Raw genomic sequence first — 144,179 nt, forward strand, 5'->3', positions numbered from 1 at the left:
GACTCATTTTGTACTGATGTATCAAATCATCATTTAAAAATCAATCATTGAGGTTAATTTGTCAAAGAAAAGTTAGGTTAAAAGTGTGTTCTCATTTGTTCTCATCTATAGATGTTAAATATTACTGACAAGGTATGTAGATAACTACAGGTTATCATTCTCTGTTTTTGTCACATACATACAGAATAGAATTTGTGATTACATGTACATAAGGGCTCTCACTGAAAACACCTGTTATCAATATATCAGGATACTTAAGACAGTTGACATTGATGCATTTAACAAATATCAATGTTTTGGAAATTGCATTTGTACATAACAGCGATAACTCACATGTTGCTTTTAATTACAATAGAAGGATGTAAAAGGCGTTACAGAATATTGTAACAATATATCAATATTTTAGCCAGTTGATGATATAATGCTGCTTTTTTCCCTTCAGTGACAGTGCTTAATTTTATCAGAGATCTGAGTATGCTTACACAATGTTTTATGGTACCAAATTTTTAAAGTGAACATTTGCAGTATCCTCCTGATCTAGCAAATAAAAGCCATAGATAGTTAATAACTGTTTACTTTAATCTCTGACCTAAATTTCCACAGGCTTGTACTGAAATGGTGATGCCATCCTGCTCCAATGGTGTGACAGACATGTTTGAACCTACCACCTACAACTTCAGTCAGGTTTCTGATGAGTGCTTTAAACAGTTCAAAATCCGGCCGCGGAAGTCTTGGGTCATAACAGAGCGGAAAGTCTTGCCAGCAATATCATCTTCAGGTAAACAGTTTAACAGAGTAGGGTTTCAAGTCTTGGGGGAAAAACATTAAAACTGCCAGCAATATCATCTTCAGGTAAACAGTTTGTGCAATCTTGACAGAATTTTCTACGATAGGGTTTCCTAGTTCCTTCAATATTGAGGGTTTTAAATACAAATTACGTAATCAAGAAAAGAACCCTTAATGAGCCCCTGGTTTTCATCTTGATTTCGCAATTACCATCTGTAGGACTCTATTAAACTCCCTTCCTGCACATATACTTGTACAAATCATATACTTCAAATCACAACATGTCCTGATATGTTCTGTGGTGATATGGATAACATCATGTCTGTAGTGAAGGGGCTATTCATTTTAAAGAAAGGGTCACTAAAAAAGATGACACCCATTACCTTTGGTATGTTTGAAATGACTTCATGGATATTTTGAAGAAGTATTTGATATTTTGAAGAATTATTTGTTCTTGTGGTAGTAAAAAACTTCATTACTTGTTGACAGTAACGGCCTTCTTGACCCGTGGTCTTCTGGTGGCGTGCTGAAGTCTATCTCACCCAGTCTTACAGCCATCATCATCCCTAATGGTGCTCACCATGTAGATCTTCGTACCTCAAACCCAAAGGATACACCAGACATCACCAAGGCTAGGCAGACAGAGGAATATATCATTAAAGGATGGGTCAAGGGAGACAACTCATGAGCTCCTCATGTTTCCTGGACAGAATTATTGTTTTAACAGTCACTACTATACAGTTTATACTTGGTAACTAAACAGTTTATACTTGGTAACTAGTTAACTAGACAGTTTATATTTGGTAACTAAACAGTTTATACTTGGTAACTAGACAGTTTATACTTGGTAAATTTTAACAGTTTCTACCAAAACAAATTATTTTTAATATAAGGCAAAATGATGAGAAAATATTACATACTGACAAAGTTTTTTTTTAACGGTTAAATTTTCACAAAAAGTTTTAAGTAAAAGATGTTTATAAACATTTTTTTATTTCAAAGGTTTCTGATTTTTCGCAGCTTTTTTCCATTCTCAGAAAAAGAAAAAAAATATGTGAGCTTCATTTATTTAATATAAAGGATCTGAACATTCCATAATGTAATTATTGTAAGTAACAAGGGGCAGGTGTGGGGGCAAAGGAGGCCTTTTTTGTTGTCTCCTTTATTACTGGTTTTTTTATCACTCAATCATGCCTTCGTGTCCCTTTCCAACATATATATGCTATCATATTTCTCGTATCTCAGATTTGCTTTCTTTTAATTGATGTCGTGTAAAATGTTCCAAAGATATTTTATACTCTATGTGTTAACTGATGGCCTCAGCAGATCTATACTCTCCGATTCCTTGAAATTGATCTGGTGTAAATATGAATGGTTAAGATATTTTTAATTATCTCAGGTGTAAATATGAATTGCCAAGATGTTTTACAGTATCACTTGTGTAAATATGAATGGTCGAGATAATTTCAGTTACATTGATTGTAAATGTAGACATCTGGCCCCAGTGACTCAAAAGTTTATTGAAGTTAACCAGTGAATAGTGAAAAGTTCAAATTGCTGAACTGAACAAACAAGAGTGTTAAGGATAAAATTAAAGTTATAAATATATCGTTATGGCTTGTCTTATCAAATCAACATATGTGAAATGATAAAGAATGTTTCCAATTTTTTTATTTCATGTTTGGAAGTTTTCACTTACCACTGGTTATCTCTAACCAGTCATTGAACAACTGGGGCCCTATCACTAAGGACAGCACACGAGAGAAAACCAGCACAACTGTGATATAGAATCGGATTTAATAGCTAGTCAAATGTAACAAACACACATGTCTGGAATTTTTATTTTTTATTTTATATTTATGCCTTAATTTTGTATGAAAAAAAGATGTTTAAATTGTCACCTAATTTATTTTACATAATGATACATCAGTTTTATCTTTTGGAAATAGTTTTGATATCAGTGTCATGCGATAGTGATAATATTGTTTGTAATATGTAACCATATATTATAATGATCTAGTTATTGTATTACATGTCGGTTTAACATATGGTTTTACATTACCTTTTAGTGTGTATAATAACACTGAATTATCTTACATGATAATCAAATACCATTATACTTGTGTATGTAGACTGTTTTGTGGGTGTGCAATCTGAATCACTGAATCACAGTTTTCAGTTGATGAAAATCAAATTCAGGCTTATAAGAACACATTCTTATCGTTTCCTTTATTATTTCGGATACATTTCCATGACTTTGGAATCTGGTTCACATGGCTTTAAGTCTTTTCTATTATTTTCCTTTTTACAGCTTAACCTTCAAGTTGTATATGTACACCTAGTATAGATTAAGATGCACTAAACATTAGTACACACAATACTATGTACAGATTAGTTCACTCAATCTAAAAAATAAATAAAATTTATTTATTTCACAATTTCTATTAATGACTTGTTGGTCCATATAGAAGGATGTGAAAGGTCGTACCCATGTGGTTGGGTAAGTCACCCCTAGCTTTTCACATCCATTCCAGGAATTAACGCCAGGACATCTAATTGGAAGAAGAATGTGTTACCACTACACCACCCACTCTATCTACATGATACGAAGTAGGGGAAGTAACTCCCTCAGTATGTCACAGTGGAGAGTTAAAAAGATTCCAATGGCTAAATTGTATGTATTCTATAACTTATTATGTAGGAGGACATAGTTCAGTGGCATTAATTAGTATGTGGACTGTGAAAATATTCTTATCTGAAATATTAATTTGTCTAGTAGTGTCACAGTGCTGCTTGGAGAGATTACTACACATGTACATGGATCTGCTTTGTGGATGAGATATCTCAACCTGAGTATAAGAGTTAGGCTGATCAAGGTTTCATATAGGATATATTCTATGGCATTAAGAAGAAATAAATCAATTGATAAAGCAAGATCTATTTAGAGATTCCTGGATTAACTAGTACAATGTTTAAATTCAGTGATGATATTATCTTGACATGGCCTCAGCTTCTATGCATTTGTATATATCTCTCATTCAACACAGTCTGACTGGTCGCAATGCTTTTATAACCAGGATTTTCAAGGATCCAAAAATGACTCAACATATTAATAATCATCAATAATTTATGGATATTTCAATGAAAACTTCAGCATCTGCTGACATCACTTAGCGTGTTTCTCTAACACACCAGAGGGATTTGAATATTGCCTTGTTTTGGTACCATGTAATGATGTTGTAATGAATAAAGAACAATGTATGTTTACATTTAAACCGTGACAAAATAGTTGTTTATGATGTGTACCAATCATTGCAGTGATTAGTATTGTATTACCAGTGTCCTAATGTGCCCGTTAATTCCCGCTACAAACTACCATTACATACAGTGAAAAAACAATATCAACATCATTCAACATCGGAACAGACAAGGGACTTGAAACATTGTCTTAAAATTCATTGTAATAACAAGGACAGGATTTTTTATTGTGAGATTTCTGGAACAATTCTTAAAATACCTCAATAATGAAGCTACAGTATAAAGGCTGCTTAAACAAAGTGGATATGTGATCGTAAAACAAAGATTAATAGGGATCAAAGCAGCAGTTTCTTAAAGTCATAAAACACGGAAATAATACCAGCTGATGAGAATACATACACACACTCAAAGGTCGTAAACATAGAAAACACTTCAAACTGTACCTGCAGTCAAACTCAGCAGTAACATGAAGACAAATCGTGCTGAAAAAACAGTTAAATTAGCAACTGAAAGTGCTGGGTATTGTGGTATTATATAAACATACAAAGAATTATCTGTAAGTTAGAAGTGTTACCAAAGAACTCAATAATAACAGTTTTATATGTGATGTTCTCGGTGGAAATTTTTCCGTAAAGTTGAATTATATTTTGATGTGAATCAGAAATACATATCAGCAATATTTCAATGTTATGGGTATAGAAGGATAACAAGGTCACTACTAAAACTACTCTATGGAGTGTATCGTGCTTGATAGAATGAAAAGGACATGTTAACCAAAGCGAAAACAAATACTCATCACAATTCATTTCAGAGATGTTTTCAAACAATTTCTGCCATTCTGACTACAAATAAGATATTTTCTACTGTGATAAATTTGTTTAAATGACTGTTGACCGTCGTCAACTCTCAAGATACTGTTTGTGATGAACTCTTTATATATTTATTATGACCAACTCCTTACATATTGACTGTGACCAACTCCTTACATACAGACTGTGACCAACTCCTTACATACAGACTGTGACCAACTCCTTACATACAGACTGTGACCAACTCCTTACATACAGACTGTGACCAACTCCTTACATACAGACTGTGACCAACTCCTTACATACAGACTGTGACCAACTCCTTACATACACACTGTGACCAACTCTTTATATATTGACAGTGACCAACTCCTTACATATTGACTGACCAACTCCCTACATACAGACTGTGACCAACTCCGTATATATCGACCGTGACCAACTCCTTACATATTGACTTTGACCAACTCCTTATATATTGACACTGACCAACTCCTTACATATAGACTGTGACCAACTCCTTACATATAGACAGTGACCAACTCCTTACATACACACTGTGACCAACTCTTTATATATTGACAGTGACCAACTCCTTACATACAGACTGTGACAAGCTCCTTACATATAGACTGTGACAAACTCCTTACATACAGACAGTGACCAACTCCTTATATATTGACAGTGACCAACTCCTTACATACAGACTGTGACAAGCTCCTTACATATAGACAGTGACCAACTCCTTACATACACACTGTGACCAACTCCTTATATATTGACTGTGACCAACTCCTTATATATTGACTGTGACCATCTCCTTACATATTGACTGGCTAACTCCTTATATATAGACTGTGACATCTCCTTATATATTGACTGTGACCAACTCCTTACATATAGACTGTGACCAACTCCTTACATACACACTGTGACCAACTCTTTATATATTGACAGTGACCAACTCCTTACATATTGACTGGCCAACTCCTTATATATTGACTTTGACCAACTCCTTACATACAGACTGTGACCAACTCCGTATATATCGACCGAGTGGGTTTATCCTCCTCATTGGGGTGTTGTCCCTTTCTTCCAAGAGGGCTGCTCCCAGTTGGGCCAGAGTAACAGGGGAGACTGACGTCGTCGTACCTGTCTATCCAGCTGGTCCCAAAAGTACTCGATAGGGGATAGGGACTGTATGGCGGCCAGTCCAGTGGAGGGATATTGTTGTTAATGACAGAGTTGCCACAGATCCTGGCTACATGGGGACGAGCATTATCCTGCTGGAATCTGTGGCTGTTATGCTGCAATAATGTAAAGACATGGGTCGGAGGATCTCTTTATCTAGCGTCAGTTAAATTACCCGCTACCACAACCAGTGGTGATTTAACTCCATGCGAGATCTCTCCCCACACCATAACCGATCCACCCCTATGCAGCAGTCGGCAAAATGTTCTCCACGATGTCGGTATACACGATGTCAAACTTCTGCTCGAAACAGAGTGAACCATGACTCGTCAGTTAACAAGTCCCGTCTCCACTGCCTCAATGATGGATAGGACGCCCAGACCAAGATCTATCAGCAACCCGCCCGGTTTCCCTTAGACGTCTTACAAGACATTCTATAGTACATATATGGACACCTAAATGTCTGGCAACCTGCATTTGCCTTTGACCTTGCGTAATCATTGCAATGGCCTGACCCCTCTGAACTCTGTCAGTCGTGCCATTGTTTTATGCTATCAGAAATTAATCAAAATATCAGAAAACGATGTATCTCTATGAAGACTACCTAATGGTATGATGAGCAGTGTTTCTCAATGTCACAACACTGCTATGCACGAGATTTTCCCATTTCGTGCTTTCCCCGGAAGACAATGTTACACAATGCAATATTAGATACAGGACCATGTGCACTGTAACCCAGAGAGTTGCTTGACCTATTGAAATCAGATTATGCATATTAGTACCGAATTATTTCCAATGATTATTTTTGTCATTTAATATTCATTTCAGAAAAATACCATTTGGTCTACGAATAAACATCGTTGCGATTCGTATTTCATGTTATCGAGTTTATAGTATAAATATCATGTCATTTCTAGAGGGTCCATTCATCAAAGTGTCAACATACTTGATACCATTGGTTCGTTGCTCGCCTTGACGTTCCATCCCTGCCTGGTGTTGGATCGTACTTCTCAGCGCACCCAAGTACACCTGCCAGGTTAAATTGTGCAGTGCCATTCACGCGAACACTAGAGTTCCAGGTACGGATCGGTACCCCATATTTCCGCTGCAGTTTTTACCTGGATCTATTGAGAGATAATTAAACCTGTAATAGATAATTCACATTAAACATTAGCTATTAAACAAACAGACCTGTAGATACGTGAAGTGTAAGACGAGCATGCCGTGATTCAGTAGGCGCAGGTTTTCTGGCACGACTCAGAAGATGTCACGGGCTATACAATGGTATTTTTGGTCTTGTTTTTCAATCCATGCCTGACTACAGTGAGAAATATTTGGTAAATGTTGCATTACAGAGTAGTCAACACTCTATAGAACAAAATCGAGACAACGGAGTAAAGGAAGGCATACTTCTTTCTCTGTCTGGAACCTCATTAGATTTGTACAGATATAACTAGAGACATCTAAAGTAATCTCTGATACTATTTATATCACAAAGTAATGAGACAATGCATGTTTAATTAGTTTGATAATGAATATCGGAAATGTTCATCTACAAATGAATGAAAGAATTAATGGTTGAATAAATGAAGAACCGATCTTCCTTTGTAAACAAGAAATACTTGACATTATCATCAGCTTCCTCTCGCCCGAAAAAAAAAAGCACTTTCGCGATTTTAAAACATCTTTAGAATATCCACCTGTAAAAGTATACATATCTCTATAGATGTGGCTTATGTATATGAAGGTAGTGAGATATTTTATTACGTCTATTAAATACATCCCGTCTTTATGTGAATAGTATTATATCTCAAGTTTTATGTTTTCGTTGTCGGGGAGGTCGACCGATCACATACGTACCCCGTGTACCTGTTTCTCCATTGTACCTCCGTTTTAAGTATTGCAATATATCAGCAACACACTAGTTTTGTAAATGAAATACGCTCTTTCTCTTTCTTTCATTTTCGTTTTATTTCTTTCAATAAGAAACCAGTTCCTTTGTCTAAAACCTTTTGATCTTTTGATAGTACAAATTGTATGTGCTTTTTAACAACAGTTTTATATGTACTACAGTACAATTAATCAATGGGATTTTATTCTTGTCGTCACGATATGCCATATGGCAACTTTTATGAATAAAAATAGTTTATAAAAATCGTCAGCATCTCCGATCCCGCTATCTTTAAATCCTTTGTGTAGAACAATAAAACACTAATCGGGAAGTCGTTTTTGGTATTCAAGTATTATTTTAATATAGATCTGAAATTCAGAGTATTTATTTACAAAAGAATCGGGCACAAGTTAGTTCAACTTATAGTTGCCCTTTCCTCAATGCATTGCGTCTTGGCTTCCTCGACATTCCTTGATTACGATCATTTACTTGTATGAGATCCTGACAAGATCGGCATTGATTGTAACCCATGGACTTTCAAGGACAGGCTCAATTTTTGAGATTTTCCCCCTTCTTTTTTGCCACAGGCCAGACAGATGTATCATCTGCCTCTACATAATTCGAGTTTGAAAAAGGTTAACTAATACATGAAAATTATGGGAAATATCTTAAATACCTGCAACACTAAAACTATCAAGTGAATGAACACTTATGTAGTTATACGTGGGGTTCACCAGGACAAATTTGAATCGAGCTGGTTTGAAATCTCGATCTCGCATTTGACAAGTAAGTAAATTAAAGGGGAATTCAATATTTACGATTCCGAAATCGAAGTTGTGTTAATATCCACACCGAAGTAAGGCACCGTAACTGATGACTGTGATGTATAGAGGAGAATAACGGCAATATAATTGATGTTCGCGATATATAATATGATGTGTAAAAGAGACATTAGTGTTAACTGATGTTTGTAAGGAAGAGTGGGGCGCTGCAAGTTAACTGATGTTTGTAAGGAATAGTGGGACCCGACAAGTTAACTGATGGTTGTGACGAATAATGGGACCCGGCAACATAACTGATGTTTGTGACGTATAGAGGAGCTAGGGAATAGACTAGGCAACATAACTGATGTTTGTGACGTATAAAGGAGCTAGGGACTAGACTAAGCAACATAACTGATGTTTGTGACGTATAGAGGAGCTAGGGACAAGACTAGGCAACATAACTGATGTTTGTGACGTATAAAGGAGCTAGGGGACTAGACTAGGCAACATAACTGATGTTTGTGACGTATAGAGGAGCTAAGAGACTAGACTAGACAACATAGCTGATGTTTGTGACGTGTAGAGGAGCTAGGGGACTAGACTAGGTAACACAGCTGATGTTTGTGACGTATAGAGTAGCTAGGGGACTAGACTAGGTAACATAACTGTTGTCTGTGGTGTATAAAGAGCCTAGACTAAGTTATTTTCGTAAAATTGTTTCGAGTGTTCAAAAGAATTTTCTTTAAACTTTATTAAATGATTTTATGTTAAACTCTCGAACTGTAGGTCTTAATAAATCATGAATCACGTGTATAGACTAGTTTTAAAAAGCGTGAGCAGGAATCACTTGGCTATTGTAGATATTTTATTGGCTAGATTTATGACAGAGATACCTGAACAACGCCCAGCTTTTATCTGTGTTTCGTTATCCCCAATAGGTTCACGCTGTACATTTTAAACATGTTTATTTCCACATAAGTGTTTTTGAAATATCAGCTGAAAAGGAGGTAATGGAAAACAGACGTGTGTTGTGATTTACTACAAGTTAATAAGCTTGGTCTACATTGTTCGGACTGTTTTCTTCCTTCCGGTAGCAATTTTCTTGATATCACATTAAATATATCAAAATAGTTGTGGAAGTAATAAATGATACCCACGTACCCGTTCACATCTTCGTGTGAATATATTTACTCGTGGTGTGTGGGGTACCGAGTTCTAGGTCCCTTCTCACAAAATTATCAAAATTACTTAAAGAGAAATATTGACATGAAATATATTTCAATTAATCCTTAATCGTGATGTACAAAATAAGACGACATCTCTCAGAGATCTGGCGCCCTATCGCGCCCTATCAATGGATCTTTATTTGGTCTTCAAAAGATGGACATTTGTCCTTCTCTATTTGGTTTTTTCTCTTCTTTATATATAAATTGAAATTTATTCTTAATCTTTATCTATCAAATCAAAGATGAAAACTTGTCGGCCACTTTGTTTTTCTGACCAGTCCCAAAAACAGATGGCCACAAGTGGGAGGTAAGGGGATTTGAGAAAGATTCATCATTTTCTTCAAGAAATAACAACAAACTTTAATCGACAAAATCCAAGACAGTCCCCTCTTAACCCTTTTGTTTTGTTTTTGTTTGTAAGTAGAGACGAACCTACATATGAAATCTGAGAAAGATTTACGAAGTACCTCCCAGGTAATTTCATTGTCAAAATTTAAAATGGCCGCCTGTCAGCCATTTTGGTTTTCTGTACAATACCAAGATCAAAAGGGCACAACTAGGATAGAATGTTGTCGAAAAAAAATGGCTTCCGCAGATATGGATATACAAATACTATTGGAAAGGATGTATTGTTCGACTCCCCTGGACAGTCTGATTTCAACATCATAAAGTTATTATGAATATGTTTTTTTTCGTTTTGCGGTTTTACCCGATGTTCGGTGAGAAAAAAGGGAATTTATGAAATTTAGTACAATGTTCTGTACGGATTTGATATTCAATTAATATATTTTCGCGTTTTTTTTACTACATGGAATGTTGCCCACAATATTATGGAGTTTTATCGTGTTTTTTTTTCATATTGGTGAGTCAACTCCATACTGTCATACAATTGTAAGAAAGTCTTTAGAACGTCAGAACAATTTGGAATACCTCGAATATTCCAAACAAATATAACATTCACAACACAGTAAATGTGCCATATTGTGGAACTGATATTAAACGATTATCGCCCGGATTAGTGGGGAGACGCTTAACCATCCAAAAAATATTGTTCATTATCCTTATATATCACTACAAAAGGAAATACCTACTTGTCAAGCGTTCGGGAAGGTTAACCTTCCTTTGCTTTATCGACGGCGCCCGCCAAGTAAATCTTGATCGATCCAGGCTATCAATGACATATTTGCAAATGAGAACATGGTAAACAAGGAACCCCCATCAATGGTCTATATATATATGTTTGTTTATGTTGTCTTCATTGCTAATATGTCAGCATTCTTTGTTTTAACAGCCATTTACGTTCCCACAAACCGGTTATAGGTACTCCAGCTCTCCGAGTAACAGGGAACAGGTAGGAGCACAATACATATGTATTATACTGATCTTAAAGATCAGGAATAGTGCCATGTCATGATAATGTCCACACAATTTATCACATACATACATATACAGGGATTATTCCGTTTATTGCAAATATTTTAAATGCACATTTTTAGACATATTCCAATTTCACAGATTTTTTTTATCAGCATGTCGGCAACAAATTATTTATAGCATTGCTTAATGAATTACAGTTCAATATCTATAAAGAATTGGTGTTTACAAATCAGTTATATACCAAAAAGGACTTTTTCTCTTTCTTTGGTTGAAATCAGAATTATCATTGTACATATATTTATAGTGTTTATCAACAAAAAACATAAACCTATAGGATATCAAAAGACTTAAAATATTCAAATTTGAATTACATACTGCTGACAGAAGGGTACAGAACACCCATTAATATTAACATTTTTTTATCGACAAGATCATTTAATAGGTAAGTGATTGATTTTACCAGAGGTCCTACCAAATATATCTACAACAAAAAATTCTTGGAATAATGCTTTATACATCACAAAGCTAGAAAATACTTTAAAGAAATTTAAAACATATCATTACATGTACAATATCTGATGACTTCCTCATATGCCCTGCTTGTCACTCACTGAGTCATTAGAATTACCAGACTTGTTAAATTAAGTAACTACACAGCACAAAAGACAGTGTTATCATCACAGGTCAGAGTTTTCTCTAAGACCCTCAATTTTTCTAATTGAAATAGTCCAAGGGCTTGCATCCTATATGAAAATAAGTAACACTTTAATAATTTCGGGGTCCTTTGTCAACTTAAGGAGTTAAAATGAAGGTTTTTGAGAGTCAGGAAAAACTCTGACAGCCAGATGCTTGATTGGATTAGTCAACCCCACTTAAAACAATTCTGATAACTAGGAAACACAGTTACATGTACATGAAAAAACCTCAGTTGTACTGTAAGCACAGATGTCCTGCACACAGCAGAAGTTTAAGGGGGAGGGGTCAATCTAGCACAACATCTGTCATATGTGTACCTAAATTTTTCCACTGGTAAGAACCAGAAAACCTAATTCTGACAATATCAAATAGTTTGTATTGTTACACTGAATAATGATGGGTCAAACCAGTTATCATCAAAGCTTGTCTTCTGTGTTGTAAGAATTACTTGGTAATAAATACTGAATAATCAAGCAAAAAAAAACATTTACACAAAGATAAGAATGAAAAATGATATTTATACATCTGATAAGTAAATCTTGGTGGTGAAATGTGATTTTGGACATCCAAACAGGTATCGCATGTATGTAAATAAATACTATTTAATGAAACTATTTCCAAAAAATCATAGTTATCTCCCCTTTACAATAAAAATCTGTGCCAACCAATGGATTCATACAAACCTATTTTTATCAATGCATCTTCCAATAACATCATACTTACTTTTCAAGAGAACTGAATACATTATTGTCAATATAGTCTGTTAAAAGCTTTATCATTACATCATCAAAGTCAAAAGTTCAGCGACTGGCTTATAGATCTCGGATGCCCTCACCTCTTAAAAATGTACTCACCATAGCTATATTAACTCCCAAGTTACCATATTTTTAACGCACCAGTTACTAATTAATTGTTATTAATCCTATGTCATATGACTTAATGGAGCTGTGACTGGCTAAGCATTCTCATTGCTTCCATTGTCACGTCATAACTTTATGATGTCATATACATTGCACCATCACCAAACAATGAGATAAACGATGAGAATCAATCTCATAAAATACCGAATTTATAAATAGAAACTCCTGTAAGTTACTCTATATATTAATTGTTTGTTCTATCACTGTTTTGCTTTTTTTTTTTCTTTTTTCTTTTTTTTGTACTTTCTTTGTATATTAAATTGTGCTTTATACTTTGGGAAACCATTGACATGTTGAAGATTCTTTCCTGGAGCAGGTAGTAAGATCACTGATGTGTCAAAGATTCTTTCCTGATGAAGGTAGTACAATAATTCAGTCTCTCTTTTGATTACTCTGCTAAAATCCAAGATGGTTTGAACTTTGAAAGGGTGAAAAGTGTGCATATCACCAAGTTATTGACTTCATCCAATCTCCAACATCATTTATTTCAGTCAATGATTGACACTGGAGATATCTATTGTCCAATTCAAATAAGCCTAAAGTTAAAGAGATATTTTCATTTTCCTATAGATCCGACTCGATCTCTGGGTATTAGTCTCAGTTCTGATCCATGTTTCAAAAATACATTTCCTGAAAAAAAAGAAACACAAATCAGAAATGCAATTTTTCAATTAAAAACAAACAAATTCATTAAAATTCAAATGTCACTTTTGATAACCTGGCTGAGAACCACTTAAATTCATTAATTAATTAAACATGCTTTATGAAGCAGATGAATTACAATGTGTTTTTAGAGGAAGGTTTATTAGAAAGTGCCAACAAAACTGCCAATTTTGCCAAAATCATGTAATAACTGATTTAACAGCAATAAATATCTATAAATTCCTGTGATCTCAGTTTTATCTTTAGACATTTTTGCCCTATTTACTTTGGGTAGCATGTGACGGGCCTCAGGCATGTTGTTCAGTGATGTTTGAATGAGCTTTACCACAAGGAATTCCCTTTAAAATGACACTGGCTGTACATGGAGCGATAACCAAGCAAACAAACCAATAGGTTAAAGCTAAGCTTGCCATCATATCATTTCAGGAAAAGTATTGACAATCTCCTGTCTGTATGTCACTGACCTCAGCAGGTATTTTAACATGTGAGTAGAATACATAACATTTTTGGGTTTTTTTTAGGGGATAGGTCTTATAGATGAATAACAGAACTTTCAATAGTTATACACTGCAGCACACAAATGATCATTTTGAATAGTTTTCACAAGTTCAAGTCACTCATTTCCCTCAATTTAAGTTGGACAAACTCCTGACATTAATTGATACTGGAATGATGTAAAAATAATTTGACTATACATTGACTAGTTTACATGTATCTTCAATAATAAACTTCTCTTAAATTTCTTAAAGTATCAAGGATTATTTTTTCAAATGCCTCAACAAGGGATCAAAACCAGGAACCTCAAATAAACTAGACTTTCTCTATATTGAGCTATCAAAGCAATTCTCATACTCCAGCCAGTAGGAAGCAACAAATGTTCCTGGGGTGATAAGAATATCAGTCTTACCAGCACTCTGAGCCGGATTTATTCCGATCCCATCATTGGTTATGATGGCACTGGTGGCAGCTGGTACCTTAAACTGGAACAACAAAATAGGTTACTAGTAAAATATGTACAGATGTATTAACATTACGACAACAGCTACTTCAGAAAATTTGTTACGTGACAATCATTGTGTCTATAGATTCTTTTTCTTGTTTTTGTCTCTTTTTTGAAAAATGGAACATAAATACAATTAGCTTGTAATGTTTTTTAATTGTTCTTGACAAGGATTTGATTGTGTAGCTTAGAGCAGTACAGAAAAATATATACAGTATAGGCCACCAAGTAAGATAAATTTTGGTCATATCAACATTAGAAGTGGAACAAGCAGATAGTGTGTTCAACCCCTGAGGAAATGTATACAATGACTCGTAACGGAAGAGATGACAATAATGATAAGCGGATTATAATACCTCTTCTGCAGCAAACTTGAGTACTGCTGTGAAAGGCGTCGCCTCTGGTACGCTAAGACTGTAACGCAAAGTTTAGAAATCATTACCATGTAAGTTTCTGGATTCAAACATCCTTTTCACTGGATAATTTCAACTTATATATACTAACTTGAGTGCTTAAGAAAAAAAAATCCTCTGGACCCGATATGTACCATCAACCATTTGATATTTAACAAAAAGATTTCCACTGCAGAAAAATCTGGCATCATGGCCTGTGAGAACACTAAATAACAGTATACATTACATATCTTTTAAATCGTAGCTAAGTATACACATGCACATGAAAGAGATGTCATTTCATAATGCATTACTTCACCAGGTATCGAACCCAGGAACCCTGACTTACTAGTCTAGAATTTACAACACTTATTCTTACACATTTCTAGCCAATACATGGTCAGTGTCTTAAGATATAGACTGTATTTTGATGCTGGTAAAGACAGACAAAAATGGCTGGCCTCTGGTGAGCCACTTTTGTTTCTCTGCCAGAGTCAATAAACAGCTTATATTTTAAGACATAGCAACATTGATTGAAGATTCAGACTACCAAAATGTTAACAGTTTGTTATTCAATTTTTTGTTTACCTGAGGTTGATATTGTGCTGAATTTGGTTCTATGACATGAATAATGTCAAAATAATTGCTCAGTGAGGAAATATATTGCGGACTCCAAATTCAATGAAAGATTTCCAATATTCTTTAATAAACTTCTTCTTCAAATCATATGTAACAGCGAGATATGATACTGGACTCCCGAGATATGACCACCCCCCCCCCCCCCCAAAAAAAAAAAAGATATGTTGACCAAAAGTCTAAGATATGTAATAATGAAATAAATAGTTATTTTAATTTTACATATCATCACATGATGTGGCATCGAAAAACAGAAATATAATTCTTTAAAGGAAGCGAGGAGTCTGAAGCAGCTTAAGTAGTTTGGTTAAAGCTGACTTCTTGTATATTTATACAATATTGTTACCAACTCAACATGGTGTGAGGTTTTGATTCCAGCACTTTTAAATAACACATTATTGCACCATCTTGTGAGAAGAAAGAAAGATAATGTGAGTGAAAGATCCTGACGAGAGACGAAATTTAAATAAATAATTCTGGATGTAGTGACACTGAAAATCACCATATGGACATATAACACACTGAAACAGGATAGTGTACTCACACTTTATACGGCAGTTTTGGATCCGAGGTCAGAGTGATCTTGAATGTAACTTTAGACCTGAAATATTTAGAGTAAAGATTATATGTATTATTGTGTCATAAAATTAGAAAAACGACAACGAAAGAGAAATATGTATAATAGTGTTGAACATGCTTACATTTTGACAAGATTCACCCGGCTTCCCTGACACGCAATACCGGAAATGGATTTCCCTAAGATGACGTAAAACATAACATATGAATAGAAATGGTCTGTTGTATTTTTTCTTATTTCTTGAAAAATCTGTATTTTTTCTTGGATGACTGAAGGTCGCCGTCCAATTAAATTAAACCTGCATTTTATGAATATTAAATAAACAAACATAACAGTGGTGCCACCTATCGGGAACACCACTTTATGATTCTATATTTAATGCCTTGATCATGTGACAGCAGGTGCTAGTTGGATTTTCTATACCGCGAAGAGCAGACGGTCCGAAATGGCAAAATGCCGAATGCTAGCTGTTGTGTGTTATTTGTTTATATCTGTGATTTCTGCATCGGACGATTTAAATAGTAACTATCAATATCCCCAAAATGAAGAAGAGACAAAGAAGGCAGATGAAGAAGAAGGAGTTGATAAATGGGGCCCTATCCCAGGTACGTCTCACTACGGTTTTACACAGGGAGGTGTGTCACATGTTGTTACTCTTTATTGGATTTATTTGATATTAGTAGAATGTGGAAACTATTTAGATAAGACTATCATTAAACATTGAAGTGACTTTGTTTTCAAATCAACATATTATAATTTTATTTTAAAACAGTAACTTGGCCGGTTTTTTTTTTTTTTTTTTGTTTTTTTGTTAAAAAATGAAAAAAATGCGATGTTTAAGTCTTACGAGAAACTCGTATATACTTTTACCATTCCGCAAACACATCATTAATTGGACACCTGTAATGAATTAAACTAGTTGATTGTTATAATGATCACTGACACAATGAACGACTATAATTTCGAGTAGACGAAAACTAGTTTTTTAATCATATTCACTTCACTTTTGCTTTTCTCGCCATGCAATAATTTGATATGCCATTTGTAATGTCATTTGAACGATTTCTATCTTGGTGAAAAGGATACAGTTTGCATTTGTAATGATTTGTTAAAATACGTAAGTGAGAAACCACCCCTGACCCCGTAAATATCTCCCGTCGGTACTATCACCTGCTTGTGCAGATAACCTAAGGAAAGGCCACTAGGTACCCTTGGTTGGGACAATTCGGATAAAACTTGACCAGTTTTTGTGACCAGCGGTATACTATATTGTACTTCAAGAAAATCCCTTTATTACAATTTTTGACACGATAAATAAAGTTTAGATGAATATGTAAATAAATAAATAGATATAAACACTGTTGTTGCTTAAACACAACTGCAGTACAGAATACAAAACATACCTCTTACATTACATGCCAGCTTTCAAACATGTACATTTCTTGATAAATTTCTTATTTTTTTTATAAAAAGAATCAATAATAAAATGTAACATGGTTTCAATTAAATATTCGTGTTTAAAAAATAAATAAATAAAATGGATTATCCAAATGAAATATATTTCTGAATATAAAGCTATAAACACTATATTCACACTTCGTCTTCATCCCAGATTATCATTTTCCTTTCGGACGAACGAGACTTGGATCAGACTTCATCAACGAGAAAAACAATTTGGGAGTTACAAATAAAAGATAAGGGATACCTTAAAGAGTGAAAGCTTTCTTACGGAACCATGTCAAATTTCTCCTAATCTCTAACGATTACATACACAGATGTGATTCTAATTCTCAGTATCATCTAGTATTACCTGAACTTTTATCAAAACAGTGGATTATCTAATAATTACAGCTGACATGTACTTTACACAATTTCTTATTTTTCCTTAAAAAGCAATCGGTTTCAAACACGTTCACATTTGTTCTCTTTAGTTATTTTTACTGATAAGCTAATGGTTTCAGTATATATGAGATCATTTCCGTAAACCATATTTTATTGTTTTATATCTTATGATATCATACCGTTTTATTTTAATGTTGACATATAAAGAATGTATATTACTTGATAGATCACCACCGTCTGAAACAGGTAAACTGAATACGTACGCACAAGCGATGCTAGGGACCAAAATATCTAAACCAAGAAAGGGCGTTATACAAAAATAGAGGTGCAGAAGTGCATTTACCCATCATTCAATCTAGCCAATTGATAAATTTTGTTAAAAATTTAGATAATTCGCGCTGTTTAACGGCACAGTATATAGCCCGAATTATTCTGACTCCTATCAATTTATCGACTCCAGATCGACATTAGAATGTCAGCATGATTAGGACTGACAGCAATGAAACGACAAAGCTTTGGGAATAGAATGTCCACCATTCATTCATTCAGCCTGTCGGTGTAGTAAGCAAAAATCACGGAAAAAGAAGTGAAGAATGATTCTTAACTTATGGACTCCATAAGAAATTTACAAGAAGTTGACATAATTCCTGTTTTTTAGCAGATATCACGCATCAATTGTTCAAGTTATTCGTATTGTCATAAACTTATTCATTATGATTTTCGAAAGTCTTCATCCAAACAGTTGTTCTAAACCAATTTTATGTGACGTTAAATCTTTCAACCCATGGCCAAGTGTATGTGATAGAAAACGCAACATTTCTCGCTAAAGCTATCACACGGATAGATTTTCAATACATATTCTACGTGTATGTACACTACAGGGTTGTGTCACTCTATATGTCCTTTAAGTACATCACACCTATTGAAGAGGTGTGCTCGCCACTGATCCACCCGACCACTTAATGACTATGTTACGGTCTCCGTGTGATATACGAGGACTCTCCTACCTAGGTGAAACCACAATGTCACAGAAATCTCATACAGTCTATGTAATAGTTGAGGTTAACTTGTGTGGAATCTTATATAGGATTTAACCTTAAATGGAAACTTTCTCAAAGGCAGATACATCATTTATAATAATTATCTAGGTGTATATATTTCTAATTTGGTTCGATGTTCATATTCAAATTGAATATCTCTGAATTATTAATCTATTTAAGTATAGTGAGTTCGATTTCTCTCAACGTTCAACCAATGAAAGGTCCTCATAAGGTCGTATTTTTCTTATCTTTTACTAAAAATACACTATATATTATATAACTTGTCTGGGATCGCGATCACGATCGCTGCGCAAATTCAAGGCATATGGTTCGATCATTTCGTTGAGCATGTTGTGTTTCTCAAACAATTACAACAACTTCTCAGGGAACTGTGACAATGGCTCCGGCTACTGTGACAGTGTCTCAGGGAACTGTGGCAATTTCTCAGGGAACTGTGGCAATGTCTCAGGGAACTGTGACTATGTCTCCGGGAACTGTGACAGTGTCTCAGGGAACTGTGACTATGTCTCCGGGAACTGTGACAGTGTCTCAGGGAACTATGACAGTGTCTCCGGGAACTGTGACAGTTTCTCAGGGAACTGTGACAGTGTCTCAGGGAACTGTGACAATGCTTTATGGGAACTGTTACATTTTTTCAGGGAACTGTAACAATGTTTTATGGGAACTGTTACAACTTCTCAGGGAACTGTGACAATGGCTCCGGCTACTGTGACAGTGTCTCAGGGAACTGTGGCAATTTCTCAGGGAACTGTGGCAATGTCTCAGGGAACTGTGGGAACTGTGACAGTGTCTCAGGGAACTGTGACAATGTCTCCGGGAACTGTGACAGTGTCTCAGGGAACTGTGACAGTGTCTCCGGGAACTGTGACAGTTTCTCAGGGAACTGTGGCAATGTCTCAGGGAACTGTGACTATGTCTTCGGGAACTGTAACAATGTTTTATGGGAACTGTTACAACTTCTCAGGGAACTGTAACAATGTTTAATGGGAACTGTGACAATTTCTCAGGGAACTGTGACAGTGTCTCCGGGAACTGTGACAAGGACAATTTTGCACTGTATTGGTTCAGTCCTTAGTCAAAAATGTCTTTATAGCTCATTTGGATAGCTTGTGGTGGTTCTTCCACATGATGTTCACTTAGGTAACCACCACTAAGACTATTACTGTTCACTGGGTGATAAACAAACCTATTAATGTTATTTTTCTTCCGTCCATAAGATTTCAGAGACATTGGCAAATTTTACACCATTATTATCACTACGGTAAAATGGAGAGGTTATTGTATAACATTAAGCAATTACCAGACTTTTAAGTATAATATGAACGTTTACTGGAACACAAAATACCTGTCAGTGTTGCTCTCGTCAACTTCAGATGTTAAAGTGCTGACAATGACCCAGTGAATGCGAGTAAATATTTTTTCATAGTGAAGAATAAATTATAATCGCGATGAAAGTGGAGACGTTTTCGGGTATTATACAGATTGGGTTGAAGTGACTGTGTATGATAATCATGATTTAGTAGTTTTTTAAAAGACAAATCAGCTGGCATTTATTTCTAAAGGCACACGAGAAAAGCAGATTATGCCTAAACACTCCTGTTGTAGGTTTTCGTTATTAATTTGAGGTTTTCATAATATCGGAAATGAAGCTGACGAAGAATTAATCCTACACATTTAATTTGCTGAAACAAATAAAGACTACATGTAAATGACGAACATATTATACCTCAAGATCAAGGTTACCAACCAGATTCATAGAATATCATCACTTAAATAACAAAATAGCCGATATACAGAGCCTTTTATCAATACGAGAGAGACACCATGGACTACAACATGTATGGATATGTTTGATCGGTCTTTCGTTAACATCAGGAGATGGGTGATATTCTGCTTTAGCTACTTGTCGAGTTTTATCTTCTGTCGATATTAGACGGAAGATAGTGACACCGATTACTGACGATACTGCCTGTCTAAGGTCGGATATTAGGCCAGTGTGTGATGGCGTTGCCCGATATGTAAAGTTTTGTCAGCTATTATGACATTTCGTTTACGCAACACTTATTCAGGAAACTTTTAGAAGTTGACATAAATGGGGTTTCCATAATGTGGAAACTTTGTTTTAAACATATATTCAATTATAATAATAGAGCGATCTGGATGTGTTAAAATCAGAAATAAGACTGCATTGAATTTTTGATACCGAAATCCCCGTACAAACATCTGAACTAAGGTGTACATGTATAAGCTGTGCACGTTTAACACTATGCTGCATATCCATTCATTTACTTTCCTTTGGGTGTAACATGAAAATCAACTAAAGCTGAATTGTATTAATTCCCAGTCAAACTTCAGCAAAGATAGCACGCCCCGTCTCTCTCTAATGGATGACTAAGCTGAAATCAAGTAGCGTGTAGAAGATTCGATAAGTTAATTTACTGAATTTAATTAAACCCAAAATAGCGTATTTAATATTTATAGGGTTTTTACGTGCAATTTATACAGTATTGACACCAGAATGAGCCAATAAGTAACACCGACACACATTAAATAAACATTTCACTGATAAATAGCATATCACATTAATCTGAAACCTTGTATAGACACCATTGCTGGTATCCTTACCATTACAATAAAGCAAGGGAAAACCCAACCAAGTATATTAGTATTTAAAACAGGTTGTATGCAAATAAAACAATGATATTTGACAAAGATGATCGCTCCGGGTTACCATATCTTAGACGAGTGGATCTGGCCTTACGTTTTAGCTCAACTTTAGAAATACATTGTCACAGATAAAATATCTTAGTGTCGAGGGTGGATAGGGGTCTTGTAAAGTAGGCCTACTCTTTCATCCGATATACGCATGTACATCCTTACACCTATACACTTTATTATGTAAAGCACTGATGAATTATTTTATCGATATCAAACAACTCCGTACGAATGGGAGCAAGGATAGGGTGCCTTGTAAATTAAACAACTCCGTACGAATGGGAACGAGGATAGGGTGCCTTGTAAAATAAACAACTCCGTACGAATGGGAGCGAGGATAGGGTGCCTTGTGAATTAAACAACTCTGTGCGGATGGTAGCGAGGATAGGGTACCTTGCAAATTAAACAACTCCGTACGGATGGGGCGAGGATAGGGTGCCTTACAAATGAAAAGCTCTCAAGCAGAGACAGTTCCAGTATTCCAACCTGGTGCGGTTTCTTGAGTAGCTGAGATAGACTGCCCTGTGCTATCGTGGTTGTGTCCTTGGGTAAAACACTTTGCCGGAAGGTTTTTGATTCGTGCGGCGGGCCTTCAGCATAATTGCAATGAGGTAGCCACCAGCTACACAAGGGGGCAATAACCAACGTAGTGCTACAAGCTGGCCCTCTTCAAAATAACAACCAACGGGTCTTCTCTCAGCTATTCAACTCAGTGAACTTTGTTCGAAAGTGTCTCCCAGCTCGACACGGTACTATTTCAGTCTAGTTGCATCTTTTCCCTTTTTACTAAAATAGTTTAATTTAGATCTATAGATTAAGTCGTTCATATCGTGCATATTCTAATATAACAGTCACGATGAAAAAGTGTTAATGAATATTGTGTTTCTTGTTATTTACGTAAACAACCTTGAAATAGGTTCAGTGTTTTTAATATTTAAAATGGTTTTAAACGCGTTTTATTATTATTTTTTTTAATTTTGGTTAGCTTATATCTTCGTCGCAGAGATATCTCCGAAGTAAATAGCTGATATAAGTCAATATATGCCATATAATTTTTAAAGTTTCATGAATATTCTGTTGTTGTTTAACAACACAAACGTTCATTGCATACTCTCTATTTAGATGTGTAATAGAAAAGAGTAGAGTTATCCCTTGATTATGAACCTTGTGGGGTATTTTGATGTTTTATCCAAAGGGATGTAGACATTGCCACTTCTCAATTTCAAATATTTTAGAAAGGATTTACGAGAAGAATATTATTGACTTAGATGCATTGTGTTTAAACCTGATATTTTAATGTGTTTTCTTAATTGGTAGATGCTTTAGCACGTAATTGAATTCACCCACCTGAAAGAAAATCACTGAAAAATACATGGTTCGACGCATTTGTATGAGGGACCTAGGGTTAATCGCTTATTTGAACACCACAAAGACATTATTTAAACCTACTTGACACAATGACCTGTTTCAAAGACATGGCATATGTAATACAACTGTAATGATAAAGTTTTAAACGCTGATATATTGTCATTATTTGTAGAGGAAAGTGATGTACTACAAACCCGCCTTTATCTCATTGTCTTCTATTTGCGTTCTCACTAGGTGTAGGTATTTTCTCTATGGCGTAAAATAATAGTTAAATACACTTACTGTTATTTGTCAAGTAAAGATGAAATCATTTTCATTATTCCCTTGTAACATTAGCAATAGCACGTTTTAAATTTAATATCCAACTCTTAGAAAATTTGGGGTTGATTGAAACAGGTAATCTTTTGCCTGTTTCCATAGCATATAACCGGCAGAAATAAAGTATCAGAGGCAGAGCCCTACACTCATTCTTCATTAATGAATTAAATTGATTTATGCATTCACTATAAACAACCATGTGAAAACTAGTATCATTTATTAAATATCATGTTACTCACATTTAAATTCTTTTTATGTTGATATCGTAAGCGATCACGCCGAAACAGTTGAGCCTTTACTTCAAAAGTTGTGTTAGTATATTAATATGTACTACCCAATAGGTTGTACGAATGGTATATAAAGAAATGCTATATAGTATCACTGTTCAATAGGTGAATATATACCTATAACCATTTACCATTATATTCCCGTTATAGTCAGATGTCCCTAGAAGGTTAGGACTATAAGCAATATCATTGGGTTTCTTTCAAATGATGTTATTTCCTGTTGACTGAAGTAACCTCAAACGGCCTCGCATCAAATTTCAATCAAATAAGAGAAAAGGTATTATTCTGGTGAAAATAATCAGAAAAGAAAATAAAAATCCTTGTTAGTACCATCAGCTTAGCGCCCGGACACGTTAGCTTGTATCAGTGATTTTTAGTGTCAAGGTATCCCAGGGTCCGCTTGGAGGCACTACAATGTCACAGCGCCGAACCGGACGTTTTTGTGCAAAACCACAAAGTGAAAAATGCTAATGACCAATTCAGTGCGCGCGGTGACAGGAGAGCGATATACGGAGACATCTCTACCCGTCTCCGTTCTTGCTACACTACAAAATTTAAATGAAACAGAATATCACCTAGATTTATTTTTTTTTATTTTTTCAGTTGACTGTTAAACTGAAGGCAATTGAAAATTGGCTCCATGACCTCTCCTCGCAACTGAACAAACCTATCTTCAAACATCGGTCTTTTAACATTTTTATTATAGCCGTAAAGTAAATTTTGAAAATAGAAATTTGGTTAGTTAATGCCATCACTTGCTTTGTCAAACGATCTGCGTTTAGAGTTACCTGTAGTTAATTTTCACTATAATAGAAGTGTTATGTAACGTACCACCAAGAATGGGAAGAGTGAGACAAATACGATTTATTGTAGCTGATCGTTATGACAAAATGTACCAAATATATATACATATATAGGAACTTTAAGTTATCGGCTTCTAAAGAATAAAAATGTCGACCTTGTAGTTCAATTACTCACACTATATACTGTCGTGTAAGTAGAGCTCGTGCTTGGGTCTGTGATTATCCTTTAATATCTTGTCGTTATTGAAATCATCAGTGCACGGGTACTCAACTGTTATCAGATGTACTACTCAGCAGTTCATGAAACCGAGGTGTATCCCGATAATAAGCAGCATAAAACATCACACCAAGCAAGTGTTTGTTGGGATATCTATCCTTATTCTATAGCTATACGTCTACTGCTGGTCAGATACGTGTGCTTATTACTCTACTTCCTGTCCTGATCATGGTCACGTCATACTACAACTTTCGGATTTTTATAAAACAAAAGTATTTAATTTTTTTTTTGTATTGTTTTCACCCCAGTCAGTATTGAATGTATCCATGTCTGTATATGACGCTACTACGTATAGTATGTTATATGTGTAGACCTGTTTGTACCTCCTCTCTACATATACACTGTATTTACGGTCTCAAGTTATGATGTACTTGTAACAGCTGTCCTGCTCTCTCGTAGACCTTGTGCGTTTTGTATGTAGAAAAAGTTTTCGTGAGCGTGTGTAATGTGTTTAACAATCGACATTACATATTTTGCTTTCTCTGTCTTTTGTTTTTATTACGCCCCTTCCCATGTTTTTTCGTTGTCTTTTCTTCTTAAATATAAGATATCAAATTCGTTTCTATTTGATTAATAAATTTTCATTTTCGTGAGACTTTGACCAGCTGAAATGAAACATTCGCGTCGTGTTTCATAAATATCACATCAGATACTAATTTAAGATCATTCATATCACATGACCGATTTTTGAGCAAATTCTGTTAGAAAACGGATATTTCTTCGTCAAACTATAAGTCACGTCCGCTCTCTGTCTGTGGTCTCTATTGGTACGTCACAATGCAAGGTATGAATGTGTCACGTCATTTCATTATCTAAAGTAAAGTGATAATAAGCTACATTTCAGGGTGATAAGGCAGGAGTTTTATAATAACTTTGACTGATTAACAAGGCAATCAAATGATGATATAAAATATGTACTTCTAAATCGAATTACGTTTCAGTTTGTTTTTAGTTTAAACAATATTTTATTCAATAATCAGCAATTTGACAGATATAGATAATTGTATGGGACGGGATCGATGATATAGCGTCACACATGTTGGTGATGAAAAAGTGTTTGTTAATAGGATGGTTTGGGCCACAAATATACATTAAACATCCGTTTTCATGTCCCACTTTCATTAATCCAATTTTATCAACGAAAGTATTGAAACGTATTGTAATGACATGTATGTTTCAGTCCATGATAATAGATTCGTTAAACCACTCGACATTATCAGTCATTTCAACAAACGAATCAAATTATCTGTCCCTGTTATAATATCGTGAAAAAGAAAAGCATACTTAACAAGTAGTTATTGACATTAGTGTTGCCGATAGATCATCATTTATTTATGCTGTTATAGATGTTAAAACGTTACGTTCTTAATGCACGTTTTAGGTATTGAACTGCAAAAACTATGACTGAAAGCACCTTATTTGACTTCATCACTCGTTCTAAAACCACTTACCTCGTTGAAAATCATTCATGTTTGTTTAATATAAATTTGAGAAGTAAGGATATTTTTAATGTTTTGTTGAAAACCTTCCACATCAAATAGTACATGGTAACAGCATAAGAAATATCGTAGAAAACATAGCTGCTAGCCTTTGGTTAGTTAATTACACATACTTGATCTTTATCACTTTTCCTTTCTTCTTGCCTTTCTGTGTGTCCTGAAGTAACACTCTGAATCCATTGATCAGTTTCCCTGCTCCAAATCCATACTTTATTTAGCCATCGATGTTCCAAGAAGGCAAATATGTGCACTGGCTTGTACAGTCAAGCTAGAAGAAATAGTGAAACGTGTACTTGATACCGTTTGGAATGCAATGATTTACACTTCTGTGTACTGATTACAAATCAGTAAACATTAATGCGAGCAACCAAATTGCCACCAAAGATACGAATTTAATTATTTTTGTGTGGTATGGAATATATAACAATTTGTACAATTAAATTCGGAGTTTGACTTTCAGGAAGAATCAACCAGTACCATCACAGGTGCCTAATTATTTTCCAACAAAAATTGGATCTAACAATTTTTAGGTAATGTGTGAATAATACAGTTTTTATTTGTCATTATTCAATTTAACCTAAGTGTTCATGAATCCAAACACATTTTAAAGGTGATGTGTTCATTACACAATATCATTTTTGTGATGACTTTGCTCGATAGTCTTTTATAATCATATTTTTTTATCATAATTTATTTCTTATTTAGCTTCGTACAGTTAAATTTATCGTTATTTTGCTAAATAAAATCTAAGTTTTCACATTGGTATTACACTGTAACGGAAAAACTCAAGTAAATTTGAATTATATTTTATTTGTTTTGTGAATATAACTGAAACCACTTGCCGTCTTAAAATCTAAAGTTTTCACATTGGTATAACACTGTAACGGAAAAACTCAAGTAACTTTTAAGAAAACTGAAGTCAGTTTGAATTTTGTTTTATGTGTATTGTTACCGTGTTAAAATGCGATCACCAGAATAAGTTTATATTTTCCAATCTTTCTCACTTTCAATTAATGAATTTTGTCAGTTGTTGTAAGCGATGGATAGAGATTGTTTGTCCTTATATCTTCCTTAAACTTTCTTAACATTAACATTTACTATCATGAACGACTTAAGAAAAAATCAGGATTTTCACACATAAAATATGATAATAACCAATATAAAATGGCGATTTCCATTGATATTGCGATAACTTGCTTTATATAAGTAAATTATGTTAATATTTTTATCAAAATCTGTATTAAAGGTAACAAACGTGTTTGGTGATATCAGTGTAAGGGTAACAATCTATTTGTGTTATATTTAAACCGCGGCTTGAATGAGAACATATACACATTCTATTCTGTAATACGAGTGTGTGCGTTTTAAAGATGGGTTTATCTATGATAGGCTACACGTGAACACCACTGAAGGTGACAGTAAGCCAGACCTTGTACCCGATTATATCTCCCTCTCTAAACCGGTCATATTGCAGGTCATGGTGCAACATCGTTATGATACCAGAGGTAGGAGATTCATATAGTCTCACAGGGATGTAGAAATAACCACACATGTTAGGCACATATATCTTATCTTCTTATACACAAGTATACTAGTAGTTTGACGATGTCCTTGGTTGCTTTTATAAGATACTGCTCCCTCAAGTTTTTCCAAGGAGATATACCATTGTCGTCAAACCGATAGATATTCATTCAGAATAACGAAAAAATTCAAATAAGAAACATACAGATGAAATATTAAGTATACATTGATTTAAACAGTCATGTTTGGGGTGGTTGATGGTGGTGCAGAATGTGTTCCTATCCCAACATAGTCATACTTTTGCCCAGTTACATTGTCACAGCAAATTAATATGTATAAAAGGTTCATTGGCAGCTTCCTAACTGGCAGCCAATGTCTTCACTTTGAAATGACGTAGATATATTGAAATATCTAAAAGTTAGGAGTTACACTTAGTCAATGTTGATATAACCCCCAGAGTCGACTGAGCACGCCCGACAAGTTTACAGAATATCTAACATAACCCTATGGCCACATTAAAATGTGGGCGGGGCTGTTAGAAAAGGGACGATTATGTGTTTTAAAACTGTAATTGATTTTTGAAACGCTGTACCAGACTGGACCTTACTCCAATTCATAAACCAGTGTGAGCTGAAACCATTTACTAGATGCAACAATCCACTGCTCAAGTTGCAACACTATACTACTGGGAAAGTGTACGAGAGTGTTATGGTGGTCAATTATTATACAGTAAACACTCAGTGTGCAGTGATCTGTTGATAAGCACGCTTCGAATAACAATGCTAAAGGGTCTCATTGTGTTAACAAAGACATGTTTTTATTGTTTTCGCATGAAGGCAAATATTACACTAACGTCTTTCAAATAGTATTGTTGTAGAGACGAAAGTATTGATAATTATGCATCGTGTTATGTATAGTCCCCTTACGAAACTGCTATCACCTCAGATAATCTTTTATGAGGTAAGGGTATTAATTAATGAATTAATCATGCGGTGAAAATTCATACTTCAAATGGAACAAATATTATCTATTCGATAAAACTATACTTATATTCACGAAATGCTTATCGCTTAAATAAAGTCGCACATGATCATTTTTATAAGCCCTGTATGAGGAAGTATTGGTTTGAAGTCGACAAACATATTATAAAACAATCCCGAGACGATTTCCCTAGCATCTACAGCTCTATACTAGTATATTACATTCATAGTGCACTGTACTGATAAAATCACACTGAGACAAGTGGACATATCTAGGGGTTTTGAAGTACTGGATTTTACAGATAATAGTATCGCTGTTTTATTCTTGATTTTTTTCCTGCTATATATTTATTTTTCACATGTTCATTCGTTCATGATACTCTTTTATCATTGATGAAATTAAACAGAAATTATTGTATACTTGATATATTTGCAAAAAAGGCGTTTATTTGCGTATTAGTGTGCATTTTTGTGAGTGGTATTCAACAAGGGCGATTTAAGAGAAGGAAACATAGTTGAATGTTATAACCAAGATAATGATATGCCAAATTGTGTAAGGGGGTACATAGTAATTATTTTATCTGTACATCTGTGCATCCGGACGTCCGTACTTCCTTCCGTGATAACCCTTTGTAGAAGTTAATTCATGAACCTATGAGCAAATTTAATTCATATTTACACCATAGCATAACTCCATAATGGACTACACCTGATTAAATTTTGGTGGTCATCGTCAAAGTCATAACTTAAAGGTCACCTTTGACAACTTTTGAAATAAAAATCTTGTATAACAGATCTCTCTTGAACCCCTGAACAGTTTTAGTTAATATCCTTACCATAGCTTAACACTATCAAGTTTAACAACTGATGTAGATGACTATTGGGCAAGGTTAAAGGTCACTGTTGACCATTTTTGAAATAATAAAAGTGTACAAAATATCTCTTAAATCTCTAAATTAATAAACCTCTTAAGATAGAGCCCCTGCTCACTTTGTTTTTATTGTTTAGATACTTTAAGGAGTGAAAGTAAGTTTCTGTCAACTACTGATTACGAATGACACACCGTTAGCGCATTTACGTAGTTCATAACACCTGTTGTTTCCCATCTTACTAATCAGTATTTCGTCGGTGATTCGACATACCCATACACAAAAGAAACTTTAAGACGTCCGTTTGGTTATTCAAGCTCGATTTAGTGAGGTATAAGATCATGTTTGTCCGAGTATTCGTTTTAGCTTGTCTGGTTCAGACTGCTGTTTGTCCTGCAGTGCAAGGTACGTATTGATACTTTATCGTCGGCGAAACTTTGTTTTACAGCGTTAACAGTGTGAGCGTGAGCAATCCTCCTTGATATCCATTAAGCTGATGCAATAAAAAAAACCTTGTTAAGTTTATCATTCAAGCATTCAATGCAGCTCTGACCATAGCAGATATTCTTTTATGTAGATATATTGTATCATATCATATATGAAGTGTAAGCATATGTGATTGTGATCTATAGCTATTTACATTCCAATTGTGTGCTCAGAATGAGACTTTCTGTCCTTAAAGATATTGAATAATTGCTATAAAAAGCATGACTACTACTAAAAATACAAAACATGACAGTTCTCATAATAAATCAATGAAGAACTGCATATACTTGTACACGAATCCCACATGTGTATTTATTGTAGCATATTGGATATAAAATAGCGATTATTATTCCTATTGACAGAACATCCCACTCTCATGGTTTGTGAATCCGTGTCAGACATACATTTTTGGCGTTTCTCCTTCCATAAACTCAATCACTTGTAGCGACAATGGTACATTAATTGTCAAATAGAAACCTTAGGAATGATGAAAACAACTGTAAATGTACAAGAGATATTATTTATCATATCTGAGTATAAATTTCCCTATCGTTATGTTTCCATTTCTGGATAGCAACATCCCTGCAACCTAAACCTTTGTTGTTTACATGTCGCAATTGATTCGATTTCAATTATCTGTGTCATGATTTTCGTGCAAAAAGTCATCAACTGACCAACAAATCTGTAACATAAGGTTTCAAAACATGCAGGTTAACGGTCGTCATAATGATCTCAAAAAATCATTTTCTTTTTGCAATGTAAAGCGTGTTTGCTTTGTTGTTGTATACATTTTTCTCTGAGTGACTAAGATTTGCATGCTGGGTGATTTTTATGAAGCAGAAGACTCTTTTGGAACATTTGGTCTCCTTGTACTTTTTAAGTGTCCCTGTAAATCTTTCTTTTGTTCATATGTTGCCATAGTTTTGTTTTATTGAATTTGAGTTTGGATTATGAATATGTTGACATGTTACTCTTTCTTCTCCATTTAGAACAAAATCCAATTCAATGCAATATATCCCCATCCAGAAAACATACATGTAGTTGACGTTCTTTGTAATCATTTAACTTTGATGGACATCTATTAGTTATGGGGTAAGTGGACCCTATATCTGGATTTTGACAAAGTCGATTCAGCTTTTTTTTTAAATCTCATTTTTTGTTTTGATAAGTTAGACCCATAACATAACTGACCAGTCCAAGAATGACGAAAAAGCCATCATTACATTATCAGGCTGTGTTTGTATCTAATATTATATTTGTATTCTCTTGTATGTCATTTGTACTTTACTTTTAGAAGTAAGTTTGAATATGAAATCCTCGACTTTAGACATAATTTGATATTAGCCATCACTTTCACAATACATTCTAATAAATCCTCATCTTTAAAACGTTTGAGCCTCACCGTTTAACAGTAAGTTCTACATATATACCACAATCTTTAGAATTAATTTTGATGTTAAAATCTGACGTTGTACGAACAAATCAAGGATATTTATCACTTATAAGATGGACTGTTGAATCGGTGAATCAATGAATAACGGGATATATCTCAGTTGAGACGACCTACATCACCTGTCCTTCCACTACTGGATACCGGAGTAACACCCTTGCTATAACTAAGTGGTTGTTTTATTGTAATGGAATGCTTATTTAAGGTGCGACATAGGAAGTGCCTTGTACCGATAGAACGGAAGACTTCTGATAAATGTAGATATAAAGCTATACATTGTTAGAACGTAGATATGTTTAGGGGAGCAGATCTGTCTTCGTTTTGTGTTTGAATATACTGAACTATATAAATCATTTCTATCAGATAACACTAATAGTTCATGCTTGGATTACTCACACGACTATAACATTTCTATGTTTAAATTATTGGTAATAAAATGACTTTATTAAGATTGAATTTTAACACAAGTCTTATCCTTGTCAAGTTGTAGATTCAAGTGACTTTACCCAAATCTTTCAATTGTTACATAAGCACATACTTAATCAAGTTTTTAAGGTTTAGTTATCCGTTTAAGGTAAACCATGTCAAACTTGTGAATTTGTTCTTTTGATATGACTCACGTATGTATATTAATGATACCAGAAACACATCCGATTATAACTGATGATGTAATTTTCATTGTATAGTTGTATGTCGATTCTATTTATATCGATTTTTTATGCTTGGGCACCAACCTGTTGTGAAGCCCCATTTAAAATATTATTGGAAAATTCACTGAAATGAACAAAACTTCAAATATCATTGAACTGATGACAAATATTTAAAAAGAGCAGATTTTTACGGCGAACCTTGAAGAAGTAGTAACTAAGGCGTTGCAATATAGTCGAATTTAGCACAAGAAAATAATTTCATGAAAGGATTCCCCGAAAATAATTAATGCGGGAAATTAGTTTATATCCGTGTTACGGAACTTCATAGTACTTGATAGGAACGTTGGTCAGTGATGAATAGATAACAGTAAATAGAACGCAGGAATGCAAAACTTTTTTCCTTCATAAAACCTTCAATAATTTCATAACCTTTGCCCCTAATTCCATTTATAATATATCTATCCTTTATTTTGGAAAAGTTCTTAATATCTCTACGACTGTTTTTTTTCTGCTTAATCATTCCACTGATGGGAAAGTGATCAATCATTATTCCAGATAAGTTATTCTGCTCCTGTGTCACACGTACGTTTTGTACGACACAATGCCGGTAACTAGATCCTTGTCGATTGTGACTGATCTTTAAAGGGCACCAGTTACTTATATATTTATATAGCGCACATAATAACACATTCTGACTATCTTTATTGGGATACACATTGGTATATCTGACACCCCAACCCCGGTGTTTGTGCCGTACTCGGTATGACATCATCTGACGGAACGTTCCTTGCACAGCTTTGTACACCGAGAAATAATTGACTCTTTCGATACTTCAGTATTGATGCAGTGGTATTTTCCTACTGTGTACTAATAATACACAAGTTCCTGATGTGATCTGTTCTTCTGACCTTTGAATTTAAATATGTCATCATATGTGATGAGGGAAAATGTAGATTGACGAAGTAACAATAAAACTATAAAAACAGGAGTATACATATTAATATGATTTATCTATTCTCTATTAGTTTTCAGCGTAATATATTGAGGTTTACTCGTTTTGAAGTTGGGAGTACGACCTATTGTTTTTCATTAATAGCTAGCGTTATTTCTGAGAGGTTTTAGTGTGAATAGACACATTGAAATAAAATTGATAGAAAGATAAATAACCTATTTCATGACGTCAATAGAAAAGTTTTTTGCAGTGTCCTATCTTTCCAATACTTTTTTTAACCTAAACCAATCATATGGTTGAAAGAGGTATTGGGACTTAGGAGGTAATAAAAAGTTCTTTGAAGATGTGTAATATTTCACACAATTAATGTATCCTGTACGGCTGTAACTTCTCTCCGTTTTGGTGTTGAAAACATAGGTGGTGCATATAATGTTTATTGGTAGATAAAAGTGGGAAATGTAACACCGGTAGGGAGCGTAGGTATCAGGACTCATTGTCCTTTGCCTGTCACTACCAGACCCGACGATATCCAACAGCAAGGTGTCTTATATCTAAAATACCGGCAGTGTTAAGAGTCGTTTGTTGTCTTGTTTGATTTAGCAGGTCCACTATACCTAATATATGTCAGACAGGTCCCCTCGATTGTATAGGAAACAGTGACCATTACTTAACAATACATATCGAATGTAGACGGTACATAGAGAATTAATCAGGCGGAAGTCAGTGCCACGCGTGTTCTGATCCGAGGCCACAATCGACACTATTTCACATACCTCCTTTTGTATCCGCAGAAAAAGAAACACATGTAAAATGGCCATTTATGTTTTCCGATATCTCTTACAGTTTTCGGGTTTGTCTCCACGAAGTACATATTCAGACTAATGTGAAAACAGACAAGTATAGCAGTTATGTAAAAGGTTGTTTGTTATTGTCTGTGTTCGCCCCACTTGTGAAACACTAAGAAAATTAACGGATGTGAATGGTGCACATGCCAGCTCAAAGATATCTCTTGTACTTTTATACTTTAATCTGTTTTTATGAATCTTTAAATTCCTCTCAATGTAAAGCCATATGTTCAGCGTTTAAAAATATCCTACTTGGCGATATTATCAGTTGTCGGGAACTGGTACGGGTGTTTGGGATCAAAGTGTGGTGTGCACAATATGCAGACGCGTATCGCTAGTTAAATTTTAGTACATAGGTAGATAAGGCACACAACGAAAATGATAAAATCCATATTTTATATGTCGAATTTGATCTATACCTACTTTATTAAATATGTTTTCCAATCTGTTAGTTTTCGAGTGGTTTTACCTAATCATTACGATTTGGTATCTAGGACTTGTGTATTGTAGTTTTCAATAAATAATATATATATACATGTATATATATGACATTGTATTTCGGAGCCATGATAATCATCTGACCATTATAAATCCATTACTGTTTACAGTGAGTTATACTATTCTTTTGAAGGCTAATTAAAAGTAATTGCTGTTACTGAACCATATAGGACATGTTAATGATAGCTGCAAAAAATCAAATGTTTTCTTCCCTGATACTTGCATTGAAGCATAATGGTAAATTTTAAATGTTGCTGTCAATATGTGCGTGGTCCATAATGTGACTAAATGTTTGCTTTAAAGATTGGCATAGTTATATCAAAGATTATATAGAAGGTCGAAACTGGTACCATTCGGTTTGCATACTTACACTAAAAAGTAAGGCTTAGTTTAAAACATTAATGACTCAATCTTGGGTTACTTGGCACCTGGTTGTTTTCGCTGATTTTAAAAACACTGGTAAATATTGAGAGGGAAGACGAGTCCTGGTGTAACCCAGCACGGACGAGTGGTGCATATATCGGCGTCTAGTCAGCCCTGCTCCCCTTGTTTGATGAAGTAATTATCAGAGAAGTGCTGTTTACTTTCAGGTCTTGAGCTCACTTGGTGATAATTGGTTATATTTTCCGCACTGTGTGTACAACAATTCTTTGTGAAACGGGTTGATGACGTTATCCGATTAAGCAGAATGCAGAGATGACACTGTCTTTTTGGGTGTGGCTCCTTAGACCATATATATGAATGGCATCGAATGTTTTCTTCGTGTGATCTGTAACAAATTTGACCTAAAGTAGCCTATGCAGCTTCAACTTATATATATTTTTTTGTAAAAGATTATATGTGACCAGAATACCGATTACCTTTCAGTTGTCGTCAATCTCGCGTCGTCCTGGTATGTTTTAAAGATTTTTCTGATCATATTTTTATTTGAAATCATAACGTTATCATCAATCATTAAAGAGAATCAGCATTTCTACTTTTGAAAAATCATATTTCATGGTGCTCAATGGAAAGGTCATTAAAATTGTTTTTGACAAAATCGTAATTCTGACATTTCCTCATTGACCATATTTTAAAAAGTGGTGGTTATCATCCTTGTTGAGTATCAGATTCTATGCTGAAGTAGGGGTTAACATCCATGGACTGAAGGATCAGGAATAGGTCGCCAGGTACTGAAGATGAATCAGATGACGCGTTAACGAAGAAAACTTTCACACGAATGACCATCGCTGTGTCGACGATTTTACTTTATTTTCCTTTCTATCATGCATCTTCGAATGTGCGATAAACCAACTTGTAGTTTTTTTAATCAACAAAAGGCTGTTAGTTCGAGCAGGTCTACAATACATGTATAAACTGTATCGTCATCAGCATATACTTATAAAGAATTTTAATTGTAAACATATTTTAATGATAATTGTTCATAGTACGATCAAAAGAAACAGCGAGTTTTCTTAGTTATCATTTGTGAACAGGTATGGAACTCAAAGAACACTTCACTTTTGCTATCGGTAAATAGATTTAATAACTTTCTTTTTATGATATGAGTGATCTTATTAACGATGACAATTAAACTTTGTGATGTATCGATTTGCAACAGAAAATCAAACACTTATTTGCTTATTTACGATGGGTTTATTTACCAGGTCACATAAGAGCACTGTCTCAACAGGTGGTGTCTACCTCTAGTACTGATTAGTATTGACTTAACACTTCGGATAGTGAACGGACATCACTTTTCGCTATACACCTAATACTATTTTGTCAAATTAGAACAGTGTTAAGAAGTTATTTCGCTTGGTCAGTGGGCGACATATATTGGCACGTCTGTGACTGGCACTGGTCGTAGGGACATGCAGAGTCGGGACTCCGATCTGTGTGATCCTATTTCAATTCTGGAGGGTTTTGTTGTGTCTGCGCCTAATGGTGCCTTGTGCCACACGATACACTGTTTGTTGGTGGAGGTACTGAATCGGTGAAAATTACAGATTAAATTATCTTCAAAGACCACAATCGTTATCACGTTACACTTGGTGCGATTGAACTATAACACAAATAGTTTATCATTCATGAATTTTGAATTTCTGGTACCTGGTCGTGATACCTGTCCCAGGCAATGGCATTAAAACAGCAAAAAATAATAAGGATGAGGTGATCTTTGGATACTTTAATCCTGCTTTTTGGTATTCTGTGGTTAATAAACTTTCCGGTTAATATATTTACAAACACTTTAATCACTACGACATCCGCCGTGTCATGGGGTAAAAATGTTATTGTTCTTTTCGGTAATGTAGATAATCCTACTTGTCTGTATATGTTTTGATATATCTGTCCTTTTTGGATGGTATATGAAGCTATTAAACTAGTTTCATATATAAGACATGACATGAGAGAAGAATTAATTGTTCTGTTCATCACATTATGCAATAAGAAAATAAGCTAAAACCATCCCACTCATTTTTCTATGAGCCAGGTAAATTTCGTTTTAATTTGCCGATACCATTGCGTAAATGTCACAATAGCCTTAGTACACGTGTCTCAAAAAGTTGCATTTTTATCTACGCATTCAAACATCTAATCTTCTATAATGTATTATGTATTTCAGTAATCATTTAAGCTCGTTAATTGTCTGTATATTGAGTATTCTGTGATACAGGTTTGTTAATAATCCACGTAATTATGCAGTTTTTGTTATATTCATATTTGAAAACTTCTTGTGGTTCCGCTTTGACAAATCTAAATAAATACTTGATATCGGCATATTGGTGTGACAGGCTTTAGAAAATCAATTGACTAAACTACCCGTAATGTTTCGTTAAAGATAAATATATACGCCCATTTCATTTTCGAATACAGCGAGATATTCGAGAAAGCAAACATATAATACGTTAAGGTGTCAGTCATTAGAGTGAGGACTATTCAGTAGCGACGGGTCATTTAGTGCATGACCCATGCTCTGGTTGAACAGTAAATAAACTGTGGCTCTATGGAAGGCCATTAATAATCGATAATTCTAATGATATAATAAGTGCATATAAACACTAGCTGTTTTATTCATATCGGCCACCCATATATCCGCTGGCTATTTCGTTTTGTATAAACATTCTCAACTCGTTAATTGTCCTCGTTAGAGATTGTCTATTGAGGAATATTATTAATAAATGAGTAGTTTGTACTTAAGAGTTTTGAATAAAGAATTAAGTTTTGATAATATGTCATTTTGACAACGTGGGGTTCGGAAACTTTAGATCAGTGTGATTTTCAATTAGACGGAAGTGGAAGGTATTTAATGACTGCTTAACACATTTGAAAAGATGGTCTTATTACATAATGCAGCGTATAAATGGATTTCTGCATAAATAGCTTATTTGTAAATATGAATATTGCTAGGACGTATTCACATCATTTAATAACTTGTTTACAGTTGAACGAAGTCTGAAGTCATAGATGTCATGATGTTGAAAGAATGTTGAACCAAGACACATATTATGAAAAAAAAATATCTGTTAAAATATTAAATGTATTTGGTTTCTGTATACAATTTTTTGTGTTCATGAACCGAGTATACAAAGTGCAGTACGATGTGGTACCAAGCACAGCGACATGTTGACGATAGCTTTAGAGTGTATATATTAATAAGTCCAATTGGCTGCGATTTGATAAAAAGCAGCAGATGATACGTGAAATATGAATCTTTTCTCATCATTGTAACACATTTCACACCATTATAAAAGACTTAATGAGGTCAGTAATTTCAAGATTTTTTGTCTAACAGACTATTAAATTCCTTTTAAGATAACAGTGTTTTAATCAAGATATGGTGTGTTATCTCCCAAATTTGTCAATGATCCCTTGCCATGTCTTTCATATACCCTCATTTGATACACCCAAGTGTCTAGGGACGACTCCCTTTAAGTGGCAGATAGGCAAAATCATTTTTGTACAAAAAAGAAATCAGGTTAACATTTTTATCAGCTTTAAATCAAAGTATGCAGGCCGGCGATTGTTGGGTCTGTACGAGTAGTCTTGGTAGTACGTAAAATGTCTTACTGATTCAGTTCAGACAAATTCTGATTTCTTGTCGCATAAAAGTTTGTAAAATTTGTCATGAGAGTCGTTAAAATGTCAACCATTTCCCTTCCTGAGCTATCCGTCCGTCCATCTACACGTACCGGCTCGGGCTGGTACGACTGTCATGCCCATTCCTTATCATTATCTTTCATTACCAGTTACACTATAAAACAGTAACCCTTATAGCTAGTATGAAAAGCAGATATGGTAAAATATAATTTATTAAGGTACCGGCCAATATCTCATCAGAAAGTTGGTGAAATTATAACTAATTCTATACAGTCGTGAACATTCCTTCGAACCGATAACGATTTATCATAGATCCGAGAAACACGTGCAGTTAGGTTTTTTTTTCTTTTTTTTTTCTTTACATATTTGGCAGTAAAACCTTATTTATTCTTCTTCATCGATTAACGTACCTACTATGTCACTTAACGGGTTGGGGTATATATCTTAAATGAAACTTTTTCATTCATACATGTCACAGGTAAACAAAGGTATATTACGTGTTCAAGACGCATTTTATACTACCGGCTGTGATATGCCTCAACTCGAATTTTTATACTACCGGCTGTGATATGCCTCCGCTCGAATTTTTATACTGCCGGCTGTGATATGCCTCCACTCGAATTTTTAACATATAAATTCCTATTGACATATCACGCTTTAACTAATGTGTGTTGTTCCCTTGTATATAGGTATAACGATGTTTGACTTTCATGGATGGTTTATTATGCTGAAGTCATAAAATTCTAATAATTAAAGAAAATGTTCCGTATACAGCCTTGATAAAAAGTACTTTAAGCTGATGTAAACATACGTATGTGTCGCACAGAATTGACAACTTCCCGACTTTATACAGGAATTTTGCATATCGTATGTTATGTGGAGGAGTGATTCTGTTCACTGGCTTCGTCCATCATAAATAGCTAACGAAGTATACTTCAGAAACTTTCATTTTTACAATTCCGAAACAAACTGTCAGCGTATATTATCAGTTTTGTTCAGCCTGATGGACGCGCGCGAAGGATCTAGCCAAGGGATGTAACCAGATAACCATGTACTTGGTGAAAAGCTATGAAGTCGGGCGGAGGCTCTATATTTATTCAAATTCGATTTTTGAATTAAACCCCATTCGCCATGGTGAAAGTCACGTGAGGTACCACTGTTTTACATGATCTTCCAATAGGTTATTCAGAAAAAATTAATTGGTTTTACGGTCATTGATAACTGCTGAAGCATATACTTCTCTCTCAAGTTTTACCTGTCAATGATAACTGCTGAAGTATATACTTCTTCTCTCTAGTCTCTCGAGCATGTGAACATAATCATAATTCAAACTCAGTTTCTGTTAAAGCTAGAACACAATATGAGCAGAAGAAAGATTTACGCGCAGACTCAAGAAACAGTATAAGAATAACAAGACCATGTGTACCGCAGAAGCAAGCGTTTCCTACTTCATGTAAATTTGGGTCAATCCAACTTAGTAATGCCACGTTCTCAAATGAGAACAAGGTAAAACACCACGAAACCAACAAGTAACCTAACGAGCATCGAAAACGTCGTTTCTTATCGCACAATGGAATAGAATATACTTCTTTGATTTCTCCCGTTTATATCAATGCAGAAGTATGTGCTTCTGGTCATGGAATTTACCCGCCATAGGTAGCTATTGAAGTATACATTTTATTGTACAATATACATATCACAAACAACTGCTGACTGATTGTATAACAGATGGTCAAGTAAAAAAAGGATGATACACAAAACATATAATGATAAATTAAACTGCAACATACGGCTGGTGTGTCCTTCTTGAGCTCGTCGATGATGATCGGGTAACTAGTTAAAAACCTGGGAGGCGAATGAGGCATTGCAAGGGGTAGAAATAAATTATGCCTATTTCTAGTTCGTGATGGCGTGGTTGACTAACATGATTTACCTTAATTTATGAAGCTGACATTGTACACATTACTACAATTATATATTGTACGCCGTTTATATATTTGGAAATATATAAGGGTACATTTCGTTGATATGTTTAAGACGAATTACATAATAAATTCTATAATATACGTTTGTTATGATATTACATGTAAATGAATCGGTTAATATTAGTGAAATTGTTTCTACTTATTGGCTTTATTGTACTGATGTCTACCTTTTGATTTTAATGCTGTAGTGTCTTCTCTTTGGTGTTAATGTCACAGTGTCATCTCTATGTTTTTAATGTATAGATGTCTTCTTTATGGTTTTGATGTAGCGTAGTGGTGTCTTCGCTACGATTTTAATGTAGTGGTGTCTTCATTGAGATTTTAATCCCTAAATGTAGATGTGTCTTCACTGTGATTTTAATGTAGTGGTGTCTTCATTGAGATTTTAATCCCTAAATGTAGATGTGCCTTCACTGTGATTTTAATGTAGTGGTGTCTTCGCTACGGTTTTAATGTAGCGGTGTCTTCATTGAGATTTTAATCCCTAAATGTAGATGTGTCTTCACTGTGATTTTAATGTAGTGGTGTCTTCACTGTGATTTGAATGTAGTTATGTCTCCACAATAGTTTTAAGATGGTAGTGTTGTAATTTACACCTTGTACATGCATGAATACAATTATTATACAGCGGATGAAGAACGTTACTTTTGCCCTACACCTGTTCCACCCGCTCATGCAACTATCATAGGAACAGATTACGAGATGGGGTCATATATAATAGTCCAATGCGATCCTGGGTATTACCTCACAGGGATGATGAAGGTGTACTGTGTGGCATTACCGAATCCTTGGAAAAAAATGGCAGGGTGGGATAATGTTGTTGGGCAAAACCCAGAATGCCATCGTATGTATTACGCTAATTCATTTGGTTTTTTTTTCATATGTCGGAGGTGATATATTAACAAAGGTTACAAATGCAAACTGTCCACGAAGTTTAAGCGAGGAATTTATTTTTTTATTCGTGAAAATGCTATCATGTAGGAGTACGGTACTGTAATCAAATGGTCTGAACGCACCATCAATAGAAATATTTCAAACCCAACTGGGAAATGTCGAAATTTATTGTAAAAGGTTTAATAGTAGCACGAGTTTGTTACAGAAAAATCCACATCATAATAACGCTTGCACTATGACCACATTGCCATCAGATTATATCTAAATCTATGTTTTCTCTTTCAGCAACAGGCACTGATCAACCAACAAGTAAAGACAAATCTATAAGGAAGACGCCGCTAACCCGGAATAGCCGCTCACCAGAATTTCTGGTAGACATGGGTGAACCAAAAGGAATCAAAGGTCAGTACAATGACACGTGAAACGCTATAGAAAAGTCTCCATCTGTATTTCACATTGTTCGTTCAAAGGTGAAAATGATTACATTTATGGAATTTTACAATGCCTAGTTAAAGCGCACTTGTTTGAATGAAGTAGCATTTGTCTAAGTTTCATACCACATCCGGAACTACTTTCGTTAATTCACATAAACTCGAATCCATTATAGCAGTGTCCTTATTAAATAATACTGTCCTTATGTTAGTTAACCTGTATGAACTCACGGGTATTATTAATACCATCGACTAAACTTTCAGTGTGCATTATTATGATATTATTTGGTCAAATTAAACCTGTCACTGTTCAAGCACACGCATTTTTATTTTATGAGTAGTCGAAATTGCATGTCAAAAAAATGGTGAATACCAATGGTTCGTTTTGAAATGTATGATTGCAATTTGAATAGCATTATGACCACCCGTATTTTATATGAGATGTGAACTGATATATAATCATTGTAGACGACTACGCTGACTTATTCGAGGAAGAACCTGAAAGAGGAGCAGTATTCACCAAGGAAACCAAACTTATCTATGCTACAGAACTGAAGACTCGCAAGAATAACAAAATGGACGACTTCGTCATCACACCACTGAACAAAAAGCCACACAATTTTCACATCAAGAAAGGGAAAGCAGAATGCACACTGGAAAAAATCACCGGACCATGCAGATCCAGAAAGATCAGATACTTTTACAATACCGAAACTGAAGAGTGTGAGGAATTTATATATGGTGGCTGCCGCGGAAACGAAAACAACTTTCTTTCGAAGGAGGACTGTGAGAAAGTATGCGCGAAGTAACACACCGAAGGTCATGTCTCGATTTGTTGACTATTTCGTTGTTATTCGTTGGAATTAAAGTGAAAAATGATATTGATGCTGTTATCATATTTCAGGCTTTAGGACGTTTTAAAGAAATTACTGAATACGTCAAGGTATTGTCATTTGTGACGAACTAGATAGTGTTTTGAAGCAAATTAATAAATACATCAAAAACTGTGCTTGATGAAAGTTTCGACGTATGCGTGGGAAATGCCTCTATAATAGTGAAAGGTTTAACATCAGTGTCAAAACTATCACTGTAAACAAAAGCACAAAGATATGGTATTATATTTCACCAAACAAACTATCAGTCCCTACAAGATAAACTGCAGCAGATTATCCTTTGAACATATTGATTATGAGTGATGGTTCTGTTTCAAGAGCTACTGTTCTTTCATGTTTGTATCATTCAAACTGGTGCTAATATTGTTGTTGCACTTCTTGTTGTCTACTAAAGAACTGTATTTTGTTGTGGTTACTGTAATTTCTTGCTTACTGCCACGGCGTCAATTAGGAAATTAGATCAATGAAAAGTACATCCTGTGTGTGATACAGAAAACATAACGGTAGCTTATTTGTCAAAATGCCGATTAATATTGATTACTACTTATGATTTGCATATAAACTACTTTAACGTTTGTCTGTAGATAAGCTTACTATATATCATTAAGTTACAGCTATTACTCGTTTTAAGAAATACCGACTTCAGGTTGTTTTAGGAGTATGACTAAGTATGTAAAGAAATAAGGTCGTACAACGTCATAAATATCGATTTCCATATTGAAAGTGATTGCTAAAGAGTGTTCTGCACGTGTTCATGCATGCAATCCATCACATTTACTTTATTGATATTATAATATGTACTGTTTCCAGGTTATCATTCGGGGATTATATAATAAACATTTTACAATGAAAGGAAACTTATTTTCTGTATCAATTTATATGTGTTCTTATATAGCTGGCGCTATGACATCAAAGCCCCAATTATGGAATTTCGTTGACGCAGGTTTGTTGTAATGACGTCGCTAATAATTTTGTCATATTACTCAGTAATGTAAGAATGTTCTCCAACAGAATCGTGGGTGGGGTGAGGGAGGAGACTTTAATTTCGTTGATATGAAATTAGAAAATTCAAAATAACAAATTACAGAACTGATTCAAATAAATCATTATATTGATGTTTTTAAAGTGATTATATGACTAAAATAATTGAAACTAATTGAAATGACGTTAAGCTACGTCGGGATGAGGCATCTGAAAACTGAATCTGTACAGTAGCAGCACATGCATTTCCGTTTACAGCGATCATTCGCCCAACAGTTATAACAACTCGCCTCTTGATCCTTATGTACAAGAACTCGTGGGCGTGTTGGATTGAAACATTACTGCTTCCGCTCATGTTTCTACTTGCTTATACTGTAACGCTTTATAGTTGCATTTCTGTATTTTTTCGTTACAGCCTCAATGGTTGGTAGTACCAGAGTATGTTATTAATATGGTACAATGTACTTTTTTGTTCTCGGATAAAGGGTAATGTTAGGATATATTTGTATCTGTTGGTATAATAGAAGTCTCCATATGTACATATCTGTATAGAACTACCTGTGCCAAACAACCATATCTTGTAATATAGTGTTGAATGTTCTAATAAATACCAAATGATAATCAATGGGTTTTTTTTCTCTGACATTGTATTAATGATGATATCTAATTGTTCTTCTACCGTATAGCCGGTAAAGCTGGTCAAAATTTTCGCGATTTTCTTTTGAAAGGAAGGAATCATGATTTAACAAATTAAAATCTCGCGATCTGGATGTAAAATGGCATTTAGTGGCACGTGTTTCATTATTTCTCAGATTAATTTTTCGCGTTCACGTTAGCGATCACAAAATGACAAAAATGTCATCCTCGCGAAAATAACAGGTTATACGGTAAATTTCAAACAGTGCAAAAATTCACAACTTACATCCATTGATGATTGTCCTTGGTTTGGAAAACGTTTCCTTACATCACTTTTCCTCGTTCGTGAATGTTATATAAGCATCACATGTTGCTTTTATCTCTTGAAACTAAATGGAAGTCCACGAAATCTTAGAATCAAATAATCAATTTAACGGGATCATACTTGATATATTTGGCACATTTTACATCAACTATAAGTATTCTCATAGTGAAGTCTAATGTAGGCAAGATAATGTAAGATTCCATTATAATTACGTCTGTATATTCAAACATTTTCAGTAAAATATCTTACGTTAATTTAAGGAGAAAACTCTCTCGCTTTCTATTTTTTGCGTATTTTAATTAAAAGTTTATATAAAAAGAACAAGTCTATGAAGCGATACACGTGATGCGAATTACGCTAATAAACTGCCTGAAATAACACATTTGAATGTATTTTGGTGTAAACAAATGATGACGTAATAATATTTAAATGATCCCAACATGTTTTTCAATCCCAAGTCAATATATTCAACAACGGCATATCAATATATACCTAGTGGATACCGCGCCTGATTATTAGATATACGTAGTTACGTCGCCTACTCGATTGGACCTTTACTTAATCTTTATGTCACAGAAGCACTGCAATGTTATACTGTAACATTAAATTGACATTTGAGCTACGCGGAGATGGGAAAACAAGATCCATTTTATTGTAGAATTTTGAGATTATATCGCGTATTTCAAAAGCGATATCTATATACTTTTCGTTAATATTTATAAAGGAATCTGCTGGGATGTTAATGAAATAATTTATATACTGTTAACTGGTAAATGGTATTACAGCTATTGATGTAAATGATTGCTCCTCATTTGATATGATAATGATTCTGATGTTTAGTGTACGTAAATTAATCAAAGACAATCTGGTATTTGTAATATTTTATAACTTCACTATCGTTAATTACATGTGTATATTGGTATATGCAGTGCACCATGACCTTTGACATCTGTTGATTTGGTTTGCTGGTTTGTGAATAATAGAACTAGCGCTGAAATCAGTACAGTGTACGTTGCTGTAAGGCTGTAAGAGGATTTTACACTAGGACAGTTATTAACATTAGCGTACAGATAAAGTGTTTGGAGCATGTTGATGTTATTGTAGAGGCGCTGAAGGTCATGATGAAGTTTACAAGCTTGTTGGTAACTGTACATTTACACAATGTAATCTGCTGTAGCATGTCACGTTAGCGTATACTTGTAGAACGTTATTAATGACTTTTTTGAAGCTTGTTGACATTATTTTAAGATGTAGAAATCACATGGAAATATATGTTAATAAAAATAAAACCTGTATGAGTGTTATTGTTTAATTGGGATGACACAGGTATTATTCCGAATTTTTAGTGATTATTAATCAATATTCATAAAATGATAATTAATTTATGTAAATGTGCTGAAGATCAAAAATTGCAAAATATTTCCAGTGTAAAAATATTGATAAAATCCAGGTGGAAATGCATGATGTATGTAGTTGAGTAATGTTCCTGGGTCCAAGAATAATGTTTCTTGTGCATTTTTCCCGTTGTCATTTAGTCTCGTCGTACCACTGGTCGCAGGATGTTGTGATAACAAAGTGGATATCGTATATAGTATATGATAGTTTGACTAACTAATGAGACCATTGTATACATCAGGTGGATGTTTCGGTAAATAACATAAATTTCTGGAGTGTATTTAAATCGATGGCAAGAAACCATTGTAAACATCACATTACATGAAAATCGCATCTTGCACATGAATAGTATACAACAGTTAGCAAACAAAAACAAACTTTGTTGAAGATTTTAAAACGAAACTCCAAAAACTAGTAGTCGCAAAATAGTTTATGAAAATGTTGAATAGGTCCTAATGAATGCTATCAGCGCGCTTTAGTGCCGCCGATCGACCCATGTATAATTCGAGCCCATTACTTAGAGATACGGGGACGAGAGGTACAGGTTACGATATCTCCTAGTGTTCATTACTGTATCTACCTGGACACAGATAACATATCGTCAGATTACAGTGGAAAGAGGTCAAACCTTCTCGAGCATGTTCTAAATACTTGGTAATGTAAATATAAATACGAATCTATGTTTACCAGCATTGATTTTGTAACATGTAACGGTGACATTCAAAACTTGAAATAAGTTGTCTTTTTTTCTAACAATATGGAAGACAACAATAAAACTTTGCGTAAACCCTGGTATGTGATTTCAAGAAAATACCAATAGGAACTTTACAGACGTTAGCTATTCAACATAAGATTCACAAAAAGGTCAATGTGAAAAGGACAGAGCTGGATAGCGTTATTTTATGTAAAGAAATGATACAATTGTGACACAGTATATTAACGATCTGAACCCATGACACTGTTACCGTATTGTCCATAAAGTCATCGCCGAAAAGTGAAGGAAGGAAAATAAACAACAATGTTCGTATACATGGGAGATGACTTTACTGTTTTATACATTATTAATCCAAAGGTGTATTTTGATTTTTAGGGGGAACTTTTCTGTAGTATTATCGGATTAATAAGGACACAGTCATTGACTTAACACTTGTACATATGTACATACTGAAACCCGTTAACGTCAGTTATTAAAGCAGTCGCTTTGTATTTGATATTCAAAAAAGTTGTTCTTTTCTTCAGATTTTACGTTTTAAACAAATAAAGTTAGTCTATTCAAACATTAATGTTTACAAGTAATTTGGAGAACGGTTGTTTTTTGACTTTGTGAAAACACTAGTAACTAAAGGATTGAATATAGCTTACAGAGCGATAGAACAGAATCAATTGGGTCGTTCTAACGGTCGCGTTTGTTTATTTAAACTCGGAGACAGCAGAGATAGGTACCTTCAGAAACAAACCTATCTCACAAATGACCATTGATTGATACATAAACAGAAAGGAAAGCATTATGAGATAAAATCGAAGAAGTAGTACATGAGTACAATCCCTGAGTATGATAATTATAGTAAATGAAGTAGCGGCCAATCGGTACTGTCCGCCAAACACTATATAAATCATCGGCTACTGCCCGAAGGTTAGGTGTCATGTATTGAACTCTATAAACATTAGCCTCTTTCACACCATCCGTAATCATCTTGAATTACCCACATTGATCAACCAGTGGCGCTACCGTGTTAAAGATGTTTTCTGTAATTAAAAAAATCTTCAAACCACTTTTACAAAAGGACATGTACAAGTCCAAATAATCTTAGTCTAAACTCCTAATCACCAATACAAAAGGACTTGTTCATGTTCTTTTATAAAAGGTACCTGCCAGTAGAAGTTCCAGAGTTACCACTATGTGGTGTAGACATTACAGTGACAAAGTGTCTATTTGTTTTACATTCGTCAACTTTCAGGACATGACATTACCTGAGCTACATCTATCACCCTTCTCCCTTTTCACAACCTCCCTTTAGGACACTGGTGACAATGGTTTTGTTTGGTGAAGGACAATGGTTTTGTTTGGTGAAGGACAATGGTTTTGTTTGGTTTAGGACACTTGTGACAATGGTTTTGTTTGGTTAAGGACAAAGGTTTTGTTTGATGAAGGACAATGATGACAATGTTTTTTGTTTTTTTAAGGACAAGAAGGGATGAACATTTTTACATACGTGTATTTGAAATCTTTTCTACTACTGCACATTTCTTAGATTCGCGATAACGGATATACGGAAATATTGTCACATCCAGGAAATTTCGATCACTTCAGAAATTAGCAAATACAAATGCCTCTCTTGCGTCGAAACATTTTTCTACTTCGTTAGAACGAAATCAAGTTGATATCTCTTCGAGTTGAAAACTAGATGTCTATCATACTTGTACATCTACTCTATCCGTCAACAAACAGTATCAAGTCCACATGAGACAATAAAATCAATGGCACTTTGTTGTTATAAGACAACTTATCTGTAGATCGTAGAGCTAGAATGTATCGATCTAAAGAAAAAAGGGCAAATGCTTGACCTGCATGTAACCAGCATTTATATTAGGAGATGGGCGTGATTTTCATTCCAAAGATGTAATACCGTTGTCACGGAAACACAAAATAGAAATTGAAAAACGAAAATACGTTAGTTAGTGCCTGTCAAATAAGCAGTCAGTGAGTTATTTGTCCGAAAATATCCAGTGGTTAATCTGCAGATGTAAGAGACGAGAGACCGGAAGTCAGCTTGGGCCCTACTCTGGGAACATCTTATGGCTGGTGGAGTTTAGTCCGATGTGGTGGAGGAACAACACGGTCAAACTGTAGATGAAGCATTCTGGGTACACCAATAGAAGACCCGTGCTCAGTTAAGGTGGTTGTTAACGCACAATGGAGCATCCAGTACACAATCTGCCGAGTCGATTGTCATCACTGGTGTTTCAACACGTACATGTTCAAGGTTATGATGCACAAATTATACGCAAGTCCCAAATTAACTAATGTCTTCACAAAGTGTTGATACTAAAAATGATCGTAGTTTACCTTGACTATTTATGTATATGCGGATCCCTGTCTCTAGAATATATCAAATTATCAATAAAGTCTTAAAATGCTAGTTTCACATGAAGGGAAGATAAGCTAGTAGACAAATACAGTGGCAGTGCATCTTAACAAAACTTACAGACTGATAAAGTCAGCCTCGTACACTTGGACAGTTGTCCATTAGGATAAATTTCACATTTTACCCGTCTTATATAATGTTTCCTTGATAATCACGAAATCACATTAAAGCAAAATGAATAATCAAGTATTAAACTGGGTTTTGTATCGATTCTTTGCAATAAAAACTTTTAACATTAGCATGTCGATTACTGATCTAAATTGGAGGAGAATAAAAGTAGAGTACAAAGCAGAAACGGAATTCACTGTAGATCTATATCGTTTTCGTTTCCTTGTTTCTTTGAGGGCTTTTATTAGGAAAATGTATGCTTAGCGGAACTGTTGATGAACTTGAGAAGTAAATACCGCAGCACATTGTAGCCACAAAATTGTTTAGTACGGTTAGTGTAAGGGAGTGAACTCCTGTAAAAAGTATTACAACCTCCGCAACGCTGACTCACAGTGGTATCCGCTATGTTGATTCACTAAAAACCTATTGAAGGGCCATCGTAATTACCGTTACTTTGACAGATAATTAAAGTGATATTCCGAAAAACGGGATATGTTGTACCTTTTGAGAGTCATTTCAAAAAGTAGTCAGCATCAAAATATCTGTTCTTGTGGTCAGTTCGAACAGCTCGAAACGCCTCTAGTCAATTCGAGATTCAAAACGCCTAAATATAGCATATCAGGCGATGATAAGTAGATTTATCTATACATACACCTTGCGAACATGCGGTAAAATGTAGTTATTAATTACAGCATGATAAATGACATTAAAATGACCCTTTTCGAGACAGAAATTTTCGGTCAAGACACAAAGCCGGGCCCCTTTGGGATCTTTTTAATGTGATACTTTTGGAGAAGTTTTCAAACGACAAATTTTCCTATTTTTTTTTTTTTACCGTTTTATTTAGTCCAAATAGCTATTTATCCACTTTATAATTTTATAATATATTACAAATTTGTCATTGATTATCATTTGGGTTCCTTTTTGCTTATAACCAATTGTTTCTGGAACTCACTTGCTATCCGGGACTAAAATTATATACGACTGAATTAAGCGTTTACGTGACTATGATTTCTTGAGTTCAAGGTTGTTGAAGGAACACATGTCATCAGCTTGCCAATTGCAGCAGTTGTAGTCCAGTTATAAAAGCAACAGTATGGCGAATCAAGGTATGGTGGACCCATCACTTCAGCGATTTGTGATGAAAGAGCAGCAGCGGCAAAGATTCAACCAGCTCGTTCACGAACTGACGGAGAAGTGTTGGGACAAATGTATTGATAAGCCAAGCAACAAATTGGACTCGCGTACTAATAACTGCCTTGTGAATTGTGTAGAAAGATTTCTGGACACAGCCAATTTCGTAAATAACCGAACGATGGCAAACGCTAGAGCACCAAGTTCTGGTTTCGTTCAGGACAGCGAGATGACGTTGGATTGAAGCTGAATACGGTGTTATTTCTTAATAAATTAAAGGAATTCGATACATTTAGGCAAATGCTTGTGTAAAAAAAATAAGGACATCAGATATATCAACTGATAATTGGCTTGGGACATATGTGCACACTGGTCAACACGCCAGAGCATCAAGTCGGGTTTCCTACAGGACAGCGAAATGACATTTTAATTCCATAAATGATAGTACTTTTGGAGAAATTCTCGTTAATTGACATGCGATATTAAGTGAAAATTATACATATGTGTGCTTCCTGACCAGGGACAGTAAATGATAATATTGGAATGGGTGAAACTCAGTGAACACAATACAGATTGACTTCACGAACACCTTAAAAATACCATTTGCTTGAACAATATTCTACAGAGATCTTCAGCTGCTGTTCAGTACCATGCGGTACCGTCTTGTACTCCATCGATCATTATCAGACCGAATCAGTTTCCTTGAGATTTGACTACTTATTTTGTTTTCTACAAAAAGCTGTAGTGTACAGCTGTTTTGTGACATTTTGTGTTGGTATAAATGCATCACTGTTACATTTATGTGTGATTTTACAATCTGATCAGGAAAAAAGAATGTCAACAGTAAAACAATGAAAAAAAAAAAGATTAAAATGACAATAAGCCATATGTTTCTTTCATAGCTTTTATTCATTTGGTGTATTTCACAGACCTTAAATAACATGGATGGTTTATACATATGGAAAATGTGATATTAGTTATAGTTTCACAAGCATTTATAAATACACAAACAGCACAGCAAAGTGATTCTTTTTTTACCAGCAGAACTGGAAAATCCCCTGTATAAATATGTAACTGACTGCCTCATGATCATTGACATCACAATCCGAGAAAGGTTACATGGTACATTTGTCTTGTTTGCCAATGTAAATGCACAGATTTAAGATATATCCAAATCCATGATAACAGTGATGCTGGCAGTACTGTTTCATCTCTCCGACAACAATGTTATGGTTGATTTAAATATATGAAATTTATGTTTACAAATGTAATATTGCACACAATTTTTTGTAAATTACTTGTCAATTAATTATCCCATACCAATTTACTGTAACTTGCTCGAGCTCGTAACATTTGATAGAAAATGAAACTGAATGTTTCTTTTTATTATGTAACTACTTTCATCAATACTGGAGAACAATGGACCAAAGCATTTTGTCCAAACAGCTTTAAAGACAACAGCACAATTTAGAAGAAAATATCTCCCTTGGTTGTGGTATATTTGTAGGAAAATCAAGTGGATTTCAGATATAATTAAATTTTCACTAGGTAGTTTATATTACTTGTGAGCTATACCAAATGACAAAACAATCATCAGGAAATCTAAAATGGCATAGATTTGTACAGTGATCAAATTATAATCTATATATTCAGATTTAGAAAAGAAAGAAAATTGACAACTTTTCTGTTCACTTCTATATTGTCTAACTAATGAAGTGTGTACTTATCTAAGAATTATTGTTGATCAGTAGATACCCAAACCTAAATTTCTTGAATAATGGAATAATACAAACAAATAAAAGACTCCTACAGATAAATATACCCTCCACTCCCTCATCTTTTCAATATATAGGTATACTCAGGAGTTTACCTATTAAGGAGTTCATGGAACATCTTTTACACAAGCTTTTTATTTCAAAAGTGGCCAACCCACGACATTTTGCCTTCACTGATTACCACCAAAATCTAATCAGGTGTAGACATTGATAATTGATAGAGTGATGATATGTTGTGATTATGAATTAATTCTGTCCTGTGGTTCATGAAATATCTTGTAAACAAGTTTTTTATTTCAAGTGATTGGGAGTGACCTTTAACCTTGAACAATGCTATTAAAATCTATTCATTGGTATCTTCAACACACAGACTGATTATACCCCCTCTACCTAAGTGGGGGTATAATAAACTTATGATAGGCTCTAATATATATTCAACCCACACTGCAACAATTACCAAAGCTACCAGAACACTAAAGATTACTAATGTGCATTGTTTATATACTATATATATATATATAAACAAAATATACATTTTTTTTCTTTTATACATTGAAAAAAAAAATTACACCTCATATGTCCTCAGAGGAATGAGGAATAAAATACTATATATACACATTACAAGGTCACAATACAATTATATTGGAGTCCAGAGAACAAGTGACTAGCTATTAAAGATTAATCAGCAATCAAGATCCCCTACACCAGTTCTTGCTGTAAGTATCTTGCTCAACTGCTTAAAACTGTTCAGATATGAAATTATTACCTCACTATTATTATTCTCTCAGCGATGAGCTGAACATTTCCAGTAAAATTGACCTTCCCTGCTGTCAACACAAATGGACACAAGAAAGAAACATCTACAGCAAAGAGAATCTATCATTGTTGAAAATCATACTATTTGAAATCAAAGACAACTTGTATTAGCATAAGACATCACAAGTATATACAAAGTATGTAAAACAACAAGAGAAATGGGCTTCATAACTTCCCAGAACTTGTATACATGTATACACACAAATAAGAAAACTTCCTTTTTAAAAGGAAGATGTGAAGATGGTTACTTCATTATGCTATCATGTGGTCCCATATAACTTGCTAACACAGCAATGTCAATTATACAGTGATAATGAATGTGATATGAATTTGTAGATGTTGATCGGTAATATGTTGGAGTATGTTATAGGAAGTACCTAGGTTACACGTCTTGTAAAATGTTTAAAGGATACCAGTACAGAATGTATTAAAATTTAACCTATTGGTTGTCTATCTATATGTCAAGTAATCTCGGAAAAAGTCTGTCACAAAACTAAGGAAGTTGGACGTAATATAACATAAAATGCACACAAAACAAATAAATAAAATATTTGATTTCTCAAAATGGTAAGAATTTCACTATCTCAATACATAATAAGGTAACATAAACTGGAGCATTGTTTTTGTTTCAACATTTCTACAGAGCTAACAGTAGGAGTTTTCATAATTTGAATATGTATACAATAAGTTAAATACACCTTAACGTATACAAGAAAAGTATTTTGATGAGGCATATTGAAAGACAATGATAAGTTTCAGGTTAAAAGGCAGTATACTGTATTTTAAAAACAAATATATCAAATGAGCAAAGCCATCACCTTCAGTGAACTAAAAAATATTATTTAGCTCCATATGAGTGCTAAAGAAGCAGCATGCCAAGTAATTTGGACAAAATCAACATTTTCAGTAAATATTAAACAGAGCTGTATGAATGGTATGATGGAGTACGTTCTTAAGATGCAATATTAACAGTCTACAGCAAGGTTGTAGATTACTACTGGGTAAATGCCCTGTTTAAAGGAACCAGTTCTTTTCATGACAAGAGTAAAATTATACATCTAAGAACCTACCTTTGAACATTGATGCTTTATATAAAAATTATGAAATATGATGATGTTGAGAGATAAATGTTTCATATTATTCCTTTTTATTATTCTTTGTTTAACATTATACTACTGTTAGCAATTAAATGGCCAGAATTTGACATGAAGTAGTAAGAAGAGGCCTAATTAACCTGCATCTTTCACCTGGTATTAAATGCTTTCACAAATACATTAACATTTCACATCTTTGTCATTCAAGTCTTGGTTATTCAGACATTGTTGAAGGCTTTGACAAATTTGACCCTATGACCTTGAAGAGAGGGTAAATGTTATTTCTTTTTGCAAAATCAGTAAGGCTCTATCCTAGGATCATTTGGTTACTGAGACAAGCCGTTTGAAGATTTTAACAAATTTGACCCCTGTGACTCTGAATATTGGTCAATATAATTTCTTTTCATAAAGTTGGTGAGCTTCATCCATGGAACCTTCCCTTCATATATCCTTATTCCAGGCCTTTTGGTTATTAAAAGGAAGATGTTCAAAGGGAAAAGATCACACAAGAAGGACGACAAACACTGCACCTTGGAATAAGTTCATTTGGCCTTTCAGGAAGGTGAATGAGAATACAAATATTATGAAAATAAAAAGAGAATGGAAAGATATTGTGAAAGTAAGGCTTCCACATGAAATAGGATATGAATACCTTTTGTCATGGATCATGTAATATCACAGACATGAAATGTCAATGGACTCTGGAACCTTACAGTCGGCCCCCTGTAAGTGACTGGGACAACAGTCGGCCCCCTGTAAGTGACTGGGACAACAGTCGGCCCCCTGTAAGTGACTGGGACAACAGTCGGTCCCCTGTAAGTGACTGGAACCTTACAGTTGGCCCACTTTAAGTGACTGGGACAACAGTCGGCCCCCTGTAAGTGACTGGGACAACAGTCGGCCCACTGTCAGTGACAGGGACAACAAATGGTGCTCTGTCAGTGACTTGGACAACAAATGATGCTCTGTCAGTGACCGGGACAACAGGTGGTCCTCTGACAGTGACTGGGACAAGAGGTGGTCCACTGTCAGTGTCGGGGACAACAGGTGGTCCACTGACAGTGACTGGAACAACAGGTGGTCCACTGTCAGTGAATGGGACAACAAATGGTGTGCTGTTAGTGACTGGGACCACAGGTGGTACACTGACAGTGACTGGGACAACAGGTGGTTCACTGACAGTGACTGGGACAACAGGTGGTTCACAATCAGTGACTGGGACAACAGGTGGTCCACTGACAGTGACTGGGACAACAAGTGGTTCACTGTCAGTAACTAATAGGACTACAGGTGACCCACTGTCTGTGACTTCAGGTGACCCGTTCTCTGTGACAAGGACAACAGGTGGTTCACTGTCAGTAAGTAATAGGACTACAGGTAACCCACTGTCTGTGACTACAGATGACCTGCTCTCTGAGCAGGACTACAGGTGACCCTTTGTCTGTGACTAGGACTACAGGTGACCCGTTGTCTGTGACTTGGACTACAGGTGACCCGTTGTCTGTGACTGGGACTACAGGTGACCCGTTATCTGTGACTTGGACTACAGGTGACCCGCCATCTGTGATGAATAAGACTACATGCGGTCCACTGTCTGCAACTAATAGGAGTAAAGAGGAGTCCATTGTCATTGGGAGATCAGTTGATACACTGTCTGGGTATGATGACCAACTGTCCTGACTGGATGACACACCTTATGAAATGTGAAAACATGCTTTGCAAGGAGTGACTTTAACATAAAATTCAACACATAACACAATCCAACTTACACAAGCATGAACAAATATGTATTAAAAAAAGATACATCGAATCACACATTTTTGTCATTCATGAATATCCACAAAAGAAACATTAAATATACATAATATAGCTCATTCAATATCTAACAAAAACAAAAACAAAAAAATCTGTTCAAACACTTACCTTTCTCTCACTCACATATAGAGAAAATCTTAATCAAAGCCAGGATTTACATATACCAGACCTTCTACATACAGGATTTCGGTTTCACAAATATTTACATAAAATGCACTTAAATTGGCCACAATGTTCATTATCCTTGACAATAAATGTACATCTTCAACATGTGTAAAAAATGTTCATGAATGTTATCACAAAAGAAAACCACACAACCAGTTTTTGAAGTAATGCTTGATTTATAATTCGATTCTCTTAAACATGTACATGTTTATCTGAAGATAAAAACTGAAGAACCCATGTGGACTTTTTCTTGGCAGTACATAATAAGTCAAATGAAATCTTGCATTTACAATGAAATGTTTTGTTTGTTTTGTGGCAGAACAAAAAACAAGTGTAAAACAACATAAAAGCTTTATATTCACTGAATATAAAAAAGTATAATAAAAGATCTATCTCATATTAACCACTGTTTTTAGATAGGTATATCAAAATATCTAACTACCCTATATGAAAAGTACCCAATAGAATTTTCAATAGGTTTTAACAGATATTCAAAAAGCTTTCCAGACATGCCTCATTATAAAATTCATTAATAAACTGCCAAATAAATGAAAGTATCAACAAAAATTCTATTTCATAATTAAACAGGATGTTTTTTTCAATGCAGTGGAAATGGACGCAATTTACAAAAGATGATTATGCAAAAAACCTGAGGTGCCAAGCTTTTATTTCAAAATCATGAGATCCACAAAACTGGACAAAAACCATCATTCTGACCGGCAACAGATGGCTAAAACACTAGTAGATATGTATAATACATGTACATATTTCTTAGGCCTTTTCATTTGAAAATCTTCTGGCATTAATTTCTGATTCAAGGTCAATAAAGAAAGTAAAATTTTACCTTTCTTCACAACATATCAAAATTGAATATTTGGAGAATTTTGAAAATCGAACATCTAGGTATGTATCAACGATGTTTTATGTAAAGGAATTTAACTGCATGTTTTTAAAACCTGAGATGATTGGTCCCTATGCAGTTTAGTTATGACAGGCAATACTGCAGCATATTTAATTATAAATGCATACTAATATATGACCAACAATATTACCTTTGTCATTAGTCATCTAGAATTTGTCAGTGAAATTTCTTGACTACTATTCTAGTAAGGAGTTTGCATTGAACTATCTAACTGAACATAACCAGGTATATCATGTATGTTTACTCAAGTGAATTTCTTTGATCTGATGGAAACCATGAGTCAATTACAAAATATACATCCTTTGTCTCTTATTTAATAAGCCCCTCCAAAAAGAAAGGACACATTCTCCAAGAAACTGAAATTAACTAATTTCTAAATAATAAACTGATTGTACCTAAAACTGCAAACTTCTTTGGGTAGTAATTTGCTATTATGAAAGTGTTAAATGATTATGAGAACAGTTATGAGTTCCTGTTTTTTTAAGGGAGAAACTACCTCCCTTACTGTAATTGCTAAAACACCTAGTCATTATGATTTTTCTAAGAAGTTTTGCCTTTTCAAAAGATCATCTTGACTTAAAAGCATGACAATAGATGTCATGTTAATTCATTCTCTAAATCTCAATTCAGAATTTTTGTTGATTAACTCAGAAAGAGAAGAAGTGATAAATTCAATATTTATGAACATGTTTCAGACTAAATAAACCTCTAACAATGAATTACACAGAAAACTTGGCGCAATGAGGCTGTATATAGGCAGGTTCTGTGACTGGATTCTTCACTGTTCTAACCAAGAGGGTTTTTCTGTGTTAGCGCCTTTTAGTTTGATGTTGAACTGCTTCAGTGTGGCTTCAAGGGCGGCATCATTACCAGTAAAATATGCAGATACAGCATTGTGGAACAGTAATAGTTGTTTGTGCATCACCTTCACCTACAATGATAAGATAAAATCTCTTTACTAAGTTACAAAATAACATGTTAAAATAAGTACAGAATGTTAATTCTTTATTCAATTTCAAAAATTGAAATACTGAAATAGACTGATACTCATTTACGATACTAAATAAGACAAACAGGTAAATCAAATTTCAGCAATTTAGGCATGTCACATAACTTATGCCATTCATCACATTTTACATGGGGAAAAAAAGCAGAAACATTAGCACTATCAAATTGAACAATATATGGCTGTTCCGTTGCAGGGTGACTTTCCAACAGCAGTCAATCTTCTTTTGATAAAGCAATTCACTAAATTCAGAATACTCATCAACAACCACACAATATTTTATGCAGGAACTTCTGGTTTAACCTTGGTAATATCAATTCTAAAAATAATCCCATCATCAAATGGAACTGTATCAAGATACCAGTTAATCCCACAGAATTGTATACCATTAAATCAATGGCAAAAGTAGTATTACCTACATCAACAACAGCACTACAAATAGGAGTAGATAAACCTGTCACTCCCACATAAAAAATTGTCACAATATGTGGTTAGAATGAATACAAATTTTCATTCACTGTTTGAATGAGTTTTAAATCTGACATGGGGATTTAAGCTGCGATGACTAACTTATACTATTTTATGTTCACACAATACAAAATCAAATGACACATCAAAGACCAGGTATATAAAAAAAAACACAGTATGCATAAGGGAAAACAAAAACCTTTCTTAATAACACTTAGTTAAGCGCAGGTGGTTACCATGACAAAAGTCACAATACATCCATAAACATACCCTATTCTCATCTAGGAATTTCAGTTTGATAGTAACATCTGCCCTCAGTTGTTCAAATTTTACTTTGTAGTCCTCAAACTTGCGTTTGGACTCTTCTATCTTGGCCACAGTGCCCCCATCTCTTGGACCCAGCTGAAGTACTTCAAGATCATTCCTGTATGCATCATACTCTAACCTGAATCAAAGGTTGCAAAATAAAAACATTACTTAATGTGTCTGTTTCTGATAAGTATCACCTAATGTGTGAAGTGGACAAATAATTCAGAACATGTAACCACAAATAATGATGATATAATCTATTGTTTGCAATTCTCTTTAATTTTCACCTAGTTATCAATTTACAATCTATTATCTTGAAAATATTCATTTATATAACTATGATTTCCAATTTATTGACATTGAATTTTTTCTGTAGTTTTAACTGGTCTCACCTTGCATGTTCATAATGTCGGACAGTCATCAGTGAATCTTCCATGGTCTTATTACACAACGTGTTGACACTCGATGTAAAGAAGTTCATGGCACCTACAACATAAATAGCATATCATAATTTGACTCCATCAAATCATACCATAACATCTCTAACATATATGTTAATAAACAATATAATGAGAGTTAACACCATTTTGATTGAGATTTTTAGAACAAAATATTTTTGTGTTTACGAAATACTCCTTTCATATTCATGTACTATATTTTCTAAAACCATTTACAAACAGCAAAATATCCAATACATTGAAATATCTGTACAGAAGAATAATGCAAATTCTAACAATATATGAAAGTCCAACCAAAATCAGGCAGAAAAATTTTGAGCATCTTATATATGTAATGTAAAATCACATTTTAATGTATGAAATCAAAAGAATTCCCTCTTAAGTGCAAGGTTGTTTATACATTTAGTAGATATTGTTATACTCATCATTGGATTTATAATAACCAGAAAAATGTCTGCAAGACAAAGATGCCCCTACTCCCAATGATCAAAAGTATAATTATATGAAGAATTTGCAGAAGTTGTCAAATGAGACCTTTGATTTAGAAACGGATCCCATAAGAAAGACAAACAAAATTAATGAGGAAAATTGGCTGTATCCCACTGCATGATTAAAACTATCCACAGAAAACTGCTACAGAGTACAAACCTAGCAGTGTTTCTCCATTTTTTACAAGAGCACGCTGTGTTTCACAGTTGTAAGAGAATTCCTCTTGTAGTTCAGGACTTCTCTGTCCTTGCTCTCCAAATGCCTCCCCCAGTGCACGTTGGGTCTGTACAACTTGATAGAAGTGGTTGGTAAGGGCACGTGCCAGTCGTAAAATATTTGCGTATTTGCGCTGCATGTCTCTAAGAACTTCTATTTGTGTCTCAAGTTCCAGATCTACAGTCTTGGAACCCTTCCCTAATCTCTCAGCGAGGTACTGCTTTGTGCACTTGAAAGTGTTAACACTCCAATGTCGTATAGACTCCAGTTTGGATTGAGCTGCTGAAACCGTCTTGGGAATAAAGTCGCCATTACTTTGGGCTGGGGTTTGACTTGATAATGGAACATTGCTTGTGGCTGTGAGGTAAAAACAACACAATATTACACAATCAAAATTGACTCAAGTGTAATTGCTATGGATAATATATGCAATAAAGTGAGAGTCTCTATAAGAATTTTATGCATAAACATATAAGAACAAATCTATGTACAAACAGCCAAATCTGTACCAGAAGTTATATAATTATCATAAAGTGATTATCAAAAAGTTCTTAAATTTCAAAAGCATGAACACTTTTCATGCCTGAATCATTGCATTTTTTCATATTGAAAGATAGGAACTTCAGGTTTTTAAATCAATTGATAAAACAATGGATGAAGTGACACAGAATCATAATAGGTAGACGTGAACATCAGTCCTGTGATAGGGCTGTTGTTTCTCCAACTTATAAATGAATATAATTTGAAGGATTTTCATCTTATGTTTATTGGATTAGTAGTCCAAAAAAAATGATAAATTATACACAGCACAAAGTTAATATTTGTCGTGTGATAGTTGATAATAAAGCAGGAGATTGAGCCTATCTAAATGTCTATGTGTTCTACATGAGAGATCAGAGGTGGTGTAAAAATAATTGTGAAAATCAATAGTCAAACAATGACATAGTGCTGAATTTTAGCTGATAATCATTCCAAGGTCTGTTAAAAGGTGCCTACATACCATTAAAAATACATTTGAAATATACTCTATTATCATTTTTGTTGACTAATATAAATACATATTAAGGTGTTCTAAGCTAATACATGTATTTCTATAATATATGCTCAAATAGTTATTGGCAACAGGCTGTGAACATACCGGTATGAATCTCTCAGTAGTCTGTCACTCTCTGAACAATGATAGCAACCCCTATGATTTTATACAATGTAGACAATTAGCATGCCATTGTAACAGGTGCTATATTTGTGTGACTAACTATAAAAAAAACATGTCATGAAAACATTTACTGCTGAAGATTCCTAAAGAGCTAGACATTTCAATTATTCATCTGAGCTTAAAATATTTTTTGAAAAGTTCACTCTTGGTTAAAGACTTTATATTTGTGTGACTTTTAACTTTTGACCTTGGATGATGTCATCAGAAAGGGTACTTTAGCTCTCTGATGGTTTAAACAGAAAGTTTACAGTACGATTAGAGGGGGTAATAGGTTATGTTCTGATCTAAGGAAGGTACATGTAATACTAAGACTGGCAGCAACTTTATGATATACAGCAAAATAGGATAAGTCAAAAGATAGACAACAGATCTGTTGTAGTCAAAAATTGATACAAAGTGAAAGCAAACAAAACTATAATGTGAGAAGTGGCACACGAACGTATAAAACCTATTATTTGATCTTTGTATTTTTTATTAGAGCTGTTAAAAGGTACATCAGCTACATATTCTGTACACAATCTTTATTTCAAACATGGTCAAATGTGATCTTTACTTTAAGCTGCTAGGAATGGACACCAAAATGCAATTCTAATTAGATGTTTAAAGATATGAACTTAGCCCCTTACCCTCAAAATGGTTTACTGCTACCTATGTCCTTTGATCCCTTGAGTGATAACTACCAAACTATAAATACTGGTAGATACAAACTTTCATGCAGAGCTTGTGATTTATCGTAGACATGCTGTTTAGTTCAAAGATGATCAAAGTTGTGATCTTTCATTCAGTGAATTTGACTAGTGACCAAAGATCCTATCATGTGTTTAAATTTTGTATATATATATATAGATACTTTAGGGATAAAGAAACGCAGGGCGACATAATTTGCAATATCATGTGATTGCATTGTTCAAAAACAATGACAAGAGATCCCAAAGGGATCTTGGCGCCCATCATTATTTGATCTTTATATGCTCTTTGAAAGTTGGATCTTTTCCCTTCTTTTCTCTGTTTTTGCTCTTAACGATAAGACATTTGAACATTCCTTTGCAGAAATAGTGATGATAATCTTTACCTGCCAAATCCAAAATGGCTGCCTGGAAGTCATTTGTCTGTCACGACTTTCTCTCTAACAACTATATCTGCCCACTGGCTGCCATACAGTCCCAATCCCCAGTCCCTATCCCCTATTGAGCACTTGTGGGACCAGCTGGATAGACAGGTACGACGACGTCAGCCTCCCCCTGTTACTCTAGCCCAACTGGGAGCAGCCCTCTTGGAAGAAAGGGACAACACCCCAATGAGGAGGATAAACTCACTCATGATGAACTCCATGCCAAGGAGAATCAGGGCTGTGGAGGAACCAATAGGGGACATACCTGGCGTTGACTAGCCATCTCCCACCATCAATCTATTTCAATTTCAGATTACAGAGTTCTCTTTCAACTCCCTTCAATTATTCCTAAACCACTTACCAGATACAAATCGTTAATTTTGAAGTTTGTTATGTATGGATTAATCTTCATTCTCACTTTAAAATATTGAACATTACACTCGACATCTTGTCAAAAATCATCTTCAAAGTTAATGCTGCATTTCTTTATCCCTTGAGTATATATACATTAATATTAGGTGGTTTTCCCTAAACTTTGCAGTCAGACGAAGAAATATTACTATCCCTTCTTTACTTATAATTAATCAATGGTGGGGCTGATAAGCATGTGTGTGGGTGAGGGGTCATCTAGATACTAGTATACATAGACCAAAGATGGTCACAGAGAATGGACATGTTGCCAGAACACTGACGCTGGTGTGTGAAATGATACCCAGCAGGGAGAGGGGACACCGAGACGGGAAACTAGTAACTACCTAACTAACAGAGAATGAAGACAAAGACACTGACTATTACAGGGAGATGGGTAGTATAGGAACTGAATACTGATAAGACTATGCTCAAAAGTTATGTCAATACAAAAGAAAATCAGAGGGCACACTTGTTCTACCTGTCATTTACCTCTCCTCTGTGTAAAATATACTTATATAATATTTAATAATTTAAAAATATTGCGACATATTTGTTGATTAAAATTATAACTGTCTCTGATGTATATTATCTCTAAATTTAAGAAATTGAGAAATTTTTATGCAGTGATGAAAAGACTATAGATAAACCAGGTATAATCAAATCGAACTGCAAATTTGCAAACTCAAACAAAAACAGATAAAATGAATGAACGTAATTTCACCATTAATATGTCTACATACTGTAAGAAATAAAATAATAAATTGCAAAACCAAGCAAACAACATGTTGCAATAATGGCAGCTCACTTAAATATGTAGTCACCACAAATGTATTTAAGATATATCTGATGACAAATTTACAAATAATAAATTAATTTGTATATTGTGAATTTTGATTAATTCACCTATGAATTCTCATACATTATGAGTTTTAGAAGTTTAATCCTTATATACTACATTACTAGAACAACGCACTCTTGGCTATGTTCAGCTCTAATCCTTATATACTACATTACTAGAACAACACACTCTTGGCTATGTTCAGCTCTAATCCTTATATACTACATTACTAGAACAACGCACTCTTGGCTATGTTCAGCTCCTGATGATCATCAAGACTTATGATTTATAACTGTAAATAAAGAGACCATCCAAATGAAGATTCTGATATTTTCCAATACATTTAAATTGAATTCCATAACAAAGTATTGAAAGTTAAAACAGTTACACATTTCACTGTCTTAATAAAATAAATATGTATATTTCTTTACCTATTTTCTATAAAAATGTCACACCTGATTCTAAATTATATGCATAGCTTCTAATTTCTTAACAGCGGATCTAGAAAACTTTCATTTTTTCCCCTGATATTTTATTAACTGAAATTCTTTTACTTTAAGATCTGTTAGTGTGGTACCTATATACTATCTGTTGGCAAAAGATCATTCTTAATTTATAGAGTGTAAATAAAAGTGAGAAGAACACACCAGGAGGCATAGTAAATGACCGAGTTAGTCGTGGTTCAGTGGATCCAAAGCTAGCAGCAGACATAGAGCTCCCACTGTAAGACCTACTGATAATTTTTTTAGGTGAGCCACTCTGGACAGTGTTGCTCATGTCATTAAGGTTCGGACCATCTTCCAGGATTTCTTTCAGGTCCATCTCAAATGTGTCATCCTGTATTGGGTCTCCACCTCCATTTGGCACTGTACTCTGGTCAGCCATTGGTCACACTGTATGTTGTTTTAACAGACTAAAATGAAAAAAAAATAAGTGTAAATAAAAAAATTAAAGTTTCTAAAGAAGACTTAAATATATTATTCAGGTAAAAAAAACAAGAGATCCCAGAGAGATCTTGGTTCCAAACATTGTTTGATCTTTATATGCTCTTTGAAAATTAGATCTTTTTCAATCTTTTCTCTTCTCTGTTTTTGCTTTTTATGATAGTACATTTGAACATTCCTTTGCACAACTAGGCACCTAAAGGAACCTAGACATGAAATTTGAGAAAGATGTTATAGCGTAGTCCTCAAGAAATTGTAATAACAAACTTTTAAAGTCAAAATCCAATATGGCACTTGTCAGCCATTTTGTTTTTTCCTTTACAGTACCAAAATCAAACAGACACAACTAGGGATCAAGGAAAGCATACACATGAAACCTGAGAAAGATCTATGCTGTAGTTCTCAAGAAATAGCAATAACAAACTTTCAAATTCAAAATCTATGATGTCTGTCAGTCAGTCATCTTGTTTTTCTGATTAGTCCAAAAATCAAATTGACACAACTAGGGACCAATGGGGGCCTACATATGGAATTTAAGAAAGATCCATCAAGTACTTCTCAAGAAATAGCAATAACAAACTTTTAAAGTGAAAATCCAAGATGGCCACATGTCAGTCCACTTGTTTTTCTGATCATACCCAAAATTTAATTGGCACAACTAGGTACAAAGGGGAACTTACATATGAAATTTGAGAGATATCCATCCCTCATTTTTTCAAGAAATAGTGACAACAAACTTCATTGAAAAAATCCAAGATGGTTGCCTGTCTGCCATAATATTTTTTTCATCAGTCCCAAAATCAAGCGAGCACAACTAGGGACCAAGGGGAACCTACATATGCGATTTGAGAAAGATTCATCTAACACTTCTCAAGAAATAGCGATTACAATAATTGTTTATGGATGGACGGACCACAGACGCAGAGCGATTTGAATAGCCCACCATCTGATGATGGTGGGCTAATAAGGAGTGAATTTCTGCAGTGGATCAAGTAGGAATTAAAAAGTTCACATTGAGCCAATCATTGTATCACTAACCTATATTCTATTCTCAGGATTGTAGCTTAACTGGTAAATAATTGCCTGAAATGTTGTTCAATTTGGCCTAACTAATATAATAATACAATAAAAACTTCGCATATAAGTTTCCATAGTCTAAAATCTTAAATGACCTTAATGGAAAACCTTTCTTTTGACAATTGCATTGTGAAGTGATTTTATTATATTTTGGGTTCTTCATCATGAATCTTGATAGCATAAGTGTTACAACTACAATGTTGAAGTGTAATTAGCGTTTGATTATGGTTTATTTTAGACACTATTTCCATAGCCTGCATTTATCTTTCTGATAAAGGATCTTAGATATAGTCTTAAATATAAATCTGTATTAGTCTGTAGCTATGACTAATGGTCTGATGAAGGCAACCAAGGTTTTTTCCTGGGAATCTCAAATTTTATGAATGTGCCAATCCAGGGACTCAAATCACACATGATGTAGAGTAAAATTATATCAATCTCAAGTGTTCTTTTAATAAATCAAAATGCAGATTTTTGAAAGTCAGAAACCCTGGTAACCACGTGTGATACACATTTCAAAAGATTTAGACTGAAGTAGTTTCGTCTAGACATTGGTTTGGATGGTTGTGTGTTTTGGAGCTTTTTTTTATAGCTGTAACATATAAACAAAGTGAGTGCTCATATTAAATGATTTCAGTGGTTGTAACATTCAACACTTGCAGAAGAAAAAAAACCACAAGAATACTGCAGGAAAGAACAGTATATATCAGTTTCATGCCAAAATAAATATTCCTCATTAGAAGTATTGAAATGAGTACAAGTTAAACATTAGAAATCATAATATGGAGTGAGAAATATCAAGAGGAAATCAGTACTAAATTTGTATATCCATACCAAGTTATGAGCAAGTCTTTGGTGTCACAAAATATTTGTTATGTTTGCTCCTTTAGAATACATCTCCAAATCTTGTTTTCTGAATGAACCATCAATTATAACAATTGAAAGTTCCTCAAACAAGGATATAACTACCAAAACATTTTATTTTAAGTTGCATTTGATATGGATACCACGCCATTGTTTGATGTCCATAGTCGAGAGGAGGTGTTTTCACAAGCAAAAATAAATGTTAACATATCTGTTCAATGTTATGCATCAAGGTGAATGGATTCTGAATGAAAAGATTGATGAAATGTACTTTTGTTTTCAGAAATGTACATTAATTTACAACATTTTGAAAACATTAGCACCTGGACATAAAATTGCATGTCCGAAATGTTACATCCAACAATATACTTAGAATGACATTAACTTGTGTATCATTTCTGCCTTGTGGTGGTATATATACTCACAGAAGTGGTTGGTGTCCTGATAATAGTGAATGTAGTGAAAAACCTCTGAACATGTTTTGAAGAAATAGAATCATTTAGTGCTTGTGTAAATCATGTCATAATGTTACATCCAAGACATTGAAACTACAGCGATTTTATCTCTTATTACGAGAACGTTGGTATATATGTTTTACAACATATGTTAGAAGCGTATATTACAGATTGGTTTCTGGTTGTTTAATGCGCATTTGCACTACCATGATGAAACAGATGACCTATATAGTGGAGGATGGTGATGCAAATCAAATGTTATGTCCATGATATTAGATGAATTTATAGGCCAACGGTTTTAACAGGCAAACAAATATTTCATGACACCAAAGATTTCCAGTTACAGAGAAATAGGCTGAAAACAAAAGAAATCTCTGAAGTATGGACAGTCTAAAAATGATTCAAGAGCCAGAACTCATTCAAAAATTACTTAATAGAACTGCTGTTCAGGAAACACAATTTCTTATCATAATTACAAAGCCTGAAAATTTGAAAAGAAATCATCTGAAAACTAAGAAAGGAGACGTCACAACAAGGTTAACATTACAAAAACAAAGGCACAGTAACTGCCAGTTACCTTGGTAGATCAAATTGTGATTCAGAAAAGCTACTTCACGTCCAAGTTTGTAATAGTAGCAACAGCAGGGATGTAGAAACCGCTATGCTGTGTCAGCAACATTACTTCAGTGTAATTTTAAGTGGGGATCTCAAAACTCTTGTATATGTACGAGTTGACACACTTTGCACTTACATCTAAGAAAATTCTGACAGCTCCTTCAAGTACATATTCCTATGCTAACATAAAATTTGTTATTTGTTTAATGCTATTCATGTGATCAATATGGCTCAATGAAATAATAAATGTATTCAATCTGCATAAGATGGCATATTACCATCTGTTATTAACAAACTATTTCTCCCCCTGGTCTTAAGCTTTGGTTAATTACAACTAAAGACAGAGGGATCTCATTATTGTCATTTTACTTAATGATGAATTGTGCTCAATATTGTTTAAATCATTTGACAATTTTGACATGTTTTGTAAATAACCAGTACATTTCGATACATTAATTGTATGCATATATGGTGGCAATTCACCGACGTAGCTATAGCATAGTTGTCGAAATACGATTCTTAATGGGATCCAAAACTGATGTGCCAAAGATATTACAGTCAGGAGTTAAATATATCTGAAACATGACAAATATTTTATTAATATTCCAAGGATTGTTGACATGCAAAGCGAAAGCGACGTTTCCTAAAAAAACAAACTAAGAAGTCATTGAACATGCATGCAGAAATTATTTCTGTCAATTCGCAACAAACGTTAAAATAGCATCAATGCCAACAGCAACACGACTGCAAATATGAACAGCTGATGATCACTGCACATGACGTGGGCATGTTTGCAACGTGCAGTCGTGTCAACATTGCATTTTTGCCAATCATTGTGTTCGCTGGTCTAAAAAAGGAACGTTGTAAAAATTTCCCTTACAGTGCTTATGCAATTGTTATAGTTCCTTGACAACCATAAAACTGTAACCAGATAACAGACCTTTCGTAGTAAATTCCTCCGGGACATTTACTTTCTGCTACCTGTCTGTCTGTGTGTCCCTGACAAGTTGTCGATTCTGACGTCACCGACACAGAATTATACGGATATTGTATGTATAAAACCGGAGTGAAGTACATAAATCCGATTTTTTTTTTTTTTTTTTAGATATGAAATGTATTTTGGTTCCTTATTGAAAAAAAATGAAAATATTTCATGACATCTGAATGAATTCACTTGGCAAATTACTTGGCAAAATATAGTAAAATTTACCAATTAGCTTCCGTACACATCTCGCAGTCTCCCAAGAACAGACACATTCAGGACAGTACACAAGCCGTTGACCCAAACAAATAAAATCAGCTAAATTCATATGACAGGACATGGATTGAACAAGAAATATGATCCGGAACACATAATAATTTCGAAGAATAGATATATGATTTTTCATCACGAATAGATAGGTCATTCCTTCTCTGATAACAAGATGGAAAATGAAAATGCTATATGTAGGCATTGGAAAACTTTCAAATAGCATTCATATGTCCATGGATACCAACTGAAAGTAGTTTAATATATAGATACTTGAATATTTAGATATTTTGAATACTGCATCATTTGTGATTCTATATTTACCGACACTCATATATATGTTGTGAATAAAATGTTGGTCATCAGTCTCAGGTTCTGCCAAAGCAAATAACGAGAACGAGAAAATTTATTTGAATTCTTAAAAGAAACGAGGAAATAAAATTGAAAGTCGGATAAAATAATTAAAATTAATTAAATTAAGATATATTGAAGAACATTCAATTCCGGCATTCATGACCTAATTAATGGTCCCGGGTTCGAATCATAGCGGAGGCATTAAAATGAATAGTGACTTCTGTTACACTAAAATGACTTTTACACGTAGTAGGAGTGGTAGCCTAGTGCAGAGACGTATGTTATATATGTCTCTGCCTAGTGGGAGTATTTATGAAAACTTTCGCATATCAGTTTTCCTAGAAAACTCCAAGGTTTCCGCTAACTGTTACTCTCTGCACCCCTTAAACCATCCTCGATACTCCAGGGGTTACACTCACTATCGCTCTCTGCGATGTGAAGCTAGATGTGTTTGATGCTCGCTAGTTTGCATAATGGTTCCTGACATGTCATTACTTAGTTAGATCAGAGACATATATAATATATACGTGTGTTATATACGTCTCTGGATTGACCAAGTTATACATGGCGGTTGTTCATGTCTTAATATCCTTGTCCTTTTTCAGGAGTCGCATATTTTGCCTGACTTTCACTGAATTTAAGTTTGGATTATTATTATATTGTCATGTTGGTATTTGTTTGTTTGCTTTTTTTTTTCGAAAACTTCACATCTGTGTCCGGATTTAAGATTCCGCCATCCGATTGGCTTTTAAATTTAGTTTCAACTAAAAATGATATCGTAGTCTTCAATGTGTTTTGAAGTCAAGGCATTATCGTATATATAATTGATGATATTGATTAACACGGCCAGGTTTAGTGATGAAGTTGAACAACTAACAGAGACATGTCCCATAAACAACAAATGGCAATGGCCCAGCAAGAGGCAATGGCCCTGAGTATGCAAAATGTAATGGTTTATTATGTTCTTTTGTTAATGAATCTATCAAATGTACATTTATTTGAACTTCGCATGTCTATAAATGTAAATATGTCTTTCCTCTTTATCATACCATTCGTCCCTGCACGGACTTAACATAGCACATAATCTCAAGAAGAATCTGCTACCAGATATTGCACAGTCCTGGCATAACATATATAAAGCGACACTCGCATACAATCTATAAAGCTTTCACCATTTTTATATTATGTAAAGAGAGAGAGAGAGAGAGAGAAATCTTGTGTTTTTGACCCAAGACCAAATTAGATTCTAAATGATAGTCGATAATACATATGATTTATTATCATGTACAGATGTAAGTGAATGCACTAAACCCCCCTCCCCCCACCATAAGTTTTTTCGAGAAAATGTTTCATTGTTATAAATGGCAAGATTGATTTGTGGTTTGGTTTTATATATCAATATCAAAGAGGAAGCTGTATCACTTTGTGTAAAAGTAGACCCAATATTTTCGAAATCTTCGTTCACAAATGTAGCAAATCAGATAAATATTTCAGCCCGAGAAAGAGAATAAGTTATTTTGACCAGTTATTTCTGAAAAAATTGAAGACTTAACTATAGTCATGTGTATCCAAGTTCAGAGGAAAAAAAAGAGTGGACACATTAGGCTCTAAGCCCATCCTCAGGATTTTCCCAACCTGTAGATTATCATAGTTTTGTGAATATTCTTATGACAAGCCACTTGAAACCTATAATTATTCTTTATGCCTAGATTTCAGGACAGTGTAAAGCAGTGTTTGGGAAATAAATTGCAGTCAGCACAATAAGGCCAGATAATAAATTGGCAGGCCAGTGACCATTTATGGTTAAGTATAGAGAATTTCTAAATTGATATATCTGAAATTTCATATGTAGATTCCCCATGATCCATGCATATTCTTCATTGTGGACAGATTGGAAAAACAAAATGGCTGATAGGAGGCCATCTTTGGTTTTGACAGTTAAAGCTTATTGTCACAATTTCTTTAGTGGTACAGGATGGATCATTCTCATATTTAATATGTTGAATTCCTTAAACCCCTACTTAAGGGAAGAGATCAAACTCATAAAGAACTAATGATGAGCACCAAGATCCCTTGTTTATAGAGTGTTATATTTGCTGAATAGTACAAATTGTCCGCCAAAATGTTGTATGATGCATTATATATCCGAATAGGTTGAAGTACGCTGGATTGTAGCTGTAACAAGTTTCAAGTCTCTCTGATACAAATGTCATTAAATGTATATTTATATGATGTGCATGAACTAAGGGAGGGGGCAATTAATTTTTCCAATAGTCAGAGAAGATGACACTGTTTTCCATGCCAACCTCAGCCTACTTGGTTACAATATTATTAACTTTGACAACTTTTATGTTGGTTGGAAAATACATGAACATGTATGAATATTTGTGCAAACTTGGTAGCCAATGCTGTAAAGTGATTTATATAAAGCATAGAGAATATGAAAAGATTGCACACTGGTGATAACAGAAATCTTTAATGTAGCTGAAGATAAATATCACATCAAATAAAAACATTTGCTCTTTCTTACCCTTTAAATGCAATAGATAGAAGGCCTACAGTATTATTTCCACTTCTGTGTTTTTTGAAATTGATTTTCTCTTTTCAGCTACAAACTATAATCGAAAACTGAATCCTATTATCAAATTATAAATGAGTATCTGTATATGCCAGAGGTTTATCAATTTCACTTCAAAGTGTGATGCTTAAAGCTTTTTTCCAGAATAGCAATGCTATCAACAGACATGCTATACAATGCAAGGAAAATATAAGGAATGGAAGTAACACAGTTAAGCCTAATACAAGATTCATGTACAATAGGAAATTTGTCAATAAAGTGAAACCTATGAGCTGCCAGCCCTTTAATGCTTATAAATTAACTTACTTACAGATGAGAGAATACATGATGTTGTATAACAACTTGACAGAGAGGTGCTTTTGGAGCTGTGCAGTTCTACAACATGACAATAGACTATCACCACAGGAGGTAATTCTGTCATTAATGTAATGTACAATGTGTTGGCTATTACAATATGTCTCATACAAGTAGCTCAGTACAGTAGATATCCATCTCATACACATTACAGTACAGTTGATATCAGTCTCATACATGTAGCACCATACAATTGATATCAGTCTCATACATGTAGCACCATACAATTGGTATCAGTCTCGGTATCATTCATTTAAATCATGTGTGAAATATAAGTGTTTGACAGGTTTTTAACTGCATCATACGGTACTGTTTAAAGTTTTACTGATCATTAACTAATTACTTGTAAGTTACCATAATTGTAGTGAAATTATATTTAACTTGTTAAATTTTATTCTAATAATATCAGGTTTAACTAGTTAAATACTAGTCTAATGATATCAGGTTAAACAAGTTAAATAGTTAGTCTTATAATATCAGGTTTAATAAGTTAAATACTAGTCTAATAATAGCAGGTTTAACTAGTTGAATACTAATCTAATTATATCATGTTAACTAGTTAAATACTTAGTCTTATAATATCAGGTTTAACTAGTTAAATACTGATCTAATAATATCAGGGTTAACTAATTATATACTAGAATTATCATTTCAGGTTTAACTAGTTATGCACTAGTTTAATAATATTTGATTTAACTGGTTACATACTAGACTAACAGTATAAACTTTAACTAGTTAAATACTTGAATTATGATATCAGGTTTAACTAGTTAAACACTAATCTAATAATACAAGGTTTAACTAGGTAAATACTCGAAAAATAATACTAACTTTAACCATATTGGTTAAGTACTAGTCAAATAATATCAGGTTTAAGTGGTTACATAATAGCTTAATAATATCAGGTTTAACTAGTTACATACTAGTTTAATAATGTCAGGTTTTAACCTGTCAAATTCCAGCTTAACAACATCGGGTTTAACTTGTTAAAATTTAACCTAATAATAGATTTAATGTTTTTATACTAACCTAGTATTTCAGGTCTAACTAATTAAATTCTATTTTCAGAAAATATTTTTAATGTAAACAGTCATTGAAAACTGCATTTTGTGAGGTTTTTCTTAATATGTCTACATGTACCGTACTTCCTTTATCAAGCAACTGACTGACAGTCCACAAATTGTCACAGCACATTTTCATCTCAAAAGAACGTGAAGGTGTCTTCCTGCAAAAAATTATCTTATCACATAGTGGCTGCAGAACGCCAAATAGGTATTTCATTTGTATCGAGATCTTCAGGTGATGAAACAATTTGTCATACATCTTTGTGAAAGGTAATGTAATATTAAATTTTGTAATCAGCAACAATTAAAACCATCAGAACCGCAGTAGTTGGAGTAGATTCACTTATCATCATATAATATAATACATTTCTGTTTTGTTGTTCCAAGAGAAGCTTTTAGAAAGCACATAACCAAATGTTTTTTAGTTATTTTTCCCATTCTTATGGTATCATATGTTTAAATGTTGTTCCATTTCTCTTGTTACAGAAAAGTTGTGTAGAAAACTGCACTGACAGATATGTATCCTACAACCAGAGACTGATGCCAACATTTGCACAGAACTACCAGGAGAGAATGAAGGCAGCTGAAAAGGCAGCATTAGAACAAATGGAAAAAGCAAAACAAAATGAAGCAAATGAAGTCAAAGAGCAGACAACTCCGCAGAGCTGACACAATCATTTTATTTCATATACATTTGACTTTTTTACCATTCAAGTAACTGTTAGAAGACATAGATTGTACTTCTTAATCCCCTAATTTAGTATTGAGTAATGGGATTGAACGGAGTACACTAAGTAATATACATAGTATACAAATCACTCCAGAAGAGGCATTATGTATCATTTCTACTGCATGTGCACTTAATGTTCATCAGAGTATAAAATATGTATTTATTTTGTCTTCATCAAATTTTGTTTTGTGTATATATTATTGTTTGATTCACAAACAATAAATGAATGTAGAGGTTACACCAGTTATAGTGATCTGCTTTCAAATAGCATTTGTCGTTATTGTCTGTTCTTTGGTCAGTCTTGTAGTAGTGCTAATTCAACACACTAGCCAACATAATGATACACTTCATCCACCATTGGATAGAGATAAGAAAATAATGATACACTTCATCCACCATTGGATAGAGATAAGATAATAATCAGGAAGAAAAACACTAAACTGCTAGTTTATAATTACATAATCCATTACATGTTTCAACAAATTTTGTAAGATACAAGCAACAGTGCTCTGATTAATCTTTCTGTAAGGTTGTTAGATAAAGAGATAAGAATGCCTGCATATTGTCTTCATTGACAGATGTTTTCCAGTGCCGCATCGGTGTCACGGCTGGCTCTCAGAGCCTTCTGTTAACTGTTATTATGACTTATTTTGATGTGCACAAAAGTTCACAATGACTCGATTGACAACCACATTTTCTAGTAGCCTTAACACAATCAAAAGTGATGGGGTATTTCCATTTTGTATTTTACTTATTTTCTGTAAGTTTTCCTTGCCATTTCTGCTAAACAATGGGATCAAGTTCACAGGATTAGGTTCAAGTGTTTGGAATGTCGAGCAAAGATCATTATTTACACATTTACTCACATGCTTGTGACGGCCAATAGAATGTCAGCTGATCTGTAAGAGATGCTTATCTCGCCAGGTTAATTTCTAATTTTTAATATCATATCATGGTGTAGGAATCTTTACATGACTATATATACAAGCCATAAGCTAAGTACTGAAGAAAGTTGTAACACGATGATCTGCGAGTTATTGAATGTTTACGACATTCTGACAATGATTTTACACATTTGATGATTTGTTGGGATTAGTTCACAACAAAGTAATAACGCTTTAATTGAAGGTCTTTTAAATTAGCACAAAGTTCATAAGTACAGCTGTTAAATGTAGACATTTTTTGTGAGTTGTGTGTGTTTGTGATTGAGTCATCTATATAAATCAGTACAATTGTGTGTTATCTAGACTGTTCAGAAACGACAAAGAAAATATATGGAGCATTCTAAAAATCAAATTCGATGAAACAGGAGATAGTTATGAACAACAGAATGTAAAGGTAAGTGTCTGCTGCTTCATTGACGATACGCACCATATACATATTGATCAATCCAAGTACGTAATGTCACGTTCTCAAACAAGAATAAGACAAACAACAAGCTACAATCACGTTCAGCTTCATATCGTACAAACAAAATCTCAAGAATTACCAGCACATGCACAATTAGATATATAAAATGATTTTCTTCGACATATTTTCTTTGATCCATTATCACATACACTCATTCATTTACCCAGTCTGAGAGTCGTTACATTGGTAGGGCAGCTTATGTAACAATTTTCTTCACATTTTATGTTTTCTTGTGAACACAACTTGAATATAAGTAGCACCTCATTTAGCTGGCAAAGCAATATAATGTATTTTGATATAGGATCATTTATCAAGTAAGCACATCATTAGCATGGTACAGGGCGGTTACTCCAGTCCCCGATATATAACAAAGGTTTGAACTGATCTTATTTCAGCTGAAGAGGTAATTTGGCAGAAGCAGCAATGGCGAAAAAGCCCGGCCTTTCTGTCAATTTTGCTATCCATTTAGAGACGGACGGATATCTGCCAGGTAAAATGTCTATGTCTAGGAAAGTCAGCTGTTGAAGTCTACAGAACACACACATATCTGCCAGCGTCACCTCATCCCCAACCAGGTACACGCGTGTCTGAAACCAACATGAAAATAAGTACATACAGGTTGTTAATGCATAATGTCAAACATTTGACAGCGTTTCTATTGCTACCCATACTATGCATACTCAGAGCTCTCCTATTGGACACAACACTATAAATGGTAGTTAGTGGTTCCAATTCAAAATTCAAGCATTATTATGAAATTGATGAACGGAATTACACGTCTGCTGACCCTGCGTCGACATCTAATAAAACATAGTAACCAAATCCTAAAATAATAACAATAATAACAAGGTGGCCATGACCCTTAACGGTCATCTGACAATCGATGCATGGATGGACAAACCACAGAATTGCAGATGATAGTTTGACAAATCTGATGAACTCCTACGATGATATTTCAGACCACATTTTACATAAATCCTTTCAAGCATTAAGGAAGAAGCAAAAACCATTGGATAAATTTTCCCATTTGGGGCCCCACTCCCAGGTCCCAAGGGATCAAGTCAATTTTCTGAAATGATGACCCACCTACAACAATGTTTCAGACCACATTTGGTTGAAATCTACCGAGACCTTAAGAAGGAGTATCGTTTTGAAACGAAATCCCAAGTCCCTTGTTGAGTCAACTTTATGAATTATAGAATTATTTGCCAACCCCTTGTGATGTTTCAGACAAAAATTGAATTAAATCCTTTCAAGCATTAAGGAAGAGTAGCGTTTTGAAGCAACGTACATGTATTGTCAAAGTTTCAGGCCAAATTTGGTTGAAACCCGCAAAGGTGTTGAACAGCAAACGGCGCACCATGACGGACAATGCACAATATAAAAACCAGGGATCTTGGCTCTCATCATATTGTATGACTTTTATCTGTTCTTAGGATATCTTGAAAATTGATCAAAGGAAATGGCGAAAATAATCTTTCACTATGAAATCCAAGATAATCGCCTGTCGGCCATTTTTCTTCAGCCCAAGAATTAAAACAGCAAAAGGCAGTAACTGGAGCCCACATATCGATAGATAGCTAGATGTACGACAAACCTTCATTGTCAAAATCAAAGATGGCCATGATTCAACTATTTTGTTTTTCCAACTTGTTCAAAAATTAAAAGGGAACAACCGAAGAGAGATTTCACGTGAATGTGAGAAAGCTCCATCATGTATTCCCGAATATAGCGAGAACAAAGAACTGTTAAAGGACCGGCCACGGACACCAGGCGACCTGAACAGCCTACCATATAATGGTATCTATATGATATATATATTGAAATTGGATTTAGGTAACTTATGTATCGCTGAGAAACAATCAAAGCTACAACTAACTATTTAAAGACCGGTGTATATCGAGCACATTATCACATGTGTTGTATAACAATCGGAGGACCAAAGTAAAACTATTGTTAACGTGTACATGTTACCGGCAATCTTGTTTTAAACAGCAGCCTGTCGAGCCAGAAGTACTGCCCTAAAATATTACTGCACTCAATGCAGTTTCTGTATGTTTTATACTGCAATTAGCATGGATGTACAAATTCATAAGGCGGTAAAATCTTATTGCACTAAATCAACTACGTTTACAGTATGATAAACTATACAAACCCTTAGTGTACTCTCTAGATAATCCAATCGTTCCAGTATGTTCTCCCGGTGGCCCTCGCATGATTTCTGCTGTTCCTCTTGAGACGGGATCCCTTCCGAACTATATTTGGTCAACATATCCGTCACGTGACGATCCGAATTTTTCATTCTGACAGACAGTAAATTTTGATACAACATTAAGTTACAAGATGTCTGTAATAGTAATGAATGTGAGAGTGGGCAGATACAACGAGTACATATGTACTAAGTAATATGTACTAACGACATGTGCAAGTGACTGTACATTTTTTTCTTTTTTTTTTCAAATGTGTTGGAGGGGAAGTCACACAGAGATTCAGAAATCATTATAAAGACAATGGCATATCATTAAGTCATATGGCAATTATACGCGTATTAAAAATACAGACTTTCTTTTATCATATCATTAAGCCTCGTTTAGTGATAGAACAACACTATGTATGCACACTTACCCTAATATGAAGTACTTGACAATAACTGGAAATCTGTCGGCGTGATTGGGAGAAAACTCCAGCTGCATTAACGAATCAATATTATCCTGGTACCTAACAAAGCAAAAACATCAAATGTAATGTCTCATCTTTTTGACGTTTCCATATCTCTTTTTTCGTGTTTCTTGAATTTCTATGATCGCAAAAATAAAGATACTTAAGTTGTCGATGATACTGTTATTTTGTAGATCAGATAAAAACAGTTACATATACAGCGCATATAAACGAATGCACAATAGCGCACGTATGTTGTATATTAATTAATTAAATTCATATTAACAAATGTATCATTCTAAAAGAAAATTTAGAGACTGCACATTGCAAAACAATTTTCTTGTAGTATAGTGTTGGGAAGAACTGTTACATGAGGTTAATATCTAGAAAGTCTCTGTCCTATATATAATAGTAAAGTTTATTTATTTTGCAACAATTGTGAAGAAAGATTTTCCAACTTAAGTTAATAACTCTTGTTGTTCCGGATGGAAGCGCACGAAGAGTCTTACTTTGGGAGGAAACCGGAGTACCCGGGGAAAACCCCCATGGTCGGGCAGGTGACCACATACCTTTTCACGTCCATTTCGGAATCGAACCCCGGACGGCTTGGTGAAAAGCTAGTGCGTTACCACTGCAACACCCGACCACCCAATATGTCTTATATACTATAGCACTCGCAACAGGACATAGTATATAGTGGTTTGAGATGATGGCCATTACTCTCTATTGTTTGATAGGATTCACATACCTTGTCACCAACAGCTGAGACAGAATTTTGTTTTCGATGAGGGGTGATATATCAGATGTGTACAACGATTTTTCCCATGCCTGCCAACACTGAACGTCCGCCTTCTTCAAAGGATCGTTCGGAAGAAAATCTGTATGATAAAATTATGTCATTTAAATCTGATAGAAGATATGCTTAATTGTAGAAAACTTGAATAAGTTCAGTGATCGAAATCTACAGAATACTTTTAATATCACTATAAAATCATACAGTTCCCGTCAAATTAAAACAAACAAAATACAATATGTGGAGAATTTTAAAACCTCGAATGCTTCGCTTTCTCTTCTGTCTCGAATTATATGTTATGTTATACAATCTAATTACAAAAGAGATGCCAACACGCGGTAGTTTTTTCAGCCACTATTATATCATAACATCACTGTTATTACATATAGGCGATTAAAATCTGCCTGAAATTTCATTTCGTAAGTACACTATGAAATATATGTTCTTTGATAACTGAATTAATCCAACAAGTCACGGATGTCCAATATGATTTTCCTACTTTGTCCTGAACCCGTCCGGTCGATATACTCGAGAGTGGACAATTGTCCGAACACTGTTCCTTCGCCCTCTTTGAGACACTGAAGCCTTCCACAGCCACTTGAACGTCCTATCAAGTCCATTACGTCACCATGTGCCAACCGAAATGACATCTCCTGAAAAGAAAACAAATACCAAGAAGTCGTAAAACATGGCATTTTTCACCAAGACGAGATGATGGTACAAAAATTCGGCCGGGTCTTGAATTCAATATAACATAGAAATACAAAAAATGAAATCCTGCCAATAGCAAAAGGCGAAACTATAGCACTAGACATTGTGTACTATGGCTGGAAGGTTTTCAGTCTGTAATCCGGAAGACTTCCGCGGACGGACGGACGGATCCCAATATATCATCCGTACGTTTTATACAAAGTTATTTTGAGAATATCACATTCCTTTAACTTGCTTGTATAAAACGCGTACCTTTTATAAACATCTGATCTTATTCTTGGATTTGTTCCAAGGTATTCATGTAAAGTTTTCTTAAAAAGGCATTATGCATCATAATTTAATGTAAGGTGTAATTTCTATAAAAATTGTGCTATGTTAACGAGATATACCTTGTATGTATAGTGGACGAGCTTTCATGTTATTTCCATAATAATATGTGTATTGTGGATGAAGTACATGTTCCGGAAATAAGATAGATAATGTGAGCGAGGTATGTTTATAAAAACGAATTATATGTACATTTGTATTTTATGTGGATGACGTAACTGTCATTTGAATAAGGTATTTATGTGGATGGATTCTACGATTTTGAGATATATGTACAGCGAAACATTAAAAGTATGTGTTGACTGGATATATCAACATCATTCCCAAGCCTTTAAGTAAGACGCGGCTTGTTATTTGAAGAATTAACCAATTACTGAGGTTGATATAAATACCTTCTCCATCATCAGTAGAGTACACTGCCAGGTCTCAGCCGACAAGGAAACTTCTGTCAATGTTCTACCATTGATTGATTCGTCTAATACTTCATCGTATTCCGACACATCTTTGTACAATACTGATGCTCTGTGGTATAATAATATATAGATCACGATACCATATTAATGTAATGTTTTCGTACCGCACAGGTGTGACACAGAATTACATTGTACATATTACATGTCGTGTATAACATTGTACATCTTACGCTGTCGTGTATTACATTGTACATATTACATATGGTGTATTACATTGTACATATTACATATAGTGTATTACAGTATACATATTACAAGTCGTGTTTTACATTGTACAAATTACATATCGTGTATTACATTGTACAAATTACATATCGTGTTTTACATTGTACAAATTACACATCGTGTATTACATTGTACAAATTACATATCGTGTATTACAGTATACATATTACATGTCGTGTATTACATTGTACAAATTACATATGGTGTATTACAGTATACATATTACATGTCGTGTTTTACATTGACGAAAACAAATAACACATTAAGCAATGACAATATTATTAACATCTTTATAAATATAATGCCAGATGAGAGAACAAGATCAAGCTTTGAGTCCCCTAATCACTACACGTTGGTACAAAAGACAAATGATTCTATAGATGATGTCATAGCTTTTCAAATGCAATAAAATTAAATCAGTATTTAACACATCTGAAAGTCATGTTTTATCGGTGAATGTTTCATTGCTGTCATCGATAAAGTCCTGGCAAACCTTACAGGTACCAAGTATTATTAATACAACATCTAATATAAAAGACTAATAAAACAAGAAAATATACACCCATACACCACACCCCTACAACCTCACCTCGAGAGAGCGGTCCTTCCATTCACCCGGGAGCACGTTCTACCACTCCTGACGTTACTTATCCACACCAACACACGCTCAAAAGATGTGACGAAGTAACCTAACCGTTGTGTATTCACGTCCTCACTCATGGCAAATGACTTTCTCGCCCCAAGATCCTTTAAGTATTTAGTTACGTTTGGAAAGATGTCCTCTGGAATAGGAAGACCGATTTTCGGAAACATGCTTACTCGTGGAAACACGGCGAGATCAGCCGCCGTTAAGGAATTGCCAACCTGTAAAAACATTAGAGAGGTCTTAGCAATGATTTCAGTCTGGAAGATGGAGTAAAGCTATTACAAGACATATAAACAGTCTATTAATGAAAATATTAACATTTAAGTATTGATAAAAATTCTTAAAGATCAACGTTACAAATATTATGTCTTACCAGAAACTGTCTACCACCCAGCTCTTTTTCCAACATAAACAGCATTTTATAACAGGCGAATCCATGTTGTTCCAGTTCTGCGACAGTCTTATACGTGCCTTCAAATGACCTAAAACATGACGAAAACCTCTCTTGGAAATGATATGTAATAATTCTGATTGGATCGTCAGATTTGAACACGATATCAATTTAATGTTGAGATTAACGAAACAATTTCGTACAGACATTTACATGACACTGTGTTACTGACCAATAAGTAATGCATTTTGACGTCACATTCAAATATCTTCTGCATAAATCAAGAAAAAGTTCCTCGCTTGTACCTCATATATATTGCTTTCGTGCTCTTGGAGATGGCGTTGTTTAGGGACGTTTCCAATGCCTTCATCGACCCAAACTGTAGTCTTGTGAGGAAACCAAACATATTCTGGTAGTATAAGGCCATGAAGTCCTGAAGTAATTGGTTATTGAAAATAATACATTAAGCGACAGTTTTACATAATCCAGTGTGTGTGAAATAGTTTAGAAGCTTGGGCGACAAAGTTAAGAAGTGTTTGAAATACTTTACATATTGCTGAGATTGTTGACACGTGGGTTAGAACATCAACACTAAGTAAGTGAGTTAGCACTCCTAGGTAAGGTAAGATTATTCATAGGTAACACGTGCGTGAAATAATTATCACGTGTCCAGGATGGTTTACCTGCACCATTTGTTCTTCCCATTCCTGCCACATCTTTACACAGGTACATTGCCACGGATCATCTGGGAACAGACTCGTCCCCGGGAATACCTTGTCCAAGTATTCAATGATGACGTTCGACTCGAACAAAATACAGTCTGGTACACCCTTAATATAACACAATATTCAGTATCATTCACACGTGTATTTGTGATCATCTAAATATATTGTGTTAACTAAGTGGCAAAAAGAAGTACTTTCATAAAACTCATAAAAATAACACTGGACAAATACCTACAGCATATTGAAAAAGTTTGGAAAAAAGCGGTAGTTGTCTTATCATATATCTATATATAATTTAGTGTAAACAAAGCCCTGGGTAATTCATAAAGAGGGTCTGTCTTCAGCTGGATTCTGCAGGCTCTTATCGATCACAGTTGATGATAAATTAACTTTTTTCTGCAGAATTGACCGGTCTCCTCACCTGAACGTTCCGAATACATATTGCTGGAACCTTCCCATTTGGGTTTATAGCAAGGTAGTCTTCGGTATACTGCTCTCCAATAGCCAGGTCAACATTTACCTAAACAACACAGTGTTCAGAAAACAAGAGTTGACACATGTGTATGATTCCGATATATAGAACAGAGGAGATATATGCATGACGATGCGTCTGGGTAACAATGTTCATAACCCGAGCTTGCGTGGATAGAGTAGACCTGTAGTGTTCAGTGCAATATCTATAGGAGGTTTCAATATTTATGAAATATTTTATCTTTAAATGTAAAAATGTAGTTCTGTTTAAATATATTCCACTAACAATTAAAAGTGATACTTCTTTATATCTGACTGACAGTTGTTAAGCCCAGTGCAGTTTAATAGAGCCGAGTCAAAGTACCTTTCTATATTTCATATAGAATTTATACAACATCGGTATGCTTAGATATCAACAGAGACACTTTATCGTTCACAAAATAGTTACGACTCTCCGAAAACCTATGAAACCAGTCGTTATTGGAAGCAACAGAAACAGTTTAACTGTTTTGTTGTTTCAATCGACATTGCTTTTCAGGCCAGTCCATAACATTACAGAAAATGTTGTTTTACCAAAGAAATAGAAATAGTTAAGATTTCTACTAGTTTTTTTCTGATGTATTAGATTGAAGTTTGATATTTTTTAATCCAGAAGTCTAGCTGGAGGAAGAAAAAACGATATATCCTCTAAGACACTTTCTAATTTCAGATGCAATAGGCATAAACAGCTTTCCATATCAGATGAGTGCTAGAGAAAGGTGGGATGGTGTTAAAGGAGGAAACTTTATTTTATATTTGCTAACTACTGCAACGTGTGTATATGGTACTCGGACTTATACGGTATCAGGTTTGCATTTCATTCACAGCTTTGACGGTTTCAATATAGCGTGGTACGAACATTATACCCTATAATGGGATTTAGAATAACCAGGAGGCAAAACCTGATAGTTCGGCGTCAAATGAGAGATCACAGGGGCGGTTTAATGTTCATCCTCTGTGTATCATAAACAACAGTAAAGAAATTGAATTTGATATCATAAACATACACGGCATTTTTAATTCTGTCTATTTATGTATTCATTTTGTTTTTTGTAGTCGAGAGGTTTCAATCGCAATCTTGAACGTTTTCCCTCCTCCTCCTCCTCCTCCTCCTCCTCCCCCCTCCTTCCATCGGATAAGTTTTTTAAAATTAAGTTTAACGTTTTTAACGTTAACTATTACACCAAAACACTAACCATAGCGGATAAAGCATTATCTAAAAGAATCGTTTTGAAAATTGTATATTTGTACATTGTATTTCTTAATATTACATAATAATATAGGTATATCAAAAATGTATAAAAAAAAACTTTCAAATATCTAGAAGTTTATGTAAAAATATTTGCTGAGTCACATTACCTTGGTGAAGGGTATGTTTTTCTCCAGGAGAGCGATTCTGACACGGCGTGCGCATTCACTGTGATCATTGTCAAATAGACTTACGCCATCCACCAACTCAAACCTGCTGCTGAAAGATAGGTTTTATCTGTAATCTATCGTTATAGTGCTTTTGAAGTGTTTCATTTGTAAAAATCTGCACGTAGATCAAGAGAGGTAAAAATCAGTTTCTATTTCAATAAAACAAGTTCTTCGTCTTGTTTTCGCTTCTGACTGTTAATGGGCATCTCGGTATTAGAAATATTAAAAGCGTGACACTACAGTGTACTTCCGAATCATGAAAAACTCTGGTCTCAAAAAGCGATCTGTAAATAAATATCTGTACAGAAATATCTGTACACCACCGACCTGTGAATAAATATCTGTACACCACCGATCTATAAATAAATATATGTACACAAATATCTGTGAATAAATATCTGTACATCACCGATCTGTGAATAAATATCTGTTCACCACCGATCTGTACACAAATATCTGTACACCACCGATCTGTGAATAAATATCTGTAGACCACCGATCTGTGAATAAATATCTGTAAATAAATATCTATACACTACCGATCTGACATGAAATTTACTTTATAGATGATAAATTTCCCTGTGGAAATGCTATTAATGATTTCTATCCTATTCTATTGTTGACGCTGCGTGCTTTGACCTTGATAATGACACGCTGTGACCTTAATAATATGTGTTAACCTTGGTGATGACATAATGTGAACATAATATGACATAAGGTGGTCGTTCTTTTTAGTGACATGCTGTGACGCTGAGGATATGTTTTGACCTTGGTGATCACAGGTTTTTCTGTATTTGTTTGTTTGTGTACTGTACTTTTGTGTTGATATCAACGTATATAATGCCTGTGTTAGCTGTATATGGTGGAACGCTTGATACATTTATATGTTTAAATTTTGCATGATGCCCCCCCCCCCCCATTAATCTGGATTGTATTCACATAAGTGTACATACAGTTTGGACCACAGGACAATACCGTGACGTCGTTTGGCGCCATATTGACCGGCGTTACATCAACGCTTTGCACGTCGCGTCAGATAACATGCATTCTATCATTTTGCTGATTACAATTTTCTCGAAGCTTTTCTTAGTTCTTAAAGATACAACGAGGAAAAAATTTAGAATTACAATGAAGAAAAAAATGTGCAATAATGTTTTGAATAATATCCTAAATGAAAATATAACCATTGAACGTCGGTCATTCTATGTATCTACCACCTATATTGCATTCATATTGACAATAAATGCAATATGACCGACGTTCAGTGGTTAAATACCTTATAGAAAAGCCCAAGAATTTAACCGCACATTTACGTAAGAAAAGCAAAACCGTTGCATAACTTTTCGATCAAACAGATTAATGTAAGTCATAATGATATACGTGTGTGTTAAATAAGAGAAGTGAGTTTCAGTATGAAAGGACTATTCAAATCACCCCGATATGACTTACTGTGTACCTGATCATATTATGTGGCCAGTTGACCACACCGTGAAACTTGGAACAGATTCGTATGGTAATTCGGTATACCAATACCTGGTACCTGAGACACTTGATTTGCCTTTGTCTAGGGACCGCCTGAGGTATAGGTCACATTTTGTTTTAATATATAAGTTATACATTGTATTCCTCATGACATCTGACTTTATTTTGTAAGGACGGTGTTAAAGTTCAATATTTACTCTTTTGCGATTCAAAATTACGTAGATATACATTTGCGTGCACGAAAAACGTTGTGCGCACCTGCATCACTAAATGTGCAGCTGTCACTAGGATGTATCTTGTATATCAATTGTCGGTTGTCCACAATGAGCGGATGCCAAGCTCGTTTACTAATAATACTTGGGACTTTGCTAAAACACTGCGCCGCTAAAGAGAGTGTACGTTTTATACATGTACATTTCTTGTCACGGTTTGGTTGTACCACTATTGGTTGTGAAATGTTGCTATATTGGCTCCGCGTCCGCGTTGTCTGCATACACACGGATTCAAATGACAATATGATTAATTTTGTATTGAATCGGACCAGTTAAAGCAGACTTTATGTGCACATATAGACTAACCTTCTCAAGTGCACGTAACACTCGCTCAAATGTTCAGTCATAGACTTGCTAAATACGGACAGGCTTACATATGTTATATAGGTATCTGATAATGACCGGTACTCACCTCTTCAAGTTGCCCTCTTTAATAAGGGGGACTTTCCTTGTGATCCTCTTGTAGAAATACCAGAACAGAACAGCTGCTATTAAGGTCCCTATCATGGACCAGATAACACCCGGAAGGACCGAGTCAGTCATACTTTACACAAACTACATAGTATTACGAACTGAAATGGCGAGCTACCGGGACGGTAAAACCTAGGATGGCAGTCAGTAGTGTATTGTGATGCATCGGAGCGTGCCGTTATACGGGTATCGTCGAGAAAATGATCACTCAGCTATTTAAGGTTTTACTTATGTTAGCCCACGCAAGCATCGCGGACATATGATCGTTTTACTAATTTTACTTGTTTGTATACAGCGTGTACATATTTTGTATCGCAATGCATGAAATTGTACCCCATTGCTTTGCAGTTATAGAATGAAATTGAAACTTTATAAACGCTTCACTTATTATCTTTATGAACACGGACTTAGATATATATATATGCTCTATATCTAACTACGAGCGTTAAAGGAACATTTGTCTGCGCTGAAACGTACAAGAACTTGTACACTACATTCTGATCTCCTAGAGTTACTGCCCTTTGTTTAACTCCTAGGCATAGCTTGACAGTAAATGGGGGCTGATAATGGTACACTACAAATGATTTCACATGCTTGTGCAGTGTCTTGTACCGTATAATAACCCGACATACATCTATTGACATGAAGATTTCATATCAATGTATCCATTGTTTTTTACTGTACCTTTCATGCAGTACCTGAAACTACATAGTACAGTAGGCTGTACCTCAATATTTCAATAGTTTCCACTCGAATTAAAAAGACAGAAAGGAAGGAATGAAATAATAAGAATAAAATGGTCGTATGACTCTCTGTGTACCGTTTTAAGTACTGTATATACATGTTCATTATGTATTTCATTTTCTTTACATTTTTGTTTTGTTTCAAATATGTATTTATAATACTGATGATTGTTGGGGAAAATAAGGACATTTACCTGTATATGAATCATATTTCCACCCTGTTGTAAAAGACGTGAATTATGTGAACTTACTAAAGAACAGACAAATCTACCGTATATGAAGGTGTCTGATACATATCCATATACAGCTGTGTATAACTTAACACAGACTTGAAGTGAATGAAGGGTCGAGATATTTCATGCACAATCCTATGCATGATGTAGTTTTCTCTGAAAATCTCCTATATTTATTATTTGCGAATTCAAAACCGTAAAGGTGATGATTCTTTTTTGTCATGTCAAGTGTTGTTACTTTAATTTTTATTTTTTGCTTTGTTTTCTTTATGTATTTGATTACCATTATTTAAATGAAAAATCACTCGCTTAAAACTGACTCATTATATATGTATAGACCGTTTATTTATTACAGTCTTTAGGTTTGAGTTCATTCGTAAAATGATATACATTTTGTATGTTGTAAGCGGGGGCGTACTTCATTGAGACCCGTGGTCGTAAACACTGGATGTTATTTGAATTTAGCAGTGCATATTTTAATTCTTTTTCAGTTAGGTTATTTTGCATAACGAAAAGACATTGGTGCAAAAGGTATTGTAATTTTAATACTGAGCTCAAATAAATCCGTGTGTTCCAGCCAATGGTGTGAGAGTCATAGTATTTTGAGAGATTTCATCCCTCACGATTCAGGAAGTTGCTCCGGCCAATAGTATGTGTGCCCTACGGTGTTTTGCGATATTTCACCCCTGCAGGAGGCTGCTCTATACAACGTTGTGCGAGTCCTACAAAATCGCAAGCCTTTTATCACAAAGATAGAAAAGTGAGTTTAGACAGATTTCAAAATGAAAATGTGGGGGACCAACTCAAACGGAGCCATTTTGTCGCCGGAATGTCATTGTCCATATTATCGATCGATTTCTGATTTTAAGTCCGTGAATGAACTACAAGTATTATGCTATTGTGAAATGGCTTTTAATAAGTTTGACAATTTGTGTCCAGTCCATTTTGTACATGTAAATAAAAATAAGAATAGAATAAACATAATCAAAGTCTGTGTACTAGTCAAACAGACTGAAAAGTAAAAACCTATAACGAACTAAGTGAATAAGAAAGCGGATATTAAGAAACATGCTCGGTGTCGATATTTAGACGAAAGGCCAAAGGGTCTTAGTAATGTTTGCATCGAAAGACATCTTGCAAGTAAACATCAAAACGACAGTGATTTTGCAAGATGGAGGATGAGGTACACGCTTTTGGCGACATTAATTATTTTCATTGATTTATTTCAAATTATACGAAGGTCTGTGCTTATTTAAGTCTATTCCAGAGATTTTTGTCAGTTTATTCTGTTGTTTGTGATACGTTTACATTCGTCAACTGTTTGTAAATTTCCGTCAGGGGATTTTGCACGTACGTAACTGCTCTGTTACATTGGTAGGTGATATATATATATACCCAACTGAGCTGTGACATGACGGTGGGAGGGCGCCCTAGTCGCAGTACCTCGCAAGAGCGGGCATGGAAGTTCTATCCTATTGCCCGAGACAGGACTGTCTTCCAGATAAAGAATTGCTGAACTGTTCGTTTTTCCCTGGTGGAGCGTCTACTGATTTATGCTTAATCCTAACTAGTATATTGATGGTGTCACAATAATGGATGTTTCGATGCCCTCGTATTTTTTGCATTGATTCTACGTTTTTGCTTTTGATAAGTAATTAACTTCTAGTGTGTTATTGCTGGTAGCTGCCCTTCTACAACTTTATAGAAGAATATGAGACGTTGGTGTATTCATGTTTGAAGTGTTGGAAGGTTTAGTCTACTACTGTTTAAGCTGGTTTACAAGTGGCATTGTGTTCCTTTTCATAAATTTATGGCGTTCAAAATTACAGAAAAAGATACAAAGAGCTATTGGTTATTTATATTTAAAACTAGCAAAAATCGCAGTGAAGGCCCAGTATTGACCTACAGCCAGGGACGTATAGGCCTAATCATATAATATTGATCGGGTTGAGCCAGAGACGTATATACGTCTCTGGGTTGAGCACAACCCTGCATTTGAGGGATGATTACTGCTTTGGGTAGTCTCAGATAATTTCGAAGTAGAAACACATTAAGTTCTTTTAAACATTTGCAACATATGAAGGTCAATCAGTAGATTGTATATTACTGGACCTGTATAGATGAACAGAGTTAATGTTGGTAAGTAGGCCAATGGGGACCTGATCAAGAGAATTGGAAAGCTGACTTGGAAAAAATTACTTTAATTGTGATTGCCTTCTTTCAAACACTTCAACTAATCAACCGCTCAATGCATGATTTATTTATGGAAAAGAAAAAAAAGGGGGCATTTGGAAAAGATTTTAAAAAACTGAGGTGCGTTAAAGGTTTTATTTTTATATAAATCAAAACTTCAGATAATCACTGTACTCATTCTTTCCTTATGGTGTTACTTTGCAGAGGATTGAGGTGTCCAGTAACAATACTTTAGTTGATGGCTTTTTTTTAATTCAGCAATTGTCACAAATATTCTTATAGAAAGCTATCAATGCAAAGAGGAGTCTTGGCTAATATTCATCACTGACATGGTATATGTCAGAAACCTTTTTGCCAGTCATAAATATTCCGGTAAGAGAGGCTTTGGTTATGGCATTTAAGATATATAGATATCACCCAGTTGAAAATAAATACCATATTCAATTGTTCCTGGTGAGCTGACAGATTTGGGAACTTAAACCAGAAAGAGATAAATTACAGCAATATCTATTTGTACGTATGGTATATTGGCAATTTGGCTTGTAGCTTGTTCACACTGTGGGAGTATTTTCTTTTTCAGATACGTGCATCATTTATGATATTAAACAACTTATCAGAAGACTGTTTTACAAAATGTGTGGTTCGTTTAGATCAGGACAGTTTAACAAAGAGAGAGGTATGTCTTCTTCGTTTTCCAATATTGAAACCAACAATTATAATATCATGGTCATACATTAGTGTAATTATACAGGGTTCTCACACCCCATTTTGGGACTGGGGCTCGGAGCCCTTTGAATTGGGAAAAATAATGGTGTTTTCCTTAGAATTGGGAAAACTTGGGGTCTAAATTGGGAAAAAAAGATACTATTTTGCATTGGGAATGGGGCCGATCTTCAGCCCCAAATCTGGCAGATTGATAGCCCTGTTATATGTACATGACATCACATATTCTATATTTATTTCCAGCTCCATATGCATTTTCTTTGGTGTGTGTATATAAGTATACTCGTCAATCACCTTTTAATTTGCAACTTTGTTTTGGTTCAGGATATGGAGACATAACAAAATTGTATTCTCCTGAGTCATATTGATTGGTCCTAATATCTGTCCATTGAGAATTTGATTAAGTTCATTACATCATTTATTTTTGTCTATGTGAAAAGTGGAAGCATTACAGATTAGTTTAATTTACAAGGTAAATGTGTAGGAGTCATCAAACTTCTATCATGTTCATTGTGTTGATAAGTTGGCTATTACACTCATGGATTCTGGAGTTAAAATTTCCTATTGAGGATTTTCATTGATTCCTGAATCTCAATTATGACGTAATTGTTATTTCATAAAACAGAATTAGTAGAATTCTGGTATTTAAAACCTTAAAATCAGCAAGTAAGGTCAAAGTCAAAAGATATCAGAATTTGCTATTGTCATAAATCTATGGTAATCTTAAAATATTGATCTTAAATATACCTTACTCCTGATGAACAGTTCATATGGATATTGAAAGAAAGGTAGGCTTTCTTAGTACATTGTATCACTAATTAACAATCTAAGAACATATTTGAACACATATTAGTACTCTCCAATACACTTTATTGCATTGACTGCATGATGTGTACAATTTTCTCAGTTACCACATTGCAATTTGTGTGGGATGCTTGATGTAATTTTAGTACATAACAGTTTCTGAATTCCTCATAAAGCTTCCATCGAATCAAGACGAGATTTGAAATGTCATAACCAATGAAAGTGTCTTGTGTACTGATATTACAGTGTTAAATGCAGTTGTACAATTTTATCCTTTTCATCATCTTATTTTTTTCTGTATTTTTCCAGATATCATGCGTGAATAAATGTTACGACAAGAACATGGCCTATATGACAAATTTTAAGAAGTTCTGGATTAATAATAATGAGGAACATGCCACTAAAGACAAAACATGGAAAGATGGGAGATAACTCTGGAATGAATATTTCAACCTCATGTGCATTTCTATTATATATATGTATAGTGATATTTTCTGTTTAGTTGCTGATTAATTGATAATTAAAAACATATTTGTACATTGTTTTATATATGATTATTATAAACTTGTATAAACTTGTAAAGGAAAGTTCATTTGTTTATCAATCTGATAAAATACCTATCCTAATTCGTATTCCATTACTCCCTGTGAAGGATCTGACAACATCTTAATCTGGTCATATTTTGGTGAACTTTTGCGTTAGCCAATTAAGTTACCACTAACTGAATCATGAAAGTGATTTAAAGTGAAAAAGTTTGCATTATCCTATTTGTACATTTGTCATTTCATTGCAACAGATCAACCAAAGCTAAGGCATGTTTATGTGCCAATCTGATTAAAATGCAGATACCTTTTGTCACTCTTATTCAGAGAATAATGGAGTGAAATTAGGATCTGAATATAATTCAGATCAACATTCTTGTTGTTATAAAATGAAATAATGGATACAACCTTGCAAAGGTCACTAGAACATGACCCCTTGTCAGATATTGTCAGATTCTCTATGGTAATATTATTCTTGATTGGCGCCAATGTGAACAGCCCATTATTTCAATACCTCCGCTAGGATTTGAACCCAGAACCTCTGACTTGCTAGTCTTGTGCTCAACCATTAAGCTAAAGATGTCATCATTGTAGCCAAGTGACATATTGCGGTTAGTATTTACCAGGTTTACAGAAAATGTATTGTGTTAACAGGCAGTACAGTGACGAACATTGGGAAGAACTTGTGAATTGTTCATTCAGTAGTTCGTTTTGATGGGTTTAAAATGATTGAAATGAAAATCATACAGAAATTTAAATAGTTGAATCACATACTTAGGAACATTTTCTTCGTGTTCGTATATCAATAAAATAGAAGTTCTTATAACACAACCAGTGGAAGATTGGAGTGTGACGTTTCGATTACTACACAGTCATCTTCATCAGACAAATGACGAGTGATTAACTACTAGCACGGAGATACGTTCCACACTTTACAATGGGTAGAATCTATTTGTTTTTTAAACCGTAACGGACATCTGTTAAAAGTTACACAGCGGTCACCTTTAATATCATACTGGTTACCGCCTTTAAACTCTGGCATAGTGCTACCTTCTGACGAATTCACTTGCCGATTTGTACTTGGTGAGTTGCCTACAGGTGCATATTTGCAAACTAATAAGTATACTCTCGTGACTTTCAAACGACGACAAATACTTCTATATGTATCATGTAACGGACACTGAGACATTAAAAGGTAGAGGGGCCATGAGAAACTTACATATAATCTACTACATATATACTATACATACACACATTATATGCGAGTTTCTCATGGCCCGTATGGGCTTCCGTATGTACCTGTTGAAATAAGGAATAAATGCAAAACGATATGTATAATTCTAGAACTTTGGGCAGTACAATATTTAATAAGGTATATAATATAGAGTAAGTATGTAAAGTATCGTATATGCTAAATAGAATATCTTATATAATTGGATATACTCAGTACAAACGTGAATCGCTTTAAGTTATTGCTCTTGTGTTTAAATTGTTTCCAGAATATTAAATTTAGAATAAATGTGAATCCATTTGATTTTTTTACAATGTAGTCAGAGCCAAAGTGTACACCCTGCATAATAAGTTAAAAACAAAGTTAGCAAGAAAATGTTTTATATGAACTCCGCAAAAAATGTATGAACAACTAATACTGCATATCTAAAAATGACAAACCAAAAGAATTATCCTTTCATCTTTAGAATACGTGAAATTGCGCCCGGTTGTCTTTTATTCAGGAAGTAACGGTAATCTAGTCACATCAGATATCTTATTATTATACTGTTCAAGTATGCTAATTTATGATAATATCGTACGTTTACAAGATATATGTAATTGGATATATGCTGGATCAACATTAATCTGCGATTGCTTGGCTTGACATGATTTACAGCGAATGGACTGGGAATTTAAACTTTGATGATTATAAAATGTCAGAACAGAAATTAATTTAACCTGTACCAGTGTTTGTTTAACTTTTCCTGTTCGGTTTCTGGACGTCTTTTATTTATACCGATGTAATCTGCAAAGTCAACTTGTTCAAAATGCGATTCGCTTATAAATCTCCAAACCCAGCTTCCAACCTCTCTATAGGATATTGTAAGAAACCTTTTTCGTGATATTGTATGTATTGTGATGAGTAAGAAAACCACAACTTGATTATTTCGTGTTAAGTTGATTATTTTGGAAAGTATTTAACACCATAAATTTGCGTGAAACACCATAAAGCAAGCTGTGCTTTGTACAGTTGATGACTACCTGTATTTTAATTACCCAGGATTCCAGGCTCGTGCTGAAGTACTAATTATTATCCTCTTTATTGCCTCCAAAATGAAGAGTACAAAAGAAATGGAACACGTTATACAAAACATTGAGAACATTTATACACGATTATATAATAGAAAACACACATGCACAGTATCAGAGTATAGAGCATATTAGTTCGTATTAGTCTCTGTAAAGATTCATTTTATTGTAATGAGACTATTAAATAAAGTACGTAGTATAGAAACATTACATCATGCATATGTAATGAGACTATGAATTCAATAATGTACTTTTATAGAGTACACGCTTATACGTAGTATACATACATTATATTATAATGAGACTATGACGTCACTTTTGTAGTTAATTTACACGTGTACATGTATCTAGAGTACATGCATAGTACGTAGTATACACACGTTATATTATAATGAGGCTATGACGGCACTTTTGTAGTTAATTTACACGTGTACATGTATCTTAGACAACACGCATATATATAATACATTATAATGAAACTATGAAATCAACATTGTGATTAAATTTATAAATAGAATATACACATCATAGGTAGTATAGATTCGTTGCGGTTTAAACTTTGAAGAGATAATGTGGCTGAGTGGTAATTACGACCACACTGCTGATAGTACACCTTCGACATTTTTCCTATAGCTACTACTGAATGTTTTTACTTGGTTTCCCACTGGACTTCTCACCAGCAGTCAGCTGTGTATTACTTTCTGTAGGTTAAGGTGTCTCGATACATATTTCAGAATTTGTGACATAATTCTGTACATTCGTTAAAATTTGAAACAACATTCATGACATAATTTATCGATTTCTTGTAATATGTGTATTTTATTGCAAGCTTCCATAATATATGCAACTCTATTTTTATGAACAAGAGTAAATTTGTTAAATTAACTACCGCCCTCCATTCTCCCTCCATTCTCCCTCCATTCTCGTTCTTCTTTCAACAACACAGACTCATTGAGTTTTTTCATTGCAGTTTACTCGGAAGGAAAAGTACTTGTTTGAATAAATGTTAGAAGTATGTCTGTCAATGTGTACTTATCAATAATTCTTAAAACATCGTATAAAATTCAAATTTTGTTTAAGTATCCATTCAGCATTGATGAATACTGTCTCCTTAAAAATATATTATATGTCAAGGTATTTTTGTTTAAGTGGCACAGTCTTCCGTAAAATAACAGTTTCTTTGTATCTATATAACTCTCTATGGATGTCTATCCAATTAGTCCACAACACATGTCAGTGCGTGTTCTGTTATAAAATCCCCGAATTGCTTTTTATTTATGAGCTATCTCTAACACCCTGAGCAGTAAATTTATTCTTAGATAAAATCAAAAGCTCACAAATATTAAGTGCTGATGTATACACAATTTGTTTGATAAGTTTACCAGAAATCACTGGCTTTGATGCACTAGAGTATGCAACACTCTTAATTAAACACGTTGTACCACTTTTTAACTTATTGCATGCACGTCGTGTTCGTTCATGCCCAAATTTTCAAATTCCGGTATAACTTATCGCATAGAAAACTGTTTTGAATTTGAATTTTTGTGTTTACTAAAACACATTAGTTTACTTTTGACAGACGAAGACAAAATCTTACATTTTGTTTACTATAAACCTCGCACATCTTTAACATACGTTCTAGATCATTACATTTGTTACTTAGGTAGCAGTAAACAGTTAATTTGCATTTTTCCTGAAATTATTTGTCATGTTTGAGATATACAGGTATAGCAGATTGGTTATGAAAAATACATCATTACATGTATATATATTTATAAACTATATAACAATTACATTAACAGTAGAGAGATGAAATTTGTGTAAAAAAAAATTTCCTCTGATTTCTGACATTTGATTGTCATGGTTACCTACTGAAAAAATGCTAAAAATGCAAAAATACTGCTAATTCCAACCCAACACTACAACTTTCTAGGAGAAATTTAATTCTAAACACCTATCTTACAATCAACAACACTGTCATGGTAACAAAGTACTTACATTTCAGCAAATTCCAACTCGGAAATTCTTCATAACATGACCACATGTGAACACTATGAAAATTTCACTTCCTGTAAAGCTAGTTTTTGGTGCGTAGACACAGATTCGAGACTGCCCAAATAGTAATCTCCAACACAAAGCTAAAATATTATCCTGAAAAAAATGAAACCCCACATTGTCCACTTTAACATGACAGGACCAATTTTAGCAAGGATTTTTTTTTCATTTTTAATTAAAACCTTTATAATGGGGTAATCTAATGAGCAAAAAAATCACCCATGGCCACACCGAGAAACTGTGTACTGCTACCTTATGGGACATATGTCGTCAGCTTAAGTATGTCAGTACAGTTACTCTAATGTTAACTACCATGGATCCTTTACCACTCTGTTCAGTCTCCAAGCCCGACTGCCAACCTCTCTATACGATATTGTAGAAATCCTTTTTCGTGAAGTTGTATGTATTGTGATGATTAAGAAAACCACAACTTTATCATTTCGTGTTAAGTTGATTATTTTGGAAAACATTTAGGACAGTAAATTTACTACCTTATTTTAATTACCCAGGATTCCAAGCTCGTGCTGAATCACTAGGTTAAAGCTTTAATAATTTCTTTTCTTGTTTGATACAGCCGATGCTATTATTTTTGCTGAAGTTTATACAAATAATACGTTAGGTCATTATGTATTGTTATTACATAACTGACCGGTTTTGTTTTACGGCCATGTTATAATTGACATATCGTAAGACAAATGTATGATAACACTTGTGACGTTATGACTCAAACGAGGTTATTCATTTACGAAGACTTATCATTGTGTCGGAAGTAAAAACGTACTGCCTTGTCTCTTATCATTGTGTCAGTAACAAAAACATACTGCCTTGTCCCTTATCATTGTGTCGGGAGTGAAATCGTACTGCCTTGTTCCTTGTCGTTGTGTCGGGAGTAAAAACGTACTGCCTTGTTCCTTATCATTGTGTCAGTAGCAAAAACGTACTGCCTTGTCCCTTATCATTGTGTCGGGAGTGAAAACGTACTGCCTTGTCCCTTATCATTGTGTCGGGAGTAAAAACGTACTGCCTTGTCCCTTATCATTGTGTCAGTAGCAAAAACGTACTGCCTTGTCCCTTATCATTGTGTCGGGAGTAAAAACGTACTGCCTTATCCCTTATCATTGTGTCAGTAGCAAAAACGTACTGCCTTGTCCCTTATCATTGTGTCGGGAGTGAAAACGTACTGCCTTGTCCCTTATCATTGTGTCGGGAGTAAAAACGTACTGCCTTGTCCCTTATCATTGTGTCAGTAGCAAAAACGTACTGCTTTGTCCCTTATCATTGTGTCGGGAGTAAAAACGTACTGCCTTATCCCTTATCATTGTGTCAGTAGCAAAAACGTACTGCCTTGTCCCTTATCATTGTGTCGGGAGTAAAAACGTACTGCCTTGTCCCTTATCATTGTGTCAGTAGCAAAAACGTATTGCCTTGCCCCTTATCATTGTGTCGGGAGTAAAACCGTACTGCCTTGTCCTTTATCATTGTGTCGGGAGTAAACACGTACTGCCTTGTTCCTTATCGCAAAGTGTTTTTTTTACCTTTCAGAAATATGAATAAATGGAATTTATTGAACTCGTCTAAAGGTTCGTGACTTATCGAATCACATTTACTCATTTAATGAATTCCCTGTAACACCGACACTGATTAAGATCCTCTGTTTATCACAAAATCTGCTTGTAAATCAAGTGAATTTGCCCATGTAGTATTTTTGCGTATATATGTCATTAGTTTTCGTGGGTTATGTCTGACAGAAATCGATTGTGTATAATGTGGGGAAATTAAAGGATGAACTCATGAAATCCGTGGAAAAGGCGTAACATTTTAAAACCAGCTAGAATGATACGTCATGAAAGTTAGTTTACATCGTGTGGAGATGGACACGCCCACCAGAAAGTGACCTAGATTTCGATGCTTCACCTAGATGTTTGTCATCCCCAGCATTAGACGCTGCTTCAGAGACGCGAGTTGTGCGCATGCGTAGCTCAATCAGGGAGTGAAACAGAAAACATCAACGATGTAAGTGAAAACCCTAGAATTAGGTAAGTGTAAGTTTACTATTGATTGGATAAATAACATTTAGTTATTATTTATATTAGTTTTGGTTTTTACCGCGTCCCGACACGCCGGCGATGTTTCGAGACAGACAGCCAGATTTTCCCGGTGTTGACAGTCACCTTTCGGACGAAGTTGACAGACGATCGCGATGAACTGTTTGCGAAATAAGCCACACTGTTACCTCAGCTAAAAGACAATATGAAAATCAATGAGTTTTAATTTACACATTTGATTGATTTTTGAACAATTCTTGCTGAAAAAAAAACAGATGAAAATAAACCGCTGGTGTGGTAACATGTTTCGATTTGCATTCATCGGTAGCATCTGTTTGACAGTCTCATTGTTAATTAAACAGTGTTGCATATAAATAATGTGCTGTATACGTATGTCACAATCCCTTTAACTATGGACTTAGATATCAAGTACGTGATTTAATATACCGTTATGTTTTCAATTAAGGTCATCAAACTGAATCTTCAGAATACCGAGGAAGTGATGAATGAGTTCTAGCATTTGATTTCTGAATAAAGTATTTATTATTTTTTTTTATTTATCATTGAGTTAAGTTGCATTTAATTGACTTGTCTTTGACCTTTTTTATCAAGCTCGAACTTGACACAGTTTTTCAATTTCCCCAATACAAGTGTTGAACATTGAGTATTGCGATGTAAATTTGTCGAGATTAACTTGCTTGTCATGTAGAGTTTAAAAGAAGGTATATAATTAATTCTCCTTGACATCATAACATTCATGGATTATGATTTACCTTCAGCTGCATAGATTCCTTAGCTGTAATTGATTTCATACCTGAAATGAGTAGACCCTCACTTACTCACAAGTTCAGCTATCAGGTCAAAAAAGATGCACATATCATAAGGCAGTGAAAAATCTTAAGTTTGAATGTTTTGATTTATGGTTACCTCATCATAGATGTATGACTATATGTTAATCTAATTTAGTATACACCTGTAATGCGATATGTAAGTAAAATTTTATTGTATTATGTCATTCTAATGTTACTGTCCTGAGGAGTTGTTGTTTAACTATGACAGTAAACCACAGAGTATCCAGGAATTATCCAGGTGGTCTGTTGGTGACAATATCTCATTTTAATTCCTTCTTAGAATTGAACCAGTACCCTGGTCACCAATGGCTAAGTTAAAGACAAATGCATTACTGCTATACCATAAAACCAAAGCAAACAATACTTTTAATTCATTGTTAAAGATGTCCTTGCTAGCTTCACAGCTTCAAATACTTGTGACACATCATGATATTGTTATTTGTGAATTACTGCCAAACTGCTTGTTCCTGTTAATATATTGCCTTATTGGTTAATAACAGGATATTGTCAATAAATGCACAAAAAAAAAATCCTCAAATATCTTATTGTTTTTCAGCAGGTCAGGTATTACCTTTTGTGCACATAGCACCAATACATAAAATCCCAGCTGGCATATATATAGAGAATGCAGGCATTGAAAATAATTCTCAATCAATGATTTTGCCATGGTGACACAAAAACAAACAATAATAGCATATATATATATATATTACAAACAATCATCCCCATGGAATGATATAAATGCCTGTGCCTTTGTCCACCAGTTCCTTTTTGGTTTCTTCCAATTCCACTCTTACTTAATCCAGCTAGTGCTTCTTTATAGAAAGTGCTCCTCTGTGTTTGCATTTCAGGTCAAAGTCACAGTCAATTTAGATAGAAAATGATATCTTGAGTTCTTTTTGGCCACTCAGATTTCATCTGGTGCTTCCTTTAGGAAATGTTATAATAGCTTGTAATTGGTTTTCAGAATCGAATTTTATTATGTTAAATACCATGCCATTTAATTAGTAAAATCCTGTACACTGTGCCAGTATTTACCTTGACTACAAAAAATCTAGTAGGTTTTGCTTATCTGAACACACACTGTAAAATTTTACCAATGTATTGCACAAGGTAATCATTGTCCATACACCATATAATTTGTATTATTACCGGTTACTAAAAAACAGTACAGCTATTACATTTCTTTCTGGATCAGAATTACATAATGATAGATCATGATCAGTTTTAAAGACAAATGTTAATTACACGACTGCTTTGAATATTTAATTCAGGATGTCAAGTTTATGAACAACAATGCTCTTGTGTCTTTTTACCACAGAGGAAAAAAAGCACCAGCTTATAATCTTGAAAATATGGTAATCGAGCTGGGGCACAACAAGGACATGTCTAATGACCATATATTGTAGAGCTTGACAAAGTGAATTGATTATAAAATATACATAGAACAGGTTTTGTGTGGGTTTAAATACCACAGGCCTAGAGCAGTTTGAATTATTGAAGCATTCTATTGAATTGAGTTTTGAGTTTTCCTTTAGGTTGTTCTCAAATTGCCATTTACTAAATGATGGTATGTTACAGAATACACACTACTGGTATAACCACATATTTTATAAGCAATGATTGATCAACATGGACCTATGACACCATGACCAGCAGATTTTGGGAATGAACGTTGTGAAGTGTACCTGTACAAACATGTGAAAAAATTTCTTAACAGCTGCTTCTCTTCTGACAGGCCGTGCATTATACATTCGGATACAACTGGTTTTATGGAATAACAGCTATTACCACTCAGGTACAACTGTTTTTTGAAACATGGGACTATCTCCAGCATATTATACAGCGTATGGTTCAGAATCATTGCCAATGTTGTTCAGTTGTTGACATGTGACTAACTGACTTTATACAAGTAATTTGATACATATTATTGAAACGTTCCTATTGAAGAGTTATTTACATATGAATGACAAGCTTGGTGTATATATATTTGAAGTGTTATTGTTGATAGCACTAGTACTGTAAACCCCAGACTGAGGTAAACATTAATAATGTTGCATTGTAATTTGTTATCGTACTACAATGTATACACATTTCCCGTTTCTTTGTTTTTCAGGAGAAATAGACAAACACAAGGACACTAGTCACATACCTTGGCAGGGTATTGAGTAATAAGCCTATGGAATTATCAGTATTGCTAATCTAGAAGACACAATGAAAGAACTACAGCAGATTCAACGAGAGGCCCCGTCCAGGATGATTTCATATTTATTCCAGTCAGTTCGAAATGAGAAAAATGTTATGATGATGGTTAGTGTATTGTTATTAATGTATTTTTTTTTCATGGACATCATACTTTATGCTTCATTACAAAATACTAACTTACTAGACCAGAAACGAGATGGGCCGTATTCACCATTTCACCCTCTATCTATCAAACTCATCATGACAGATCCTGCTAGTCACTATATCATTAACCCAACCACAGAATATTTTGATCAAATAACGCAATTTAGTAAAATTTTCTATTTCATCACTCCAAATGTGATAAGTACATTTCATCTTGTCCTGGGACTATTGGCAGCAAAGTTTGTTTCGTCAGATTCATTGAGGAATCGCAGACTTGGTGTTGTGTTGTATGAAATTCGCAGTTGGTTGGATGGTTATGATGGAGTAGTGTACCGCAGTCAGTCTGGTAAAAGTCTGTACAAGTCTAACAGGCACACATTTGGATATTTAGTGGACTCTGTATGTGATACAACAGCAGGTATAGCTTTGTGCTTTGGTTGTTTGTTTTATTTGTGGAAATGTCCACCGGCTTCCAAAGCAACTACTATTCCAGAGGTTCTGCCTTGGACAAAACCTACAGAAAGTAATACACAGCTGACTGCTGGTGAGAAGTCCAGTGGGAAACCAAGTAAAAATATCATGTTCTTTAAAGTGCTGTGTTTTGGATTGATGCTGGCACTGGCTTCTCTGACATGGGATCGAACAGTTGAATCATATGCCAATGTTCTACAGAAAAACCTGGAAACTACACAGCAAACGGTAAGAATATGAAAAAGTGTGTTAGTTACTTAAAGTATTGTGATTGTATTGTTCTGATCAAAGATATAAAGTAAACAATAATATGTGATGAAATCAATCATTTAACAGTTACAGTATTTATACATATATTGTGTCTTTGAAATCATTTGCATTTGTGTATAAACACAAATGTGACACATGTGTTATAGAAATAATAAATTTCATTATCTTGAGCTTATGCTGAGGTATAGCATCCATCATCCTACCATCTGTTAAGCTTCAAAGTTTGTGGAAGAAAGTTACCTTGGTCTGGTTTTAAATTGCAAAGTCACATGGCCAGGCCTGGGCCAGATATGTTCATATTAGATAAATACTTCTGATGACCTTTACCATGTTTAAAGTTCACAAGAATCCAATCTATTCCCTAAAATTGCCTTATATGGGAGTATCCAGTTTTGGATAAACATGAATGAAAGTTCAAAACTTTTCAAACAAAAAGTTTTCTTCAGAAACTGCAGGATAGGTGAGCTATACAGGCCTATTTTGTCTCTTTTTGAAACCAACTGTGTTTGATCAATGTGGAGCTGATTGACCAGTTAAGATGAAGTTAAAAGTTTCCTGATGAGTCCTGAACACCATTTCAAAATTTTTGATTAGTACTGTTTCAATGGAATGTAGAGGGTTCTTAACATCTGAGTTAGTCTCACAGAAAAAAAAATATGAGTTTGAATCCCAAAAATCACCGACATAGAACTTAACTTCAGACATTGCAACCGGCTTTATGTTTGACTTTTTTCCTGTTGATTACTGTTAACAGTAGTGATATGTGAACACAATGGCAAGAGTGGCAGGTTTTGTTTAAAACATTTCAGTTATTTTATGGCAACTTGTGTAAGCTTTTGTAAGCTTTTAACAAGCAGCCTATTCATTCTAAACTCCATTTAATTTGATTTTGTAGATTTTTTATTGACATTCGCGGGTAGCTTGAGGATACCGTGTAAAAGGTCATTTTAGATCTTGTGTACACATACTTAGGTTTGTGTACATTCGTAATTGTGTTTTGAATGTATACCTGTCAAATCCGCAGTTTTAATCTAGAGCCTCTAGTTTATTTACGTAAATTTGACAATCTCCATTGTACAATTTTTGGTCATAAAGGATATTTCTAAAAATAAAATGGAATACTTTTAAAGTGAGTTGATGTGAGGTTGTAATAAGATGTACAGTATGGGAAATACAGTTATATTTATCAATTCTTCTCTAAATTTTGATACAGCTGTTTAGCAAGAGGTTGGATACCATGTATTGCTTGCTATACTCTGTAAATTTTGATTTTATTGCAAAATGAAATTTTATTAGATATAAAATAAAACGTAACAATTGATAATGATATGTATGTAGACAGTTTTGGTCATCTAAAATAATGTGTAGAATAGTACACCAGTAGCATGGACTGTCTATGACAGTACTTACTTAAACTGTATTGGCTACAATTACACCATTAAAATTAAAATTAAATTACACCAAGTTTACAGGAGGTCCATCAATGTCATAAGATGGCTGTCCACATGAAAACAGTTACTGACAAAGTACACAAAGTCTTTAATGCCAGAAGTTTCAGAATAAATTATCTCTTATGAAATTTTAATATGAATGAAGAGATGAACATGTATTTGTGTGACATTGAACGATGGGTTTTAGGTCTGGTTTATCAGAACTGAGAACATTTAATTATAATTGTCCACAATCAGATAATATACTTCTAATCTAAGTTAAATTATTTTTACTGTTGTAAATGATATGTTTTACTTGACCTCCAGGAGCTACAGACAACAGTCTTACATTCGACAGGCACATGGGTAATAGTATGGATGTGGAGATTATGTGAAGGACAAGCCATGTTGCAGATGATTCTAATTGCAATCTTCATTGATAAAGTGTGGGTAAGTTTAAGGTTTGGACAAACCATACTAAAGTTGTGGTAGTACACAACACACCAAAAACTGTGCAAACATTGTGCATGCATGGTTTGTGTACAACTTGCATTCATCATCTGTGCGATAGGATTGCAAATTTTTGTGAGGTTTGGTAAAAAAAGGTTTATTAATATTATGGATTGAAAGTTAAATGGAAAACTTGTGTAGTTATGACTAAATGGTGACCATAGGCATATTAAATATTAATTGGTAATTTCAACAGTCATTTTTGGCTGGGTTGCACATAGTGCAAATCCCTGTTATAGTATGGTGAATGTTGGGCGGGCGGGAAAAGGGGTACCAGTTTTGTAGAATCAACTCCTAGAGTTTTTGACGTAGAAGCTTGAAACTTTGTAGGACGTTTATATATATGTTGAAGATGTGCACCTCCAATTATGGAATAATGCTGGACGTTTTTCTGGATTTTCCGGGCTTTGGAACTTAGTCATTTTCCACAATTTGGCAGGGAAGGGCCCTAGATGTACATTGTCTATTTTTTGAACATCTCCGAGTCAAAAATGGCTGCAACTTCTTCTGCACCAATTCATAGATACAACCAAACTTTCTCTCTTATAACAAATATTCTACATACTCGACAAATGAAACACCCTTAACTGTCTTATAAATGCCATATAACATTGCACTCATTCCACAATCTGGCCAATTGCGGCTTTGCCCCATTTTTAATATGACATTTATTGAAATAAAACCAAACACTGCATTCATTAGACTGTAGTGTCATACCTCTGAGAGTGGTGAGTGGTGTGCCCCAGGCAACTGAAATTACCTGTATATGGGTATATAGGTGACTGGGTCAGTGTCCAATATAACGAACACAATACTTCAAATTTACCTGAATAGATATTTTTTCTTTACAAAATGATAGATAAAAGATAGCAGTACAGATGTAACATAAATAAAATAAATGAAATGTAAATAAAATTTCCTTTGCTGGTCACATGTGGTACTTTAAAAACAAAACGCTCTTAATTTCAAGTGTATCGAGTGTACTTGTTAGATCTTCATGTGTCTGACCTATAAATGTATGTGTTAATAAGGCTGCACTCTTTTATATTGAGGAAATAAATAAGCCCTATCCCACTCTTATATATTAGTCTTTTCTAAATTGATGTAAACCACAATAGAATCACACATCTGTGAGCACAGATGTAGGATATCAAATTCCATCTTGGTTCCATATTGTGTACACATTATACATGCATGTAAAGACAATAAATGCACATTGTACATCATGTGATATTGTATAATCCCACAACTGTAAATATCTGCTGTATATATGACATGGAAAAGTATGTATACTGATACTGAGTGAGATAGGAGTCTCTCAGCCTGAAAACCTCTCAACCTGAATGGAATAATCCTTTCATTCTTTGTCTTCAGGAGTTAGATAGGAGTGTAATGATTTGAAAAAACACCTGAGGTTACATAGATTGACACTCTAACCGACTAAGCCAATTCAAGTTTCTAATATTCAATTAAAATTGTGTTTATACTGAAATAAATGTGTGCCTTTAATTTTCACAAGACTTTACTAATAACATGTTTGTGGCAGTTAATTTTTCTCAGCCTCAGACATGTAAACGAGAATAAATGAAATTGGTTATAGACAGTTGTTGGTTTAGAATTCTTGGATAGAGATTTCACTTCATACCTAATTATAAGAGGGATGTAAAACATGATTCTACTTAGGTGATGATAGTCTTATAATACAGTGTATTGTTGATTTGTTGTCAGGTAGTTTCTATGAGAAGGGAATCCTGTCTTCTTTTAATACCTCTCCCTGAGAAAACTACCTATGTAATTTCTAGGATGATATATTTGTGGGGTCGTGTTATATAATGTTACTGATTTCCCATGAACTAAACAACCAAAAACAACAGCTATAAGTGATCAAATTTTATTTTTGTTTAAGCATATAAACTAGATTTCAATCCTAATTACCTACATACGGAAAGATTTCTGTCAATATATGATTCTAATTTTAGCTCATCTCAGATTGTCCCTCCAATTTGCATGTGCTCAACCTATTTGATCCAAATAGTCAGAATACCTATGCACGAGGTATATATATATATGAATCTGTATGTTTATGAACCAAAGGATAATGTTTGAACTTGATAGAGATGTTGAAAATTTTGTTTTGAATGTGAAGTTTAATTTTTTCAACATTTCCTTTCAGGAATTTTTGAATCTGATTCAGTATTCAGGATTTATTATCCTTGGAGCTTTGAATATCTTTAGTGAGATTCATATTCGCCATGTAAGTATGAAGTCTAACTCAGCACTGTTCATACTAAATGGAGGTTTACACATCACTGTCTTAAAGTTCATCCAATATGTTGTTGCAAATTCATTGTTGTAAAGTAAAACTGAAGTCTAGCTACCATTGCATATTCATATAATTTGTGCCTATATATTTAACTTTTGTTCACCTGTACATTTTTAAGATTCTGAAATATATTTTATGACTTTTACTGAAGTAGATATAGTGATATGATTTAGTAAGTTTTTGTGGTTCTATGCGGGCATCCAAGATATTGGCAAAGATGATGCACAGATAGTAACAATGTTATAATATGCCATTTATAAATCACAATGTAAAACTAATATTTATTTTGTTTAATTCAAGGCAAAGTTAATCATTGGATTGTAACAGAAGAAAAGAATAACAGGAGCAGTTCTGTATACAGTTCAAGGTTCCTATCTGGGACAAAGTGTTAAATTTGTATTTTAATCTATCATTTCCTTTTGAATAAGGAAATGCATAGAAGAAATTCATCAAAGCTGAGAACATTTCCATCTAAATGCAGCCCTTGTATTAAACCTGCACCAACCATGTGTGAGAAACTTGAAGCAATACATACATGTTGTGTATTTATTATTCAAGTGTCTGTTCGGTTTGTTAAATGGAAACTTTTTGTAAGTATTAGATGAACCTATGGAATTAGAAGTCAAAGGGAAGTAACTCCAAATTTTTTTTCGACGTTAAAACACAGTCTTGCAGAATACATTCCGTTATTTCTAAGTAAGTCATAATATATCAACAGAATATGTGTGAATTATTTTGAGTTATGAAACAAAGTTTTTGTTTTTTAAAGGGACACTTGTTAATAATTCTGAATGATAATATGACAAGATATTTCATATTAGTATTATGTACTGTTATTATAGAAAGTTCATCTTCAAGAGAATCTCCTATGAACTGACAGCTATATACTTCTGTGATGGTTGAGTTGTGATTTTTGGTATCATATGTATATATGCTATTAAACATGAAGGAAATTTTAAACCAGTTTCAGAAACGGGTGGCTAAATCATAATTTATAAGTTATACCTAGATTTAAACTGATGGAGACTGATATTTGCTTTATGAATGATTTTGTTTTTAATTTTGTATTCACCTATATATGTAAATTACAATTTGTATTTATAACCATATTTAAAATCAAATGCTCGTTTTTACACACCCGGTTGACTTAGTGTATAACTTGATAATGATTGAAATTCTGACGGAAAGGGATAATTTTTATTTTTATTTTGTATGTATGTATTTGATTTGTGTATAATACTTTTAAACAATTCATGTTGCCATAGGAGTGAAGGTTTTACATGTGTAATCAAATTGTTTGTATTTATTTGGATGTACAGTAATGTTTGTTGGCAATGTGTTGAGATTATAGAGAATGACCTGTTTACCATCAGAGCCAGACCTTGGACTACCATATAGATTATATATCCTATATACTCAAAAGGATTGAGGTAAAGTGTAAAACTGTCAAGCTGTGTTATGAGAAACGGTTGTTCAGAAAAAACACTATACTATAGTTTGATACAATCATGTCAAATCGACTGCTGTTGAATGTGTGAACTCCTCAAAAGAAATTGTAGGTATGTTTTTATGTAGAATATCTAGATTATAGTTTAAAATGTAATTGAGGTAATAATTTATTTAAATGCCTCTGTGAGGAATCAAACCCTTAACTTCTGGCATACTAGCAAAAGGTTTAAAGTTTTCTCTTGTTGAGTGGTATATTGTGGCTACTCTGCTTGTTCTACACGTGTAATAATAATAAGTCAACATGTTTCATAATGTGAATCTCAGAGGCTTTATTTGCCTAATTTTTTTTCTAAATAAACAAATAATTCATTTTCTATTCAAAAGTACAAAATTTTATCAGTTTGTTCCAATATAATCAAAATCCAAAATATCATAGGAATATAAAGAATTATCAAAAAAGAAAAAGAAAATAAAAAATTGACTGCCATTGTTTTCATGAAAATATAATGGATTAAATTCATGGCCCCTTGGAATATAAGTTTTTACATGGTGAACTAGCATTTTTGTTTGAGAGTTAATTCCTGTCCTCGTTCAAACACTTGATATTTTCAACAAAAAATCCCCAATAATTTCTAACGATTGATAGTTCATACCCTTTCTTTTCTTGTCTTGGAATGACTTTACTTTAGGCAATAGTGACACAGATTTCCAACCAAAGGGGAATAACTCTGTCAAATTTATTACTTGTATATGATATACCGGTATAAGTCTTGAAATGTATCTGTGATGTTTAGTTAGTCATTTTATCCCTCCGTCAGGTTGATCAATTGTATGTAACATTTGTTTTACATTTAGTATTTAAATATTTATGTTTTGGTAACTGTAATGTTTAAATTCTTCCTCGTCAACAGACACAGCAGTTTTTAACTTTGTTTTCATCACCACTAATGATACTTGTTTTAAATTTGTGAAATTTACAGAAAGACAATACCTCTCTTTCTATGTGGTCAATACAGTATTGTTAAGGAGAAATCTTTTCCTCATTTTGATATATGTCATAGAGCAACTTTTACTTTCTAAATGTTTTGAGAATCTCAATAAGTACTCATTTTCCCTTTATCTTTATATAAAATTGCTCTCTGTCGAAATTATATTATTCTGGGGTATTGGTTGAACCATTTACAACCAGTATTTTGTTACCTCTGTTATCATGCCAAGCGATACCATAGTGTATGTTTTCAGGTTATTATTTTGTCTTGTTTTAGGCCACAATATCAAAGCAGTGAGCTTATATATTATCTTTCTAAAAACTGTCTTCAATTTAGTGACAAAGTGTTGTTCTGACATGCTGTCTGGTCCAAAATTATCATTATTACACATGACTGTTCTTAACAGTGATGATTTGTCCTAAAATTATCGGTTTTCCCCAGAATATACTTCTAATTCTATAGCTATTATAGATAATATGATTATGGAAGGATCCATGTATGATATAGTTACACAAATACAGTTTTCTGATGCCTGTTGAGCTTCCAAAGTTTCTTGTTAGCAACTGACAAGACCTGCAGTATTGTATTTAAGTAGTAGCACTCGAATGTTAGATCTGGTATGGTTTTGACCTTCCATAAGTTACCTCATGATATTAACATTGTATGATGGTTTCAGTCATCGTTTCCACACTAAACTTTGTTTACATTGGTTATTTTGTATTTGATTAATAATGGAAAGATTTAGTATGATACAATTTATTTTTGTATCGTTTTGTGTATTTGGAAGATGTATATTTTATCATTCTTTCATGACAAATGCTGGGTGAGGATATAGGGATGCATATATAGGGTTAGTAGTTGTTTTTGAGTTCTAGTGTTGTAGAGTTAAGGTTGAAGTCACTGTTGCGACTTTGAGGAAATGTTCGTCAATGCTCTAGCAGCTCCATTTCTTGAGGGATTTTGATTACACATCTTTATTGGGCTTAAGTTGAGGTGGAACTGCAAGAGAATTTGTATTGCTTACAATGCCATGTTTTTACTTTTTATTTTTGTGTTAGTATATATATATGTTTGCGTCAATAATATTTTATTATTTTAAATGTTTTGTATTTGTCATAATTGTATGATATATACACTAGGGTTTTTAGGGTACATATGGCTGTATATCCTGCTATAACTTTATGCCATGATATCACCATATTCTTAGCTTTTAATGGTACAATAATTGTTTACAGGTGTGGTTATCAAAATATAAAGTAAAGCATAATATTTAAGCCAAAGCCTGTAAAATAAAATTTTACATTCCAGATCAACAAGTTTATATTCTACCAAAGTTCTTGTGAACAGATTTGTATATTAAGCCACTTCTTGTGAACAGGTTTACATAATATGTTAGTTCTTGTGAACAGGTTTATATACTACCTACATTCTTGTGAACAGGTTTGTGTATTAAGCCACTTCTTGTGAACAGGTTTACATAATATGGTAGTTCTTGTGAACAGGTTTATATACTATCCACTTTCTTGTGAACAGGTTTGTATAATATGTTGGTTCTTGTGAACAGGGTTATATGATGTTAGTTCTTGTGAACAGGTTTATATACTACATTACTTTCTGTGAACAGGATGATATATTATGCCTCTTCCCAGGAACAGGATTATATACTTATACTACGCAACTTCTCATGAACAAGTTTGTATACTGCAATATTTCTTGTGAACAGGTTTATTGACTACACCACTTTGTGTGAACAGGATGATATACTATGCCACTTCCCATGAACAAGTTTATATACTGCGCCACCTCTTGTGGAAATTTTATTTACTGCACCACATCTTGTGAATATGTTGACAAAGGTTACTGGATTTTACTTGTGTTTGGCACACAATATAGGATTAAGACAATGGTGTTGTATTATTATTGAGTTATTGGTGTGCTCTACCTTTAAATACTGTCAGTTGCATGTGATATACTGTACCTGTCTTTCAAATCCATCATTAACTAGATTTTTATTTTTTGAGCCATATTTTCCATATTTGTCTTGAACACAACCTGTCAATTTGATGTGGATTTATATGGATAAAATCAGAACAGAAGAGTGGAAATGGTTGTTGATTCTGATACTCAGACATTTGTCCTAACAGTTAAGATTAGTTAATTATCATAGATTAGCTCAGGTGATAGAGCCAACGCCGTTCATTCAAGTTGGGTGGTTTGTAGGTTCCTCCACTCCCCAGCTGGATACCTCAGGTATGCAGGGTGATTGAGCAAGAGAGAAAATCCGAATCTAAGTATCAATCACCACAGTCTTCAGAGTGGTTGTTCCTTGTATTTATTTAATGCCGTCTACCAACCACTCTGCAGACTGTTGTGATTGATACTTATATTCGGATTATCATAGATTATTTACAATTGTATATTGTACTGTTTGTTAATATATAAGAAGAATTATCTTTCAGTTGTATTTTGTTATTTCTAATTTTCAAACATTCAGTACCACCATCAGATGGTCAGCTGATCAGATCGCTTACATCAAGTGTCTGTCTGTCTTGCCTTAAACTGTTCTTGTTGCCACTGTTAGTTGAGATGTTAAGGATGGATCATTTTCAAATTTTATGTGTAGGTTTTCCCTTTGGTCCGTTGTTGTACATTGCCCCAGTTTGGATCTGATATGCAAAAAACCCAAGATGGAGTACAGTTGGCCATCTTGAATTTTGACAGGATCAGTTTGTTATTGCTAATTCTTGGGAAGTACTTGATGGATAATTCTCAAATTTCATATGTAAGTTCCTTTTGGTTCCTTGTAATGCAATGGCCATTTTTTTTTTCGATCTTATCTAAGAAAAAATAATGCAGATATACATTGTATTGTTATTTCTTGAGAACTGGAAGGATCAGTCTTATATTTCAGATGGCATCATGGTCGTACACATTGTTATTTCTATTTCTTGGGAAGCACTGAATATATATATATCATATTTCTTAGGTTCCCTTTGGTCCTTAGTTGTGCGCTTTTGATTCTGATCTGTATTTTGGAAATGAAAGTTTCGTATGACTATTTTGTCAGAAATACTGAACCTGATCTCTGTCAAATTTTACATATAGGTTCCCCTTTATTCCTTGTGCCTGTTTGGCTATCTTCAGTTTCATGAAGATTATTATCACTGTTCCTTAGCACCATTTATAAATTTGATACAATGAAGAGCAAGAACAGAAAAGACTGAAGAGAAACAATGTTTTATGGGATTGCTTGTACAGTGTATTATACCTATAGACGGATATAGGACCTTAAATGAGTTTTCAAATCATGTGAGATTTTATAAAACTTGTCTTAGAAGTTTTTTATTTGTGCAAAAGGCTCACAAAAAAGAAAAAATTCAGGACAAGTTTTTATAAAACCTCATATGAAATGAAAACAAATTTAACATACTTTTTATCAAATAACACACAAAAATTCAATTTTGATAGGTTTTAAAGTAAAAATGTGGAGGTCAAACTCAAATTGAGGCAATCATTTTGTGGTGTATTTTCAATTCATGACATGGTATCATTGTCAGTATTGTCTCGTCACAATTAATTTCTGACTGCAGACATAGTGACAAATAAGCAAAAATGTTAATTCATTGGAAAAGAGGTAGATGATGTAATATATTATACTACTACTCACTGTGTGCAATTGGATTAGTATAATTTTTAGAAAATATAGAGTTCATATCATACTGGTAACAGTTAAAAACTGCATTCCAATAGGACACTATTTGTTTTTATTGTTGTCATGTGTCATTCAATAGTTGTGTTCCAAATAGATTTGCAAAAAGCATAAGACAAGTTGGTTTCAAAAACATTATTAGTATTTGTATTAACTCATATAGGGTGCTAAACTTCTTCTGAAGTGTGTATTGAAATGTGCTAAACTGATATGGCACAATTAATATACCAAAACTTATATTTTAAACAAGATCAAATTCTATATAAGATGGTCAAGTTAGAATGCATAATCAATTTAAGTCAGTTTTGTTTTATGATGGGATTGTCTGATTTATTAAACTATTTATTTATAATTCTCTGATTTATATACAGGATACTACTGTATACAGTTTGAGATCTATTTATAATTCTCTGATTTATATACAGGATACTACTGTATACAGTTTGAGATCTATTTATAATTCTCAGATTTATATACAGGATACTACTGTATACAGTCAGTGTGAGATCTATTTATAATTCTCTGATCTATATACAGGATACTACTGTATACAGTTTGAGATCTATTTATAATTCTCTGATTTATATACAGGATACTACTGTATACAGTTTGAGATCTATTTATAATTCTCTGATTTATATACAGGATACTACTGTATACAGTTTGAGATCTATTTATAATTCTCTGATTTATATACAGGATATCTGTGTATACAGTGTGAGATCTATTTATAATTATCTGATCTATATACAGGATACTACTGTATACAGTCAGTGTGAGATCTATTTATATTTCTCTGATCTATATACAGGATACTACTGTATACAGTGTGAGATCTATTTATAATTCTCTGATTTATATACAGGATATTTCTGTATACAGTGTGAGATCTATTTATAATTCTCAGATCTATATACAGGATACTACTGTATACAGTGTGAGATGTATTTATAATTCTCTGATTTATATACAGGATACTACTGTATACAGTGTGAGATCTATTTATAATTCTCTGATCTATATACAGGATACTACTGTATACAGTCAGTGTGAGATCTATTTAGAATTCTCTGATCTATATACAGGATACTACTGTATACAGTCAGTGTGAGATCTATTTATAATTCTCTGATCTATATACAGGATACTACTGTATACAGTCAGTGTGAGATCTATTTATAATTCTCTGATCTATATACAGGATACTACTGTATACAGTGTGAGATGTGTTTATAATTCTCAGATCTATATACAGGATACTACTGTATACAGTGTGAGATCTATTTATAATTCTCAGATCTATATACAGGATACTACTGTATACAGTCAGTGTGAGATCTATTTATAATTCTCAGATCTAGTCAGTGTGAGATCTATTTATAATTCTCAGATCTATATACAGGATACTACTGTATACAGTCAGTGTGAGATCTATTTATAATTCTCTGATCTATATACAGGATACTACTGTATACAGTCAGTGTGAGATCTATTTATAATTCTCTGATCTATATACAGGATACTACTGTATACAGTCAGTGTGAGATCTATTTATAATTCTCTGATCTATATACAGGATACTACTGTATACAGTGTGAGATCTATTTATAATTCTCTGATTTATATGCAGGATACTACTGCATACAGTTTGAGATCAGTTTATAATGAACTGTTTGATTACAGAAACAATTGGAATTAAACATGTTGCATATCATCTTTAAATAAAATTATTTCATGTTTATGAAAATGTCTTTTTCCTACCCACTGTTAGAAAATAAATATGTGTTTGAAGACCTCTGCTGTTCTACATTGTGTGAGAACACAGAGCCAGCTAGGATTAGATAATAGTGAACTTGTCATCATCTAGGACTTTGAAATAGATTTCAAATGTTTCTATTGAAGTTGCAAAGCATATCATTCTATAGGATTTCGTAAATAAGAGTTCTTTACTTGGTGACAATTAGTTTTATTTCATTCATATCACAGATTTTTAGCTGACTTGGCCTGATGGGCCAAGTGAGCTTATGATGTGGTGCGACGTCTGTCGTCTGTCTAGCAAATGTCAAGGTATTTAGCTGGTGGGTTGCTAGGACAAGGTCATAGGGGTCGAATTTGCTGAAACCTTAAGACGACCTCTGACTAACTCAATTGATCCATCTTCAAAGTCACAGGGGTTGATTTTGTTAAAACCTTGAAACAATTTCTTCTGGCTAACAAAAAGGCTTTAAAGCATTGTACGTTGTATTTGGCTAATAGATTATTTGGATTACGTCTGACAACGTTTGCGAAAAGAAATGACCTTGACCTATATTGGGGGGACCCCAAAAAACAAGGAAATCGCATTTACCTAAGATCCAAGTCATAACAGTCACTGATTAGAGTTAAGTACAATGTATTATACACTGTTTATCGTGGAAATTTGTTAAAATTGATTTTTTGTGCCCACTTTTAATGCCAGTGGTACATATGTCAAAATATTTGTGATATTATAACCGATTCAATTTTTCATGTACATTCAATACCAGGTCAGGGTTGCAGATCCATTGGGCCTCTTGTTACGGGTGCAGATTAAAGCTTATATGAAACATCTTAGAGCGTTAACATTATGCAAGTTGCCTGGATAGAATTCAACTTGGTTTGCCGTTGACAGGAGACTGTGTCGCAAACTGTAGTTAATTATTCAACATTGAAGCCAGAAACTGTTTGTGAGCACAATAATGTACATTCAGTATTGAACGCTGTAGAAATTGGGATGAGCGATAGCGTATGTGTACGATAGGACTTGCGTCGCCCTAGGGAATAATAACGAATTTGTGCACTTTGTAACTTCCAATAAACTTTCATACATACGGACCTATTGGCTGTCGATATCTGGTATTACCCGCAGGCCTATATATTTATGTTAAGTGCGACATGACTCTTGCTTTGGGCATGTTTTAGAAACGTTCCATACATCGTCTTGTTGGTTACATAGATGCACTTGCTAGTGTAGACAATAACAACTACTGGTGATATTTAGATACCCTAACGACAGCTTTACCGGCGATTGACCCGACACCTGACTGCCTTTTCAAAGAATTGTATTAAAGAATATCAAGTAGCATCTTACTATACGAAATCCGTTAGAAATGAAATGCGTATATTAGGGATTAGGGATGATGGCGTCATATCGTGGTTATGAATGGTTTATCTCCGGTCACGAATGCGGAGCCGAAATTCCAGTCTTTCCCACGACCGCCTGACACGGCTATGTAAAACTGAAACAAGAAAATCATATTAATCAGAAGTAAAAGTCAAGTCGTCAAAACGCGTCACATTCCACATGGACTACTGAAGGGAAGAACAAGTTGGAGACGCCCAGATATACTTCCTGTATTTCATATGACTGATTGGCCTTGTGTCTCAATAGCTTGTAATTTTATGTAAGAAGAATTTTGATTACCTGGATACTATGGTGTTTGAATGTGAACACTGCTTGGGAGTATTCTGAGTAACAAATGAGAACGAATATGAGCGAGTTATTATTAAAAATTTAGAACACTATACTTACAGTTTAAATAGAAAACGGGATTACGTTAAAGGAAGTAAATGGAAGGAGCTTAAAGGGGATGAAAATATTAAGGCAAAGAGAGTTGTTACCGTAAAGACTGTAACGTCAGCAACACGACGATAAAGCAAAGCACGAATGTTCGGCCCATTTTCGCGAGTTTGTAAACAACTGGAAAACTTTAAAACTGAAAAATACTACAGAACTCACAGATATGTCAGAGATTGTGCGCGCGCGCGTGTGTGTGTGTGTGTGTTGTGTGTGTGTGTGTGTGTGGTGTGTGTGTGTGTGTGTGTGAGGGTGTGTGTGTGTGTGTGAGGGTGTGGTTGTGGGTGTGTGTGAGGATGAAATCGGAAAGGTTTTGCTACATTTTCTTCAGCTTGGTGTACAAAGAATAGCTGAATTGACTACAATACATATTGTCCTTGTGAAGGTCCATACATATTATAGAATGTTTATATATATGTGTATAAATACATGTATATAAGAAGGCAATTATACCGTTGATAAGTAATTGACTCTGGCCTTGTCTGTCTCGAACGTCTCCAATAAAACTTTGTGGTGTCAAACAGCAGAATGCGAAGGTTTGAACGCCTGTGTGAGTGTATTTAGTGCAATCGTTTAGTTCTGCTTAATATACTCATGATATCTGAATGATTTACAAACTGAATGAGATACAGAACTAAGGGATAACCTTGTAACGAGTAACCCACGCTAGAACCTGTAGATATACTGTACAAAGTTGACCCCCCTTCACCTAAGATGATGCTTTAAACTTAGTTAGGACAGAGTCCTTCCATTAACACAGACGGATGATTGTAAACTTATTCCATATGTCTTTCTGGGCAGAGAAAAATCAGGAAAATCAGGTCCTCTTCATCAACGGATGCTTCACACCAAACTTTGGACAAAATCCTGCCATTCCTATAAAAGGTAGATGATTGAGACATCTTGCGAAAGAAACCATACCGTGATGATATCTCATGAACGATATGTTTCTAGGGCGAGCACCTGTTGGTGGGGGACCACCAGTATATCCACCTATGTTATATCTCAAATATAAATGTAAACATCCGAACCAAGGTCAGTGACGTCATCAATATCACTCGTACTGGTGTGACCCTTGACTCTGTTGTTGGGATATCGATATTACCCGTGTATTGGCTGATCACCTGATCGACTGTTATCTCGCTTGCTCGGGGTTAAACATTTTATCGTATATTACTATAGATTAAAGGTGTTCCCATTCTGTCATCTCATTGTTGGACCAACATTGTCACAATTATTGTTGCCATCTACTGCAAAATGAATTATTCGACCTTGCAGCTTCACCTATGTGAGAAGTCATAATTTCCCTGTATATTCAGGATTTTAGATTATAAAACTGCCATCAAATAATAGACATTTTCAGCTTATACATCAGTCCCTAAAACATAGTTAAACGGAATTCAACCAGAAGATCAACCAACCTTCTTCAAGAACGTGTCCCTGTACACCAGCAACAGTATCGTATTGACGCGTCAGAAAATGTCGGTTATGAAGCGAGACGCAAGCCCTGTAAATCATATTCATTAGTTCGTAATCAGTCGAGACAGAATGAAGTTAAGGGCAACATCGTTCGGTGCCGCAAAATTAAAGGATCATGTTAAGAGTCTGAATATCGATCTCCCGGGCACCATATGTCTGTGTAGAGAAGTAGATGATATGAGATCAGAAGTTAATATCATATTGTTGATGAGAGAGAGAGAGAGAGAGAGAGAGAGAGAGAGAGAGAGAGAGAGAGAGAGAGAGAGAGAGAGAGAGAGAGAGAGAGAGAGAGAGAGAGAGAGATATTGATTTGAAAATAGTAAAGGCCCTAAAAGTGAATGTGTGGATATCGTTATTGGCCTAAGTGTGCAGAATAATGTTCTGTTACATCAACTGTGACGTTCAGGTATGACTGAGTCATAACGTTTTATATTGTTGTACATTGCCCAGATATGGTTGCGTATCGTAGGGCCTAGGTATGACAAGGGCTAGAATTCCAAATCTACAAATAAACCTCGAGTTTATGAAATATAAATCAACGGAAATTCAACATTTCCAAACGAATATAAATACGGTTGCTATTTTTAGGTTTAAATAACCTAATAGATTAGATAGTTGCAATGGCAGGTTGTAACCCCAATGAGTAGTGTACAGTTCACAGATGAAAGACAGAAGGCAATAACGGACAGATGAGTTGGCCAGATACTACGGACTGAAGGAACAAAAGAAATGCGACGAGGCGGGCACATCATTCATTGATTGTGGCTACGTGTGTGTAATACTCGGTATACACTCAGCACATGGTAGTGGTTCACAGGTAGGATCGCCAGGTATGGGACAATAGACGGTTTAAATTACCAACGTAAAATTTAACGTGATGTTTAGGGAGGGGACTAATATGTGAATGTAACCCAGGTGAGATTCAGGTGAGTCTGCTTTAGTTAGTGGCAGATAATATTGTTATTGAATTAAGTAAACACATACATATAACCAGACACAAGCATGGCGACCAGTGTAAAACAGGATTAATGATACGAATTGTGTATGTGCAGCATAAATAATTTATGTCAAATTGTGTTAACATGTCACAGAAATGTGGTTGTTGTTTTCACCCTACGTAACGAAAGCAATTCATTATGTCTCGTAACCCACGTATAGATTGCTGGAACTCTATGGCCGTCGTAAAATTTATATAATGTCTTCAACGATCAATGATGTCGGTATAACGTAGTCTGGTGACCGAACCAACGTAATCTCCGTAAATCGTCACAGCATTGTTAATCGCTACAAACAACTCTTTATAACAATCGCCTCTTCCAAAACAACATAGTAGTCGTTAGAAGATATTGTAAACCACCATCCCGCTACCTAGTTTTCAAGTGAACTGAACTAGATATTTTAATCGTTAATAAGCGAGGGATGTGATTATGGTGAATGATGTCGCACGATACTTTTTTTATACGATTTTATTAAGCTTTTGCAAGAAACACATCTGTTGTTGACATTGTGTCAGTCATAACTTATCTGTTTATCAGCTGTCCACTGGGGGTGTTTATTACATGTCTGATATCAAATTCATTGCTTGATTAAACTTTCCCTTTTATCATGAATGCCTACAAAATTTCAAGGTCCAGATCACAGGGGTCCGTTGTAAATGTGTATGTTTGTGCTACCCATATCATATACATTGTTTATCTTATCATTTGTAACAAGCTCCTGTGACCTAATGGGTTATGCCACCAACAAAGTGTTAACAGCGAATAAAACGACGATTTCAACAATGAGTAATATTTAAGTGGTAGCCAGATTCTTGTCGGTGTGTATAACAGTAAGATCGTAAATAGTAACAAAAGACTCGGTTGCCTAAACGGTGATCTCAGAGATCTTAAACTTAACGATGGATGACGAATGAATGAACAGAGATCTTAAACTTAACGATGGATGACGAATGAATGAACAGAGATCTTAAACTTAAAGATGAATGACGAATGAATTGACAGAAATCTTAAACTTAACGATGGATAACGAATGGATGAACAGAGATCTTAAACTTAACGATGGATGATAAATGAATGAACAGAGATCTTAAACTTAACGATGGATGACGAATGAATGAACAGAGATCTTAAACTTAAGGATGAATGACGAATGAATGAACAGAGATCTTAAACTTAACGATGGATGACGAATGAATGAACAGAGATCTTAAACTTAAAGATGAATGACGAATGAATTGACAGAAATCTTAAACTTAACGATGGATAACGAATGGATGAACAGAGATCTTAAACTTAACGATGGGTGATGAATGAATGAACAGAGATCTTAAACTTAACGATGGATGATAAATGAATGAACAGAGATCTTAAACTTAACGATGGATGATAAATGAATGAACAGAGATCTTAAACTTAAAGATGAATGACGAATGAATGAACAGAGATCTTAAACTTAACGATGGATGATAAATGAATGAACAGAGATCTTAAACTTAAGGATGAATGACGAATGAATGAACAGAGATCTTAAACTTAACAAAGGATGACGAATGAATGAACAGAGATCTTAAACTAAACGATGGATGACGAATGAATGAACAGAGATCTTAAACTTACTACCGATGAAGGGAAGGTGTGAACGTTTCAAGTACTGTAGTACTGAACAAAGTATTGATAGTATTGTACTGAAGTACTTCACCAATCGAATTCCTTAAATTTATGCAACAAGCTCTCTGATTGGCAGAGCCAAGTCTAGATCGATTGTGGGTGGAGCCAGGTGAAAAAATACTGTGCAGACATCGGCATTTTACAAACACTCGACTGTCGCGAGAGGTTAATTGGAAGAGTCCAAGTCACAGGTGGCTTCAGATCAGACCTAATTGGGTTGTCCCATTTGTTTCGTTCTACACCCAATGATACCTTGCTTTTCCATCGATGGTACAACGAGAAAACGAAAGTTACTCAGTACTAAACTAATTTACGTACAAAATATATATCAACAGGTTAGATCACTGGGACCGGAGAATTCATAACATCTTAACAGTGAATATAGTCATATAGTCATTCTGTACTAGTTTTATTTATTTATTTTTTTGAAAGGGGGGGGGGGAGGGTTGGCTCAAAATATTTCGGTTTAAGCCCAAGCTCTATTATATGTAACAAAGAATTACGAATTACCTGGGACCTCCTGATATATGCCGATAATTCATACTGCATTAAAAAATAAAGGAATTCTGTGGTCCTATATATTTTTTATTTTATTTTTTATCTTTCCATCGAAAATTATACATATCCGCAACATGTGAAAAAACTTTGAAGTTGGTTGGGCGGAATATCTAGAGCATTTACTACTGCAAGTTCCAGAAATTCTGACACAAGTCGGGTATTTGCCCGAAGCCTCTGTCTCATGACATTGAATACATATTCAGTTACGTTGTATTCCGGGGAATGAGGCGGCTGAAAAACCAGGGACACGCCATATTCTTTCAGCATATTTCTTAAAATGCGCTCTCCCTGTCTATGGTGATGGAATCCACAATTATCCATCACAACCACATCGCCTTGTACAAAAACAGGATTCCCCATATCGTTCGTATCGGACATAATTTCGTCGAAGAAAATTTTGCGTACTGTTGCCGTCGTCGGACATTTTTCCAGCGATTACTTAGTAATTGTTATGTAACTGGTAGTGTACATTAACTCCGCCTACCGGAACAAATTGGGTGTCAGATCAACTAATCAGGTTGTCTAAACTCCGCCCCCGACCAATCACAGAGGTCGTTGTATACTTGACTCGATTATTTGAATACTTCAATACAATAGTATCAATACTTTGTTCAATACTATAGTAAGTGTGTCGTTCACACCTTCCCTTCATCGGTAGTAAAGATGAATGACGAATGAATTGACAGAAATCTTAAACTTAACAAAGGATGACGAATGAATGAACAGAGATCTTAAACTTAAAGATGAATGACGAATGAATGAACAGAGATCTTAAACTTAACGATGGATGACGAATGAATTGACAGAGATCTTAAACTTAAAGATGAATGACGAATGAATTGACAGAAATCTTAAACTTAACAAAGGATGACGAATGAATGAACAGAGATCTTAAACTTAACGATGGATGACGAATGAATGAACAGAGATCTTAAACTTAACGATGGATGACGAATGAATGAACAGAGATCTTAAACTTAAAGATGAATGACGAATGAATGAACAGAGATCTTAAACTTAAAGATGAATGACGAATGAATTGACAGAGATCTTAAACTTAACGATGGATGACGAATGAATGAACAGAGATCTTAAACTTAACAAAGGATGACGAATGAATGAACAGAGATCTTAAACTTGAACAAGACTTAAAACTTTGACGAATGAATGAACAGAGATCTTAAACTTAACAAAGGATGACGAATGAATGAACAGAGATCTTAAACTTAAGGATGAATGACGAATGAATGAACAGAGATCTTAAACTTAACAAAGGATGACGAATGAATGAACAGAGATCTTAAACTAAACGATGGATGACGAATGAATGAACAGAGATCTTAAACTTAAAGATGAATGACGAATGAATGAACAGAGATCTTAAACTTAAAGATGAATGACGAATGAATTGACAGAGATCTTAAACTTAACGATGGATGATAAATGAATGAACAGAGATCTTAAACTTAACGATGGATGATAAATGAATGAACAGAGATCTTAAACTTAAGGATGAATGACGAATGAATGAACAGAGATCTTAAACTTAACAAAGGATGACGAATGAATGAACAGAGATCTTAAACTAAACGATGGATGACGAATGAATGAACAGAGATCTTAAACTTAAAGATGAATGACGAATGAATGAACAGAGATCTTAAACTTAAAGATGAATGACGAATGAATTGACAGAGATCTTAAACTTAACGGTGGATGACGAGTGAATGAACAGAAATCTTAAACTTAACGATGGATAACGAATGGATGAACAGAAATTTTAAACTTAACGATGGATGATAAATGAATGAACAGAGATCTTAAACTTAAGGATGAATGACGAATGAATGAACAGAGATCTTAAACTTAACAAAGGATGACAAATGAATGAACAGAGATCTTAAACTAAACGATGAATGACGAATGAATGAACAGAGATCTAAAACTTATGGATGAATTACGAATGAATGAACAGAGATCTTAAACTTAACGATGGGTGACGAATGAGTGAAAAGAGATCTTAAACTTAACGATGGATGACGAATGAATTGACAGAGATCTTAAACTTATGGATGAATTACGAATGAATGATGAAAGATCTTAAACTTAACGATGGATGACGAATGAATTGACAGAGATCTTAAACTTAACGATGAATGACGAATGAATGAACAGAGATCTTAAACTCAAGGATGGGTGACGAATGAGTGAAAAGAGATCTTAAACTTAACGATGGGTGACGAATGAGTGAGCAGGGAACTTAAACTTAACGATGAATGACGAATGAATGAACACATAGATATTACAATTAATGGTGAATGACGAACACATATTGTTTTTATACCAAATTATTCACCGAAATATAAAACTAAAAACTGAACACATACAGTATATGCCTTTCGTTTCTAAAAATATGCTTCTTTTCTTGCACAGGAAGATAGTCAAATTCCTTTTCCAACGACCATCGTGAAAAATTAGGATATCCGCTCCCCGCCCCCACCAAGCCCCTGAGTAGAACTATAATACCTGTTGATTACTGAAACTTTTACATGAGAGCGTCTTCCTGGTGGACCTTTCTTTCATATCATTTTCCAACTCTTTGTTTCATGTAGGTTCTGCGTCCACCTTACATATAACATATGTATCATGTGCCGCAATGACGTCAGAACCAAACAGAAGACTGACCGGATTCTTAAATAATTTAGTAAATATCACATAGCATGGTCTACAAAGCTCTTGTACTTTAAGAAAGAGATTAACCGGTTAACACATAGCCTGTTATATACATTGTACGTGTGACAATATGCTATTTGTGTTACAATGATCCTTCTTAGATAGACTTAAAACATGTTAGTGTTTATATTTTTACAAAATAGGGACCATTCATATAGATAAACTTAATACTATTATTTCATTGCCTTCCGTGTCGTACTAGTGTAATGTACGTTATTGTAACTTCTTATCTATACAGTATATATTATAATAAAAGTGTTCGTGCCATGGTTGTCTAGCTAGCGTACAGTAGCAGAAAACACCCATCCTGTCGTGGAATGTTATATACACATACGTCACTTGTACACATGCTTATCAACAAACAGGCACACACGCGTAGCGGGCGCGGTCACGTGTGTGCGAGGGATACCATATAGTTGGAAGGAGAATACAAATCGACGCGAACACACGCATGTTTTAGCCATGTACTTTATACTCTGAGGGTCCATGTCTGGATCAACTGATGCCCATAAAGGTCAGTATATTTAACGTGGAGGAGATCAGGCGGTACGTACCTACAGTTTGTAACTCGCGGCTAGAGGTTATTTTGCTTGTCGATGGTGTTTCTCATTTCAAAGATATCCACACATCATTCTAATTCGCCCTGAATCAAAGCGGACTGTCTATTGCCTCGAAGTTATCATTAAAACCTATACACTTTATAGATCCCGATAGAAAATGCTTCACCTATACTGCGATCCTATACACTAAACTATACACTGTACACCCTGTTAGTTAATCCTAACGTATACACTGTACACCCTGGTAGTTAATCCTAACCTATACACCCTGGTAGTTAATCCTAACCTATACACTCTACATCCTGGTAGTTAATCCTAACCTATACACTGTACACCCTGGTAGTTAATCCTTACCTATACACCCTGGTAGTTAATCCTAACGTATACACTGTACACCCTGGTAGTTAATCCTTACCTATACACCCTGGTAGTTAATCATAACGCATACACTGTACACCCTGGTAGTTAATCCTAATCTATATATCCTGGTAGATAATCCTAACCTATACACCCTGGTAGTTAATCCTAACCTATACACCCTGATAGTTAATCCTAACCTATACACTCTACATCCTGGTTGTTAATCCTAACCTATACACAGTACACACTGGTAGTTAATTCTACCCTATACACAGCGCACTCTGGTAGTTAATCCTAACCTATACACACTGGTAGTTAATCCTAACCAATACACTGTACACCCTGGTAGTTAATCCTTACCTATACACCCTGGTAGTTAATCCTAACCTATACACTGTAAACCCTGGTAGTTAATCCTAACCTATACACCATGATATTTAATCCTACACCTATACACCCTGATATTTAATCCTACACCTATACACCATGATATTTAATCCTACACCTATACACCATTATATTTAATCCTACACCTATACACCATGAATACACCATGATATTCAATCCTACACCTATACACCATGATATTTAATCCTACACCTATACACCTTAATATGTAATCCTACACCTATACACCATGATATTTAACCCTAATCCTACACCTATACACCATTATATTTAATTCTACACCTATACACCATAATATTTAATCCTACACCTATACACCATGATATTTAATCCTACACCTATACACCTTGATATTTAATCCTACACCTATACACCATGATATTTAATCCTAATCCTACACCTATACACCATGATATTTAATCCTACACCTATACACCATGATATTTAATCCTACACCTATACACCATGATATTTAATTCTACACTTATACACCATGATATTTAATCCTACACCTATACACCATAATATTTAATCCTACACCTATACACCATGATATTTAATCCTACACCTATACACCTTGATATTTAATCCTACACCTATACACCATGATATTTAATCCTAATCCTACACCTATACACCATGATATTTAATCCTACACCTATACACCATGATATTTAATCCTACACCTATACACCATGATATTTAATTCTACACTTATACACCATGATATTTAATCCTACACCTATACACCATAATATTTAATCCTACAGCTATACACCATGATATTTAATCCTACAGCTATACACCATGATATTTAATCCTACACCTATACACCATGATATTTAATCCTTCACCTATACACCTTGATAGTTAATTTCACACCTACTACACCTATATTCCAGAGTAATAATGTTTACCATTTGAAGGAAGGGAAGAAGAAATATTGTTTTTATTCTGGTTCTTGGTTCACATTGACATTTAAACTGTTGAAGATATGTTTATGAAAAGTTACTTTACACCTTTATTGGCTGGAGCCAATGTGCAGCACACTGCAAGTATTTCACTGTAACCTTGACCTCAAGGCATGACCCAACTTTGAACCCTGTCAAACTCTAGCTGAATTAATATAGCTTTTTATATGGATTTCAGTAATGTTGTAATGTTCTGTAGATATACGTTTATTTGAATCATATGTAACGGAGGTCATTATTTATTTCAATGCCTCCGCTAGGAATCGAACCCATGACCCCTGGCGGACTAGTCTGACGCTCAACCAAATGAGCTAAAGAGAAGTTCTCTCTAGCCGAGTGGTATATTGCGGCCAGTATTTTACCAGGGTTACATACTCCCCCCTCCAGGAAATAGCTCATCCTCGAGTTTCCAGAGGTTACAGTGACGCCAGTGGGGCATGGCTAAGTACTATTCCTGGGTTCCTACATGGGCGCCAATGTAACAGAAGTCATTATTTATTTCAATGCCTCCGCTAGAAATTGAACCCGGAACTCCTGGCGTACTAGTCTGACGCTCAACCAATTGAGCTAAAGAGAAGTTCTCTCTAGCCGAGTGGTATATTGCATGGAGCATGCCCGGGATTCCCTGGCTAGTATCCCAGATTTGTGCACTGATTACTACCCCAGTCACATCATGATACGCGCCACTTTAGCCTGGCGAGTTTGAAAAGGATCAACCAACAGTTGCGACAGATCCTTACGGTGACATAAGCTCCCGTCCACGTGGGGTGCCAGAAATCTTGTTAATCCGTGTAGCGCCGTTCAAAAGCCGTCATCCAGTAATGGAAGCATTGCAATGTAACAGAGGTCATTATTTATTTCAATGCCTCCGCTAGGAATCGAACCCGGGACCCCTGGCGTACTAGTCTGACGCTCAACCAATCGAGCTAAAGAGAAAGTTCTCTCTAGCTGAGTGGTATATTGCGGCCAGTATTTTACCAGGGTTACACATATAGATAATTCTGATTTGATTTTTTGTTATTGTATTATTAGCCCACCATCTGATCATATCGCCCGTCCATCCATAAGCAGCTTTTGGTATTGAGAAGTGCTCTCTCTCTCATTTCCTATGTTGATTCCCCATGGTCCCTTGTTGTGCTGGTTTGATTTTTGGACTGATCACAAAAACAAAAAGGCCAATATGTTGCCATCTTGGATTTGGCAATTAGATATTGTTATCACTCTCTCTGCAAAGGAATGTTCAAATTTCTCATCATTCAGAACAATGACAGAGAAGACAATAGAAAAGATGATACTATAGTGGGTGCCAGGATCCCTGTGGGATCTCATGTTAATATCATTATGGTAATTGATTCTGATGAAGAACCATACTGTAATTTTAGGTGCAATTAATTGCTATAGTTAGTATATATACTTGTCTATACCATACTTACCAAAACATACCAGCATTATTAACAGTAACACAATGTCAAATAAAATTAATGAGTAAGATCAGTAATTCTTTATTCCTTGCTTACTCAACCTTCTACATAAGCAACAGATATACATTTTTTGTTTACCAGAACAAGTCTATAGTAATTCTTACACCTATACATCAAAAGTGAAATTGCTTTCAGCATCTGGGATAAAAATTATGGAAAGGAGATCATCCAATTTTTTGAGAGTTACGCATTCGCTATTTTCCAGATAGTTAAACAAAACAAAACCCCTCCCCTCGTCCTTCACCTCCCCCGCACTAACAAAAAGAAAAGAAAAGGAAAATCTGAAGTTTCCTTGTTCATTTCCAGAAGAAGGAATGTTGGTTTATTATACTCAATAAGACATGCATTGAGTATTGATGTAAATTTTGTTTGATTGATCTTATATGACATAATCTTTGATATTTGTGCTTGTATTCTGTTTCAGGGAGATGTCACCAGTTTGATGACCTGAATTAGTTGTCCAAAAGACCGTTTGGGAGCTATCTCCTTCTGGTTGGTTTCCATGACGTCAGATTCATCGTTGAGAATGCTGAGCCACCTGTTGCAGACTTGTCGGACGGAGCGGAGTTTGCTCCTGATGACATCACTTCTCCTTCTTATGTATTTTTTCATCATGGACATAGTTCTGTACATGACCCTGCAGAGTACAAAGTTGGTAGATCAGGAGAAGACTAGCACATACTCGCCTTTTCACCCACTGTCCGTGAAACTTCTGATGACAGCACCCACTAATCACTACGTCATCAGCTTGACAACTGAGTACTTTGACGAGTACACTCAGTTAAGTAAAATCTTTTACTTCATCACACCTAACATGATCAGTGCTACACATCTTGCCCTCGGGTTTCTGTCGGGCAAGTTTGTGGCGTCGGAGTCATTACGTCGGCGTCGTATCGGGGTTTTGATTTTTGAACTTCGCCTTTGGTTGGATGTTTATGACGGTGTGGTTTATAGGAGCCATAAAGGATTCCATGGTTACCGTAGCAACAGGAGGAATCTAGGATTCGTAGTGGACACAGTGTGTGACACAACAAGTGGTATAGCACTTTGTTTTGGTGTTCTGTTCTTTTTATGGAAATTCCAAGTGCAAAAGAATCAGACCACCTCCCTGCCTTTTACAAAGTCCTCGGAGAATGGCACAGCACTGTCAACAGACGTCGAGAAGCCATACCAACAAAAATATCCAAGGAACCATATATTTTATAAAGTGTTGTGTTTTGGTCTGATGTTAGCATTAACAGGGATGACTTTTGATAAAACTACAGAGGCTTTTGGTAGATTGTTTAATACTAAAATGGAGACATCACTAGAAGAGGTAAGTGGACCAAAGGTGTTGACAGAAGTTACAGGTAAACTATTATCATCATCCAAAGGAGAAAGATCAACTCAGTGGTGATTAAATGTTTTTTGTGGTGATTAAATGTTTTTTGTGGTGATTAAATGTTTTTTGTGGTGATTAAATGTTTTTTGTTACCCAAATAATGATGATTTTGTCTGTCTAACCCTAGTGATGATGTGTTCTATTTTACTTAAATGGTGGCATCTATCAAATCTGAGTGATGATATTGTCTGTCTGATCTGAGTATTGATGATGTTGTCAGTCCAACCCTTGTAATGATGTTGTTTGTCTAACCCCAACCTAGATGTGATAATGCTGTTTGTTTAACCTGAGTGGTGATAATGTTGTCTGTTTAACCTGAGTGGTGATATTGTTGTCTGTTTTATCTGAGTGGTGATAATGTTGTCTGTTTAATCTGAGTGATAATAATATTGTCTGTTTAACCTGAGTGGTGATAATGTTGTCTGTTTAACCTGAGTGGTGATAATGTTGTCTGTTTAACCTGAGTGGTGATATTGTTGTCTGTTTAACCTGAGTGGTGATAATGTTGTCTGTTTAACCTGAGTGGTGATATTGTTGTCTGTTTTATCTGAGTGGTGATAATGTTGTCTGTTTAACCTGAGTGGTGATAATGTTGTCTGTTTAATCTGAGTGATAATAATATTGTCTGTTTAACCTGAGTGGTGATAATGTTGTCTGTTTAACCTGACTGGTATTAATGTTGTCTGTTTAATCTGACTGGTGATAATGTTGTCAGTTTAACATGACTGGTGATAATGTTGTCTGTTTAATCTGAGTGATGATGTTGTTGTCTGTATAACCAGGGATGCTGGTGATGATGTCCATCTACCCAAAATGATGTAGATATTTTAATGGAAATGAATAAAGTTGGTAGTTGGGTCTACAGAGAACTTTTAAAGCAAGAGATGATCTTATACCCTACATTAATGACAATATAATGTTACCAGGCTCTCCTTCTTAGTCAAGTTGTGTGAAATTAACCAAGATTGTCCTTTGTCATGTTGAGCATACAAAGATGTCCCACTGTATTGGGATTTGGTTTATAATGTATAGTTCTTACATCTGTATATGTTTTAAGAATTTATATAACAAATAAACAGTTTTATCTGTAGAGTTACCTCCCTTCCTTTCACTCTATCAGTAAAATGGTATATCGCTAAGCTTGACAGCTGAGAATATGTAGTTTCAGAGATCTACCTGTTACTGCTACTATTGTTTTTAATATTTTGTTTACATTATATTGACAATGCACAAATTTCTATATGCTAAAATGTGTACCTAGCAGTTATTGGTGACTTATCTGACTATTTTCAGAGTGATGATATTAAAAATGATAGTCAGTATTCACTACCTACCTACCTACCTACCTACCTATCTACTCAAAAATGATCAGGTTTAATACCCATGTCTGTATGTTTCAGGATCAACAGACTGAAGCTCTCCACACATTAACCACATGGGTAGTGTTTTACTGTTGGAGATTGATAGAAGCTCAAGCCATGCTGCAGTATCTCCTCCTGGCCATATTTCTGGACAAGACATGGGTAAGGGTTCAATAACACATCTATGTATGACTTTTAGAGTGGAAAGGACAAACCAAAGCAAAACCTTTCTAGAATTGGGTAAGTGTCGGATATACCCAATTGTTCTGAACATGACAGGGCGAGTGTGTATCACCAAAGATAATTTATGACACAAGTGTCCTATCATATCATTGTGTTTGGAAAGATCTGCAGCTGAAGCATAGAAGTGTAATTATCTCATTAAAATAAAAATTATGAAAGGTGAAACATCACACTGTCATTACAAAAGCAAAAACTGATTTTATTAAATCTTTCTAGCATGCATGTTTTATCAGCTGAAATACCTGTCATCCTGTCACCCATATTATTGTGTGCATCAACTTGGCTAAGCAACTAAATTATATTTTTTTGTTTTACTGAAAAAATTGAGACTGATTGAATGTATTTAAGGAATTTCTTAGAAGGGACATTATTGCTTTATATGTATTTTTCAAGTCAGAAGGATGTTTGCTGGTGTAATGTATATCAACCTTATGAAGGTATTTTCTTTGAACTTGATGGTAGTGAGAAATGAGAAACGCTGTTGTTTCCATGCCATGAAAAACTAATGTAATATTCTATTTCCAGGAGTTTATTTGTTTCATCCAGTACTCGGGATATGGGATGTTGTTTCTAGTCAATGTCATGAGTCAACTACAAATTCGAAACGTAAGTACTGTTAAGATATTAATCATTGTAAGTTGATTTATGGTTGTCTGTAAGACTAGAAACACCATTACCGATACATTATGTAAAAATGACGGTCAGGAATCTGAACCTGATGCATATCCCAGATAGAAACTGGCCGACACACCCAAGTGGAAATTAACAATACAACAAAAATGCTTTGATCTGGAATAATTCTAGATGTCCTTGTACAGTATACAAAAAGTAACTTATCAACTAGTTCAAAGCTGCAGATCATTTGAATCAGATGGTCTTTATGAAGAGGACAATATGCAAAATCTATATTACTTATAAACCTCACACAGTACTGTTAGAGACAATACCTAATGAAGCTGGTACAAGAGAGCAGTAACACAGGATTCAATTGGTTATGATATAAACAATCTGTCATGACCACACCCCCAAGTTAAGTCAACACTTCATAGTTAATGTTTCAACCTCCTGGTTGAGTCAATACTTCATAATTTATGTTTAAACCTCCTAGTTAAGTCAACACTTCATGTTTCAATGTCCTAGATAGGTCAATACTTCAAAGTTCATGTTTCAACCCCCAAGTTAAATAAATACTTCAAAGTTCATGTTTCAACCCCCTAGTTAAGTCTACACTTCATAGTTGATATTTCAACCTCCTAGATAAATCAAGACTTCAAAGTTCATGTTTCAACCCCCTAGATAAGTCAACACTTCATAGTTCATATTTCAACCTCCTAGATAAGTCAACACTTCATAGTTTATGTTTTCTCCCTAGTAACAATTGTGAATGCAGAAGACATTTGCAAAAATGCTTGGTTTTTGAGAAATAGTGATTAGATTTACAGAAATTATTATAAATAATAAATCAACTCTTCACATGTTTGAGGAACCCATGGTTATTTCAACAAAATTGTTTTTATGTTTCTTTCTAAAAATGAAAATGATTGTGAAAGAATGTCATCTGTTTTTGTCAGATAATGTACTGCAATATGTAAGACCATATTGTTTGGTCTCAGTGTCCTTACAAATGATGTCTTTCTTTAAAGTAACTTTTTAAAATTACTCTGGTATCATAGGTCATCACTGGATCATATTTCAAAACAACATATATTGTTCAGTATCAAGTGCACACTATCTACATCATCTGTACTACTTGAAAAGATTATTCATTTGTCAGTTGTTGGGCTGTTGGTTCCATTACTATAAAGATAAAAACATTGTCAGGAAAATCTTCATCTTGGCAGTGTTCTACAGGTCTGCTTTTCAAAATGCTAATATGAAGATGATTTTACAGGAACAATATTATGAGATGAGAATAATTATCTGAACTGTGACTTCAACACTAATGTGTTTCTTTCTGGTCATTATATTAAGAGTAATAACACAAAAAACATATGCTAGTGATAGTTGTCTTGTTTATTGATAGCATAGCTTAAATTTTGATGGAGTCTCACATGAAGGTCTGTATCCTGTTAGATATATATACTAATTGGGCTGTATAAATAATAACTAAGCATTACCTTTTTGTCAGCGAATATTTAAAACAAGGAAAAAACCTCCTATGAGTCAAAGACTGTAGGACGTGCTTAGCATCTTTTGTCATCAATTTCCGGTTTCAACTTCCCTGACACTTGAATCATTTAGACCCACATATTTAAGATCAAGTATGTAAAACCACAGTTCACTTAAGACTAGATGAGTAATCTGAATTGATGACAATCCTGTTAGACTTAGTGTAGAATAGAGGATTCAGGGCTCTACACTCCCAGGTTTCATGGGGCTCCACACTTAACACTTGCCACTTTCAGGAGATTTGAGACTCTACACTGCTAGATTGTAGGGGATTTGAGACTCTTTACTGCCAGATTGTAGGAGATTTGAGACTGTACAATGCCAGATTGTAGGAGATTTGAGACTGTACACTGCCAGATTGTAGGAGATTTGAGACTGTACAATGCCAGATTGTAGGAGATTTGAGACTGTACACTGCCAGATTGTTGGGGATTTGAGACTCTACACTGCCAGATTGTAGGAGATTTGAGACTCTACACTGCTAGATTGTAGGGTATTTGAGACTCTATACTGCCAGATTGTAGGAGATTTGAGACTCTATACTGCCAGATTGTAGGAGATTTGAAACTCTACACTGCCAGATTGTAGGAGATTTGAGACTCTACACTGCTAGATTGTAGGGTATTTGAGACTCTATACTGCCAGATTGTAGGGGATTTGAGACTCTATACTGCCAGATTGTAGGAGATTTGAGACTGTACAATGCCAGATTGTAGGAGATTTGAGACTGTACACTGCCAGATTGTAGGAGATTTGAGACTGTACAATGCCAGATTGTAGGAGATTTGAGACTGTACACTGCCAGATTGTTGGGGATTTGAGACTCTACACTGCCAGATTGTAGGAGATTTGAGACTCTACACTGCTAGATTGTAGGGTATTTGAGACTCTATACTGCCAGATTGTAGGAGATTTGAGACTGTACACTGCCAGATTGTAGGGGATTTGAGACTCTACACTGCTAGATTGTAGGGTATTTGAGACTCTATACTGCCAGATTGTAGGAGATTTGAGACTGTACACTGCCAGATTGTTGGGGATTTGAGACTCTACACTGCCAGATTGTAGGAGATTTGAGACTGTACACTGCCAGATTGTAGGAGATTTGAGACTGTACACTGCCAGATTGTAGGAGATTTGAGACTCTACACTGCCAGATTGTAGGGAATTTGAGACTGTACACTGCCAGATTGTAGGAGATTTGAGACTCTACACTGCCAGATTGTAGGGAATTTGAGACTGTACACTGCCAGATTGTAGGAGATTTGAGACTGTACACTGCCAGATTGTAGGAGATTTGAGACTGTACACTGCCAGATTGTTGGGGATTTGAGACTGTACAATGCCAGATTGTAGGGTATTTGAGACTCTATACTGCCAGATTGTAGGAGATTTGAGACTGTACACTGCCAGATTGTAGGAGATTTGAGACTGTACACTGCCAGATTGTAGGAGATTTGAGACTGTACACTGCCAGATTGTAGGGAATTGAGACTGTACACTGCCAGATTGTAGGGGATTTGAGACTGTACACTGCTAGATTGTAGGGGATTTGAGACTGTACAATGCCAGATTGTAGGAGATTTGAGACTGTACACTGCCAGATTGTAGGAGATTTGAGACTGTACACTGCTAGATTGTAGGGGATTTGAGACTGTACAATGCCAGATTGTAGGAGATTTGAGACTGTACAATGCCAGATTGTAGGAGATTTGAGACTGTACACTGCCAGATTGTAGGGAATTGAGACTGTACACTGCCAGATTGTAGGGGATTTGAGACTGTACACTGCTAGATTGTAGGGGATTTGAGACTGTACAATGCCAGATTGTAGGAGATTTGAGACTGTACACTGCCAGATTGTAGGCGATTTGAGACTGTACACTGCCAGATTGTAGGAGATTTGAGACTGTACACTGCCAGATTGTAGGGAATTGAGACTGTACACTGCCAGATTGTAGGGGATTTGAGACTGTACACTGCTAGATTGTAGGGGATTTGAGACTGTACAATGCCAGATTGTAGGAGATTTGAGACTGTACACTGCCAGATTGTAGGAGATTTGAGACTGTACACTGCTAGATTGTAGGGGATTTGAGACTGTACAGTGCCAGATTGTAGGAGATTTGAGACTGTACAATGCCAGATTGTAGGAGATTTGAGACTGTACACTGCCAGATTGTAGGGAATTGAGACTGTACACTGCCAGATTGTAGGGGATTTGAGACTGTACACTGCTAGATTGTAGGGGATTTGAGACTGTACAATGCCAGATTGTAGGAGATTTGAGACTGTACACTGCCAGATTGTAGGCGATTTGAGACTGTACACTGCCAGATTGTAGGAGATTTGAGACTGTACACTGCCAGATTGTAGGAGATTTGAGACTGTACACTGCCAGATTGTAGGAGATTTGAGACTGTACACTGCCAGATTGTAGGAGATTTGAGACTCTATACTGCCAGATTGTAGGCGATTTGAGACTACACTGCCAGATTGTAGGAGATTTGAGACTGTACAATGCCAGATTGTAGGAGATTTGAGACTGTACACTGCCAGATTGTAGGGGATTTGAGACTGTACACTGCCAGATTGTAGATTTTAAGACTCTCACTGCCAGATTGTAGGAGATTTAAAATTCTAGTCTGGCAGATTGCCTACAATCTAGGATTTGAAGACTTGAGACTCTACACTCTGGTGTTTTCCCTTGTGTGGCTATTATATGTTTTAAAAGCAATGTAATCTTACCCATTTTCTATTTCTGTAATACATCTTCAACGTATTATCTGTTAGTTTTCTAGAAGGTTACCAATATCATAGTCTTACAATGACTTACTGTTGGTGTTAAGTGTTTTCTTATTTTGATTGCAGGTTCGACATTTACTCAGGATGGCAAGCACTGATTATGTATAGCTGTGATTTCTACAACTTCTTTTATGACACACAGGCTGTAAACAGGTGATGAGCAGCCCTATAGATCATAACATGTACATACGTGTATATATGAAGTTCTGCCATTGTCTATTTTTTTCACTGTGTACATTGGGGTCGATAGTCATGACATAGGGTGGTGATTATGACATTGTCATGTTTTCATGAGAAGTCTCATCAGAAGGTTACTTTCCTGTCCATTACTGAAGTTATTCCATAGTTATATTTAAACTTTCAGTAACAGTGTAAAGGTTAGTAATGAAAGAGATATATTTTTGTGCTAGATCACTGGATTTGTAGAACTGAAAGTTAGTAAAGTCCTAATATTCAATTATGTTGTTGCCTAGACAAATATTAAAAATACTTCATTAAGGTATAAAATTACAACAAGGTCAACAGTATAATCAAAATATGATTTATTTAAATCAACACAACACAAACTAATAATATCACAATATATTTGTTTGCTTATCACATTAATTTCATTGTTATTTATTTATTTTTTTAATTAGACATGAGTTGCTGCCAGAATAAGAAGCTAGTTAACTACTCCTGTTTGGTATAGCAGTACTTACTGAGGTTCTGCATAGCTACTGTAGATTTATCTGTGATACAGAAGTATACAATTGGTTGTCAGATATTGTATAGACACCACATGGTACACGGTAAATACAGGGTATTAAAGCAGGAAATACCAATGCATGGAATGTTTTATGTCATTTATTTCACAACATGATTTAATTAAGTAAATATTGGTGTTTATATATAGTGTAATTATGTAGCTGATGTTTGTAACTGTATAATTTGGTAGTAAATGGGGAATTTACACCTAGTTACCACACTTAATGTTAGTAAAAGTACAAATTTGTATTGTGATTGTGATATTTTTAACTTCAGTATTTAGTTCGTTACATAAGCATGCACGTGGAAAAGTTACAGCTGTATGTAATGTGTTATTTTTTTTCTTCGTTTTTTTTGTTAATATGAATTATTTATCTTTTTGATATATTTTGTATCATATGTAGAATTACTGACCTCACAAACTGATGAACACAAGCCTATATATAGATGTGACATATGAATTTGACATGTAAATGTCATGTTATGATCTAGGATAATGTATTATATTAGACTAGATACTGGTATCCGAGACTGTGTATTATGGATTATGATAGTCAGTGTCGTTCATGTCATTCATGACACTGTAATATCCAAAACTGTGTACAGTGGATTACAGAAGAAGCCGGTGTCATTCATGACACTGTATTATCCAAAACTGTGTACAGTGGATTACAGAAGAAGCTGGTGTCATTCATGACACTGTAATATCCAAAACTGTGTACAGTGGATTACAGAAGAAGCCGGTGTCATTCATGACACTGTATTATCCAAGACTGTATATAGTGTATCACAGTAATGACTTTAGGTATTAGGATTATTTATCAACTGTGTAAAAGACAGTTTTGTCTGTGGAATCAGACCTCAAGTGGGCAAAGCTTTCAACTTAAATTATCTATGTTTATTGTGTATCAATTACTTCATAGTATAATGTTATTGGGTGTCTGTAACATTACTGACAAAATGTAGGTCTTTATATTGCTTACAAACTTTTTTGAGAAACGTAAGTCGGTAATGTATCATTAATTTCAAGGAGTGACAAACAAGCATGGGATATTATTGAGAAGCCTAAGTGTGTAATAGCATTGACTGCGTTTATTTATCTGTTCTGTAAACTAGGAAAACTTTTTATCTTACCGCAAGTATTCTTATATCCAGTATACTGACAGGGTACATGATAAATTTGCATGGTTTTATTTCTGTGATGTTAATTCGTTCAGTGATGGTATGATAATGCTCCACCAATTTTTATTATCTTTGTATTTTTTGTATGGAAACTTGTAAATCAAATATGACATTAGTAATATATTTCTATTGAAGCTTTAATAATGTCAGTTCTTGCCATTTTTGGTTATTTTGTTTTGTAATAAATATGAATGTTGAGTATTATGTAGAAACCATGTCTACCTGCCCTTTATGTAAAGTATGCAATCGTTATTACTATGTTTTTTTTGTGCTGAGGTTTTTATATAATTATGAAGAAGCCAAGGTACTCATCAAAGCTGACAGGTTAGCGAGCATCCTTTAAATTGTGCCTTTTGCCGTTTTAACTTAAGATTTATCAAAGCTGGAACTAGATTCACTTGCTTGTCACTAAAGAGAGAATTTTAAATCAGTTTTCGTTATTAATTCTCATATTTTCATAAAACTCAAGATTGTCAGCCAGGACAAGAGAAGTTATGGTTTGATTGAAGGGAGATAACTCTCACAAATGTCAAGTACATTTTCCAGTTCTTGCCACCTAATGATCATTTTCAAACACTGCATTTCCACTGTCTCACAATATCCTTCAATCAAAAGACTATATCATACACAAGGTGATTCGCTGCAAATTTGAATTAAACAGTAATCAAGCATTAAATTGAATGCACAATAATCTGGTGATACACTTAATCACATGATAATTCAATGATAGATTGAACCAAAAGGAAATCTGGTGAAAAATGAAATGACATAGTTAACTGGTGATGAAATAAATCACACAGTAATCCAGTGATGTATTAAATTGCATGGTAACCCAGTGATTAATTAAATCACACTGTCACTTAATGATAAAATAAATCAAACGAGAATCTGGTGATACATGTAATTCTTAATAGACTTAAGAATTTGTGAACATTATTATTATTTGTTCCAAGTAATTATATAACATAACAACACCTGTTCACTTTGATTCTTCTACATAGTTAATTAAGCTGAACTGATTATAATTAGGAAGCAATCACAACAAGCCAGTAATATATGTTTTCTGTTTATTTATTTATATGTGTCCCTGGCTTGTTGTTGTTGCTTCCGAATTTGTAGTTTGCCACTTTACTCCAGTTGCCATGCATACCGATATGTATCCAAGCAACAGATATAAGGAACTAAACTCTCCTTAAAATAACGATGTAGGCTCTAACCCAGTATTTATGAATTGATCATGATTAGATGTACATGTACTGTTGTAAATGCCCTGATCCTACCTCTTCACACATATCCTTTACTTAACATTGAATATTACATGTAACATGGAATCCGTTTACTACTTTAGCATAATGTAGAAATTTGTACTGATATTTTTACTGCAGTATATGACAAAAATACAGGAAAAGATCATTTGGCAAATATACATTCCAGTAATGTGTACATTAGTCTGTGTTACGTTAATGTTTACAGCGTATTCTAATGTACAGATTGAAGTGGTTTTTGATAACATACCAATATTACCTTTAACTGTACATCACTGTGTTGCTCAATAGTTTAATTGTCATAAAGTAAGATTTTTTGACGAGTAGAGTACGCTGCTCAATAAACACAAAATTTTACAGTGTTGAGAACTAGCTGCAGCAAGCATCATATGTTTCCCAGTAAACAACAAACATTTCCTCTATAGATATTACTTGTATGAAGATATTTTGAATTATCATGTTAACAATTTAGGTGAGAACTCATTTTATGTTAATGCGATATTTCAATGTTTATTTTTAGAAATTATTACATTATGTTGTTTACACAGTAATGAGCATATTATCATCAATTAGAAATTTTGTAACGGTTTGGATTTCATTCAAAAGATAAAAGTTTCTATATCACCCTATCATTTAAAAATTTCTTAATAGAAAAATGAAAATGTTTTGTGTTATTTTTGTGTTAATTTCATCTGTAGGTATTTCAGCTATTTCATAGTTTGTTGGAAATGTATGTAACATGGAATGGTTTGTGAATGACTGTATTACTATCTTACCTATGCAACTTTCTGGTACTTAGATGTACATTGTCTCTGTGACTTCATTTCACAGATAACTCATGTGTTGTGTTTATAATGCTTGTTATAGTTATTCATGATGACAAGTATCCTGGAAACTTCTCACAAGTATCCTAGGAACTTCTCTCGACAAGTGTCCCAGGAACTTCTCACTGCAATTGTCTTAGGAAGTTCTCACGAAAGTATCCCAGGAAGTTCTCACAACAATTGTCTTAGGAGCTTCTCACACATTTCCATCACTGAATGCAACTTTTAGATAAAGAATAAAACAAATCATATTTATATGTTTTTGCTAAGTGCAGTATAAATGATGTATACATATAATGGGTTTCCATATTCAATAGTGGATTACTACCATTGTACACATGAATTAATCTAAAAAAATTATTTTCTATTTGGAATATTTATTCTTACTTTCATGCTTTCATTAGAATGATGCAAATATTTTTTTATTGCTAAAAAGCTTTTAAATTATATAAACATACACATAGATCATGCAAGACATAACAGATATGTGTAGGACTTGTCAAAGACAAAAAGTTTGGTTGATTAAGGGTGTGCTTGTATATCTTCTTGATAATGTTTTTATTAACATGGCCAACCATCTTCATCATCTGTCACAATGACTTCATAGCAGAGGGAAACATTACATCGCATCTATCTATATATTCTCAAAATTGATAAGAATTATTGAAAAATTATCTCTGACTGAAACAGCTTTCAGGAATAATTATAATCCTAGCTGTTGATACCTAGGTTTAAGCATGTTTTCTGATATTGTTGATTATTGTTGATGGACACTTGGGAAACAAATCAGGACTGTTTACATTATATGTTAGTTTGAATTTTTCCATGATGTTATTTCCATTTTAGCATCTCTGTAGCTTTTAACATTAAATATGTATGCCAGTAAAACATCATTTGTGCAAACTGTCACAAACAAACAATACCTTAATTCTAAACATACAAGACCTTTATTCTAAGCACACCTGACTTTTATTCTAAACATACAGGACCATTGTTCTAAACATACAAGACCTTAATTCTAAGCACACCTGACCTTTATTCTAAGCACACCTGACGTTTATTCTAAACATACAAGACCTTAATTCTAAGCACACCTGACCTTTATTCTAAGCACACCTGACGTTTATTCTAAACATACAAGACCTTAATTCTAAGCACACCTGACCTTTATTCTAAACATACAAGACCTTAATTCTAAGCACACCTGACTTTTAATCTAAGCAGAAGATACATTAATTCTAAATATTCATGATGTAAATTCTTAACATACAAGACCTTAATTCTAAACAGACATTAATATAATCCTAAAAAAAATAACCTAAACAGACAATAACCTAATCCTGAACAGACAAGACCCAACTCCCAAAATGCAATTAACAGTTGATAGCCTGCCAGTGAAGGAATAAGGTTTAACTTGAGCGAACTTTTGAGATGAATGTTGCTCTATTGTTAACTTGATATTGGCTTAATTTTTGTTTAACGTTCGGTTTGTTTCGTATTTTTGTCTCCTTAAAAAGACAAGGAGCTTGTCATGATTATTCGACACTTTTTTTATCCGAATTGTGTTTAGATCCAGTGTTTATAGTGGATCTGCATTATTACTCACGGGGCCTTATTGATTGTATCAACTTGATGTCACGTGTGCCTTTCTCGAACTTGGTGTAATCAAATATTGTAGGAAAACTTCACTTTGATATGTTGCTGAAATGTAATTTCATAGTCTTTGTAATGATGTTAGGTTGATTCACTAAATTAATTAATAAAAAGCAGAAATGGAACATATTTCATCGTTGTATTATACAAAATACATTTTAGATATGAGACTTAAAAAATACAACCATATCCTCAAAATGTAACTTTTTAAATGATCACCGTCTCCTGTCATTGTTTGTGTTATATGCTAAATATTCTGTTTATGATGTGTTACACTTTCCTCAAATAAACCTCATTCGGTTATCGAGTCTTTCCTTTTCTCAACTTAACAGATGTCGTTTTTATTCCTCAGAGCATCCAATTTTTTGTATTGTATCCTGAAAATAAGGTATAAGGTGTCCATTTGTGGATATGACAGCGTAAAACTACGTAAGTGTCAAAGCCGTTAAATAGATACAATCCTAGCCTCGAACACCTCTTGGTAATTATCGCAATGACTAAATCTTTCGGGATTTGTTGTTATATATCCACGAGAAAGTAAATGTTCACGCGATTGTCGGCCATTTCTAAAATGTGCTCTGGTTGTCAGGAAAATAAATAAGTTGGAATTGGTTAACGATTGTCAATGGTTTTGACAATTACGTTTGTAGAGAGTTGTTTTACCTTTCAATCAATATGGTTCAAAGAGACATCGCATTGTTGTAAATTTTATGAAATATAGCTTGTATGCCACCTCTTGCTAAATGTTATCATAAATTTAGGAATTCTGACTATCAACCGCGATCAAAACAAAAAATAAAATCGGGGATTAATAGTCAGAACACTTCTTAATATGTTCATGGGCTGGTAATGTATGATCAAAATTACTGATGAAGATATTGGGGTAACAAGATATTGTGTTTATCATTGTATATGCACGTTCGCTATTTATGACTTGAATTTTGTTTTATAGTTGAAATTTCGATCGCATCTTTTCTCTTGGAAATATACAACAAATAATAGGTAATGACGTTTACTTGTAAGGAGCTGACCATTCGTGTGATTCTTTTACTGTCTTGTGAAGCACTTTTCTAGTGCATGACACTCGTCACGGGTGATTGAACAGCGGGTAACTGGTAGTAATACTTCAGACAGTCTCATCATATAAAGGATTTCAGTAGGAAACATTAACTTATTGACAAAGCACTTTATACCCTGTTGTGTTAAAAAAACACACTTATGTATTCAGATGTCATTCGACATAAATAGAAAACCGTTGTTAGACATTATGAATAAAATAGGTTCTGATGGCGCCTTTCTGTTGGGTTTCGGATTAGTGTTGTGACTACTTTCCCATGATGACAACTTCGCTAGTGTTCCTGTGGAAAGTATCGCTTGGACAAACCTTAGTACGGGGCCGCTTGGTTAAGACCTTTCTTATATACCTGTGCAATGACAGAACATCAGTAGACACAATAACACCGACGATCAGAACTAGGGTGACAGCACCACCACAACCAATGACCCGGGAAGACATTCGAGTGTCGTTGGCAGAGATCCTCCTCCGAGTATAGGACGAAAGTATTTTCTTGTTTAATCTTAGTTGTTTGTTTAGCTCCTGAATCGTTGCCCATAGTTCTTCAGCAGTGTAATTGTTGGAAACAGGGTTACACAGGACCGGCTCTGATACAAGGAACTCATCTACAAGAATTATGCGTAATTTGTATGTTTCTCTTGTCCATTTTACCATTGAGATGAATATAAACAGTTTAAAGCAATCTGGAAAACACAACAATTTAAAGCTTTTCCCTCGCAATACTGAAGTTCCAGGTTTCGTAAGAAAAACAATGTACAAACACCCTAAACACGTGGATGTTATGGTTGAGTATCGATGCATTACAAAACGACATAAAAGTAGATAAATAAATATTTTGCAGAAGTATAATTTTTTTTTTAGTTTTGAAATTGCGGCGTTAATATCTTTTGAAATGTTTGATAAGATCTGGATAAATAATAAAATCTAGACAATTGTCATGATCAAGTAGCATTTTCACTTGTTCAAGGTTTCAAGGTTTCTTTATTCACTCAGACACATGTATGTGTAACAAGAGGTTATTACAATTCAATTTTACAAAATTTAAGGAGCGATGATAGACATAATATATTGTATACAGTTCATTGGGTTAATGGACAATTGTTTCAAATCGATACAAAAAACTATTACAATCAATATTGGCTAATATACGAAGTATGCATAATATTACTGAATTTTGTGAAGGTTTCAGTTGTGGCTTTGTGAGTATAGCGCATGCGCGATAACCAAATAATGATAGAGCTTAATACATGGACTGGTCATGATTGATTTTGATAGGACAAAATAATCTGAGAAATTTGAACGTTTTAAATAAGTTATTTGACGAGAAAATCTACATATTATATGTGAACATCGACTTAGAGAAAATGAAGATTACCTCTACAGAGAGGCAGACCAGTTGTAGAGTGTGACATCTATAACAAACAGATCACTCCCGTTGTAGAGTGTGACCTCTATAACAAATAGATCCCTCCCTTTGTAGAGTGTGACCTCTATAACAAACAGATCACTCCCGTTGTAGAGTGTGACCTCTATAACAAATAGATCACTCCCTTTGTAGAGTGTGACCTCTAAAACAAATAGATTCCTCCGTTGTAGAGTGTGACCTCTGACAAATAGATCACTCTCGTTGTAGAGTGTGACCTCTATAACAAATAGATCCCTCCAGTTGTAGAGTGTGACCTCTATAACAAATAGATCCCTCCAGTTGTAGAGTGTGACCTCTATAACAAATAGATCCCTCCCTTTGTAGAGTGTGACCTCTGACAAATAGATCCCTCCCATTGTAGAGTGTGACCTCTATAACAAATAGATCCCTCTAGTTGTAGAGTGTGACCTCTGTAACAATTATATCGCTTCCGTTGTAGAGTTTGACCTCTAAAACAAATAATTCCCTTCCGTTGTAGAGTTTGACCTCTATAACAAATAGATCCCTCCCGTTGTAGAGTGTGACCTCTATAACAATTATATCACTTCCGTTTTAGATTTTGACCTCTAAAACAAATAGTTCCCTTCCGTTGTAGAGTGTGACCTCTATAACAAATAGATCCCTCCCTTTGTAGAGTGTGACCTCTGACAAATAGATCCCTCCCATTGTAGAGTGTGACCTCTATAACAAATAGATCCCTTCCGTTGTAGAGTGTGACCTTTGTAA

At 34.5% G+C, this 144,179-nt stretch overlaps 9 protein-coding genes and 1 long non-coding RNA gene across 13 annotated transcripts in view; 6 read left to right on the plus strand and 4 right to left on the minus strand.

Annotated features, from left to right (window-relative positions):
• Nucleotides 1-3,230, plus strand: part of LOC132546995 (lysosomal Pro-X carboxypeptidase-like) — a 12,854-nt gene extending 9,624 nt beyond the window's left edge. Inside the window, exons 8-10 of the mRNA XM_060210734.1 lie at nucleotides 604-753; nucleotides 809-852; nucleotides 1,276-3,230. Coding sequence (XP_060066717.1) covers nucleotides 604-753; nucleotides 809-852; nucleotides 1,276-1,474 — 393 coding nt within the window. The 3' untranslated portion in view covers nucleotides 1,475-3,230. The remainder of the gene's footprint in view (nucleotides 1-603; nucleotides 754-808; nucleotides 853-1,275) is intronic.
• A 9,831-nt stretch (nucleotides 3,231-13,061) lies between these two features.
• On the minus strand, nucleotides 13,062-16,340 carry LOC132546984 (ubiquitin-fold modifier 1). Its single transcript, XM_060210723.1, has 5 exons — nucleotides 16,311-16,340; nucleotides 16,154-16,210; nucleotides 14,938-14,995; nucleotides 14,489-14,561; nucleotides 13,062-13,548 (listed from the first exon to the last, which is right to left on the minus strand). Coding segments are annotated over exons 1-5 (264 nt in total). The 5' UTR covers nucleotides 16,313-16,340; the 3' UTR covers nucleotides 13,062-13,474.
• Nucleotides 16,341-16,631: 291 nt separating this feature from the next.
• LOC132546976 (uncharacterized) lies at nucleotides 16,632-42,806 on the plus strand. Its single transcript, XM_060210713.1, has 5 exons — nucleotides 16,632-16,766; nucleotides 36,467-36,485; nucleotides 41,301-41,516; nucleotides 41,852-41,968; nucleotides 42,466-42,806. Exons 1-5 carry the CDS (start codon nucleotides 16,632-16,634, stop codon nucleotides 42,804-42,806), a joined length of 828 nt encoding a protein of 275 aa, XP_060066696.1.
• Nucleotides 42,807-51,505: 8,699 nt separating this feature from the next.
• Nucleotides 51,506-68,690, minus strand: LOC132546920 (arfaptin-2-like). 2 transcript variants are annotated; one of them, XM_060210657.1, is made up of 6 exons: nucleotides 68,620-68,690; nucleotides 64,459-64,637; nucleotides 60,092-60,505; nucleotides 59,378-59,471; nucleotides 58,947-59,121; nucleotides 51,506-58,133 (listed from the first exon to the last, which is right to left on the minus strand). In XM_060210657.1, the coding sequence occupies exons 2-6, from the start codon at nucleotides 64,607-64,609 to the stop codon at nucleotides 57,981-57,983; spliced, it is 987 nt and encodes a 328-aa protein (XP_060066640.1). In that variant the 5' UTR covers nucleotides 64,610-64,637; nucleotides 68,620-68,690; the 3' UTR covers nucleotides 51,506-57,980. The 2 variants fall into 2 exon arrangements, with proteins under 2 accessions (XP_060066640.1, XP_060066632.1); XM_060210649.1 differs by having other exon boundaries at nucleotides 64,372-64,637.
• Nucleotides 55,148-57,348, minus strand: LOC132547195 (bile salt-activated lipase-like). The gene is made up of 2 exons (XM_060210959.1): nucleotides 57,333-57,348; nucleotides 55,148-55,626 (listed from the first exon to the last, which is right to left on the minus strand). The coding sequence occupies exons 1-2, from the start codon at nucleotides 57,346-57,348 to the stop codon at nucleotides 55,148-55,150; spliced, it is 495 nt and encodes a 164-aa protein (XP_060066942.1).
• Nucleotides 68,691-70,133: 1,443 nt separating the features above from the next.
• On the plus strand, nucleotides 70,134-74,405 carry LOC132547106 (uncharacterized). The gene is made up of 3 exons (XM_060210864.1): nucleotides 70,134-70,228; nucleotides 72,173-72,268; nucleotides 73,765-74,405. The coding sequence occupies exons 1-3, from the start codon at nucleotides 70,166-70,168 to the stop codon at nucleotides 73,945-73,947; spliced, it is 342 nt and encodes a 113-aa protein (XP_060066847.1). The 5' UTR covers nucleotides 70,134-70,165; the 3' UTR covers nucleotides 73,948-74,405.
• Nucleotides 74,406-75,538: 1,133 nt separating this feature from the next.
• Nucleotides 75,539-86,593, minus strand: LOC132547149 (uncharacterized). The gene is made up of 13 exons (XM_060210907.1): nucleotides 86,463-86,593; nucleotides 84,237-84,342; nucleotides 82,789-82,887; nucleotides 82,326-82,472; nucleotides 81,948-82,075; nucleotides 81,625-81,733; nucleotides 81,195-81,469; nucleotides 80,300-80,429; nucleotides 79,369-79,522; nucleotides 78,825-78,954; nucleotides 78,044-78,136; nucleotides 77,574-77,721; nucleotides 75,539-76,005 (listed from the first exon to the last, which is right to left on the minus strand). The coding sequence occupies exons 1-13, from the start codon at nucleotides 86,591-86,593 to the stop codon at nucleotides 75,805-75,807; spliced, it is 1,851 nt and encodes a 616-aa protein (XP_060066890.1). The 3' UTR covers nucleotides 75,539-75,804.
• Nucleotides 86,594-88,697: 2,104 nt separating this feature from the next.
• Nucleotides 88,698-91,754, plus strand: LOC132547128 (uncharacterized). 2 transcript variants are annotated; one of them, XR_009554092.1, is made up of 3 exons: nucleotides 88,698-88,737; nucleotides 90,271-90,366; nucleotides 91,527-91,754. It is a non-coding gene; the product is annotated as an uncharacterized LOC132547128 (long non-coding RNA). The 2 variants fall into 2 exon arrangements; XR_009554091.1 differs by lacking the exon at nucleotides 88,698-88,737 and adding an exon at nucleotides 88,919-89,636.
• Nucleotides 91,755-98,103: 6,349 nt separating this feature from the next.
• LOC132547160 (ceramide phosphoethanolamine synthase-like) lies at nucleotides 98,104-111,253 on the plus strand. Of its 2 annotated transcripts, none has more exons than XM_060210918.1 (6): nucleotides 98,104-98,151; nucleotides 100,593-100,809; nucleotides 101,128-102,059; nucleotides 103,859-103,981; nucleotides 106,215-106,295; nucleotides 106,665-111,253. In XM_060210918.1, the coding sequence occupies exons 3-6, from the start codon at nucleotides 101,226-101,228 to the stop codon at nucleotides 106,686-106,688; spliced, it is 1,062 nt and encodes a 353-aa protein (XP_060066901.1). In that variant the 5' UTR covers nucleotides 98,104-98,151; nucleotides 100,593-100,809; nucleotides 101,128-101,225; the 3' UTR covers nucleotides 106,689-111,253. The 2 variants fall into 2 exon arrangements, with proteins under 2 accessions (XP_060066901.1, XP_060066908.1); XM_060210925.1 differs by having other exon boundaries at nucleotides 98,123-98,151; nucleotides 100,750-100,809.
• A 12,680-nt stretch (nucleotides 111,254-123,933) lies between these two features.
• LOC132547006 (ceramide phosphoethanolamine synthase-like) lies at nucleotides 123,934-141,077 on the plus strand. Its single transcript, XM_060210742.1, has 5 exons — nucleotides 123,934-124,056; nucleotides 127,747-128,637; nucleotides 130,104-130,226; nucleotides 130,833-130,913; nucleotides 135,348-141,077. Exons 2-5 carry the CDS (start codon nucleotides 127,825-127,827, stop codon nucleotides 135,387-135,389), a joined length of 1,059 nt encoding a protein of 352 aa, XP_060066725.1. The 5' UTR covers nucleotides 123,934-124,056; nucleotides 127,747-127,824; the 3' UTR covers nucleotides 135,390-141,077.
• Nucleotides 141,078-144,179: the final 3,102 nt, after the last annotated feature.

The sequence above is a fragment of the Ylistrum balloti genome, unplaced genomic scaffold, assembly GCF_031769215.1.
Source record: "Ylistrum balloti isolate Yb309-2 unplaced genomic scaffold, AGI_CSIRO_Ybal_v1 Utg369612, whole genome shotgun sequence".
Lineage (NCBI taxonomy): Eukaryota > Metazoa > Mollusca > Bivalvia > Pectinida > Pectinidae > Ylistrum > Ylistrum balloti.

Excerpts from the sequence above, each read along its gene's own strand:
- LOC132546984 (XM_060210723.1), bottom strand. Across the intron at positions 14,996-16,153 it reads CCAAAACTGCCGTATAAAGT|TCTTAGCGTACCAGAGGCGA; the intron begins GTGAGTACACTA and ends TTTGCGTTACAG. Across the intron at positions 13,549-14,488 it reads AAATCCGGCTCAGAGTGCTG|GAAATGTATTTTTGAAACAT; the intron begins GTAAGACTGATA and ends CTTTTTTTTCAG.
- LOC132546976 (XM_060210713.1), top strand. The coding sequence starts at position 16,632 with ATGGCAAAATGCCGAATGCTAGCTGTTGTGTGTTATTTGTTTATATCT. Across the intron at positions 41,517-41,851 it reads GCAAAACCCAGAATGCCATC|CAACAGGCACTGATCAACCA; the intron begins GTATGTATTACG and ends TTTCTCTTTCAG. Across the intron at positions 41,969-42,465 it reads TGAACCAAAAGGAATCAAAG|ACGACTACGCTGACTTATTC; the intron begins GTCAGTACAATG and ends TAATCATTGTAG.
- LOC132546920 (XM_060210649.1), bottom strand. The coding sequence starts at position 64,609 with ATGGCTGACCAGAGTACAGTGCCAAATGGAGGTGGAGACCCAATACAG. Across the intron at positions 59,122-59,377 it reads CGACATTATGAACATGCAAG|GTTAGAGTATGATGCATACA; the intron begins GTGAGACCAGTT and ends CCTTTGATTCAG. Across the intron at positions 58,134-58,946 it reads AATTCCTAGATGAGAATAGG|GTGAAGGTGATGCACAAACA; the intron begins GTATGTTTATGG and ends TTATCATTGTAG.
- LOC132547106 (XM_060210864.1), top strand. The coding sequence starts at position 70,166 with ATGTCCCATAAACAACAAATGGCAATGGCCCAGCAAGAGGCAATGGCC. Across the intron at positions 70,229-72,172 it reads TGGCCCTGAGTATGCAAAAT|ATGAGAGAATACATGATGTT; the intron begins GTAATGGTTTAT and ends ACTTACTTACAG. Across the intron at positions 72,269-73,764 it reads ATAGACTATCACCACAGGAG|AAAAGTTGTGTAGAAAACTG; the intron begins GTAATTCTGTCA and ends CTCTTGTTACAG.
- LOC132547149 (XM_060210907.1), bottom strand. The coding sequence starts at position 86,593 with ATGACTGACTCGGTCCTTCCGGGTGTTATCTGGTCCATGATAGGGACC. Across the intron at positions 81,734-81,947 it reads ACGAAAGCAATATATATGAG|GTCATTTGAAGGCACGTATA; the intron begins GTACAAGCGAGG and ends GTCATGTTTTAG. Across the intron at positions 80,430-81,194 it reads GGAAGGACCGCTCTCTCGAG|AGCATCAGTATTGTACAAAG; the intron begins GTGAGGTTGTAG and ends ATTATACCACAG.
- LOC132547160 (XM_060210918.1), top strand. The coding sequence starts at position 101,226 with ATGAAAGAACTACAGCAGATTCAACGAGAGGCCCCGTCCAGGATGATT. Across the intron at positions 102,060-103,858 it reads TGGAAACTACACAGCAAACG|GAGCTACAGACAACAGTCTT; the intron begins GTAAGAATATGA and ends CTTGACCTCCAG. Across the intron at positions 106,296-106,664 it reads GTGAGATTCATATTCGCCAT|GCAAAGTTAATCATTGGATT; the intron begins GTAAGTATGAAG and ends GTTTAATTCAAG.
- LOC132547006 (XM_060210742.1), top strand. The coding sequence starts at position 127,825 with ATGACGTCAGATTCATCGTTGAGAATGCTGAGCCACCTGTTGCAGACT. Across the intron at positions 128,638-130,103 it reads TGGAGACATCACTAGAAGAG|GATCAACAGACTGAAGCTCT; the intron begins GTAAGTGGACCA and ends TGTATGTTTCAG. Across the intron at positions 130,227-130,832 it reads TATTTCTGGACAAGACATGG|GAGTTTATTTGTTTCATCCA; the intron begins GTAAGGGTTCAA and ends TTCTATTTCCAG.